The sequence below is a fragment of the Nerophis ophidion genome, linkage group LG07 (genome assembly GCF_033978795.1).
Source record: "Nerophis ophidion isolate RoL-2023_Sa linkage group LG07, RoL_Noph_v1.0, whole genome shotgun sequence".
In the NCBI taxonomy this organism is placed as follows: domain Eukaryota; kingdom Metazoa; phylum Chordata; class Actinopteri; order Syngnathiformes; family Syngnathidae; genus Nerophis; species Nerophis ophidion.
In genome coordinates this window covers 33160161-33282056 of record NC_084617.1, presented here as the reverse complement: position 1 = coordinate 33282056, position 121896 = coordinate 33160161, and the positions used below count along the sequence as shown (strand labels likewise).

The window sequence follows — 121896 nt, the reverse complement described above, 5'->3', positions numbered from 1 at the left end:
CATCACAATACCCACACAAATACTTTGCTAGTTACAACTCCAGACTGTCTTATTGTGGCGTTCTGCTCCCTGTATGATCAGTGTCAGAGCTTGGGCCGCATTGCCGGCAGTAAGTCGGACCCGTTTCCAGTGAGGGTTGGACTCTGCCAAGGCTGCCCTTTGTCACCGATTCTGTTCATAACTTTTATGGACAGAATTTCTAGGCGCAGTCAGGGCGTTGAGGATATCTGGTTTGGTGGCTGCAGGATTAAGTCCCTGCTATTTGCAGATGATCAATCAATCAATCAATCAATGTTTATTTATATAGCCCTAAATCACAAATGTCTCGAAGGACTGTACAAACCATTACGACTACAACATCCTCGAAAGAACCCACAAAACGGCAAGGAAAACTCACACCCAGTGGGCAGGGAGAATTCACATCCAGTGGGACGCCAGTGACAATGCTGACTATGAGAAACCTTGGAGAGGACCTCAGATGTGGGCAACCCCCCCCCCCCCCCCCCCCCTCTAGGGGACCGAAAGCAATGGCTGTCGAGCGGGTCTAACATGATATTGTGAAAGTTCAATCCATAGTGGCTCCAACACAGCCGCGAGAGTTCAGTTCAAAGCGGCTCCAAGACAGCGGCGAGAGTCCCGACCACAGGAACCATCCCAAGCAGAGGCGGATCAGCAGTGTAGAGATGTCCCCAACCGATACACAGGCGAGCGGTCCATCCTGGGTCTCGATTCTGGACAGCCAGTACTTCATCCATGGTCATCGGACCGGACCCCCTCCACAAGGGAGAAAAAGAAAAGGAGCGGCAGATCAACTGGTCTAAAAAGGAGGTCTATTTAAAGGCTAGAGTATACAAATGAGTTTTAAGGTGAAACTTAAATGCTTCTACTGAGGTAGCATCTCAAACTGTTACCGCCAGAGTACTGGAGCCCGAAGGGAAAACACTCTATAGCCCGTAGACTTTTTTTGGGCTTTAGGAATCACTAATAAGCCGGAGTCTTTTGAACGCAGATTTCTTGCCGGGACATATGGTACAATACAATCGGCAAGGTAGGATGGAGGTAGACCGTGTAGTATTTTATACGTAAGTAGTAAAACCTTAAAGTCACATCTTAAGTGCACAGGAAGCCAGTGCAGGTGAGCCAGTATAGGCGTAATATGATCAAACTTTCTTGCTCTTGTCAAAAGTCTAGCAGCCGCATTTTGTACCAACTGTAATCTTTTAATGCTAGACATGGGGAGACCCGAAAATAATACGTTACAGTAATCGAGACGAGACGTAACAAACGCATGGATAATGATCTCGGCGTCTTTAGTGGACAAAATGAAGCGAATTTTAGCGATATTACGGAGATGAAAGAAGGCCGTTTTAGTAACGCTTTTAATGTGTGACTCAAAGGAGAGAGTTGGGTCGAAGATAATACCCAGATTTTTTACCGAGTCACCTTGTTTTATTATTTGGTTGTCAAATATTAAAGTTGTATTATTAAATAGAGGTCGGTGTCTAGCAGGACCGATAATCATCAATTCCGTTTTTTTGGCGTTAAGTTGCAAAAAATTAGCGGACATCCATTGTTTAATTTCATTAACACACGCTTCCAACTGACTACAGTTGGTTAACTTTTAGGGGCATGTAGAGTTGGGTGTCATCAGCATAACAGGGAAAGCTAATACCGTATTTGCGTATGACGTCACCCAGCGGCAGCATGTAGATGCTGAAGAGTGCAGGGCCAAGGACCGAACCCTGGGGAACTCCACACGTTACCTTAACATAGTTCGAGGTCACATTGTTATGGGAGACGCACTACACCCTGTCAGTAAGATAAGAGTTAAACCAAGACAGGGCTAAGTCTGACATACCAATTCGTGTTTTGATACGCTCTAATAAAATATTATGATCGACGGTATCGAAAGCAGCGCTAAGATCGAGAAGCAGCAACATAGATGACGCGTCAGAATCCATCGTTAGCAATAGATCATTAGTCATTTTTGCGAGGGCTGTCTCAGTAGAGTGATTTGCCCTGAAACCGGATTGAAAGGTTTCACATAGATTGTTAAACGCTAAGTGTTCATTTAGCTGCTCTGCAACAATTTTTTCAAGGATTTTCGAAATAAAGGGAAGGTGAGACACCGGTCGGTAGTTTACCATGAGGTCAGGATCGAGGTTAGGTCTTTTAAGGAGAGGATGAATAACCACTTTTTTGAATGCTAGGGGAACAGTCCCCGAGGAAAGTGATAAGTTTATAATATTTAGCACTGATGCACCTAATAATAGAAAAAGCTCCTTGATAAGTTTCCCAGGAAGTGGGTCAAGTAAACGTGTTGTTTGTTTTATTCCATTTACACGTTGTAACAATTTTTCTAATGTTATTTCATCAAAACGAGAGAAACTATTTTGGATATTTGCAGTATCCGCCGTATATACAGTCGTATCTGTGTTAATATAACCCAGTTGTAGCTGGGACGCATTGTCTTTAATCTCCTTTCTAATAAGTTAAATTTTCTTATTAAAGAACTTCATAAAGTCATCTGCCGAATGGGTGTAGCTACTGAAAGGATTCCCTTGTTGGGTTAGCGATGCAACTGTACTAAACAAAAATTTTGGATCGTTTTTATTAAGGCGGATGAGATTTGAGTAATAATTAGTTTTAGCTAAGGTAATCATGCGTTTGTAAGTTATTAAACTATCACTCCATGCTTGATGGTGCATCTCAGGTTTAGTTGTGCGCCATTTGCGTTCCAGCTTTCTACATAATAATTTCTGAGCTCTAGTTTCTTCAGTAAACCATGGTGTACGCCTTTTTGGAGCCTTTTTTAACTTCAGCTGTGCTATACTATCAATGGTTTCGCGCAGGGCCTTGTTAAAGTTGTTAGTGAGGTTATCAATAGAGCCCACATACTTTGGGAATGGTGCCATTACCGAGGACAGTAGGCCAGCAAGAGTTGTCGTTGTGGCAGCATTAATGTTGCGGCAGCTATAGCAGTTATTATTATTATTAGCTTGCCGAACATGAGTCTGAACTTCGAATTTTATAAGGTAATGACCGGACATTACTTTAGTATACGGGAGTATCATAACTTCGGAAACGGTGATACCTTTGACAAGCGCTAGGTCTATCGTATTACTGCTGCGATGTGTCGGTTCATTTATTATTTGTGTAAGACCACAGCTATCAATTATAGTCTGGAGCGCCACGGACGGTGGGTCCGATGGGGTATTCATATGGATATTAAAGTCCCCCATTATAATTATATTATCGGCGTGCATCACTAGATCAGCAACAAACTCTGAGAATTCACTGATAAAGTCCGAATAGGGCCCTGGGGGGCGGTAGATAACAGTCAGGCACAGAGGCAGCGGTGTGGCAGACTTCATAGAAAGCACCTTATTTAAGTTAGGACTAAAGTTAAAGTTTTCGTTGTATATTAGTGCGACCCCTCCCTTTTTAAGGGGACGGGCAATATGCGCATTCGTATAGTTCAGAGGAGATGCCTCATTTATCGCAAAAAAGTCGTCTGGTTTAAGCCAGGTTTCGCTAAGACCGATGACGTTAAGGTTGTTGTCTCTAATGACCTCATTAACTAATAACGTTTTGGGAGACAATGATCTGATGTTTAGAAAGCCCATATTATAGGTAGTGGGCTGTTTTAATGAGTTGATGATAAAATTATTCGTAGTAGCAATATTAATAATGTTGCGTTTATTATGCGCAGTGTACTTAAAATAATTACGACCATATCTAGGAATTGATATGACGGGAATTTTCAGATTGTCTACTTGGTGCTGCGATAAACTGAATGCATCATAATTTGCCACCTCAGTAGAACGCATGTCTAACTCTGACGTAGTCATAGTCATAGCAGAAAAAACATTATGTGAGTTGTGTATTATTCCAAGAAAATTGCTATGTGTACAGGGATTATCTAGCCTGGCGCTGGCTAGTTCTAATTTAACTGACTCCATACCCAGGCTAGCAGGATCTGTAATTGCCTGTGACCGGGCTTGCTCTAGTGCAGTTAGTCAAATGTGGCTCAATGCGAAATCTATGTTCCGGGACAAGAGGATAGCGCCTTCCTGGTTAGGGTGAAGGCCGTCTCTCCTCAGCAAGCCAGGTTTTCCCCAGAAAGAGGGACAATTATCAATAAACGTAAATCCCTGTTGTCTACAGAAGCTATCCAGCCACTTGTTAAGAGAGACTAATCTGCTATATCTCTCATCATTGCCTCTCCCAGGCAGGGGACCAGAGACAATTACTCGATGCCTGGACATCTTTCTAGCGAGATTACAAGCCCTGGCTATGTTTCTCTTTGTAATCTCTGATTGTCTCATCCTAACGTCATTGGAGCCAACGTGTATAACTATGTTCGCATAACTAGTGGTGCGGTTAGCCTGTCGTACGTGTTTACTAGGCCTGTTGCGAGTTAGCTCCCTAAGATTAGCTTCAATGTCAAGTGCTCTGCCCCCGGGAATACACTTAATTGTGGCTGGTTTGCTAAGCTTTATGTTTCGGGTGATGGAGTCCCCTATGACTAAAGTGTGGTGCCCGGTAGACTGGGGTGTAGGACTAGCTAAAGGGCTAAATCTATTATGCGTCTCAACCGGTACACCGTAGCTTGTAGGCCGCTTAGGGCTGCTACAAGCTGGGCTAGTTAGCTCGCTACAGCTAACGCTAGCAGATGTGTCCGCAACATCTAAAGTTACGAAATTACACTGCTCTAACTGGCGGACACCGCTCTCTAGCAGACTATCCATGACTAAAGTGCACGAAGCGCAGGAAGCCATACTCACAGAAATTTCTGTCGCCGAGTGGAGTGCCAGCTGTCTTCGGGAAGTGGTGGTCACGGTGGCGGGGGAGTAGCTTCCTTCAGACCGGCACTGCCTTTCTCCGCTAGCCTCGTTAGCTTAGCCGCTAGCTAGCTGAGGATGGAGTGGTGAGACAGAGATCGGGTGATTTGCAAGTTAAATTGAACTATTAAATATGTTCGAGAAGTTGTAAATAAAGCTGCAAAACAGTTAAAAGCACACAGATAGAACGATACTTAGCTTTTTTGCAACAAGAGCAGTAAGCGAGCAGTCATTCACATTGACCCGTGATGATGTGGTCCTGATGGCTTCATCTGGCCAACATCTTCAGCTCTCACTGGATCGGTTTGCGTGTGAAGTGACTGGGATGAGAATCAGCACCTCCAAGTCCGAGTCCATGGTTCTCACCCGGAAAAGGGTGGAGGGCCATCTCCGGGTTGGGGAGGAGATTTTGCCCCAAGTGGAGGAGTTCAAGTACCTCGGAATCCTGTTCAGGAGTGAGGGAAGAGTGGATCGTGAGATCGACAGGCGGATCTGTGCGGCGTCTTTAGTAATGCGGACGCTGTATCGATCCGTTGTGGTGAAGAAGGAGCTGAGCCGGAAGGCAAAGCTCTCAATTTACCGGTCGGTCTATGTTCCCATCCTCACCTATGGTCATGAGCTTTGGGTCATGACCGAAAGGATAAGATCACGGGTACATGCGGCAGAAATGAGTTTCCTCCGCCGGGTGGCGGGGCTCTCCCTTAGAGATAGGGTGAGAAGCTCTGCCATCTGGGAAGTGCTCAAAGTAAAGCCGCTGCTCCTCCAAATCGAAAGGAGGCAGATGAGGTGGTTCAGGCATCTGGTCAGGATGCCACCCGAACGCCTCCCGAGGGAGGTGTTTCGGGCACGTCCGACCGGTAGAAGGCCACGGGGAAGACCCAGGACACATTGGGAAGACTATCTCTCCCGGCTGGCCTGGGAACGCCTTGGGATCCCCCGGGAAGAGCTGGACGAAGTGGCTAGGGTGAGGGAAGTCTGGGCTTTCCAGCTTAGGCTGCTGCCCCCGCGATCCGACCTCAGATAAGCGGAAGAAGATGGATGGATGGATGGAACTCCAAAAAGAAAGGTGTAGCCATTCTCATTAGTAGAAAGGTAAACTTTACATTCCATAACTCCATTACTGACACTGAGGGAAGATACATCATTCTTAATATTTGTGTTGACGGGAGAAACTTATGTATCGCCAACATTCATGGTCCAAATGTCGATGAGCCCTCCTTTTTTCACACTTTCTTCTCTTCACTTTCTCCTCACTCAAACCACTGCTTGATTCCAGGAAGGGACCTCAACTTAGTATTTGATCCAATTATAGAAGGGTCCAGAGTGAGTCTAAGTCAGTGGTAATACTTAAGCAAAATATATAGGAAGAGAGAAAAGACTGAAATGGTTCTTTCAACCACAACCCCGTTCAGAACGCAATTAAATGTACTTAAACATATACAGGATATTCCGTTCAATTATTATTATGTCTTTGCCATGCCTGGCGTTCTTATCAGCGCACTCATTCTCTCGCATTGACTACTTGTAGCTCAATTTTATCTGACATCTCAAAACATTCACATCCATCCTATCATCATCACTGCACCTGTCTCACTCTCCCTCACTAAAAAAAGTATCACTGCACCTATTAAACAATAGAGACTTAATACATCATTACTTGAGGACCCAGACTTCCTAAACTATATTGAGAAAGAATGGACTGATTTTTTAGATTTTAATGATCAACCAGAAATCACGGCGTGCGTTCTCTGGGAGACAGTGAAAGTAGTTATGCGAGGAAAAAATATTTCTTATTCATCATACAAGAAACAAAGAAAAATTTACTGGAGCAGGAACTTGAAAATTAAATAAAAAATATTACAAATAGCTTATGCTAACTCACAAAATGAACACATTGAGAAACCTCAAATTAGATTTGAGAGAAAATATTGATAAGAAAAGTCAATTCCTGCTCCAGAGGTTACGCTTGGAAAAATTTGAATATGACAATAAACCAAGCAAATATTTGGCTAACCAACTAAATTTAAACAAAGAAAAAAAACCTATACCATCCATTAAAGGCCTACTGAAACCCACTACTACCCACCACACAGTCTTATAGTTTATATATCAATGATGAAATATTAACATTGCAACACATGCCAATGCGGCCTTTTTAGTTTACTAAATTACAATTTTAAATTTCCCGGGAGTTTCGTCTTGGAAACGTTGTGTAATGATGATGTGTACGCAAGACGTCACGGGTTTTTAGGAAGTATGAGCGCTACGTACACACACAGCTAAAAGTCGTCTGCTTTAACGGGATAATTACACAGTATTTTGGAGATCTGTGTTGCTGAATCTTTTGCAATTTGTTCAATTAATATTGGAGAAGTCAAAGTAGAAAGACGGAGTTGGGAAGCTTTAGCCTTTAGCCACACAAACACACGGTGATTCCTTGTTTAAAATTCACGGAGGTGAAACTTTCCTATGGATCAGAGCGGACATGGATCCCGACTACTTGTCAACCAGCAGGTTTCGGTGAGAAAATTGTGGTTAAAAAGTCCCCCTAGAATTATCCTAGTAAATGTCTCTAAAAACATATGAATTCGTCTCAATGCAACGCGATTGCAATCGCGTTTTTTTTTTTCAATTTTTTTTTTCTAGTCCGTCGCTATCAATATCCTCAAACACGAATCTTTCATCCTCGCTCACATTAATGGGGAAATTGTCGTTTTCTCGGTCTGAATAGCACTTTTTGTTGGAAGCTCCCATTAAAAACAATGTGAATATGTGAGGAGCCCCCACACGTGTGACGTCATCGTCTGCGACTTCCAGTAGAGGCAGGGCTTTTCTCCAGTTGCGAACTTTATCCTGGATGTTCTCTACTAAATCCTTTCAGCAAAAATATGGCAATATCGCGAAATGATCAAGTATGACACATAGAATGGACCTGCTATGCCCGTTTAAATAAGAAAATCTCATTTCAGTAGGCTTTTAAGGATTCAGCTGGGAACATTGTGCACATTCCTGAGAAAATTAATTCCATCTTTAGAGACTTTTACAGAAACTTATATACACCCCAGATTGACCCATCTCTTTCAGAAATTGAGACATTTCTCAATGGTATAGACTTACCTAAATTAAATATAAGGCAGGTAATTAAGATCTTTCTATTTCTGTAGATGAACTTCACGATCCTCTTCAACAGACGCCAAACAATAAAGCACCTGATGGGTTCCCTGTGGAGTTCTACAAAACATTCTGGTCACTGCTAGCTCCGATATTTACAAAAATGGCTTTAGAGATGAAAGAAAACTTATTCCTTCCTCCAAATATAAACTCTGCCACCATCAGTCTCTTGATAAAACCTGATAAAGACCCAACACTTCCATCCAGTTCCCGGCCAATCTACCTGATTAATGCTGATCTTAAAATGATCTGCAAAGTATTGGCTCAAAGATTAGAAAAAGTCACTCCATGTATAGTACATCCTGATCAAAGAGAGACAATCGTCCAACAATGTTTGCCGTCAACTCGATGTAATAGACTATTCTGTAGTTCTTAATCTAAAATTTGAGGTGCTATCGGCCAATAATTACCTGACTCTTCCGTGTCTTTCTGTGGTTTGCATATTGGAATTATTACAGCTTTTTTCCCACTCAGCAGGTAATTTTTCTTCATATATCCTTCTTTGCCGATGCTACATAAGTTTTTGATCATCTGATAACTCACCTTGTCTTTTCCTACTGTCTTATTTTTAACCTTTTTTAATATTCGAACCATTTCATTCAAAGAAAATGTCATATCTATAGTGTTGGTAAATCTATTATCGTTGTCTTCCATCATTTCCCCAATATTTAAACTAATTGTTTCTTCTCTCTTTTGTTTTTCTACATTTCTCAAATTATCATTACTGTGCACTTTAAATAATGTCTTTGCTAAAAGTTCTGCTTTTTCTTTATTTTCTACCACACACTGTGTCCCATCTTTCATCACACGATTTTTATGTTCACCTTTAATCCCTGACATTTTCTTGATCATTCCCCACACTTGGCCTAAAGGAGTAGTTCTATTCATCCATCCATCCATCAATTTTCTACCGCTTATTCCCTTCGGGGTTGCGGGGGGCGGAAAGTGGTGTACACCCTAGACAAGTCGTCTCCTCAACACAGGGCAAACACAGATAGACAGATAACATTCACACTCACATTCACACACTAGGGCCAATTTTAATATTGCCAATAAACTTATCCCCAGGTGCATGTCTTTGAAGGTGGGAGGAAGCTGGAGGGAACCCACGCAGTCACGGGGAGAACATGCAAACTCCACACAGAAAGATCCCGAGCCCGGGATTGAACTCAGGACTACTCAGGACCTTCGTATTGTGAGGCAGACGAGACGCACTCACCCCTCTTCTACCGTGCTGCCCTTGTTCTATTTAGTGATTCACAAATGTTCTCCAATAGTGGTTCCTTGTCTTTTTAATAACGTACCTTACTTTAGCTTGTTGCCTTTTATATTGGATCATATCTCTGAAATTATGTGTTCTCAATATTCTAAATGCTCTATTCCAGTCTTTTATTGCGTCTCTGCACGCTTGTGTCCACTACGGCACTATCTTCCTTCTTTTGCTTATTCTACTCCTTGGTATGCTCTGTTTGGCTGCTTCCATTATGCACTTTGTAATATCTGTATTTAGTTGTTCAATATCTTGATTTATATTCACTTCCTTTAATGTCATGTCGGTAATTTCCCTAAATTGTCCCCAGTCACCATGACCATACTTCCATCTTCCTTCTATCTTAGTGCTTTCTATACTTTGGTTTATATTTATGTGAATGAAGATTGGGTAGTGATCACTTTCGATAGTGCTGTATTTATTTACTTCCCACCCCACCTTTCCTGCTAACCCTTGTAACACTATTTTTAAATGTATTGCTTTTTCTTTACCCGTAACTACATCTAACCTTGTTCTCGGACCATCATTCACACACACCAGTTCTTTTTCCTCCAAAAATGCTTCCAATGTTTCCACATGCCGGTCATTTCTTTCACCCCACATTGTGCTATGTGCATTAAAGTAACCACACCAAATGATATTGCCACTCCAGTGCTTGACTATTCTTTTTAGTTGATGAATTTGTAATTTCTTGCATGGATTATAGAAGTTTAGCACTTTATACCTTTCTTTATTATTCCATACTTCTACCCCTACTATTTCTAGTTCTTGTTTTACTTTTAATATTGATAATGCATGTCTTTAATAAATATGGCACATCCTCCTCCTTGCCCATCATTCCAATCTTTACATATTATTATAAATCCTTTCTAAAAAGTTGACCTTCCTTATTGAAAAGCTGACTCACTAAAATAATATCATTGTTGAACCAATTGTTGAGGAAAATAGATTTCCTTTTGTAACATATGTCTATTGTTCCAAATAAAATATTTGGTAGGTGAGAAATTGTGCTTGTATATGAGAGAGCATGCCAGAAGGGCTTGTTCGTGAAAGTTTAAAAGAGCAACAGGAATCCTATCAATGTTATAGTTACACAATAGCAAAAAGTTTAGGCCTCCAAGGTTAGAAAATACATGATGAGAAATGAAGTTCCAAAATGAGGTATGGGTCTTTCAAATAGTGTCTTATACAATTAATCTTAAAGGTGTTGTTTAGTGTAGTGAAATCAAGAAAGTTGTAATTGTTCATTATAACAGATTTCTTAATACAATGAATCTTGGTTTTCCAAATAAAGTCAACAAGTATTTTGTCAATAGTTTTAAATATTTTTTGGTTAACATCTAAAGAAATAGCCGCATACGTAAGCCTGGAGATACCTTCTGCTTTGGAATGCAAGGTTCTGCCTTTTAAGGATAAATCTCTCTGTAGCCGTTGGTTAAATCTTTTCTTAGTTTTTTCTACAATTGGATTAAAGCGTACTTGCCAACCTTGAGACCTCCGATTTCGGGAGGTGGGGGGTGGGGGGCGTGGTCGGGGGTGGGGCGGGGCGTGGTTGGGTAGGTGGTTGAGAGGTGAGGAGTATATTTACCGCTAGATTCATAGATTCAACAAGTCAAGTATTTCATATATATATATATATATATATATATATATATATATATATATATATATATATATAAGAAATGCTTGATTTTCAGTGAATTATTGCTATATATATATATAAATATATATATATATATATAGTATTTCTTTTATATATATATATATATATATATATAACATAAATACTTGAATTTCAGTGTTCATTTATTTACACATTTACACACACATAACACTCATCTACTCATTGTTGAGTTGAGGGTTGAATATTCCATCCTTGTTTTTCTAACCATATGCATGTACACTAGATGGCAGTATTGTCCTGTTTAAGAGTGTCACAACACATTGCTGTTTGGCAGACGAACTGCTTTAGGTAGACAAATTCGGACGGCTGTTGTGTGTTTTACGCGCTGGGAGGACGATAATGAAACTGCCTAACAATAAACCCACACAAGAAACCAAGAACCCGCCCTCGATAATTCTACAGTTATAACGTCATTGGGCAGACACGCTCTTTGTACACGTCACTCAGGTCCGCATTGAGCTGGAGTAGGCGTGGACTTCAGCGTCGCCTGGATTTCGGTAGATTTTCGGGAGAAAATTTGTCCCGGGGGGGTTTCGGGAGAGGCGCTGAATTTCGGGAGTCTCCCGGGAAATCCGGGAGGGTTGGCATGTATGGATTAAAGTTCAAGACCGATCTAGAACTCTGATTTTTAGTGATAAGTATTCCTAGGAAATTAATACTATCCTTAACTGGAATTTGAAATATAGACCTCATTTCACATTTCTTCACAGCAATTAGTTCACACTTACAGTCTACAGTTTACTTGCACAGTGGACTCCCCTCTCCCTCCGTCATCACCACACTGCATCATACAAACAGAGCATTGTTTATGTTCACCGCGGCAAGACAGAAAAGAGCACGCCCACAACAACAACGTGATGACGTCTCACGTTTTGGCAACGTCACTTATGCATCCACATTAACAATACACAAATACCAGAAAAGTATACTGTAAGGGCGCAATAAACATAGAAAGCTTGACAATGTCTCAAAAACACAAGCCACAAAAACGGCGTTTAGTTGAATAAAACTACAACTCCTATTTATAAACAGAAATGTAGCAGATTTTTCTGAAATATTTGAGTTATTAATTTTCAAAAGCTTTATGAATACACACTATACTGGCAGTCAAATATACTACTAGTCTTCTTTAGGAAAAAATAAATATCTTGCGGATTTCCCAGAAATTGTTTGTTTTTAATTTTGAATAGCCTTATTAAAAGTTGATGACAGCAGACGTCTACAAATAATACATTTACAGTATAATACTAAAACAATATTCGTGTATTATTGTTTTCAATCGGCACTATTTTAAAATAAGTGTGTAATAATATTTCCATTCAACTTACCCACTTCCGCCCGTTGGCCTCACGTGACTGCGGAAGCCGGAAGTAGTTGTGATTGCGGAAGTGTTCTTTCCTCGAGTCCAAGTTCAGGACGCTACAATTCTTCTATGTGCGACATCTTCGTTCATGTAGGAGCTGGCCGGGTAAGAAGGTTTCTTCTCCAAGAAGGAACGCGAAGCTTCCTTGTGCGAGCTAACTGCGGCTAACGTGGAGCTATGACAGGCGCACATTAAAGTGTGTTCAAGCCCACATTTCATTCTTAATCAACTCATTTTAAAGCTCAATTCCACTTATAAATGTTGAATTAGACGTTTGACTTTGTTTCAATGGCACACTTAAATGAGACATTCGAAACACCATGACACGTCAATAAAGGCGTCTCTAGTTATCATTACGTACATATATTGTTGCATTTGAACAACTGTATTGTTGATAATAGAGGTAAATTACTGCTATTGTTCATGATCAATAGCGCTATTTCTATTGGTATTTGTATTGATCCATGTGTAGTGTAATAATGCTCATTGTCATTTCTGTATATTTATTTCACTAACTGCTTCTTTGCTATAACTTTTACCATCATATTTGTACATATCCTATTTGCTGATGTTGCTCTATTGTTGTGTTTGCTGTTGTTGTTGTCTCTGTCTTATGCCCCTCTTGTCCCCACAATTTCCCCCTCTGTTTTCCTTTTTTTCTCGTTCTATCCCCTCCTGCTCCGCGCGGCTGCACCAAATAATAATATATTTACATTTCATAAAGTCAAATACTAATACGACAACAAGAGAAGTATCCCACACTTCTCTTCTGTAAAGTACATCTGAACAGCCGATATGGGTATCTACATCAACTAGATAATTTGCCTGAGAAGCTCGACAGGACAAAAACAAATTAAAAACATAAATAACTAAGTAAATGTGTTTCATACAATGTGCTCTTTAAAGGCCTACTGAAACCCACAACTACCCACCACGCAGTCTGATAGTTTATATATCAATGATGAAATATTAACATTGCAACACATGCCAATACGGCCTTTTTAGTTTACTAAATTGCAATTTTAAATTTCCCTGGAGTTTCTTCTTGAAAACGTCGCGTAATGATGACATGTAGGCGTGACTTAGTTTAATATGTACTGACCAGAGCGGAGTTTTCTGTGGATGTTCCTGGGGAGCGCCACAAAACAATGGAGATCAGGGATGTTGACAAACATGTGAAGTGTAATCATGTGATTAATGTCTCACTTTCAGTCTTCCACTTTGGAGCGCGGCCATGGCGGACCCCAACGACGTCAGTCTGCAGCCCGAGGAGCGAGTCCGCATATTGACCAAGAAAGGCAGTTCGGTGGAGATCAACGAGCAGGTGCCCCCCCGACGCTACTTCCGCTCTGGCATGGAGATGATCCGCATGGCCCACGTCTACGCTGAGGAGGGCAACATCGAGCACGCCTTTGTCCTCTACAACAAGTACATCACGTGAGATACTCACCTTAATCCTCTGCAACACATACATCACCTTAGTCCTCTACAACACGTACATCACGTGAGTCACTCACCTTTGTCCTGTACGACACATGCATCACCTTAGTCCTTTACAACACATACATCACCTTAGTCCTTTACAACACATACATCACTTTAGTCCTTTACAACACATAGACCACCTTAGTCCTCTACAACACATAGACCACCTTAGTCCTCTACAACACATACATCACCTTAGTCCTGTACATCACATACATCAGGTGAGTCACACACATTGGTCTTCCACAACACATACATCCCCTTAGTCCTCTACATCACATACATCAGGTGAGTCACACACCTTAGTCTTTTACAACACATACATCAGTTGAGTCACACACCTTAGTCCTCTACAACACATACATCACCTTAGTCCTCTACAACACATACATCACCTTAGTCCTCTACAACACATACATCAGTTGAGTCACACACCTTAGTCCTCTACAACACATACATCAGTTGAGTCACACACCATAGTCATTTACAACATATACATAACCTTTGTCCTCTACAACACATACATCAGTTGAGTCACACACCTTGGTCCTCTACAACAGTGGTCCCCAACCTTTTTGTACCTGCGGACCGGTCAACGCTTGATAATTTGTCCCGGGGTGGGGGTTATTGGGGGGGAAATACTTTTTTTATTTTATTTTATTTTATTTGTCATGAAAAAGGGTGTTTTTTTGGGTTGGTGCACTAATTGCAAGTGCATCTTGTGTTTTTAATGTTGATTTAATAAAAAATAAAATAAAGAAATGTAAATACATTTTTTTTAATTAAAAATTCTTCTGCGACCCGGTGGTTGGGGACCACTGCTCTACAACACATACATCAGGTGAGTCACATGCCTCCCTGACTGTGTCCCACATCACATAAGTAACCTTTGTCTTGTCCTCAAGTCTTTTCATAGAAAAACTGCCCAGACATCGGGACTACAAGACGGCCAACATACCTGAGAAGAAAGACACACTGAAGGTACACTTGACATGTCTCACCTGCACACCTCCTCTAAACCACTGAAGGTACACCTGACATGTCTCACCTGCACACCTTCTCTAGCACACTGAAGGTACACCTGACATGTCTCACCTGCACACCTCCTCTAACACACTGAAGGTACACTTGAGATGTCTCACCTGCACACCTCCAACACACTGAAAGTACAACTTACATGTCTCACCTGCACACCTCCTCTAACACACTGAAGGTACACGTGAGATGTCTCACCTGCACACCTCCTCAAACACACTGAAGGTACACTTGACACGTCTCACCTGCACACCTCCAACACAGTGAAGGTACACCTGACATGTCTCACCTGCACACCTCCTCTAACACACTGAAGGTACACTTGAGATGTCTCACCTGCACACCTCTAACACACTGAAGGTACACCTGACATGTCTCACCTGCACACCTCCATCACACTGAAAGTACACCTGACATGTCTCACCTGCACACCTCCTCTAACACACTCAATCAATCAATCAATCAATCAATGTTTATTTATATAGCCCCAAAACACAAATGTCTCAAAGGACTGCACAAATCATTACGACTACGACATCCTCGGAAGAACCCACAAAAGGGCAAGGAAAACTCACACCCAGTGGGCAGGGAGAATTCACATCCAGTGGGACGCCAGTGACAATGCTGACTATGAGAAACCTTGGAGAGGACCTCAGATGTGGGCAACCCCCCCCCCCCCCCCCCCCCCCTCTAGGGGAACGAAAGCAATGGATGTCGAGCGGGTCTAACATGATACTGTGAAAGCTCAATCCATAGTGACTCCAACACAGCCGCGAGAGTTCAGTTCAAAGTGGATCCAAGACAGCAGCGAGAGTCCCGTCCACAGGAAACCATCCCAAGTGGAGGCGGATCAGCAGCGTAGAGATGTCCCCAACCGATACACAGGCGAGCGGTCCATCCTGGGTCTCGACTCTGGACAGTCAGTACTTCATTCATGGTCATCGGACCGGACCCCCTCCACAAGGGAGGGGGGGACATAGGAGAAAAAAGAAAAGAATCGGCAGATCAACTGGTCTAAAAAGGAGGTCTATTTAAAGGCTAGAGTATACAGATGAGTTTTAAGGTGAGACTTAAATGCTTCTACTGAGGTAGCATCTCGACCTGTTACCGGGAGGGCATTCCAGAGTACTGGAGCCCGAACGGAAAACGCTCTATAGCCCGTAGACTTTTTTTGGGCTCTAGGAATCACTAATAAGCCGGAGTCTTTTGAACGCAGATTTCTTGCCGGGACATATGTTACAATACAATCGGCAAGATAGGATGGAGCTAGACCGTGTAGTATTTTATACGTAAGTAGTAAAACCTTAAAGTCACATCTTAAGTGCACAGGAAGCCAGTGCAGTTGAGCCAGTACAGGCGTAATGTGATCAAACTTTCTTGTTCTTGTCAAAAGTCTAGCAGCCGCATTTTGTACCAACTGTAATCTTTTAATGCTAGACATGGGGAGACCCGAAAATAATACGTTACAGTAATCGAGACGAGACGTAACAAACGCATGGATAATGATCTCGGCGTCTTTAGTGGACAAAATGGAGCGAATTTTAGCGATATTACGGAGATGAAAGAAGGCCGTTTTAGTAACGCTTTTAATGTGTGACTCAAAGGAGAGAGTTGGGTCGAAGATAATACCCAGATTTTTTACCGAGTCACCTTGTTTTATTATTTGGTTGTCAAATGTTAAAGTTGTATTATTAAATAGAGGTCGGTGTCTAGCAGGACCGATAATAAGCATTTCCGTTTTTTTGGCGTTAAGTTGCAAAAAATTAGCGGACATCCATTGTTTAATTTAATTAAGACACGCTTCCAACTGACTACAATCCGGCGTGTTGGTCAGCTTTAGGGGCATGTAGAGTTGGGTGTCATCAGCATAGCAGTGAAAGCTAATACCGTATTTACGTATGATGTCACCTAACGGCAGCATGTAGATGCTGAAGAGTACAGGGCCAAGGACCAAATCCTGGGGAACTCCACACGTTACCTTAACATAGTCCGAGGTCATACTGTTATGGGAGACGCATTGCACCCTGTCAGTAAGATAAGAGTTAAACCAAGACAGGGCTGAGTCTGACATACCAATTCGTGTTTTGATACGCTCTAATAAAATATTATGATCGACGGTATCAAAAGCAGCGCTAAGATCGAGGAGCAGCAACATAGGTGACGCATCAGAATCCATCGTTAGCAATAGATCATTAGTCAATTTTGCGAGGGCTGTCTCAGTAGAGTGATTTGCCCTGAAACCGGATTGAAAGGTTTCACATAGATTGTTAAACGCTAAGTGTTCATTTTGCTGCTCTGCAACAATTTTTTCGAGGATTTTCGAAATAAAGGGAAGGTGAGACACCGGTCGGTAGTTTACCATGAGGTCAGGATCGAGGTTAGGTCTTTTAAGGAGAGGAGGAATAACCGCTTTTTTGAATGCTAGGGGAACAGTGCCCGAAGAAAGTGACAAGTTTATAATATTTAGCACTGATGGACCTAATAATACAAAAAGCTCCTTGATAAGTTTCCCAGGAAGTGGGTCAAGTAAACATGTTGTTTGTTTTATTCCATTTACACGTTGTAACAATTCTTCTAATGTTATTTCATCAAAACGAGAGAAACTATTTTGGATATTTGCAGTATCCGCCGTATATACAGTCGTATCTGTGTTACTATAACCCAGTTGTAGCTGGGACGCATGGTCTTTAATCTCCTTTCTAATAAGTTAAATTTTCTTATTAAAGAACTTCATAAAGTCATCTGCAGAATGGGTGGAGCTACTGGAAGGAGTCCCTTGTTGGGTTAGCGATGCTACTGTACTAAACAGAAATTTTGGATCGTTTTTATTAATGCGGATGAGATTTGAGTAATAATTAGTTTTAGCTAAGGTAAGCATGCGTTTATAAGTTATTAAACTATCACTCCATGCTTGATGGTGCACCTCAAGTTTAGTCGTGAGCCATTTGCGTTCCAGCTTTCTACATAATAATTTCTGAGCTCTAGTTTCTTCAGTAAACCATGGGGTACGCCTTTTTGGGGCCTTTTTTAACTTAAGCGGTGCTATACTATCAATGGTTTCGCGCAGGGCGTTGTTAAAGTTGTTAGTGAGGTTATCAATAGAGCCCACATACTTTGGGAATGGTGCCAATACCGAGGACAGTAGGCCAGCAAGAGTCGTCGTTGTGGCAGCATTAATGTTGCGGCTGCTATAGCAGTTATTATTATTATTAGCTTGCCGAACATGAGTCTGAACTTCGAATTTTATAAGGTAATGATCGGACATTACTTTAGTATATGGGAGTATCATAACTTTGGAAACGGTGATACCTCTGACAAGCACTAGGTCTATCGTAGTACCGGTGCGATGCGTCGGTTCATTTATTATTTGTGTAAGACCACAGCTATCAATTATAGTCTGGAGCGCCACGCACGGTGGGTCCAATGGGGTATTCATATGGATATTAATGTCCCCCATTATAATTATATTATCGGCGTGCATCACTAGATCAGCAACAAACTCTGAGAATTCACAAATAAAGTCCGAATAGGGCCCTGGGGGGCGGTAGATAACAGCCAGGCACAGAGGCAGCGTTGTGGCAGACTTCATAGAAAGCACCTCAAACGATTTATATTTATTATTTAAGTTACGACTAAAGTTAAAGTTTTCGTTGTATATTAGTGCGACCCCCCTCCCCTTTTAAGGGGACGGGCAATACGCGCATTCGTATAGTTAGGAGGGGATGCCTCATTTATCGCAAAAAAGTCGTCTGGTTTAAGCCAGGTTTCGCTAAGACCGATGACGTTAAGGTTGTTGTCTCTAATGACCTCATTAACTAATAACGTTTTGGGAGACAAAGATCTGATGTTTAGAAAGCCCATATTATAGGTAGTGGGCTGTACCTGCACACCTCCTCTAACACACAGAAGGTACACCTGACATGTCTCACCTGCACACCTTCTCTAGCACACTGAAGGTACACCTGACATGTCTCACCTGCACACCTCCTCTAACACACTGAAGGTACACTTGAGATGTCTCACCTGCACACTTCCTCTAACACACAGAAGGTACACCTGACGTGTCTAACCTGCACACCTCCTCTAACACACTGAAGGTACACCTGACATGTCTCACCTGCACACCTCCTCTAACACACTGAAGGTACACCTGACATGTCTCACCTGCACACCTCCTCTAACACACAGAAGGTACACCTGACATGTCTCACCTGCACACCTCCTCTAACACACAGAAGGTACACCTGACATGTCTCACCTGCACACCTCCTCTAACACACTGAAGGTACACCTGACATGTCTCACCTGCACACCTCCTCTAACACACAGAAGGTACACCTGACATGTCTCACCTGCCAACCTCCTCTAACACACTGAAGGTACACCTGATATGTCTCACCTGCACACCTCCTCTAACACACTGAAGGTACACCTGACATGTCTCACCTGCCAACCTCCTCTAACATACTGAAGGTACACCTGACATGTCTCACCTGCACACCCCCTCTAACACACTGAAGGTATACCTGACATGTCTCACCTGCACACCTCCTCTAACACACAGAAGGTACACCTGACATGTCTCACCTGCACACCTCCTCTAACACACTGAAGGTACACCTGACGTGTCTCACCTGCACACCTCTTCTAACACACTGAAGGTACACTTGAGATGTGTCACCTGCTAACCTCCTCTAATACACTGAAGGTACACCTGACATGTCTCACCTGCACAGCTCCTCTAACACACTGAAGGTACACCTGAAATCTCTCACCTGCACACCTCCTCTAACACACTGAAGGTACACTTGATATGTCTCACCTGCACACCTCCTCTAACACACTAAAGGTACACCTGACATGTCTCACCTGCACACGTCCTCTAACACACAGAAGGTACACCTGACATCTCTCACCCGCACACCTCCTCTAACACACCGAAGGTACACCTGACATGTCTCACCTGCACACCTCCTCTAACACACTGAAGGTACACTTGAGATGTCTCACCTGCACACTTCCTCTAAGACACTGAAGGTACACCCTACATGTCTCACCTGCACACCTCCTTTAACAGTATTTTCAACCGTTTTTGAGCCAAGGCACTATTGTTGCGTTGAAAAAATCTGAAGGCACACCACCAGCAGAAATCATTAAAAAAATGAAACTCAGTTGACAGTAAAAAGTCGTTGTCACAATTGTTGGATATGACTTTAAACCATAAACAAGCATGTATCAATATAGGTCTTGTCTCTGGTCTACTGTATCAATATAGGTCTTGTCTCAAAGTAGGTGTACTGTATCAATATAGGTCTTGTCTCAAAGTACAGGTAGGTGTACAGTCACCACCTGTCACATCACTCCATGACTTATTAAGAGTTTTTTGCTGTTATCCTGTGTGTCGTGTTTTACTTCTTGTTTTGCGCTCCTATTTTGGTGGCACACCTCCTTTAACACACTGAAGGTACACCTGAGATTCTCACCTGCACACCTCTTCTAACACCTGTCATCCTTCTACAGAAACTGAAGGATGTGGCTTTCCCTCAGGCTGAGATCTTGAAAAAAGCTCTGACCAGGAGATTTGAACAAGAGTATGCACAGTACCTGGTCAAGAAGGTAAACTTCCTGGTCACAGTCCAGTAACTGGGAGGGAGATCCCACCACAAGACTGGATGAGTGTCCTTAGACACACCTTGCACCATCACCTAGGGCTGGACCACTTCTGACTTCCACTTCCATATGCTCACTAACACAGATTTAGACACACCTTCCATCCATCCATCAATTTTCTACCGCTTGTCCCGTTCGGGGTCGCGGGGGGTCGCTGGAGCCTATCTCAGTTGCAGAAGAAATGCTCACTAACACAGATTAGACACCTGTGAGGTGGGAGTGACAAAAGAATATAGGCTCACTAAAACAGATTCAGACACACCTGTGAGGTGGGAGGGACTAAAGAACTCGTAAACATAGATTAGACACACCTTTGAGGTGGGAGGGACTGAAGAAGAAATGCTCACTAACACAGATTAGACAGACCTGTGAGATGGGAGGGACTAAAGAAGAAATGATCACAAAATTTAAGAGGAACAGGTCTTTTATGTCAAGGTTTGACATCAACTCATGAAGGTCAAGTGTTTGAGTTGCGTGCGACAGCTGACCTTTGACCTGTGACCTAACAGAAGGCGGAGGAGGAGGCACAGGCGTTAGAGCAGTCCCGGCAGCGAGCACTGGATGAGGAGCGTGAGCGTGTGGCCGTGATGACGCGGCGCCAGCAGGAACAGGAACAGTTCAGTGCCTTCGAGGAGATGATCCGCCGCCAGGAGCTGGAGAGGGAGCGCCAACGTGTGCTGCTGGAGTTTGCCACGCCCTCCGCCCCAGCCCCCGACACGCCGCTCATTCCTGGCATCCAGGGGCCCCCCGCCCTCTCGCCTAACGATCCGCTCAATCCCAGGGACATGTCCGGCGGCATCAACCACCAAGACAATCGCACCTCCGCAGCCGTGTCCCAACCCACCTTTGACCGCAACCTCAAGCCCGGCTCACTAGTCAGCCCAGGAAACAACAGTGAGTTTATGCCATTGAATTCTTGCTTGGGAAGGTCCCCACAATGTGATTATTTTGTTCTGAATATTGTCTGAGAAGGTCCCCACAATGTGATTTTTTTTTGCTAGGTCTTATCTGGGAAGGTCCCCGCTTTGTGACTATTTTGTTCTGGTTCTTGTCTGGGAAGGTGCCCACAATGTGATTGTTTTGTTTTGGTTGTTGTCTGGGAAAGTACCCACAACATGATTATTTTGAGACACTAGTGATTTAGGGCTATATAAGTAAACATTGATTGATTGATTGATAATTTTGTTTGTATTCTTGTCTGGGAAGATCCCCGTAATGTGATTATTTGGTTCGTATTCTTGTCTGGGAAGATCCTCACAATGTGATTATTTGGTTCGTATTTTTGTCTGGAAAGGTCCCCACAATGTGATTATTTAGTTCGTATTCATGTCTGGGAAGGTCCCCACAATGTGATTATTTGGTTCTGATTCTTGTCTGGGAAGGTCCCCTCAATGTAATTATTTTGTTCTGATTCTTGTCTGGGAAGATCCCCACAATGTGATTATTTGGTTCGTATTCTTGTCTAGGAAGATCCCCACAATGTGATTATTTGTTTCGTATTTTTGTCTGGGAAGGTCCCATTAATGTGATTATTTTGTTCTGGTTGTTGTTAGGGAAAGGTCCCCACAATGGGATTATTTTGTTCTTGTTGTTGTCTGGGAAGGTCCCCACAATGTGATTATTTGGTTCCGATTCTTGACTGGGAAAGTCCCCACAATGTGATTATTTGGTTCTGCTTCTTGTCTGGGAAGGTCCCCACAATCAGAATCAGAATACGTTTTCATCATTGTAAAGAAACAACGAAATTGAACAGCAATCCATCTCAGTGCTTTTAAAACAACCTACATAAAATAGTCTTAAGACAACAAACAATAATCAAACAATTTAAAATGTTAAAACAGAATAAAACATATTGCACAGCAGATCTCTATTAGAGGTAAGCAAGTTAATCAAGTGGTTAGTGTTCAGGTAAGTGCAGAGTTTAGGGCAATAACCACTCTAGGATAGAAACTGTTTTTCAGTCTATCTGTCCTTGCTTTGATGCTCTTACAGCGCTTCCCTGAGGGCAAGAGTTCAAGCCAGTGGTGACCTGGGTGGGATGAGTCCCTGAGGATGCTGTTTGATCTCCTGCTGCAGTGTCTCTTATACAGCTCCTCTAGAGATGTAAGAGGACATGCAGTGATGTCATTTCTTTCTCTCTGCCAGCGTACCGCTTGCAAACCACACGGAGATACCGTAAGTGAGTATTGAGTCAACGGAGCAGCGATAGAAGGACAGAAACAGGTTATCAGCCAGATCTATTTTCCTCAGCCTTTTCAGAAAATACAGTTTTTGCCAAACCTTTTTTCTGGAGTGCAGTGGTGTTGCTTTTCCAGGTCATGTTGCTTCAGATGTTCACGCCTAGGTACTTGCACTGGGAGACCCTTTCCACCTTTTCTCCCATGATGTACATGGCCTGGATGGGATCAGTGATTTATTTTTCCTGAAATCAACAATCAGCTCCTTGGTCTTTGTGGGGTTGAGAATGAGGTTGTTTTTGGCATAGTGGTCTGACAGTGCCTTCACCTCTTCTCTATAGGCAGTCTCGTCCCCTTCTGTGATAAGCCCCACCATTGTAGTATAATCTGCAAATTTGATGATGGAATTGCTCGGATGGATGGGAATACGGTCGTAGGTGTAAAGACTGAAAAGCAAGGGGCTCAAAACACAGCCCTGTGGGGCACCGGTGCTGATGCTGAGGGTTGAGGAAAGATGGTGTCCAACCTTCACTCTCTGAGGGCGGTCCATTAGAAGGTCCTTGATCCAGTAACAGATCTGTTAGGACAGGCCTCACTCCAGCAGCTTGAGAATCAGTTTGCTGGACAGAATGGTGTTAAAGGCACTACTGAAGTCAATGAAGAGCAGCCTGACATAGCTCCTTGGCTTTTCCAGATGTGTAAGTGTGGAATGAAGAATTGTTGCTATGGCATCCTCTGTAGATCGGTTTCCTCTATATGCAAACTGGTTGAGGGCCAAGTGCAGGTTGTATGATAGCGGTGATATGGCTTCGGACCAGTTTCCCCAAATACTTCATGATGGTTGGTGGAAAAGCTACTGGCCGGTAGTCATTTGGGCTGCTGGCGTTTACCTTCTTTGGCACGGGGATTATTGTGGAGGACTTTAGGCAAGGTGGCAATCACGCCCTGTGATAGGGACTGGTTGAATATCTTAGTAAAGACATTTGCCAGTTGGTCTGCACAGTCCTTCAGAACCCTTCCTGTCATGCCATCTGGTCCCGCCACTTTCCTTGGGTTTACAGCTCACAGTGTGCGCCTGTCCTCCTGCACCTGCACCGTGAGGATGTCGCTGTCGTGTGCTGGTGGCTGTGGTGAGGCCTCTGGTGTCTCCACCTCAAAACGAGCGAAAAAACGGTTTAACTCCTCAGCTGATGAGGCGTTCCTGCTGGCTGCAACGCGGTTGCTGGTTTTGTACTTGGTGATGTGTTGGACCCCTTGGCACATCTGCCTAGTGTTATTGTTGCTGAAGTGACCCTCAGTCTTCTGCTTGTATGTGGCTTTAGCGCTCCTAATGCCTTTGTCCAAACAAATTCTGACGCCTTTTAGAGTGCCTCGTCTCCATTTCTGAAAGCACTATTTCTCTCCTTCAACAGGATTTTGACCTCTCTGGTCATCCAGGGTTTCTGGTTAGGATACACCCAGATGCACCTGTCCACTGTGACTGGGTCTACACAGTGTTTGATGTAACCTAAAACAGATGAGGAGTACATTTCCAGGTCCTGGTGTGCAAAGATGTCCCAGTCGGTGCTTTCAAAGCAATCTTGCAACTGCTCTGTAGCTCCATCTGTCCACGTTTGAACAGTCCTGGTTGTGGGGGGAACTTTTTTCCTATGGGGGGTGTATGCTGGTGACATGGGATCTGAGAAGGCAAGGTGTGGTAGTTGTATAGTCCTATAGCTATGATTTTTGTTAGAGTAGACTTTATCCAGGGTGTTTACACCTCGAGTGACACATTTTACGTGCTGATGGAATTTGGTCAGTACTACTTTAAGCTCAGCATGGTTGAAATCCCCTGCGATCCCATGTACTCCATCACGTTATTATTTTGTTCTGGTTCTTGTCTGAGAAGGTCCCCACAATGTGATTATATCTTTCTGGTTCTTGTCTGGGAAGGTCCCCACATTGTAATTATATTGTTCTGGTTCTTGTCTGGGTCTGGGAAGGTCCCCACAATGTGATTATTTTGTTCTGGTTCTTGTCTGGGAAGGTCCCCACATTGTCATTATTTTGTTCTGGTTCTTCTCTGGGAAGGTCCCCACAATGTGATTACTTGGTTCTGGTTCTTCTCTGGGAAGGTCCCCACAATGTGATTATTTGGTTTGGATTCTTGTCTGGAAAGGTTCCCACAATGTGATTATTTGTGTTCTGATAGATAGATAAATTGATTGATTGATTGATTGATTGATTTAAAAATTCCTTATCTTGGAAGGTCCCCACAATGTCCCACTGTGTTTTAATTCCTGGTCTAGGCAGGTCCCCACAATGTGATTATTTGTTTCGTATTCTTGTCTGGGAAGTTCTCCAAAATATGATTATTGTGTTCTGATAGATAGATAGATGGATGGATGGGTGGATGGATGGATAGACAGATAGATGGATGGATCAAGATTAGTGTCAGATTGATTGATTGATTGATTGATTGATTTAAAAATTCCTAATCTTGGAAGGTCCCCACAATGTCCCACTGTGTTTTAATTCCTGGTCTGGGCAGGTCCCCACAATGTGATTATTTGTTTTGTATTCTTGTCTGGGAAGGTCCCCAAAATATGATTATTGTGTTCTAATAGATAGATAGATAGATAGCTAGATGGACAGATGGATGGATAGATAGATAGATCAAGAGAACTGTCAGATAGATTGATTGATTGATTGATTGATTGATTGATTGATTGATTGATTTAAAAATTCCTTATCTTGGAAGGTCCCCACAATGTCGCACTGTGTTTTAATTCCTGGTCTGGGCAGGTCCCCACAATGTGATTATTTGTTTCGTATTCTTGTCTGGGAAGGTCTCCAAAATATGATTATTGTGTTCTGATAGATAGATAGATGGATGGATGGGTGGATTATTATGATTATTGTGTTCTAGTTGTTGTCTGGAAGGTCCCCACAATGTGATTATTTTGTTCTGGTTCTAGTCTGGGAAAGTCCCCACAATGTGATTATTGTGTTATTATTCTTGTCTGGGAAGGTTCCTACAATGTGGTTACTTGGTTCTGGTTCTGGTCTGGGAAGGTCCCCACAATTTGATTATTTTTGTTCTGATTCCTTATCTTGGAAGGTCCCCACAATGTCCTATTATGTTGTGATACCTGATCTGGGCAGGTCCCCACAATGTCCTATTATGTTGTGATTCCTGGTCTGGGCAGGTCCCCACAATGTCCTATTATGTTGTGCTTCCTGGTCTAGGCAGGTCCCCACAATGTCCTTGCCTTGTGTGTGTCTGCAGATGTGACGGTTGATGCTCTTCGGCAGCTGGCGGTTCCTTCGGAGCTGTGCAGGCACTTCTTGCGCCTGGCGGAGGCCAACACCAGCCGGGCCGTGGAGACATGCGGCATCCTGTGTGGAAAACTGGTAGGACTGCTGGCAAGCCATCCTACACATACAGGAAGCACATACAAGAAGCATGTACAGGAAGCACGTACAGGAAGCACATACAGGAAGTACTCAAAGCGCTTCACTTTTGTTACTGCCTTATTCCTACATGGAATACATTTGTTTTTGTCCTCAAAATTCTGCACACAATACACCGTAATGACAATGCAAAAAGTTTATTTTTTTTAAATATCCAACGTATTAAAAATAAAAACATGTACATAAATGAATTGATTAACGTGGACCCCGACTTAAACAACTTGAAAAACTTATTCGGGTGTTACCATTTAGTGGTCAATTGTACAGAATATGTACTGAACTGTGCAATCTACTAATAAAAGTTTCAATCAATCAAATCAAAAGTATGGAGAGCCACTGATCAATACTTAGTCATTCCACCTTTAGCTGCAATCCCAGCCTTAATTTAAGTCTTTTTGAATATGATGCTTGGCACACCTATCTTTGGGCACTTTCTCTCTTTCCTCGCAAGCTCTATTAGGGTGCATTCATCTTTCCCTCTATCCTGACCAGGATAGAGGGAAAGTTCCTGCCCCCCAGCATGATGCTGCCACCAGCATGTATACACAGGGGCAATATCGTTCATACAAGGTTGATACTGACACATCATTGAGAATGTTTTTAAACTTGTCCACTTCAACAAGATACACTAGTAGTCAATACAGGAAGTCATGTAATAATCTTCTTCTCTTCCAGACCAGGAACATGTTCACCGTGACACATGTCATCGTTCCCAAGCAGTGTGGAGGACCCGATTATTGTGACACCGAGAACGAGGAGGAGCTCTTCCTCATCCAGGACCAGTATGACCTCATTACGCTGGGATGGATCCATGTGAGTGTTGACGTCTGATTCACCCTGTCACCATCCTTACAACAATATACACAAAAGTATCTATGTGAGTGTTGACGTCTGATTCACCCTGTCACCATCCTTTCAACAACATAAACATATGGATCCATGTGAGTGTTGACGTATGATTCACCCTTCACCATCTTTTCAACAACATACACATATGGATCCATGTGAGTGTTGACGTCTGATTCACCCTGTCACCATTCTTTCAACAACATACACATATGGATCCATGTGAGTGTTGACATATGATTCACCCTGTCACCATTCTTTCAACATCATAAACATATGGATCCATGTGAGTGACGTATGATTCACCCTGTCACCATCCTTTCAACAACATACACATATGGATCCATGTGAGTGTTGACGTCTGATTGACCCTGTCACCATCCTTTCAACAACATAAACATACGGATTCATGTGAGTGTTGACGTATGATTCACCCTCTCACCATCTTTTCAACTTCATACACATATGGATCCATGTGAGTGTTGACATATGATTCACTCTGTCACCATCCTTTAAACAACAAAGACTAATGTGAACTGATCCCTGCAGACACACCCCACACAGACAGCCTTCCTGTCCAGTGTAGACCTACACACTCACTGCTCCTACCAGATGATGCTGCCTGAGGCCATCGCCATCGTGTGTTCGCCCAAGTTCAATGAGTGAGTGAGTGAGTGAGTGAGTGACTGAGGGCGGCGGCCAGATAAAACCTTAGCTCTCCCCTAAAAGCAGGTGTGCTTTGGCAGGATCGGCTACTTCAAACTGACAGAGCGAGGAACCAACGAGATCTCCTCCTGCAAGCAGAAGGGCTTCCACCCTCACAGTAAAGATCCACCTCTGTTCACGGTGAGAACTGCAAGTAAATGTATAATGTGATAACAGACACCTTCGTAAAAATATGTAATGTGTACAATATACACACTGCAAGTATATATATAATGTAGTAACAGACACTTTCATAACAATATGTAATATCTACAATATACACTGCAAGTATAGAAATAATGTGGTAACAGACACCTTCATAACAATATGTAATATGTACAATATACAAACTGCAAGTATACATATCATGTAGTAACAGACACCTTCATAACAATATGTAATATGTACAATATACACACTGCAAGTATATATATAATGTAGTAACAGACACTTTCATAACAATATGTAATATCTACAATATACACTGCAAGTATAGAAATAATGTGGTAACAGACACCTTCATAACAATATGTAATATGTACAATATACACACTGCAAGTAAATATATAATGTAGTAACAGACACCTTCATAACAATATGTAATATGTACAATATACACATTGCAAGTATATATATTTATACATATATATGTATGTATATATATATATATATATATAATGTAGTAAAAGACACCTTAACAATATGTAATATGTACAATATACACACTGCAAGTATATATATATATGTATATATATAAATATATATATATATATATATATATATATATATATATATATTTATATATATATATATATATATATATTTATATATATATACATACAGTGAAGAAAATAAGTATTTGAACACCCTGCTATTTTGCAAGTTCTCCCACTTAGAAATCATGGAGGGGTCTGAAATTTTCACGGTAGGTGCATGTCCACTTTATGAGAGATAACTTAGAAACAAAAACCCAGAAATCACAATCTATGATTTTTTTAACAATTTATTTGTGTGATACAGCTGAAAATAAGTATTTGAACACCAACAATAACATTTGGTCGAGTAGCCTTTGTTTACAATTACAGAGGTCAAACGTTTCCTGTAGTTCTTCACCAGGTTTGCACTGACTGCAGGGGGGATTTTGGCCCACTCCTCCACACAGATCTTCTTTAGACCAGTCAGGTTTCTGGGCTGTCACTGACTAACACAGACTTTCAGCTCCCTCCAAAGATTTTCAATTGTATTTAGGTCTGGAGACTGGCTAGGCCACTCCAGAACCTTGATATGGTTCTTACGAAGCCACTTCTTGGTTTTCCTGGCTGTGTGCTCTTGGTCATTGTCATGTTGGAAGATCCAGCCACAACTCATCTTCAATGATCTGACTGAGGGAAGGAGTTCTGGTATTTTTGCTCACCTTTCTCATGATCATTTTGACCCCACGGGATGAGATCTTGCGTGGAGCCCAAGATCGAGGGAGATTATCAGTGGTCTTGTATGTCTTCCATTTTCTGATAATTGCTCCCACAGTTGATTTTTTCACACCAAGCTGCTTGCCTATTGTAGATTCACTCTTCCCAGTCTGTTGCAGGTCGAAAATTATTTTCCTGGTGTTCTTCGACAGCTCTTTGGTCTTGGCCATAGTGGAGTTTGGAGTCTGACTGTTTGAGGCTGTGGACAGGTGTCTTTTATACATATAACGAGTTCATACAGGTTCCATTAATACAGGTAACAAGTGGAGGACAGAAGAGCTTCTTAAAGAATAAGTTACAGGTCTGTGAGAGCCAGAGATCTTCCTTGTTTGAAGTGACTAAATACTTATTTTCCACCATAATTTACAAATTCCTACAATGTGAATTCATGGATTTTTCCCCACATTCTGTCTCTCACAGTTGAAGTGTACCTACGATAAATATTACAGACCTCTGTCATCATTTTAAGTGGGAGAACTTGCACAATCGGTGGCTGACTAAATACTTTTTTGCCCTGCTGTGTATATATGTATATATGTCTATATACTTGCAGGTGTCGATACTACATTATATATAGATATAATGTAGTATATATATAATGTTAGTACATTATATATATATATATATATATAATGTATATATATAATGTTACTACATTATATATATACTTGCATATATATATATATATATATATATATACATGTTTGTATATAAAATGTAGTAACAGACACCTTCATAACAATATGTAATATATAAAATATACACACTGCAAGTATATAAGTATTGATGAGTGTGTTGTGTAGAGGTATTGATGAGTGTGTTGTGTAGAAGTATTAATGATTGTGTTGTGTAGAGGTATTGATGAGTGTGTTGTGTAGAGGTATTGATGATTGTTGTTTAGAAGTATTGATGAGTGTGTTGTGTAGATGTATTGATGAGTGTGTTTTGTAGAGGTATTGATGAGTGTGTTGTGTAGAAGTATTGATGAGTGTGTTGTGTAGAGGTATCGATGAGTGTGTTGTGTTGTGTTGTTAGCATGCAGCACACATGTACATCAGTGAGGACAAGGTGACTGTGATGGACCTGAGGTGACTTGGATCTTTCTTCATGGATGGAAGGACTTACCAGGACCTTGTCATCAATCACCTTGACAACTCAGGAATGTCTATCTCTCTCTCCATCCATGGTCTTGTTTTGTTGCCCCTCTCTCTCTCTCCCTCTCCATGGACTTGTTTTGTTGCCTCTCTCTCTCTTTCTCTCTCTCTGGTCTTGTTTTCTTGCTTCTCCCTCTCTCTCTCCATGGTCTTGTTTTGTTGCCTCTCTCTCGCTCTCTCTCTCTCTCTCTCTATCTCTCTCTCTCTATGGTCTTGCTGAGTTGATTCTCTCTCTATGGTCTTGTTTTGTTGGTTCTATCTCTCTCTCCCTTGTCTTGTTTTGTTGCTTCTCTCCATGGTCTGGTCTACTTCTCCTCCAACACTCAGCAGCACAAATAAAGACTTTGTCAAAGACTGCTTGTCACAGTTGGCGTCATGAAAATACACACTTAAAACTCTTAAATCCCAATATTATTTCTACAAAGTACTTCATATATATTACGTTAGTCATGTATTTAATGGGCTGTAAAAATATACAAAGTATTAAATGGTAAATGGGTAAATGAGTTGTACTTGTAAAGCGCTGTTCTACCTTCGGTACTCAAAGTGCTTTGACACTACTTCCACATTCACACACACATTCACACACTCAAATATTTCATGCCTAAAGGGACATGCGGTAGGAAAAATGGATGGATGGATGGAGGTATAATATGAAATAAATGGTCTGTAAAAGTATAAATAATACTGAAAGTATTTCATGTATAATATCGTGGAGGTTGCTCCCCCAGTGGATTCTTCTGACCACCAATCACCGAAATGAGAGCCCGGTTCAGCATTATAATAGAATACATTTTTTGATGATGTTCTCAGGTTTGCTTTTCAGCAGTTTGTTGGTCTATCTCTCCGTGCTCTCGGTCTCGTTCGTGCTCTTACTCCAGATTCCACCACGTCTCTCCTCCCGGTTGCTGCTTATACAGAGCGACAGGTGATTAGATAACAAGGCCCAGGTTGGCCATCTACGCACCTGTCGCTGACTTTGAGGCCGGTCCCGGCACACCCTCACACCCTGTTTTGCTGCAGGCCCGCTGGCCACGCCCCCTCCACAAATATCAAAATAACTACTTCTGCCACATGTTGCCAACACCTGGCAAGTAAGTTAAGATCTACTAGTTATTTTAACCTGTGTGGGGGCTTCACACTTTCCTTCAAGTGGAAGTAGTACTAGTTACTTTAACCTGTGGGGGGCGCCACACTTTCCTTCAAGTGGAAGTAGTACTAGTTATTTTAACCTGTGGGGTGGGGGGGGGCGCCACACTTTCCTTCAGGTGGAAGTAGTACTAGTTATTTTAACCTGTGGGGGCGCCACACTTTCGTTCAGGTGGGATAGGATCCAGTCACAGGCACTAAAGTCATGTTGTGGAACTACTAAATCAACTAGACAGGATCCAGTCACAGGCACTAAGGTCATGTTGTGGAACTACTAAAATCAACTAGACAGGATCCAGTCACAGGCACTAAGGTCATCTTGTGGAACTACTAAATCAACTAAACAGGATCCAGTCACAGGCACTAAGGTCATGTTGTGGAACTACTAAATCAACTAGACAGGATCCAGTCACAGGCACTAAGGTCATGTTGTGGAACTACTAAATCAACTAGACAGGATCCAGTCACAGGCACTAAGGTCATGTTGTGGAACTACTAAAATCAACCAGACAGGATCCAGTCACAGGCACTAAGGTCATGTTGTGGAACTACTAAATCAACTAAACAGGATCCAGGCACTAAGGTCATGTTGTGGAACTACTAAATCAACTAGACAGGATCCAGTCACAGGCACTAAGGTCATGTTGTGGAACTACTAAATCAACTAGACAGGATCCAGTCACAGGCACTAAGGTCATGTTGTGGAACTACTAAATCTACCCAGTGGCAGAAATACAAGTAGAAATTAATGAAAAACCTTCAGACATGAGAAGAGATCAACTCTCAGCAGTTTATTGCGCAAACTTAAAAGGGTCCAAGCAAAGACATCCTATTCATCAAATGTTATTAAAGTGCCAAGAAAAGAGAAGAAAAAAATTAATAGTTTGGGGTGGATAATTGGAGACATGTGAAAAAGCTCAAATTGACAGTATTAAAGTTAGCCCTACAGTACCAATCCCTGCAATATCACCGTGAATGTACCATAACCCAAATGTAAATGTGCAATTATTAAAGAATAGAAATTTAAATAATTACCAGATATAACATAGATTTAGGAAACATTTTTAGACAACATAATATATTCAGATGCATCAAAAAGTATAAATAATAGAGTAGTAATTGCAGCAGTTATCCCACAAGGAAACATAATATTGAATAAAAGAATCATTGATAAGTTATCTGTTCTTACGGGGGAATAATAACAATTTATATGGCAGTTCATTGGATAGAGGAAAATAAAGCAAGGAAAGCAATTGTGTGTCCGGACTCCAGCAGTGCATTGATGAGCATTAAAACATAGCATCAGAAACAAGACAAGATTTAGTTGATGAAATAGTTCAGGCAATCTGCAGAATAAATCAAGTGTGTTAACATTGCTCTCATGTAGCAGTTGTGGGCAATGATAGTAGTTTACATATTTAAAAAAAAAAAAGAATATAGAGTAGGTTCCACCTCCATGTCAGTAGGAGGCGCTAATTTAATTATTTACATATATAAAAAAGACAGCGTTGAATAATCAATCAATCAATGTTTACTTATATAGCCATAAATCAGAAGTGTCTCAAAGGGCTGCACAAGCCACAACGACATCAGATGGCACATGAAGGCAAGGAAAAACTGAACCCAATGGGACAGTGAGAAACCTGGGAAAGGACCGCAGATGTGGGGACCTTCCCCTGGGCAACCGATGCAATGAACGTCGAGTGGATCTAGCATAATATTGGGAGAGTCCAGTCCATAGTGGATCTAACATAATAAGAATCCAGTCCATAGTGGATCTAACATAATAGTGTGAGAGTCCAGTCCATAGTGGATCTAACATAATAGTGAGAGTCCAGTCCATAGTGGAACTAACATAATATTGTGAGAGTCCAGTCCATAGTGGATCTAACATAATAGTGTGAGAGTCCAGTCCATAGTGGATCTAACATAATAGTGGGAGTCCAGTCCATAGTGGGGCCAGCAGGAGACCATCCCGAGCGGAGACAAGTGAGCAGCACAGAGATGTCCCTAACCGATGCACAGACGAGTGGTCTACCCCGGGTCCTGACTTTGGACAGCCAGCACTTCATCTGTGGCCACCGAACCTGTGCCCTCCCATCCACGAAGGAGGGCGGCAGACCAGAAAAGAAATGGCAGAATAACTGGTCCAAAAGGGGGTCTATTTAAAGGCTAGAGTATACAAATGAGTTTTAAATTGGGACCTAAATGCTTTTACTGAGGTAGCATCTCTAACTGTTACTGGGAAGGCATTCCAGAGTACTGGAACCCAAATAGAAAACGCTCTACAGCCCGCAGACATTTTTTGGGCTCTGGAAATCACTAATAAGCCGGAGTTCTTTGAACGCAGATTTCTTGCTGGGACATATGGTACAATACAATCAGCAAGATAGGATAGAGCTAGACCGTGTAGTATTTTATACGTAAGTAGTAAAACCTTAAAGTCACATCTTAAGTGCACAGGAAGCCAGTGCAGGTGAGCCAGTATGATCAAACTTTCTTGTTCTTGTCAAAAATCTTGTTGGGTTAGCATGCTACTGAACTAATATTTAGGATCGTTTTTGTTTAGCCGGGTGAGATTTGAGTAGTATTTAGCTAGCTAAGGTAAGCATGTGTTTATAAATTATTAAACTATCACTCCATGCTTGATGGAAAACCTCAAGTTTAGTCGCGCACCATTTGCGTTCCAGCTTTCTACGTGATAATTTAAGAGCTCTAGTTTCTTCTGCAAACCATGGTGTACACCTTTTAGGGGCCTTTTAGCTTTAGCGGCGCTTTATTATCAATGGTTTCACGCAGGGCATCGTTAAAGTTGTTAGTGAAATTATCAATAGAGCCCACATCATTTTTACAACATAACAAATAAAATAATATAGTGTATGTTCCATCTCCATGTCAGTAGGTAGCGCTAATTTAATTATTTACATATTTAAAAAAGACACAGTAGCCCTCGCGACTCCAAAAGGGACAGGCGGTAAGAAAAAGGATGGAAGGATGGCTTAAAAAAAAGAATATAGAGTAGGTTCCATTTCCATGTCAGTAAGTGGCGCTAATGCACACCAGAAGGTTGCTTGGAAACCGCCATTAAACCAAAGAAGAAGAAAAAGAGGAAGAAGCAGAAGCAGATGAACGCCAAGGTGTCGCAAGTGTAAAGAAGCAGAGCATCTTCCAGTTGAGTGCCAAGAAGACGCAAATATGGGCAAGCGTCAGCATCAGAAAGACAAAATGTGAGTTAGACTTTAATGGTGACTAATAATCATCATTGTGTTGTTGTTCTTCTCTTGACAGCAAATGTTAGCTAACTTCCACGGCATGGTACGGCTGGCTGACTTGTTCAATCATTAATTTAAAATCAATCGTTAAAGTCATGTAATTAGTGCTCGTAAATGTCTTTTAACACATTGTTAAATCAATAGTTAAAGTAATGCCATTATACCACAATTTTCACCTGTGCAGGTACATCACGTCTACGGAGTACACCAACTTCTATGGCGGCAAGCGGGCAGGTAAGATCTCTATATTGTGACGTCATCACCTTCTCATTCACATCGAGCAACGATAGACAACTCCATACATCTACACAACTCCATACGCGCACACAAGTACATACGCGTACACCACTTCCTACACAACTAAATATATCGACACAACTACATACGTGTACACAACTAAATGCACGTAAACAACATACGTGTACACAACTCCATACGCGCACACAAGTACATACGCGTACACAACTTCCTACACAACATACGCGTACACAACTACATACGCACGTACACAGCCGAATACTCTTTTCACAGCCGCAGACTTGTACACAACTACATACTCGTACACAACTACATACATCTACTACTACATACACACGCATGTTGTTGAATCTTTGCTTTGTTTTGGTTGTCAGAAATTCCACGATCAAACTTTAGACGACTTCCGTTTGATCACTGCAGGTAAGAATGTATATACTGTCAATATGTATAATATACAGTAAATATATACTGTCAATACTTGTATGTGTAATATACAGAAATTATATTAGCTAGCTAGTCAATATAATACAATATACAGTCAATATAATACATTATCCAGACAGTACATACAGTTAATATAATACAATATACAGTAATTATATACAGTCAATATAATACAATATATATAGTCAATATAAAACAATATATGGACAGCATATACAGTCAATATATAGACAGTATATACAGTCAATATAATAAAATATACAGTTTATACAGTCAATATAATACAATATATAGACAGTATATATGGTCAATAATTGTATGTATAATATACAATAATTATATAATGTCAATTATTGTATGTATAATATACAGACATTATACACAGTCAACATAATACAATATACAGACATACACAGTCAATGTACTACAATATACAGACATTGGACCCAGTCAATATAATACAGTATACAGATAATATATACAGTTACTACAACACAATATACATACAATATACAGACAATATATGATGTGAGGACTTACCTGTTGTCTCCACACCTGTTCAGCTTGTCACTGCAGCCCTTCCTGTATCCTGTCTGCACCTGCGAGGGTGTGGTCTTTGACCTGTTGTAAGTACATGTAGAAGGTCAACACTCTACCAATGTTTTCATGCACGTCTCACTAAGATATTACTGCAAATAAAATTAACTATTTAATTAACATTCATGTTAGTTCCCAGACGTTTATATTTATTAGTAGTTAGCATAGTTAGCTAACCATCTAGCTAGCTTACTTGTTAGCACCTGCGTTCTCTCTTCGAGCCACAACGTTGTTATTAATCATATTTGTATGATTACAATCACCTTAGTTCCCATACTTTTGTACTGAATAGGAGTTAGCATAGTTATCGATATCAAACACTGATACCGTGATCCAGTGTTCAGCCGTATCGCCCAGCCCTAATATTCCTATCTCTCTCAGGAGCATTGTTCCATGGATCAAGAAGTACGGCACTAATCCCATATCTGGAGAGGTAAAAGGCTTGTTCTCTTTTCTGGCTGATAGAGATCTGCACCTCTTGACTTGTATTTTCTCTCACACAGAAACTAGAGGCCAAGTCGCTCATCAAGCTCAACTTTGCCAAGAACAACGAAGGTAACATGAATGTTTCACTTTTGTGTGTCCTTAAAGTCTGGAACACCTGAGTACACTACAGTCGTACCTGACTGTTTGGCCACACACTTCTTTAGTGTGATGACTACAGTTGTACCTGGCTGTTTAGACACACCCACTTTAGTGTGATGACTACAGTCGTACCTGGCTGTTTAGACACACCCACTTTAGTGTGATGACTACAGTCGTACCTGGCTGTTTAGACACACTCACTTTAGTGTGATGACTACAGTCGTACCTGGCTGATTGGACGCACCCACTTTAGTGTGATGACTGCAGTCGTACCTGGCTGATTGGCCACACCCACTTTAGTGTGATGACTACAGTCGTACCTGGCTGATTGGACACACCCGCTTTAGTGTGATGACTACAGTCGTACCTGGCTGATTGGACACACCCACTTTAGTGTAATGACTACAGTTGTGTCTGGCTGATTGGACACACCCACTTTAGTGTGATGACTATAGTCGTACCTGGCTGTTTGGACACACCCACTTAGTGTGTGTGTGTGTGGCAACTGATAGTTGTTATTTAGTGTAAAACATGAAGGCACTACTGTGTTGAGACACCACAATTATTGTTGTTTTTGTTTACTGTAAACATGGAGGTACTACTGTGCTGAGACACGACTGATAGTTTTTGTTAACCGTAAAACATGAAGGGTACTAGTGTGCTGAGACACCACACTGATAATTGTTGTTGTTTACTGTATAACATGAAGGTGCTACTGTGCTGAGACACCACACTGATAGTTTTTGTTTACTGTATAACATGGCGGTATTACTGTGCTGAGACACCACACTGATAGTTGTTGTTGTTTGCTGTAAATCATGGCGATATTACTGTGCTGAGACACCACACTGATAGTTGTTTTTTACTTTAAAACATGGAGGTACTACTGTGCTGCGACACCACACTGATTGTTGTTGTTGTTATTGTTTACTGTATAACATGAAGGTATTACTGGGCTGAGACACCACACTGATAGTTGTTGTTTACTGTAAAAGATTAAATTACCACTGTACTAAGACACCACACTGATAGTTGTTGTTTACTGTAAAGCATGGCGGTATTACTGTGCTGAGACACCACACCGATAGTTGTTGTTTACTGTAAAACATGGAGGTACAGCTGTGCTGAGACACTACACTGATAGTTGTTGTTGTAGTAGTTTACTGTATAACATGAAGGTACTACTGTGCTGAGACACCACACTGATAGTTGTTGTTTACTGTAAAACATGAAATTACCACTGTACTAAGACACCACACTGATAGTTGTTGTTTACTGTAAAACATGAAGGTACTACTGTGCTGAGACACCACACTGATAGTTGTTGTTGTTTACTGTAAAACATGGAGGTACTAATGTGCTCAGACACCACACTGATAGTTGTTGTTTACTGTATAACATGAAGGTACTATTGTGCTGAGACACCACACTGATAGTTTTTGTTGTTTACTGTTGAACATGACGGTACTACTGTGCTAAGACACCACACTGATAGTTGTTTATTGTAAAACATGAAAGTACTCCTGTGCTGAGACATACTGATAGTTGTTGTTGTTTACTGTAAATCATGAAGGTACTACTGTGCCAAGACACCACACTGATAGTTGTTTTTTACTGTAAAACATGAAGGTACTGTGCTGAGACACCACACTGATAGTTGTTGTTTACTGTAAAACATGAAGGTACTGTGCTGAGACACCACACTGATAGTTGTTGTTTACTGTAAAAGATGGAGGTACTACTGTGCTGAGGCACCACACTGATTGTCGTTGTTATTGTCGTTGTTGTACATTGACTTTGTCCCCAGGAAAATATCACTGTCCTGTTTTGTACTCGGTTTTCACCAACAATTCTCACATCATCGCCAACAAGGTCACTGGCAACGTCTTCTGTAATGAGGTTGGTACGCGCACACACACACACACACACACACACACACGCACGGACACACACATGGACACAAATACCCCTTTATAAGCAGACATTACTAGCAGACAATGACAGGAGATGAATATGTGTTGTCTGAGCAGGTGTGTGTTGTTCCTCAGGCTGTAGAGCAACTCAACATCAAGACCAAAAGCTTCAAAGATCTGCTGACAGATGAACCTTTCACCAGAAAAGACCTGATCACACTTCAGGTACTTGTTGGCTGGAGGTTCTCCTTTGAGCTTCCTCATTTTTCAGTGTTTATTCCTCAAGGATCCCACCAACCTGGACAAGTTCAACGTGGCCAACTTCTTCCACGTGAAGAACGATCTGAAAGTTGTGGATCCAGGTGAGATGGTTGCCCTGCCTTTGGGTCCACAATAACAAAGGTGTGTTTGCTGATACAGGCGAGGAGAAGGCCAAGCAGGACCCTTCCTACCACCTCAAGACCACCAACCTGGAGACCCGAGAGACCTTAGCAGAGCTCTACAAGGACTACAAGGGGGACCAGCTCCTGGCCTCCACTATGAAAGAGCCAGAAGCCAAGAAGACGGACAAACTCAACATGGTGAGGAACAATTCTAGGAACCTCCAGCTGAGTGTCTTCTTGAACATGGTTGGTGCCGTGAAGCAACCACTCTCAACATCCATATTGATTAGCAGAGGACTCGACCTTGCCACTCTCAACATCTGTATTGATGAGCAGAGGACTCCACCTCGCCACTCTCAACATCCATTTTGATAAGCAGACTCCACCTCGCCACTCTCAACATTCATATTGATTAGCAGACTCCACCTCGCCACTCTCAACATCCATATTAATGAGCAAAGGACTCCACCTCGCCACTCTCAACATCCATTTTGATAAGCAGGCTCCACCTCGCCACTCTCAACATCCGTATTGATTAGCAGACTCAACCTCGCCACTCTCAACATCCATATTGATGAGCAGAGGACTCCACCTCGCCACTCTCAACATCCATTTTGATAAGCAGGCTCCACCTCGCCACTCTCAACATCCGTATTGATTAGCAGACTCGACCTCGCCACTCTCAACATCCATATTGATTAGCAGACTCCACCTCGCCACTATCAACATCCATATTGATTAGCAAAAGTCTCCACACTTCGCCACGCTCAACATCCATATTGATTAGCAGACTCCACTTCGCCACTCTCAACATCCACATTGATTAGCAGACTCCACCTCGCCACTATCAACATCCATATTGATTAGCAGACTCCACCTCGCCACTCTCAACATCCATATTGATTAGAAAAAGTATCCACACTTCGCCACACTCAACATCCATATTGATTAGCAAAAGTCTCCACACTTCGCCACTCTCAACATCCATATTGATTAGCAGACTCCACCTCGCCACTCTCAACATCCATATTAATAAGCAGACTCCACCTCGCCACTCTCAACATCCATATTGATTAGCAGACTCCACCTCGCCACTCTCAACATCCATATTGATTAGCAGACTCCACCTCGCCACTCTCAACATCCATATTGATTAGCAGACTCCACCTCGCCACTCTCAACATCCATATTGATTAGCAGACTCCACCTCGCCACTCTCAACATCCATATTGATTAGCAGACTCCACCTCGCCACTCTCAACATCCATATTGATTAGCAGACTCCACCTCGCCACTCTCAACATCCATATTGATATGCAGACTCCACCTCGCCACTCTCAACATCCATATTGATTAGCAGACTCCACCTCGCCACTCTCAACATCCACATTGATTAGCAGACTCCACCTCGCCAGTCTCAACATCCATATATTGATTAGCAGACTCCACCTCGCCACTCTCAACATCCATATTGATAAGCAGACTCCACCTCGCCACTCTCAACATCCATATTGATTTGCAAACTCCACCTCGCCGCTCTCAACATCCATATTGATTAGCAGACTCCACCTCGCCGCTCTCAACATCCATATTGATTAGCAGACTCCACCTCGCCACTCTCAACATCCATATTGATTAGCAGACTCCACCTCGCCACTCTCAACATCCATATTGATAAGCAGACTCCACCTCGCCACTCTCAACATCCATATTGATTAGCAGACTCCACCTCGCCACTCTCAACATCCATATTGATTAGCAGACTCCACCTCGCCACTCTCAACATCCATATTGATTAGCAGACTCCACCTCGCCACTCTCAACATCCATATTGATTAGCAGACTCCACCTCGCCACTCTCAACATCCATATTGATTAGCAGACTCCACCTCGCCACTCTCAACATCCATATTGATAAGCAGACTCCCCCTCGCCACTCTCAACATCCATATTGATTAGCAGACTCCACCTCGCCACTCTCAACATCCACATTGATTAGCAGACTCCACCTCGCCAGTCTCAACATCCATATTGATTAGCAGACTCCACCTCGCCACTCTCAACATCCATATTGATAAGCAGACTCCACCTCGCCACTCTCAACATCCATATTGATAAGCAGACTCCACCTCGCCACTCTCAACATCCATATTGATTAGCAGACTCCACCTCGCCGCTCTCAACATCCATATTGATTAGCAGACCACCTCGCCAGTCTCAACATCCATATTGATTAGCAGACTCCACCTCGCCACTCTCAACATCCATATTGATTAGCAGACTCCACCTCGCCACTCTCAATATCCATATTGATAAACAGACTCCACCTCGCCACTCTCAACATCCATATTGATTAGCAGACTCCACCTCGCCACTCTCAACATCCATATTGATAAGCAGACTCCACCTCGCCACTCTCAACATCCATATTGATTAGCAGAGGACTCCACCTCGCCACTCTTAACATCCATATTGATTAGCAAAAGTCTCCACACTTTGCCACGCTCAACATCCATATTGATTAGCAGAGGACTCCACCTCGCCACTCTTAACATCCATATAGATTAGCAGAGGACTCCACCTCGCCACTTTCAACATCCGAAGGCAGGGCACTTGGCGGTCCGATCACCAGCTATATAAGCTAGCTCTCGGGACATGGAACCTCACCTCTCTGGGAGGGAAGGAGCTTGAGCTGGTACGCGAGGTGGAGAAGTTCTGGCTAGATATAGTCGGACTCACTTCGACACACAGCAAGGGCTCTGGAACCAGTTCTCTCTCTGGAGTGGCAATTCTTGTTGCTCCCCGGCTCAAAGCCTGCATGTTGGATTTCAACCCAGCAGACGAGAGGGCAGCTTCCCTCCGCCTTTGTTGTGGTTGTTTCCATGTTGGGAATGTGTAACTTGTAACTTCATCTCCAGAAAGTAGCTTGTTACTTCATCTCCAGACAGTAACTTGTTACTTCATCTCCAGATAGTAACTTGTAACTTCATCTCCAGATAGTAACTTGTAACTTCATCTCTAGAAAATAACCTGGTACTTCATCTCCAGATAGTAACTTGTAACTTCATCTCCAGATAGTAACTTATAACTTCATCTCCAGATAGTAACTTGTAACTTCATCTCCAGAAAGTATCTTGTAACGTCACCTCCAGAATTAACTTGTAACTTGCTCTCCAGGCGCACTACTCCACAGGCAGGGTGGCCGCCTCCTTCACGTCCACGGCCATGACACCTGCCACCACAAACTCAGCAGGCAAGTGCACAGTCACATTAAGTTAACAACAATAATAATTGATATCATGGACTTAGTTCCAACTGACTCCTGATTGGTTAAGTACACATACTTAAAGGGTAACTGCACTTTTTTTGGATGGTTGACAATCATGAAGACAGATGTATTTTGTCATGTTAAATAAACGTCAATAAGTCTGCTTTCAATGCAGCTAAAGGGAGGACACTATTGTACTTCTAAAACATATGCAACACAAACAATACTCCATTTACATGTAATGAGATGAATATTAACAAGTATTAGTGATATTGTTATTATAAGTGCTAACAGAGGAACTACTTTTAGACAGCTAACTAGCATATGCTGCTATATGGAGCTGCTGCATGGCCTCTGAGTTGGTGAAAATGAATTCTAGATGATAAATCATGTCCCTCACCTGGATTGTACAAGGCTGATGAGCATAATCTGACAAGTTGGTCAACTTTGACATCCAATTTAGACCCAGAGATGGCAAGAAAGACACAAAAATATGCAGTTTTTTATGATGAATAGTTGATGTAAATGAGAAGATCTAAACATACCATCAGTCTTTGTCCCACCCCACCTTGTCCTAACCAAAGGTTTGTGCTGGCAAAGAACACACTGGAGTTATGGCACACATGAATTGTGACGCAAACATGTCAACAACATACAAACCCCAAAAGCAGTGAAGTTGTCACGTTGTGTAAATGGTAAAAAAAGAATACAATGATTTGCAAATAATTTTTAACTTATATTCAATTGAATAGACTGCAAAGACGAGATATTTCATGTTCACGCTGAGAAACATATTTTTTTGGCAAATATTAGCTCATTTGAAATTTGATGCCTGCAACATGTTACAAAAAAGCTGGCACAAGTGGCAAAAAAGACTGATAAAGTTGAGGACTGCTCATCAAAGACTTAATTGGAACATCTCACAGGTGAACAGGCTAATTGGGAACAGGTGGGTGCCATTTTGGGGTATAAAAGCAGCTTCCATGAAATACTCAGTCATTCACAAACAAGGATGGGGTGAGGGTCACCACTTTGTCAACAAATGCCTGAGCCAATTGTTTAAGAACAACATTTCTTAACCAGCTACTGCAAGGAATTTAGGGATTTCACCATTCACGCTCTGTAATATCTTTAAAAGGTTCAGAGAATCTGGAGAAATCACAGCTAGGTCGAAAACCAACATTGAATGCCCATGACTTTGGATCCCTCAGGCGGTACTGCATCAAAAAGGGACCTCAGTGTGTAATGAATATCACCACATGGGCTCAGGGACACTTTAGAAAACCACTGTCAGTAACTGCAGTTGATCGCTACATCTGTAAGTGCAAGTTAAAACTCTACTATGCAAAGCAAAGCAATTTATAAACACCCAGAAACGCTTCGCTTGATTGATTGATTGATTGATTTTTTTATTAGTAGATTGCACAGTTCAGTACGTATTCCGTACAATTGACCACTAAATGGTAACACCCGAAGTTGTTTAAGTCGGGGTCCACGTTAATCAATTCATGGTACAAATATATACTATCAGCATAATACAGTCATCACACAAGTTAATCATCATAGTATATACATTGAATTATTTACATTATTTACAATCCGGGGGGTGGGATGAGGAGCTTTGGTTGATATCAGTACTTCAGTCATCAACAATCGCATCAACAGAGAAATGGACATTGAAACAATGTAGGTCTTACTTAGTAGGATATGTACAGCGAGCAGAGAACATAGTGAGTTCAGATAGCATAAGAACAATTATATACATTAGAGATGCATTTGATTATTTACCTTAGGTTATTTACAATCCAGGGAGATTCGATGAAGAAGGAGTCCTATCGGGTCCTTTTGGCTCATAGGACTCCGGAGGCAGTGGACAGGTACCGACAGGCCAAGCGGTGTGCAGCTTCAGCGGTCACTGAGGCAAAAACTCGGACATGGGAGGAGTTCGGGGAAGCCATGGAAAACGACTTCCGGGCGGCTTCGAAGCGATTCTGGACCACCGTCCGCCGCCTCAGGAAGGGGAAGCAGTGCACTATCAACACCGTGTATGGTGCGGATGGTGTTCTGCTGACCTCGACTGCAGATGTTGTGGATAGGTGGAAGGAATACTTCAAAGACCTCCTCAATCCCACCAACACGTCTTCCTATGAGGAAGCAGTGCCTGGGGAATCTGTGGTGGACTCTCCTATTTCTGGGGCTGAGGTCGCTGAGGTAGTTAAAAAGCTCCTCGGTGGCAAGGCCCCAGGGGTGGATGAGGTCCGCCCGGAGTTCCTTAAGGCTCTGGATGCTGTGGGGCTGTCTTGGTTGACAAGACTCTGCAGCATCGCGTGGACATCGGGGGCGGTACCTCTCTTTAAGAAGGGGGACCGGAGGGTGTGTTCCAACTATCGTGGGATCACACTCCTCAGCCTTCCCGGTAAGGTTTATTCAGGTGTACTGGAGAGGAGGCTACGCCGGATAGTCGAACCTCGGATTCAGGAGGAACAGTGTGGTTTTCGTCCTGTTCGTGGAACTGTGGACCAGCTCTATACTCTCCGCAGGGTTCTTGAGGGTGCATGGGAGTTGCCCCAAGTGGAGGAGTTAAAGTACCTAGGAGTCTTGTTCACGAGTGGGGGAAGAGTGGATCGTGAGATCGACAGGCGGATCGGTGCGGCGTCTTCAGTAATGCGGACGTTGTACCGATCCGTTGTGGTGAAGAAGGAGCTGAGCCGGAAGGCAAAGCTCTCAATTTACCGGTCGATCTACGTTCCCATCCTCACCTATGGTCATGAGCTTTGGGTCATGACCGAAAGGATAAGATCACGGGTACAAGCGGCCGAAATGAGTTTCCTCCGCCGTGTGGCGGGGCTCTCCCTTAGAGATAGGGTGAGAAGCTCTGCCATCCGGGAGGAACTCAAAGTAGAGCCGCTGCTCCTTCACATCGAGAGGAGCCAGATGAGGTGGTTCGGGCATCTGGTCAGGATGCCACCCGAACGCCTCCCTAGGGAGGTGTTTAGGGCACGTCCAACCGGTAGGAGGCCACGGGGAAGACCAAGGACATGTTGGGAAGACTATGTCTCCCGGCTTGCCTGGGAACGCCTCGGGATCCCCCGGGAAGAGCTAGACGAAGAAGCTGGGGAGAGGGAAGTCTGGGTTTCCCTGCTTAGGCTTTTTCCCCCGCGACCCGACCTCGGATAAGCGGAAGAAGATGGATGGATGGATGGAGATTCGATGTGAATGGAGGAGGGTATTAGTAAAGGGTTGAAGTTGCCTGGAGGTGTTGTTTAAGAGCAGTTTTGAAGGAGGATAGAGATGCACTTACTTTTACACCTGTTGGGAGAGCATTCCACATTGATATGGCATAAAAAGAGAATGGGGCCCGAGCTCATCTAAGATGGACTGATGCAAAGTATAAAAAGTGTTCTGTGGTGTTCTGTGGTCTGACGAGTCCACATTTCAAATTGTTTTTGGAAACTGTGGACGTCATGTCCTCTGGAAAAATTAAGAAAATAACCATCCGGACTGTTCTAGGTGCAAAGTGTAAAAGGCATCCTCTGTTATGGTATGGTGGTGTATTAGTGGCCAAGGCATGGGTAACTTACACATCTGTGAAGGCACCATTAATGCTGAAAGGTACATACAGATTTTGGAGCAACATATGTTGCCATCCAAGCAACGTTATCATCAACGCCCCTGCTTATTTCAGCAAGACAATGCCAAGCCATGTGTTACAACAGCGTAGCTTCTTAGTAAAAGAGTGTGGGTACTTTCCTGGCCCGCCTGCAGTCCAGGCATGTCTCCCATCGAAAATGTGTGGCGCATTATGAAGCTTAAAATACGACAACAAGACCCCAGACTGTTGAACAACTTAAGCTGTACATCAAGCAATAATGGTAAAGAATTCCACTTTTAAAGCTTCAACAAATAGTTTCTTCAGTTCCCAAACGTTTATTGAGTGTTGTTAAAAGAAGTGTGGCTTCATAGTAAAAGAGTGCGGGTACTAGACTGGCCTGCCTGTAGTCCAGATTTGTCTCCCATTGAAAATGTCTGGTGCAATATTAAGGCTAAAATATCAGAAGGGAGACTGTTGAACTACTTAAGCTGTACATCAAGCAAGACTGGGAAATAATTCCACTTCAAAACTGTGTCTCTGAGGTTCCCAAACCTTTGTTGTGTGTTGTTAAAAGGAAAGGCCATGTAACACAGTGGTAAAAATGCATTTTTTGCAATGTGTTGCTGGCATTAAATTCTAAGTTCATAAGTATTTGCAAAAATAGTTTCTCAGTGTGAACAAGAAATATTTTGTCTTTGCAGTCTATTCAATTAAATATTAGTTGAAAATGATTTGCAAATCATTGTATTCTCTTTTTATTTACCATTTACACAACGTGACAACTTCACTAGTTTTGTAGTAGCACTAATGTTTTTGGCAGCATAGAAGGTAGGTGTCATCACAATATATTTGGAATTACTTCCAACAGAATGTTTACATGGTGTGTCATGAAAGCGGAGCAGTTTCAAATGCTTGTGAACTTTGAAGCAACACAAGTTGATTTATTCTTCAACATTTGGCTTGTGGAGTTTTCTGAACACATGCTTCATTACCAACCTTGCATGTTTGAAAGGCAGACGCCATCGCAGACGACACGGTGCGTTACAGCTACGTGAAGAAAAAAGGCTACGTCCGCCTCCACACCAACAAAGGCGACCTGAACCTGGAACTACACTGTGACAAGGTACTGTCATCAAATATTTAGCTCTTTTTAGTCATCTTTATTTCATCCATCTTTAGAGTTACGTAGTGTGACATGTTTAATAGTAATATTCATCTTAAATAGTAATATTCATCTTTAATAATAATATTCAATCAATCAAAGTTTATTTATGTAGCCCCAAATCACAAGTGTCTCAAACGGCTGCACAAGGTTCATGTTTAATAATAATATTCATAGTTAATAAAAAATGTTAATGTTTAATGAAAAATATTCATGTTTTTTAATATTCTTCATGTTTAATAATAATAATAATCATGTCCAATATTAATTTTCATGCCTAATAATACAGATTGATTGATTGATTGATTGATACTTTTATTAGTAGATTGCACAGTTTAGTACATATTCCGTACAATTGACCACTAAATGGTAACACCCGAATAAGTTTTTCAATTTGTTTAAGTCGGGGTCCACGTTAATCAATTCATGGTAATTCACAGTTGATTGGCAACACTAATTCGTCCATAGTGTGTGAATGTGAGTGTGAATGCTGTACATCTGTGTTGGCCCTGTGATGAAGTCGCGACTTGTCCAGACTACCCCGCCCACCGCACGTGTGCAGCTGAGATAGACTCCAGCACCCCGTAAGGGACAAGCGGTAGTAAATGGATTGATTGATAATTTATAATATTCTTCATGTTTAATAAAAATATTCATGTTTTATAATAATCATTTTAAATAATAATCATGTTAAATAATAATATTCATGTTTGATAATAATAGTCATGTTTTATCATCTCCTCTCTGAGCTGCCACATTATGGTGCTAGAGAAGTTTGTATGTCCCAATGATCCTAGGAGCTATGTTTCCACGCCGCCTGGTAGGGTCATCCAAGACAAACAGGTCCTAGGTGAGGGATTAGACAAACAGCGGCTCAAAGAGCTTTTATGAAGAATAAAAATCAAGGACTTGGATTTCCCTCTCCCTGACTTGGGTCACCGGGGCTCCCCTCTGGGGCCAGGCCCAGAGGTAGGGCACGATGGCGAGCGCCTGGTGGCACAGCCCGAAGAGGCAATGTGAGTTCCCCCCCACCCCCCAATGGGCTCACCACTCATAGGAGGGTCCATAGAGGTCGGGTGTAAAGTGAGCTGGGCGGCAGCCGAAGGCAGGGCACTTGGTGGTCAGATCCTCTGCAACACAAGCTAGGTCTTGGGGACGTGGAACGTCACATTGCTGGGAAGGAAGGAGCCAGAGCTAGTGCGCGAGGTGGAGAAGTTCCAGCTACATATAGTCGGACTCACTTAGACACACAGCAAAGGCTCAGGAAACAGTTCACTCGAGAGGGGCTGGACTCTCTTCCACTCTGGCGTTGCAAGCAATGAGAGGCGACGGGCTGGGGCAGAAATTCTTGTTGGCCCCCCGGCTCAAAGCCTGCACGTTGGACTTTAACCCAGTAGACGAGATAGATAGATAGTACTTTATTTATTCCGTCAGGAGAGTTCCTTCAGGAAAATTACAATTTTCAGCACAATCCCATTCAAGATCAGACAAACATTACAGGGAGACAGAACAGGATCGCTGACGGGTCTGCCGGCTTCCAGCGCCCCTTACAAAAAAGATGACATACAGGTAAACAAGGGGGGTGGGGGGGCGAAGAAAAAAATAGAAGATTAAAATAAAATTAAAAAATCGGTCTTAGCCTAGGCCCTGGAGTGGGGGTGCAGACTGAGGCCAAGGGAAAAAAATAAAAAAAACAACAACAACTCATAGCCATAGTACACATCCCTCTTCCATGTGTGTAAGAGGGAAACATCAAACATCAAAGAACACAGAGGACATTAAAGACATTAAAGCAGCAGATACAACCAGACACTTCTACATACAGCTATGAATAAAAAGTAAAATAAACATATCCACTGTGGTGGCCTCTGCGGTGTTCCACACCATCGTCTGCTGGGGTGGAGGGAGCATGGCCAGAGACAGAAGCAGACCCAACAAGGCAACCATGACAGCCGACTCCACTCTCGGCCAGTGTCCAGTCCGCATGGAGGGTAGTTTCCCTCCGCCTTAGGGTGGGGGGGACGGGTCCAGACTGTTTGTACTTACAAACCAAACCGTAGCTCAGAGTACCCACTCTTTTTGGATTCCCTTGAGGGAGTACTGGAGAGTGCTCCCTCGGGTAATTCCCTTGTTCTATTGGGTGACTTCAACGCACATGTTGGCAACGACAGTGAAACCATGGAGGCGTGATTGGTAAGAATGACCGCCCGGATCTTTATTGTTCTAGTGATCTGTTTTGTTATTGGACTTTTGTGCTCATCACAGATTTTACATAACAAACACCATGTTTAAACATAAGGGTTTCCATATGTGTATTTGGCACCAGGACACCCTCGTCCCCAGTTCCATGATCGACTTTGTAGTTGTGTCATCAGATTTGCGCTCATATGTTTTGGACACTCTGGTGAAGAGCGGGGCGGAGCTTTCTACCGATCACCACCTGGTGGTGAGTTGGCCCTGATGGTGGGGTAGGATGCCAAACAGACCTGGCAGGCCCAAACGCATTGTGAGGGTCTGCTGGTGACGTCTAGCACAGTCTACTGTCAGAGAGAGTTTCAATTCCCACGTCCATAAGGAAGGCACTGGATATTGAGTGGACCATGTTCCGTGCCTCTATTGTCGAGGTGGCCGATTGGAGCTGTGGCCGCAATGTGGTTAGTGCCTGTCGTGGCGGTAATCCTAGAACCCCAGCGGCGAGGGAGGCTGTCAAGCTGAAAAGAGAGTCCTATCGGGTCCTTTTGGCTCATGGGACTCCAGAGGCAGCTGACCGGTACGGACATGCCAAGCGGTGTGCGGCTTCGGCGGTCGCAGAGGCAAAAACTCGGACATGGGAGGTGTTTGGGGAAGCCATGGAAAACGACTTCCGAAAGGCTTCGAAGCGATTCTTTACCGCCTCAGGAAGGGGAAGCAGTGCAATGTTAGCACCGTGTATGGTGGGGATAGTGTTCTGCTGACCTCAACTGCGGATTTAGTGGATCGGTGGAGAGAATACTTCGAAGACCTCAATCCCACCAAAACATCTTCCTTTGAGGAAGAAGTGCCTGGGGAATATGTGTTGGGCTCTCTTATTTCTGGGGCTGAGATTGCTGAGGTACAAACCCTGTTTCCATAAGAGTTGGGAAATTGTGTTAGATGTAAATAAAAACAGAATACAATGATTTGCAAATACTTTTCAACCCATATTCAACTGAATGCACTACAAAGACAAGATATTTGATGTTCAAACTCATAAACTTAATTTTTTTTTTTGCAAATAATAATTAACTTAGAATTTAATGGCTGCAACATGTGCCAAAGTAGTTAAGAAAGGGCATGTTCACCACTGTGTTACATCACCTTTTCTTTTAACAACACTCAATAAATGTTTGGGAACTGAGGAAACTAATAGTTTAAGCTTTGAAAGTGGAATTCTTACCCATTCTTGTTTTGTGTAGAGCTTCAGTCGTTCAACTGTCCGGGGTCTCCGCTGTCATATTTTACGCTTCATAATGTGCCACACATTTTCGAACGGAGACAGGTCTGGACTGCAACCTGGCCAGGAAAGTACCTGCACTCTTTTTTTACAAAGCCACGCTGTTGTAACACGTGCTGAATGTGGCTTGGCATTGTCTTGCTAAAATAAGCAGGGGCGTCCATGAAAAAGGGTGGATGGTTCGCTTCACCTTTGGTCCGGATGACACGATGTTGAATATTTCAAAAAACAATTTGAAATGTGGACTCGTCAGACCACAGAACACTTTTCCACTTTGCATCAGTCCATTGTAGATGATCTCGGGCCCAGAGAAGCCGGCAGCGTTTCTGGATGTTGTTGATAAATGGCTTACGCGTTGCATAGTAGAGCTTTAACTTGCACTTACAGATGTATCGACGAACTGAATTTAGTGACAGTGGTTTTCTGAAGTGTTCCTGAGCCCATGTGGTGATATCCTTTAGAGATTGATGTCGGTTTTTGATACAGTGCCGTCTGAGGGATCGAAGGACACGGTCATTAAATGTTGGTTTCCGGCCATGCCACTTACGTGGAGTGATTTCTCCAGTTTCTCTGAACCTTTTGATGATATTATGGACCGTAGATGTTGTAATCCCAAAAATTTTTTCAATTGCACTTTGAGAAACGCTGTTCTTAAACTGTTTGACTATTTGCTTACGCAGTTGTGGACAAAGAGGTGCACCTCACTCCATTCTTTCTTGTGAAAGACTGAGCATTTTTTGAGAAGCTGTTTTATACCCAATCATGGCACCCACCCGTTCCCAATTAGCCTGCACACCTGTGGGATGTTCCAAAAAAAGTGTTTGATTAGCATTCCTCAACTTTATCAATATTTATTGCCACCTTTCCCAACTTCTTTGTCACATGTTGCTGGCATCAAATTCTAAAGTTAATGATTATTTGCACAAAAAAAAAAGTTTATCAGTTTGAACATCAAATATGTTGCCTTTTTTAGCATATTCAACTGAATATGTGTTGAAAATGATTTGCAAATCATTGAATTCAGTTTTATATTTACATCTAACACAATTTCCCAACTCATAAGGAAACAGGGTTTGTAGTTAAAAAGCTCCTCTGGCAAGGCCCTGGGGTTGAATAAGATTCGTCCAGACTTCCTTAATGCTCTGGATGCTGTGCGGCTATCTTGGTTGACAAGACTCTGCAATATTGCGTGGACATCGGGGCCGGTACCTCTGAATTGGCAGACTGGGGTGGTGGTTCCTCTCTTTAAGAAGGGCAACCGAAGGGTGTGTTTCAACTATCGTGGGATCACAGTCCTCAGCCTTCTCGGTAAGGACTATTCAGGTGTACTGGAGAGGAGGCTACACCGAATAGTCGGACCTCAGATTCAGGAGGAACAGCGTGGTTTTCATCCTTGTCATGGAACGGTGGAGCAGCTCAAAACTCTCGGCAGGGTCCTTGAGGGTGCATGGGAGTTTGCCCAACCAGCATACATGTGCTTTGTGGACTTTAAGAAGGCATTTGACTGTGTCCCCCGGGAAGTCCTGTGGGGAGTGCTCAGAAAGTATGGGGTATCAAACTGTCTGATTGTGGCGGTCCACTCCTTGTATGATCAGTGTCAGAGCTTGGTCCACATTGCCGGCAATAAGTCGCAGCCGTTTCCAGTGAGGGTTGGACTCTACCAAGGCTGCCCTTTGTCACCGATTCTGTTCATAACTTTTATGGACATAATTTCTAGACGCAGTCAGGGCTTTAAGGAGATCCAGTTTGGTGGCTGCAGAATTAGGTCTCTGCTTTTTGCAGATGATGTAGTACTGATGGCCTCATCTGGTCAGGATCTTCAGCTCTCACTGGATCGGTTCGCAGCCGAGCGTGAAGCGACTGGGATGAGAAACAGCACCTCCAAGTCAGAGTCCATGGTTCTCGCCCGCAAAAGGGTCGAGTGCCATCTCTGGATAGGGGAAGAAATCTTGCCCCATGTGGAAGTGTTCAAGTACCTCGGAGTGTTGTTCACAAGTGAGGGAAGAGTGGATTGTGAGATCAACAGGTGGATTGGTGCGGCGTCTTCAGTAATGCAGGCGCTGTATCGATCTGTTGTGGTGAATAAGGAGCTGAGCCGCAAGGCAAAGCTTTCAATTTACCGGTAGATCTACGCTCCCATCCTCACCTACGGTCAGGAGCTGTGGGTTATGACCGAAAGGTTAAGATCACGGGTACACCCCTAAAATCAAAATTCAAGATGGTGCCGGTGTGTCTGGCTCGCCGCTTGTTTCTGAGCACTACTGTCTGTTTTGTGGTTATTTTGACTTGTGTTTTGAGGACCATCAACCACTTCTAGTGTATGAACGCCAGGAGTTGTTGAGGATAGGGGAGTAAGTACGGTCATGTGAACTTTACAATGTAAGAGACTCGGATTCATTTTTCCATGCTAACCTACCCTAGTGCTTCCGTCGGGTGAACGCGCCGCTGCCCAGGAAGTGGAAACGCCGAGGAATGCTATCTGGCCGACTGGTAAAAGTGAAAGCTTGGTTGGCACATCCTGACGCGGTGAAGATCTCTGCACTTCCCCGGGAGTACAGCGACTGTGTTGGTCGCTATTTGTCATGGTGGGCGCTTCAACTGGTCAGGTCTTGGTTGGTGCCAATCATCGGACAGCGGGAGGATCCCTGCATGCTGCGCCCTCTTCGCTCATCTTACCGGGGCTCAGGTGGCGTGTCCCTGGCTAATCTTCAGCTGCTGAGCTGGGCACCGCACGTGGCTACAACAAAGTCTACGAGGTGTGCACTTGTTTGTGAATGTGAGATCCGTAATGAACAAGACTTTTGTTCTCCAGGACTTTTTGTCATCACACTCTTTGGATATACTGTTCTTGACAGAAACCTGGATTGGCACCAGTGAGTCTGCTGCTTTTTCAGAGCTATTTCCCCCAGACTGTACTTTCATTAACACGCCGAGAACGAGCGGTCGTAGCGGGGGTTTAGCTATTGTTTTAAAGGAAATCGTTCATCACAAAGTGATCATGGAGTGCTCTTTTCCTTCCTTTGAACTGAGCTGTTTCGAGCTGCGACGGACTGATCCAGTATTTTGTGCTGTAGTCTACAGATCACCAAAGCACAACAAAGACTTTATCAAGGACTTTTCGGACTTCATTGCTTTTAGTCTGGTACGTTACGACAAGATTTTAATCGTCAGGGATTTTAATTTACACGTTTGTTGTCCTTTTAAACCCATGGCCAGAGAGTTTTTGGACTTGATTGAAGGTTTTAATTTGCCTCAGCATGTTACTGGCCCAACACATGTACACTGACACACTCTAGAGCTTGTACTGTCTTATGGTTTTAATGTTGACAATTTCGTTGTTGGTGATGCTGTGTTTTCCGATCACAGTCCTGTTTTGTTCAATTTAATTTGGACCCTGATGTAAAAATGTCTGCCGTGCGTCATAGGCGTGTTATTAGGTCTGACACTGCAGCCGCCTTTAATCCTTTGTTCACTGTGTCCATGCAGAGTATATCACACTCTGCATACACTGAACAGTTGATGTGCTCTCTCATCTGCACATGTTCTGAGATTCTGGACAGAATAGCGCCCCTCAGAGCTTTACGTCCAAAGTCAAAACAGGAGCCTTGGATCAATGACACCACGCGCACAGTTCGGCGTGAGTGGCGAAGGGGGGAGCGGAGGTGGAAAGGGGATCACTTGGAGGTCTCTTATCAAATTCTAATATAAAGCTGTCGGAATTATCAAAGTGTGGTTAAAGCTGAAAAAACTAAATATTTGTCAGACTTAATTTCAAATAGTGTCAACAATCCACGTGTTATTTTTAAATCTATTAGTTCTGTTCTTAATCCGAATCCAGCCACTTCACTGGAGATGACAAGTGAAACTTGTGAAAAATGTATCTACTTTTTTAACGACAAGGTTGCTACTATTCGGACAAATCTTTCTCCTTTTCCATTGAGTTTAAATGTGGGCAGTCGGTGCTCAGCTGTGTTTTGTCAGTTTTAGCCTGTTTCAATGCCTGAGCTTAAAGGAATAGTTGACAAACTAAAACCCTCGTCCTGTCCCACAGACCGAGTTCCCCCTCACTTTTTTAAAAAAAGTCTGGGACTCTATTGGCTTGTCTGTTGGGGACATCATCAACAGCAGCTTGATTTCTGGCAGTGTGCCCTCTTTTTGTTAAGGAGCTGTTGTTGAGGCTTTGATAAAAAAAAAAACAGGTCTTGATCCTACAAGTTTGTCAAATTATCGGCCCATTTCTAAATTACCTTTTCTGTCAAAAATTTGGGAGAAATGTGTTTTGGTGCAACAGCAGCCTTTTCTAGATGAAAATGGCACTTTCGATCCATTTCAGTCTGGATACAAAGCTTTGCACAGTACTAAGTCTGCACTTTTAAAGGTTTTTAATGATTTGCTTCTAATGTCTGATTCTGGGAGCTCTGCCATTTTAGTGCTTTTAGATCTTACAGCTGCCTTTGACACAGTCGACCACACAATTCTTTTAGAGCGCCTGAAAGACTGTGTGGGTGTCAGGGGAACTGCATTACAGTGGTTCCTGTCAGAAAGGTCTTTCTCTGTCAGGCTGGGGGGACGCCACCTCTTCTTCTGCTCCGCTTTACTGTGGTGTCCCCCAGGGATCTATTCTAGGCCCCATCCTGTTCGCTCTATATCTCCTCCCTCATGGAGAGATTTTTTTAGGAGGCATGGAGTGTCTTATGACTTTTATGCAGACGACTGCCAAATTTATATGCCGATTTCAAAAGGCCACGGCCCCCTAGCACCCTTTCTCAACTGTCTATGCGACGTCAAGGCTTGGTTAGCCCAGAATTATGAATAAGGAAAAACTGAAATTTTAGTTTTTGGTCCGGCCCTCACTGACTTGGGACCATTGCAAAATTATGTGCATCCCAAGGTCACCAGCCTTGGCATCACTATAGATAGCGATTTTAAGCTTGACAAACAAGTCAATGGAGTTTTAAAATCGTGTTTTGATCATCTTCGTCTTTTAGCAAAGGTAAGACCGTTTTTATCTTTTAACCTTTGTGAACAAGTCGTGCATGCTTTTATTTCAAGTCGCCTGGACTACTGCAATGCACTTTATGCTGGCATTAGCCAAAAAGCTCTCTCCCGGTTGCAGTTAGTACAGAACGCGGCAGCACAACTTTTAACAGGGGCCAGGAAACGCCAGCATATAACCCTAATCCTTGAAAGTTTGCACTGACTCCGTTTATTTTAGAATTGATTTTAAAACCTTGCTCTTTGTTTTTAAAGCTGTACATGGACTGGCACCTCATTATATCTCGGACCTCATCCAAACTTACAATCCTGCGCGCGCTCTGAGGTCCGAGAACCATCTCCAACTCGTGGTGCCCAAGACCAGATTTAAAACTAGTGGAGACAGGGCCTTCTCTGTGGTCGGCCCTAAGATCTGGAACACTCTGCCCCGCCATATTCGAACTGATCCCACAGTGGAGTGTTTTAAGTCTCGTCTTAAGAACCATTTTTATTCTCTGGCTTTTAACACTACGTGAGTTGTGTGGTCCTCTGTTGCCCTCTGTGTTTTAAAATGTTGATTTCTATTTACTGTTTTAATTGGTTTTACCCTTTAAAATCGTTTTTAATCATATTTATTTTATATTGTCTTAATATTGGTTTTATATGTATTTTTTTATTTTTTTTATTCAGTCATTGGTGGAGCTCAGGATAGTATTTGAATGTTGTTTTTAATATCGTTGTGCAGCACTTTGGAAACATTTTGTTGTTTAAATGTGCATATAAATAAAGTTGATTGGATTGGATACAAACGGCCCAAATGAGTTCCTTCCGCCGGGTGGCGGGGCTCTCCCCTAGGGTGAGAAGATCTGTCATCCGGGAGGAGTTCAAAGTAAAGTCACTACTCCTCCACATGGAGAGGAGCCAAATTAGGTGGTTCTTGCTTCTGGTCAGGATGCCACCGGAACGTCTCTTTAGGGAGGTGTTTAGGGCACGTCCAACCCGTAGAGGACCACGGGGAAGACCCAGGACACGTTGAGAAGACTACGTCTCCCGGCTGGCCTGGGAACGCCTCGGGATCCCCGAAGGCTGGACCAAGTGGCTAGGAAAGGCTGGGCTTCTCTGCTTAGGCTTCTGCCCCCGCGACCCGACCTCGGACAAACGGAGGAAAATGGATGGATGGATGTTTTATAACAATATTAATGTTTTATAATAATATTAATGTTTAATAATAATATTCATGTTTAATAATAATATTTGTGTTTAATAATCCTGTTTAATAATATTTATATTTGATAACATTCATGTTTAATAATTTTTATGTTTAATACTATTTGTGTGATAATAATTTTCATATTAGATAATCATGTTTGATATTATTTGTGTTTGATATTATTTATGTTTAACAATAATCATCATGTTTGATAATAAAATTCATGTTTGATAATAATAATCATGTTTGATCATATTTGTTTAATAATATTATTAATGTTTAATAATAATATTCATGTTTGATAATTATAATATTCCTGTTTAATAATATTCATGTTTAATAATATTTATGTATAATAATAATATTCCTCTGTGTCGCTGACTATCAGTGTCCTTGAAAAAAGTGTCCTGTGCTGCGTTGTTGTAATTGTTTTAATTGTGTGTTGTACCTGTGTGTAGTAGTGTTTTAATTGTCTGTTGTAGTTGTGTGTTGTAATTTTGTGTAGTAGTTGTGTGTACTAATTGTGTTGTAATTGTCATAGTTGTATGTTGTAATTGTGTGTAGTAACTGTGTATTGTGTGTAGTATTTGCGTGTTGTAGTAGTGAAGTTTTTGTGTGTTGCATTTGTGTAGAGTAGTTGTGTGTCATAATTGCCTGTTGTAATTTTGTGTTGTAGTTGTGTGTTGCAGTTGTGTTGTCATTGTGTGTTGTAGTTGTGTTGAAATTGAGTGTTGTAGTAGTGTTTTGTCTGTTGTATTTGTGTTGTAATTGTCTGTTATAATTTTGTGTAGTAATTCTGTATTGTAATTGTGTGTAGTAATTGCGTGTTGTAGTTTTGTAGAGTAGTTGTGTGTAGTCTTGTGTGTTGTCTGTTGTAATTTTATGTAAAGGTTGTGTGTTTTAGTTGTGTTGTCATTTTGTGTTGTGTATTGCAGTTGTGTTATTGTGTGTTGTAGTTGTTGTCATTGTGTGTTGTAGTTGTGTGTAGTAATTGTGTTGTCGTAGTTGTAGTTGTGTGTAATAATCGTGTGTTGTAGTTGTGTGTAGTAATTGTGTGGGTCTGTGCTCCTCAGGTTCCCAAGGCGGGGGAGAACTTCCTGGGTTTGTGTAAGAGGGGCTACTATGATGGCACACTTTTCCACAGATCCATCCGCAACTTCATGGTGAGAACACCCGTGATGGTGGTGGTGCATCTAGAACAGTGGTGACCAGCTGCCTCTATTTTTTTAAAGTTTTCTTTATTTACTAGCAAGCTGGTCGCGCTTTGCTCGACATTTTTAGTTCTAAAAGAGACAAAACTCAAATAGAATTTGAAAATTCAAGACAATATTTTAAAGACTTGGTCTTCACTTGTTTAAATAAATTCATTTCTTTTTTTACTTTGCTTCTTATAACTTTCAGAAAGACACTTTTAGAGAAAAAATACAACCGTAAAAATGATTTTAGGATTTTTAAACACAGATATCTTTTTACCTTTTAAATTCCTTCCTCTTCTTTTCGGACAATTTAAATCAATGTTCAAGTAAATTTATTTTTTTATTGTAAAGAATAATAAATACATTTGAATTTAATTCTTCACTTTAGCTTCAGTTTTTTCGACAAAGAATATTTGTGAAATATTTCTTCAAACTTATGATTAAAATTAAAAAAAAATTATTCTGGCAAATCTAGAAAATCTGTAGAATCAAATTTAAATCTTATTTCAAAGTGGATTTTAACCTATTTAAAACTTGTCATCAATATTCTAAAATTAATCAGGAAAAATTACTAAGGATGTTCCATAAATTGTTTTTGTAATTTTTTTCAAAAAGATTCGAAGTAGCTAATTTTTATCTTAATTTTTTTCGGTTGAATTTTGAACTTTAAAGAGTCGAAATGGAAGATAAACTATGTTTTAAAATTTCATTTTCATTTTTTTCGTGTTTTCTCCTCTCTTTTAAACCGTTCAATTAAGTGTTTTTTTTCATCATTTATTCTCTACAAAAAACCTTCCATAAAAGAAATAAAAATGTACAACGGAATGACAGACAGAAATACCCATTTTTTTTAATATATAAATTTATTTATTAAAGGTAAATTGAGCAAATTGGCTATTTCTGGCAATTTATTTAAGTGTGTATCAAACTGGTAGCCCTTCGCATTAATCAGTACCCAAGAAGTAGCTCTTGGTTTCAAAAAGGTTGGTGACCCTTGTTCTAGAAGAACACCTGTGATGATGGTGGTGCTTCTAGAACATGGGTGTCAAACTCTGGCCCGCCGTGTAATTTAATTTGGCCCTTGAGGCAATATCAATTTAGCATTAGAACTGGCCCGCCGGTGTTATACAGCGTCGGTGCCGCTGTAACACCGCATTCACAGCTAATACTCATACTTGCCAACCCTCCTAATTTTCCCGGTAGACTCCCAAAGTTCACTGCCCCTCCCGAAATCTCCCGGGGCAACCATTCTACCGAATTTCTACCGATTTCTACCTGGACAACCATATTGGGGGCGTGCATTTAACGCACTGCCTTTAGTGTTCTCTACAACCTGTCGTCACGTCCGCTTTTCCTCCATACTAACAGCGTGTCACATAATATTTGTGGCTTTTACACACACAAACACACACACACACAAGTGAATGCAAGGCATACTTGGTCAACAGCCATACAGGTCACACTGTGGGTGGCCGTATAAACAACTTTAGCACTGTCACAAATATGCGCCACACTGTGAACCCACATCAAACAAGAATGACAAACACATTTCGGGTGAACATCCGCACTGTAACACAACAGAACAAATACCCAGAACCCCTTGCAGCACTAACTCTCCCGGGAAACTTCCAGCAAACTGACCAATAATTAACGTTTTATTCATGCATTTTCTCTTGCTACTTCAAGGCTTGAATGTTTGGTTCATTCATTATTGTTATTTTATTTTCAAATGTATTATTAGCCTGTGGAAAAATTTTTATATTTACCTCAGAAGTTTGCAAATAGAAAAAAGGCATTACAATTTTATTTAAATTTGATTTTATATGCCATCGATATTTTTATAATTATTATTATTATTTGAAACTGGATTTTGCATGTCACTAAAGTTATATAAGCCTTGCTTGTTCAATATTTAATGCAAATCTGGTTTGGTCCCTATTAAAAGGTTAATTTGTTTAACCTTGGCCCCGCGGCTTTGTTCCGTTTAAGATTTTGGCCCACTCTGTATTTGAGTTTGACACCCCTGTTCTAGAACAACACCTGTGATGGTGGTGGTTCTTCTAAAAGAAGTGGTTATTCACAGCATCCACACCTCTAACATCTGCTTTTGGCCCCTGCAGATACAAGGAGGGGACCCCACCGGCACCGGCACAGGTAATAGCAGAACCTCACCTGGTGGGCGGGGCTTCTTCAAAGGCAGTTAGCAGGAGGGGCATCACAAGGCGTGTCTAACAGCTGGATGGAGGCGGGACTTCCACCCTCATTGAATTGTATTGAGCAGCCAGGACACAGGAGCTGCTCTAGGGTTACCGTCACTCTTCTGCCAAAGAGTCTCTTCCATATTTATTTGTCAACACATTATAATGGGATTGTAGATGCTTCCTTGTCTGCCAGAGCATAAGAAGACATTGCAAGTGTTGACTTTGTGCTTTTATTTAGACCTACATGTATTGATCGTCTGCTCTTCATTTGGTTTTTCATCTGACCTTTTTGGAACAGATAACAAACCAAAACCATGCATCCATAAAAATGATTGCAAATGCGTCATGGCCAATTATGCAAACGTATTTGATCCTACAGAGTGCTGATAAACATCTGCTGCACTCTCTAGTTGAGACAGATGATATCAGTCTGGTGACGTGTCTTGCTCAAGGGCAGCGACTAGGAAGGCAGAGGCTGGAGTCAGACCTGGAACCCTCCCTCCTCTCTCTCCCATCTGTCAGGAACATTCTAGGTGGACATCTAGCAGGTCTTCATGGACTAGTGAGGACAATCTTAGGTCTGGGACACATTTAGTGAGTTAGCCTCCCACGTGCGGGACATGTCTCCTCACATTGATCAGGAACATTCTAGGTGGACATCTAGCAGGTTTTTTATGGACAAGTGAGGACCATCTGAGGTCCGGGACATGGAGGAAAAATGTCAGTGCTCTTGAAGCACGCAGGAAGGAGTCCACACTGGAATCTAATGTGTGTGTGTGTGTGTGTTTGCGCGCTGTTCCAGGGGGGGAATCTTTCTGGGGAAAACCTTTCCAGGACGAGTTTCGACCCAACCTATCCCACACGGGTCGAGGGATTCTCAGCATGGCCAACTCTGGTCCCAACACCAACAAGTCTCAGTTGTAAGAAAGAACTGCATATTTATGTTAAACTATTTGTAAATGTGTATCTTAATCTATGTCTGTAATCACATTTGTGTTTGTGTACTAATGTGTCTGTAATCAGATTTATGTGTTGGTGTCCTAATGTGTGTGTCTATCTCAATCTGTGTTTCTGTAATCAGATGAATGTTTGTCTACAAATGTGTGTCTGTATCTCAATCTGTTTGTCTGTACTCTGTGTTATGTGTTTGTGTCCTAATATATGTGTGTATGTGTCTCAGTCTGTGCGTCTGTAATCAGATGAATGTGTGTGTGTACTAATGTGTGTGTCTGTATCTCAATCTGTGTGTTTGTAATCCGGTTCTAGTGTTTGTGTACTAATGTGTGTGTTTGTATCTTAATCTGTGTGTCTGTTATCAATTTGTAGTGTTTGTGTACTAACGTGTGTGTGTTTCTAATTCAATCTGTGTCTATAATCCAAATCTAGTGTTTGTATACTAATGTGTGTGTCTGTGTCTCAATCTGTATTTTTGTAACACAATTGTTGTGTTTTTGTCCTAATGTGTGTGTCTATCACAATCTGTGTCTGTCTGTAATCCAATTCTAGTGTTTGTATACTAATGTGTGCCTGTACTTAAAACTGTGTGTGTGTGTGTGTGGAAAAAGTAGTCATGTGTTGTAGTCACCACATCATACTGTCAGCAACACACACTTTAAAAAACTAACTTGATGACAGATAACTTCTTAGAAAAAGACCAATGTACTCCAATAAATGACTTTTACTTGCAGCAAGTCATTGTAGTTTCAACAGAATAACATGAGTAGTGCTGAGTAGAGAGATAGGAAAGTTGCAGACACACAAGTCTTTTTACACGTTCAAGACAAATCTTGTACTGCAGAAACCTCGAAAAACTACGGAATACACAGACTCACACATTTTTTACACACACACAGGTGGAAATATTGGCACATTTATTTTCACTCACACACAAATTGTATTACGGACACACAAATCTGAATAGACACACAGTTTGAGATACAGACACATATTACTACACAAATACATGAATTGGTGTACACACACAAATTAGTACACAGACATGTTAAATTCCGATTTCGCAAACAAAATTGAGATACAGGCACACAAATTAGTACCCAAACATATCGGATTACACAAACACAGATTGAGATACAGACACATACATTAGTACACAAACACAGATTTAAGATTGGACACACAAAAATTGAGATACATACACAAAAATTAGTACACTAACACATTTTTAGATTACACAAACACAGATTTTGATTGGGACACACTCATTGGTACACAAACACGTTAATCAGAGTACAGACACAGATTGCGATACAGACACACACAGTACACAAACACTACAAATGGACTACAGACACATAGATTGAGGTACAGAAACACACATTCGTATACAAACACATAAATCAGAGTACAGACACTGATTGAGATACAGAAACACATTTTAGTACACAAACACACATATTAGTACACGAACACATTATTCAGAGCACAGATTTACAGATTGAGAAACAGACACACATTAGTACACAAACATAGACATCAGAGTGCAGATACGCAAATTAAGAAGTTTGCTCTAATAATACTTCCATAAATGTACATGTTTGTATTTGCATTGACTTGTAGAACATCATAATGACTGACAGACATTCTTGTGTTTCTGCCAGCTTCATCACATTCCGCTCATGCGCCTACCTGGACAGGAAGCACACTGTGTTTGGAAGGTGAGTCAAGTCGAGTGCTGGCTAGCTAGGTAACAACCAAGTCTTTTCCTAGTGGCAGGCCCCAAAAGAGGAGCTGGTGAAAGGGTTAGCAGGTTTCAGCTCCAACTGAGCGTAACGTCTTCAAACGCTCTGCACCTGGGGAGCCTTGATTATATAATTAGATATGTGTAAGTTTGTTTTAGATATGGTGTAGATATGTGTAAATATGTTGTATATACGGTGTGGATGTGTAAATATGTTGTAAATACGGTGTAGATATGTGTAAATATGTTGTAAATACGGTGTAGATATGTGTAAATATGTTGTAAATACGGTGTGGATGTGTAAATATGTTGTAAATACGGTGTAGATATGTGTAAATATGTTGTAAATTCGGTGTAGATATGTGTAAATATGTTGTAAATACGGTGTAGATATGTGTACATATGTTGTAAATACAGTGTAGATATGTGTAAATATGTTGTAAATACAGTGTAGATATGTGTAAATATGTTGTAAATACAGTGTAGATATGTGTAAATATGTTGTAAATAAGGTGTAGATATGTGTAAATACGGTGTAAGTATGGTTAAATACACTATTTTGCCAAGAGTTTAGTGTACAACCATCCAACTGATGAGAATCACTAATCACAGGTGTATCAAATCAAGCACTTAGGCATGGAGACTGTTTCTAGAAACATTTGTGAAAGAATGGGTTGCTCTCAGTGATTTCCAGCGTGGAACTGTCATAGGATGCCACCTGTGCAACAAATCCAGTCATGAAATTTCCTTGCTCCTAAATATTCCAAAGTCAACTTTTAATATAAGAAAAATTAAGAGTTTGGGAGCAACAGCAAGTCAGCCACCAAGTGATAGGCCACGTAAACTGACAGAGAGGTCAGCATAGTGCAAAGACTTTCTGCACAGTCAGTTGCTCCAAACTTCATGTCACCTTCCAATTAACCCACGTACAGTACGCAGAGATCTTAATGGAATAGGTTTCCATGTCCAAGCAGCTGCGTCTAAGCCATACATCACCAAGTCACAATATCATGTTAGATCCACTTGACATCCATTGCTTTCGGTCCCCTAGAGGGAGGGGGGTTGCCCACATATGCGGTCCTCTCCAAGGTTTCTCATAGTCATCATTGTTGACGTCCCACTGGGGTGAGTTTTTCCTTGCCCTTATGTGGGCTCTACCGAGGATGTTGTTGTGGTTTGTGCAGCCCTTTGAGACACTTGTGATTTAGTCCTATATAAATAAACATTGATTGATTGAAAGTCCTATGCAAAGTGTTGGATTCCAGGAATGTAAAGCACATTGCTACTGGACTCTAAAGCAGTGGAGACACCATCTCTTATATATATGTGTAAAAATGTAAATATATTTTAAATATGTGTGAGTGAGTGTAAATATGTTGTAAATGAGTGTGAATGTGTAAAATGTTGTAAATGTGTGTACTGATTGACAGAGTGGTGGGGGGCTTTGAAGCACTGACAGCCATGGAGAACGTGGAGAGCGACACTAAAACAGACAAACCAAAGGTAACTTTGATCATCTCTGCTGTCACCAAGTCAAGCTGCTAGCAGTCCAATGTTAGTCAGGGTTTCAACTTTCCTTTCCTTTGGTGCTCTATCACTTCTTGCCAGTATGTGAATAGTAAATATCATTCATACAACCACTTCTTGAACTTCTACCTTGTATTTTCATGTGGATAACACCCTTATTTTGAAAGAGTGGAGTTGTGTCATGGTGGTTTACATGAAACCCTACTAGTCCCTACAACCTAAACCTCCACCCTTGATTTATTTTTGAAGGAGTGGAGGTGTGTCATGGTCTAAAAACATAAACCTGCACCTTTGTTGTCCAACAGTCTGAGATCAAGATCATCAGTGCCAGTGTCTTTGTGGACCCCTACGAAGAGGCAGATGCCCAGGTGGGTGGTCATGACTTGTGTCAACTTTGGCAATGGAACATGACTTGTTGTGGCAGCTTTGGCAATGGAATATGACTTGTGGCAATGCAACATGACTTTTTTTTTTTTCTCTTATATTTATATAGCGCTTTTCTCAAGTGACTCAAAGCGCTTTACATAGTGAAACCCAATATCTAAGTTACATTTAAAGGAGTGTGGATGGCACTGGGAGCAGGTGGGTAAAGTGTCTTGCTCAATGACACAACGGCAAGACTTCAAGTTGCTGGCACCAGACCAAGGCTGCACGGCCTCTACCAAACCGAGCTGTACCGCCCCGACTTGTAGCAACTTTGGCAATGCAACATGACTTGTGTGCAACTGGCAATGAACAACTTTGGCAATGAAACATGACTTGTGGCAATGAAACATGACTTGTGGCAATGAATATGACTTGTGTCAATGAAATGACTTGTCAACTTTGCAATGAAACATGACTTGTGTCAACTTTGGCAATGAAACATGACTTGTGGCAATGGAATATGACTTGTGACAGTGGAACATGACTTGTGTTAACTTTAGCAATGGAACATGACTTGTATCAACTTTGGCAATGGAACATGACTTGTGTCAACTTAGGCAATGGAAGATGACGACTTGTGGCAATGGAACATGACTTGTGTCAACTTTGGCAATGGAACATGACTTGTGACAATGGAACATGACTTGTGTCAACTTTGGCAATGGAACTTGACTTGTTGTGACAATGGAACATGACTTGTGTCAACTTTAGCAACTGAATGTGACTTGTTGTGGCAATGGAACATGACTTGTGTCAACATTGGCAATGGAACATGACTTGTGCCAATGGAACATGACTTGTCAACTTTGGCAATGGAACATGACTTGTGTCAACTTTGGCAATGAAACATATTTTTTTTTCTCTTATATTTATATAGCGCTTTTCTCAAGTGACTCAAAGCGCTTTACATAGTAAAACCCAATATCTAAGTTACATTTAAAGGAGTGTGGATGGCACTGGGAGCAGGTGGGTGAAGTGTCTTGCTCAATGACACAACGGCAGTGACTAGGATGGCGGAAGCGGGAATCGAACCTGCAACCTTCAAGTTGCTGGCACGGCCGCTCTACCAACCGAGCTGTACCGCCCCGACTTGTAGCAACTTTGGCAATGCAACATGACTTGTTGTGGCAATGGAACATGACTTGTGTCAACTTTGGCAATGAAACATGACTTGTGGCAATGAAACATGACTTGTGGCAATGGAATATGACTTGTGTCAACTTTGGCAATGAAACATGACTTGTGTCAACTTTGGCAATGAAACATGACTTGTGGCAATGGAATATGACTTGTTGTGACAGTGGAACATGACTTGTGTTAACTTTAGCAATGGAACATGACTTGTATCAACTTTGGCAATGGAACATGACTTGTGTCAACTTAGGCAATGGAAGATGACGACTTGTGGCAATGGAACATGACTTGTGTCAACTTTGGCAATGGAACATGACTTGTGACAATGGAACATGACTTGTGTCAACTTTGGCAATGGAACTTGACTTGTTGTGACAATGGAACATGACTTGTGTCAACTTTAGCAACTGAATGTGACTTGTTGTGGCAATGGAACATGACTTGTGTCAACATTGGCAATGGAACATGACTTGTGCCAATGGAACATGACTTGTCAACTTTGGCAATGGAACATGACTTGTGTCAACTTTGGCAATGAAACATGACTTGTAGCAATGGAATATGACTTGTGACAGTGGGACATGACTTGTGTTAACTTTAGCAATGGAACATGACTTGTGACAATGGAACATGACTTGTCAACTTTGGCAATGGAACATGACTTGTGTCAACTTTGGCAATGAAACATGACTTGTGGCAATGGAATATGACTTGTTGTGACAGTGGAACATGACTTGTGTTAACTTTAGCAATGGAACATGACTTGTGACAATGGAACATGACTTGTATCAACTTTGGCAATAGAGCATGACTTGTGTCAACTTAGTCAATAGAAGATGACGACTTGTGGCAATGGAACATGACTTGTGTCAACTTAGGCAATGGAAGATGACGACTTGTGGCAATGGAACATGACTTGTTGTTACTATGGAACATGACTTTTGTCAACTTTGGCAATGGAACATGACTTGTGTCAACTTAGGCAATGGAAGATGACGACTTGTGGCAATGGAACATGACTTGTTGTTACTATGGAACATGACTTTTGTCAACTTTGGCAATGGAACATGACTTGTTGTGACAATGGAATATGACGTGTGTCAACTTTGGCAATGGAACATGACTTGTTGTGACAATGGAACATGTGTCAACTTTAGCAATGGAACATGACTTGTTGTGGCAATGGAACATGACTTGTGTCAACATTGGCAATGGAACATGACTTGTTGTGACAATGGAACATGACTTGTCAACTTTGGCAAAGGAACATGACTTGTGTCAACTTTGGCAATGGAACATGACTTGTGTCAACTTTGGCAATGGAACATGACTTGTGTCAATGGAAGATGACGACTTGTGGCAATGGAACATAATTTCTTGTGACAATTGAACATGACTTGTATCAACTTTGGCAATGGAACATGATTTGTTGTCAATGGAACATGACTTGTATCAACTTTGGCAATGGAAGATGACGACTTGTGGCAATGGAACATGATTTGTTGTCAATGGAACATGACTTGTGAAAACTTTGGCAATGGTACATGACTTGTGTCAATGGAAGATGACTTGTGTCAATGGAAGATGACTTGTGGCAATGGAACATGACTTGTGTCAACTTTGGCAATGGAAGATGACGACTTGTGGCAATGGAAGATGACGACTTGTGGCAATGGAAAATGTTTTGTTGTGTCAATGGAAACAAGACTTGTGTCAACATTGGCAATGGAACATGACTTGTTGTGACAATGAACATGACTTGTCAACTTTGGCAAAGGAACATGACTTGTGTCAACTTTGGCAATGGAACATGACTTGTGTCAACTTTGGCAATGGAACATGACTTGTGTCAATGGAAGATGACGACTTGTGGCAATGGAACATAATTTCTTGTGACAATTGAACATGACTTGTATCAACTTTGGCAATGGAACATGATTTGTTGTCAATGGAAACATGACTTGTATCAACTTTGGCAATGGAGAAGTTACAGAAGTTATTAGAATTACTCAAGTTACAGATGGAGTTACTGAGGAAATTATTGAAGTTATCGATGTTATGGAAGATATCGATATTATGGAATATATCGATGTTATTGAAAATAGTGAAGTTGTGTTTGAGTCAGGAAGTGACTTAGAACATTTTCACCAAGAAGAATAAGAATAAGATGTGCGGGTGTGTCTTGTAGAGTCACTAAGTGACTTAGATCATGTTCACTAAGAAGTAGAATAAGAATAAAATGTGTGGGTGAGTCTTGTAGAGTCAGGAAGTGACTTAGAACATGTTCACCAAGAAGAAGAAAATGTGTGGGTGTGTCTTGCAGAAAAGGTGAGGCTGCAGAAGAAGAGAGTGGACCTTCCAAGAAGCGCAAAGGCAAGAGCAGCTTGGGAGACTTCAGCTCCTGGTAGAAACAACAATCTTCACTTTTTTTCAATAAATATAATTTTCGTTTAGCCCCGCTTTCACTCCTCCTTCACCTCCAAAACATTTTTATAGTACATTACACATGCACAGGAAGTGTACATTCTGTTGCGATGACAGCATGTCTAAAGGTAGGGATGTGTCTCCATCCACAGTGTGGAGCCGCTCCCAAAAGGTCATGAAAATAATCACCTACACTGCAGAAGATAAACTACATTTCTCATTATTTGAAGTGTTATCTGTGGACGACCAGGTTAATAAACACTCCAGGAGCAGACATGCTAATACACTTTAGTTAGAAGAAATGTGATTAGTAAAGTTTAAGAAGTGTCGATGGAATTATGTTACAACAGGAAGTAAGCTGTTATTAACTGCAAGTAAGCAGTTATTAACAGGAAATGAGCATGCATATTAATAATTATAATAATATACAGTAACAGTTGGTGTGTCAGTACATCACACGTAAGATGGTACCAAGGGTAGGAACAGGAAGTAAGCAGATATTCACAGGAAGTAAGCAGATATTCACAGGAAATAAGAATTAGCAACCAGTAACAATCTTTGTTGATATTTTGTAAGCGTGAAAAGCAATCACCATGAAAAAAGTACACATGTACACTTTGTTGTATTTGACACTTTGATGTACAAACCCCGTTTCCATATGAGTTGGGAAATTGTGTTAGATGTAAATATAAACGGAATACAATGATTTGCAAATCATTTTCAACCCATATTCAGTTGAATATGCTACAAAGACAACATATTTGATGTTCAAACTGATAAACATTTTTTTTTTGCAAATAATCATTACTTCAGATTTTAATGCCAGCAACACGTGAGTTGGGAAAGGTAGCAATAAATACTGATAAAGTTGAGGAATGCTCATCAAAGTTAAGGAATGCTCATCAAACACTTATTTGGAACATCCCACAGGTGTGCAGGCTAATTGGGAACAGGTGGGTGCCATGATTGGGTATAAAAACAGCTTCCCAAAAAATGCTCAGTCTTTCACAAGAAAGGATGGGGCGAGGTACACCCCTTTGTCCACAACTGCTTGAGCAAATAGTCAAACAGTTTAAGAACAATGTTTCTCAAAGTGCAATTGCAAGAAATTTTGGGATTTCAACATCTACGGTCCATAATATCATCAAAAGTTTCAGAGAATCTGGAGAAATCACTCCAAAGTAAACATTGATTGATGATTGATTGATGTAAGCGTCATGGCCGGAAACCAACATTGAATGACGGTGACCTTCGATCCCTCAGACGGCACTGTGTCAAAAACCGACATCAATCTCCAAAGGATATCACCACATGGGCTCAGGAACACTTCAGAATACCACTGTCACTAAATACAGTTTGTCGCTACATCTGTAAGTGCAAGTTATAGCTCTACTATGCAAAGCGAAAGCCATTTATCAACAACATCCAGAAACACCGCCGGCTTCTTAAGATGGACTGATGCAAAGTGGAAAAGTGTGGAAAATTGGACGTCTGACAAGTCCAATTTTCGAATTGTTTTTGGAAATATTCGACATTGTGTCATCCGGACCAAAGGGGAAGCGAACCATCCAGACTGTTATCGACGCAAAGTTCAAAAGCCAGCATCTGTGATGGTATGGGGGTGCATTCGTCCCCAAGGCATGGGTAACTTACACATCTGTGAAGGCACCGTTAATGCTGAAAGGTACATACAGGTTTTGGAACAACGTATGCTTCCATCTAAGCGCCGTCTTTTTCATGGACGCCCCTGCTTATTTCAGCAAGACAATGCCAAGCCACATTTAGCACGTGTTACAACAGTGTGGCTTTGTAAAAAAAGAGTGCATGTACTTTCCTGGCCTGCCTGCAGTCCAGACCTGTCTCCCATCGAAAATGTGTGGCACATTATGAAGCGTAAACTACGACAGCGGCGACCCCGGACTGTTGAACGACTGAAGTTCCAAATAAAACAAGAATGGGAAAAAATTCCACTTTCAAAGCTTTAACAATGAGTTTACTCAGTTCCCAAACGTTTATTGAGTGTTGTTAAAAGAAAAGGTGATGAAACACAGTGGTGAACATGCCCTTTCCCAACTACTTTGGCACGTGTTGCAGCCATGAAATTCTGAGTTAATTATTGTTTGCAAAAAAATTAAAGTTTATGAGTTTGAACATCAAATATCTTGTCTTTGTAGTGCATTCAAATGAATATGGGTTGAAAAGGATTTGCAAATCATTGTATTCCTTTCATATTTACATCTAACACAATTTCCCAACTCATACGGAAACGGGGTTTGTACATTAAGTTGTATTTGACACGCCAATGTACATTTAAAGGCCTACTGAAACCCACTACTACCCACCACGCAGTCTGATAGTTTATATATCAATGATGAAATATTAACATTGCAACACATGCCAATACGGCCTTTTTAGTTTACTGAATTGCAATTTTAAATTTCCCGGGACTTTTTTCTTGAAAACGTCCCATAATGATGACGTGCACGCGTGACTTCACAGGCTGTTACGAATATGAGCGCTGCACACACACAGCTAAATGTTGTCTGCTTTAACGGCATAATAGGGACGGCGTGGCGCAGTGGAAGAGTGGGCGTGCGCAACCCGAGGGTCACTGGTTCAAATCCCACCTAGAACCAACCTCGTCACGTCCGTTGTGTCCTCAGCAAGACACTTCACCCTTGCTCCTGATGGGTGCTGGTTGGCGCCTTGCATGGCAGCTCCCTCCATCAGTGTGTGAATGTGTGTGTGAATGGGTAAATGTGGAAGTAGTGGCAAAGCGCTTTGAGTACCTTGAAGGTAGAAAAGCGCTATACAAGTACAACCCATTTATCATTTAATTACACAGTATTTTGGACATCTGTGTTGCTGAATCTTTTGCAATTTGTTCAATTAATATTGGAGAAGTCAAAGTAGAAAGATGGAGTTGGGAAGCTTTAGCCTTTAGCCACACAAACACACGGTGATTCCTTGTTTAAAATTCCTGGAGGTGAAACTTTCCTATGGATCACAGCGGTCAAGAGAACATGGATCCTGACCACATGTCAACCAGCAGGTTTCAGTGAGAAATTTGTGGTTAAAAAGTCAGTTCTTACCGGAGAAAAGCTGAGCTTGTGCTGTCCATAGCTGCCGTCGACTTCCCTGAGACACTGCGCGTCAACAGCCGGCCGTGGACGTACACTTCCGACTATCAGGTACTGTTCATTTCACTAAAACACTAGCAACACAATAGAAAGATAAGGGATTTCCCAGAATTATCCTAGTAAATGTCCCTAAAAACATATGAATCCATCTCAATGCAACGCGATTGCAATCGCGGGTTGTTTTTTTTTAACTTTTTTTTTTTTCTAGTCCGTCGCTATCATTATCCTCAAACATTAATCTTTCATCCTCACTCAAATTAATGTGGAAATTGTCGTTTTCTCTGTCGGAATAGCTGTTTTTGTTTGAGGCTCCCATTAAAATCAATGTGAATATATGAGGAGCCATCAACATGTGACGTAATCATCTGCGACTTCCGGTAGAGGCAGGGCTTTTTTCTTAGCACCGAAAGTTGCTAACTTTATCGTGGATGTTCTCTACTAAATCCTTTCAGCAAAAATATGGCAATATCGCAAAATGATCAACTATGACACATAGAATGGACCTGCTATCCCCGTTTAAATAAGAACATCTCATTTCAGTAGGCCTTTAAAGTTAAAGTAGCAATAATTGTCACACACACACTAGGTGTGGCAAAATTATTCTCTGCATTCGACCCATCACCCTTGATCACCCCATGGGAGGTGAGGGGAGCAGTGAGCAGCAGCGGTGCCGTCCCTGGAAATAATTTTATGGTGATTTAACCCCCAATTCCAACCCTTGATGCTGAGTGCCAAGCAGGGAGGCAATGGGTCCCATTTTTATAGTTTTTGGTATGACTCGGCCAGGGTTTGAACTCACAACCTACTGATCTCAGGGCGGACACTCTAACCACTAGGCCTACACTGCAGAAGATAAACTATATTTCTCATTATTTGTATTGTATTCAACACTTTAATGTACACTTAGTTGTATTTGATACCTCAATGTACACTTAGTTGTATTTAAGGTGGTATCATTAAAAAAAGTGTGTAATTTTTGGGTTGTCAGATGTTACGGTGGTATTATTTAAGGCCTACTGAAATTAAATTTTCTTATTTAAACAGGGATAGCAGGTCCATTCTATGTGTCATACTTGATCATTTCGCGATAATGCCATATTTTTGCTGAAAGGGTTTAGTAGAGAACATCCACGATAGATTTCGCAACTTTCGGTGTTAAGAGGAAAGCCCTGCCTCTACCGGAAGTCGCAGACGATGACGTCACAAGTGTGGGGGCTCCTCACATCCTCACATTGTTTTTAATGGGAGCCTCCAACAGAAAGTGCTATTCGGACAGAGAAAACGTCAAGTTCCCCATTAATTTGAGCGAGGATGAAAGATTCGTGTTTGAAGATATTGATAGCGACGGACTAGAAAAGACATTAAAAACGTGATTGCATTGGGTTGGATTCTGATGTTTTTAAAACACATTAACTAGGATAATTCTGGGAAATCCCTTATCTTTCTATTGTGTTGCTAGTGTTTTAGTGAGTTAAATAGTACCTGATAGTCGGAAGGGTGTCTCCATGGGTGTCTTGACGCCAATGTCTCAGGGGAGTCGACGGCAGCTGTATGGACAGCACAAGCTCAGCTTTTCTCCGGTAAGAAGCGACTGTTTAACCACAATTTTCTCACCGAAACCTGCTGGTTGACATTCCGTCGTGATTCATGTTCGCTTGACCGCTGTCATCCATAGTAAAGTTTCACCTCCAGGAATTTTAAACAAGGAATCACCGTGTGTTTGTGTGGCTAAAGGCTAAAGCTTCCCAACTCCATCTTTCTACTTTGACTTCTCCATTATTAATTGAACAAATTGCAGAAGATTCAGCAACACAGATCTCCAAAATACTGTGTAATTATGTGGTTAAAGCAGACGACTTTTAGCTGTGTGTGTGTGCAGCGCTCATATTTCCTAACAGTCCGTGAAGTCACGCTTACACGTCATCATTACACAACGTTTTCAAGACGAAACTCCCGGGAAATTTAAAATTGCAATTTAGTAAACTAAAAAGGCCGTATTGGCATGTGTTGCAATGTTAATATTTCATCATTGATATATAAACTATCAGACTGCGTGGTCGGTAGTAGTGGGTTTCAGTAGGCCTTTAAATGAATGTAGAATTGGTTGTCAAATATTAAGTTGGTATTACATAGGTGTGTAATTGTTTGGTTGTCATATGTTAAGGTCCAGCCATCCATTTTCTACTGCTTATTCCCTTTGGGGGCGCTGGTGCCTATCTCAGCTACAATCAGGCGGAAGGCGGCGTACACCCTGGACAAGTCGCCAACTCATCGCAGGGCCAACACAGATAGACAACATTCACACACTAGGGCCAATTTTAGTGTTGCCAATCAACCTATCCCCAGGTACATGTCTTTGGAGGTGGGAGGAAGCCACGCAGTCACGGGGAGGACATGCTCCACACAGAAAGATCCCAAGCCCAGGATTACTCAGGACCTTCGTATTGTGAGGCAGACGCACTAACCCCTCTACCACCGTGCTGAGGGGTTAGTGGGGAGGTGTGTAATTGTTTGGTTGTCAAATGTTAAGGTGGTATTATTAAACAGGTGTGTATGTCACATGTTAAGGTGGTATTGATAAATAGGTGTGTAATTGTTTGGTTGTTACATGTTAAGGTGGTATTCATAAATAGGTGTTTAAGGTTGTAATAATGACTTGGAGGAGGTAATAATAAATAATCTTGACAGCAAAGTGATGGTCTTTGACTTTTATTTGCGATGTGATTGTATGAAAAAGCTGAAGAAGAAAACAAGGTCACATGACACATGAAGTCCACCAAAATGTACTCAACTTTTCACAGAAAATTCTTTGTTGCCATGACGACAAAGTGCTGTCATGTGACTTCTGTGACGAGACGCCATGGTGACGAAAACAAACGCTTCTTATGTCCGTGGTGACGAGGGAACAAAAAGTAGGTCCCCTTAAGAAAGGGGGAGGAGCCTGATTGTAAAATAAATTAACAGGTTTAAAAGGTGAACTTTCAGTCAGAACCAGCAGACAGAAATACAATCAAGTGAGCGGCAAGCGGTGCTAACCACAGCGCAAGGACCTCCACTGTGGCTGGCGGGGGGGGAGACACAGACCGTGGTCCTACCAAGCCCCGCCCCCTGCAACGCAGTGGGAGATTCCAGCTCAACCAACAAGCTAGGGTGCTGCGCTAACAAAGAAGAGAGCAGGGGGAGGGGCATAAGCCAAACATTCACTTCCTGTACGTGAACACGCAGAGAACAAAAGTGCAGAAGCTAGGTAGAAAAGCTGGAAAGGACAAAGTTGACGGAGAAAAAGAAGTTTGGACTTCAAGTAGGATCACTTTTTCACGCCAAAGGATGTCATGGTCTCAAGACACAGAGGGAGGAGTCAGGGTTTCATGGGGGAGGAGGGAGTTATGCGCTGCACAACAGTTATGTTTCAGGGGGGAGGCGGAGTCATGCGCTGCACAACAAGGTGGTTGTTGAAGAGGCACGTGAATGGTGCAGCTTGGGAGGACAAAGGTGAGCAGCTAATAATAAAGTGCAACAGGCGGGCATCAACTTCGACCTCCAAACCTTATGAGTTATGACATCATCCACTGGTGGTAGGACATACACAGACAGTCCCGTTGTAATGTGTTGAATGGGAGTCAAGTGTGTCTTTTGTCGGCACAGATTCATGTCTTTGTACTCATTTCACACATACTGTATGTGTACTCCAGGTATTTATGTGCGTATTAATAACTCTATCATAACTTTATGGATCTGCTATCCTACTTTTTATCTCTCATGATGCTGCAAAATGGGACCAGCCGCACTCGCATCAACACTGCTATATACTGTATGTATGTATGTATGTGTATATATATATATATATATATACACACACACACATATATATACACACACTGTATGTAAGTATATATATATGTGTGTATGTATATATATCTATGTGTATATATATATGTATATATACACATATAGGTATATATATATACATATAGGTATGTATATACACGTGTGCATTTCCACACATGTATGTATGTATGTATGTATATATATATACATTTATATGCATGTATGTGTATATATATACACGTGTATGTATATATATATATACACACATATATATATATATATATATATATATATATGTGTGAATATATATACACAGATATATGTATGTATATATACATACATACATGCATGTATGTGTGTATATATGTATATCTATATGTACACATATATACATGTATATGTATATATACACATAAGTATATATACACATGTATATATACATTTATACATATATCTGTGTATATATATTTTGTATGTAAATATATTTGTGCATATACACATGTATATGTATACAAACATGTATATATATATATATATCTTCCTACAAGCCTGTTTCACAGGTTTCCCTGCTCTTCAGGGGAAATCCCCTAAATATACATACATACATATACGTATGTATATATACGTACATGTGCATATTATATATATATATATATATATATATATATATATATATATATATATATATATATATATATATATATATATATATATATATGTGTGTGTGTGCGTGTGTATATATATGCATACATGAATATTCATATATATACACACGTTTATATTAAAGCGTATATATACGTGTGTGTATACACATGCATATATATATATTCAAGATGTGGATGTTGATGTGTCAGAGAAAAGTCCAAATAAAAAGAAAATATTGACACATTAGGAGATGTAAAAACAAACGACAGGAAGTCCATGCTAACCGTTTAGCGGGGCAGGCACAGAAGGCCGTGGTCCTTCCCCTTGTTGCCATGGTGCCACTCTCACTTCTAGGCACGCTCCAGTGGGAGAAGTCAGGTGACCAGGGGGTGGAGTCATACCCAGACACTCCATCACCGAGGAGGACGTGACGACTCGTGCCGTTTGTGGGGTCGTGATGTGAAGGGGCGGGGCTTGAGGGGGCGTGGTCACTCCCATCCGTTGTCTTTGATCATGTGAGCCAGCTCGATGATGAACTTGCCCTCCTTGTACTTCTGGCTGCTCTCGAAGGCGTGTTCCTAGAACACATAGGACGGTTGTCACGGCAACAATAATCCAACTCCTTGCTTTTTGCTACAGAACGTGGCTTATTTGTGATGTCATCATATGTGGTTTGCAGCACTGTTGCCGGAGCCTATCATAGCTGCATTCGGGCAGTCATTGTTTGTTTAACTTGACAAACTGATTCATTGTTTATGTTTAACTTGACAAACTGATTCATTGTGTATGTTTAACTTGACAAAGTGATTTGTTGTTTATTTTTAACTTGACGAAATTATTATTTTTTTATGTTTAACTTGACAAACTCATTCATTGTTTGTTTGACTTGACAAACTGATTCATTGTTTATGTTTAATTTGACAAAAATATTCATTGTGTACGTTTAACTTGCAAAAGTGATTCATTGTTTATGTTTCACTTGACGAAATGATTCATTGTTTATGTTTAACTTGACAAAGTGATTCATTGTTTAACTTGACAAACTGATTCTTTGTTTGTTGAACTTGACAGCATCATTCATTGTTTATGTTGAACTTGACAAACTGATTCATTGTTAATGTTTAACGTGACAAAATGATTCATTGTTTATGTTTAACTTGACAAACTGATTCATTGTTTATGTTTAACTTGACAAACTGATTCATTGTTTATATTTAACTTGACGAAATGATTCATTTTTATGTTTAACTTGACAAAATAATCTATTGTTTATGTTTAACTTGACAAAATGATTCATTGTTTATGTTTAACTTGACGAACTGATTCATTGTTTAACTTGACGAACTGATTCATTGTTTATGTTTAACTTGACAAAACGATTAATTGTGTATGTTTAACTTGACGAACTGATTCAATGTTTATGTTTAACTTGACAAACTGATTCATTGTTTATATTTAACTTGACGAAATGATTAATTTTAATGTTTAACTTGACAAAATAATCCATTGTTTATGTTTAACTTGACAAACTGATTCATTGTTTATTTTTAACTTGACAAACTGGTTCATTGTTTATGTTTAACTTGACAAACTGATTTATTGTGTATGTTTAACTTGACAAAGTGATTTGTTGTTTATTTTTAACTTGACGAAGTGATTCATTGTTTAACTTGACAAACTAATTCATTGTTTGTTTGACTTGACAAACTGATTCATTGTTTATGTTTAATTTGACAAAATGATTCATTGTGTACGTTTAACTTGCAAAAGTGATTCGTTGTTTATGTTTCACTTGACGAAATGATTCATTGTTTATGTTTAACTTGACAAAGTGATTCATTGTTTGTTTAACTAGACAAACTGATTCATTGTTTGTTGAACTTGACAGCATCATTCATTGTTTATGTTGAACTTGACAAACTATTCATTATGTTTAACTTGACAAACTGATTCATTGTTAATGTTTAACTTGACAAAATGATCCATTGTTTATGTTTAACTTGACAAACTGATTCATTGTTTATGTTTAACTTGACAAACTGATTCATTGTTTATATTTAACTTGACGAAATGATTCATTTTTATGTTTAACTTGACAAAATAATCCACTGTTTATGTTTAACTTGACAAAATTATTCATTGTTTATGTTTAACTTGACAAACTGATTCATTGTTTAACTTGACAAACTGATTCATTGTTTATGTTTAACTTGACAAAACGATTAATTGTGTATGTTTAACTTGACGAACTGATTCAATGTTTATGTTTAACTTGACAAACTGATTCATTGTTTATATTTAACTTGACGAAATTATTCATTTTTATGTTTAACTTGACAAAATAATCCATTGTTTATATTTAACTTGACAAACAGATTCATTGTTTGTTTGACTTGACAAACCGATTCATTGTTTATGTTTAACTTGACAAAATAATTCATTGGGTATGTTTAACTTGCCAAAGTGATTTGTTGTTTATGTTGCACTTGACAAAACGATTCATTGTTTATGTTTAACTTGACAGTTATTCATTGTTTATGTTTAACTTGACAAAATTATTAATTGTTTATGTTTAACTTGACAAACTGATTCATTGTTTATGTTGAACTTGACAGCATCATTCATTGTTTGTTTAACTTGACAAACTGATTAATTGTTTATGTTTAACTTAAACTGATTCATTGTTTGTTTAACTTGACAAAATTATTTATTGTTTATGTTTAACTTTTACAAAATGATTCATTGTTTGTTTAATTTGACAAAATGATTAACTGTTTATGTTTAACTTGACAAATGATTCATTGTCTGTTTAGTTTGACAAAATGATTGTTTGTTTAACTTGATAAAATGATTCATTGTATATGTTTAACTTGCCAAAATAGTTTATTGTTTATGTTTAACTTGACAAAATGATTCATTGTGTATGTTTAGCTTGACAAAGTGATTCATTGTTTATGTTTAACTTGACAAAATGATTCATTGTTTGTTTGATTTGAAAAAATGATTCATTGTTTATGTTTAACTTGACAGCATAATTCATCGTGTATGTTTAACTTGACAAAATGATTCGTTGTTTATGTTTAAGTTGACAAAATTATTAATTGTTTTCTTGACAAAGTAATTCATTGTTTAACTTGACAAAATTATTCATTGTTTATGTTTAACTTGAAAAACTGATTCATTTTCATGTTCAACTTGACAAAATGGGCTTAGAGTTAACCTCTAACCTTTTTTTGTTAAGTGTTTAAATTTTGGGCGGAGGTGAACTGTTGATTTAATTTCTTCTCACAAAATCTTGAGTGCATACATATATATATATATATATATATATATATATATATATATATATATATATATATATATATGTACACATGAATATGTCTAAATAATTATTTATACATGAATATTTATAAATAACTGTTTATACATGAACATGCATACATAAAGATTAACACATGAATATTTATGCATTAATTGTTCATACATGAATATTTGTGCATAACTATTTATACATAAATATGCATACAAAAGCACATTCATGAATATTTAAAATACTTAACCAAAGATGAATATGTATGCATAATTGTTCATACATGGATATTCATGCATAATTATATATACATGAATATGTATACAACATTATTCATACATTGAGATCTACACATAATTATTTATACATAAATATTCATAAATAATTTTTTATACATGGATATCTATACAGATGCCTCTGTATAATGATACCTCTCGAAGACCTCTATGAAGAACACAAAAAAAGGACACATATTTCCCTCGCCCGGACACGGGTCACCGGGGTCCCCCTCTGGATCCTGGCCCGGAGTTGGGGCACGATGGCGAGTGCCTGGTGGCCGGGCCTATCCCCATGGGGCCCGGCCAGGCACAGCCCGAAGAGGCAACGTTGGTCACCAGCCATAGCAGGGGCCATAGAGGTTGGGTGTAGTGTGAGCTGGGCGGAAGCCGAAGGCAGGACACTTGGCGGTCCGATCCTCGGCTACATAAGCTAGCTTTTGGGACGTGGAACGTCACCTTACTGGGGAATAAGGAGCCTGAGCTAGTGCGTGAGGTGGAGAAGTTCCGGCTGGATATAGTCGGACTCACCTTGACGCACAGCAAGGGCTCTGGAACCATTTCTCTCGAGAAGGACTGGACTCTCTTCCACACTGGGGTTGCACGCAGTGAGAGGCAATGAGCTGGGGTAGCAATTCTTGTTTTCCTCCGGCTCAAAGTCTGTCCGTTGGAGTTCAACCCAGTAGACGAGAGGGTAGCCTCCCTCCGCTTTCGGGCGGGGGGACGGGTCCTGACTGATATTTGCGCTTACGCGCCAAAAAGCAGCTCAGAGTACCCACCCTCGTTCTCCTGGGGGATTTCAACGCTCATGTTGACAATTACAGTAAAACCTGGAGAGGTGTGATTGGGAAGAATGGCCGCCCGGATCTGAACCCGAGTGGTGTTTTGTTATTGGACTTTTGTGCTCGTCACCCATGTTCAAACATAAGGGTGTCCGTATGTGTACTTGGCACTAGGACACCCTAGGGCGCAGTTCCATTATTGACTTTGTAGTTGTGTCATCGGATTTGCGGTCTCATGTTTTGGACACTCGGGTGAAGAGAGGGGCGGAGCTTTCTACCGATCACCACCTGGTGGTGAGTTGGCTGCGATGGTTGAGGAGGATGCCGGAAAAACCTGGCAGAGTCTCCTGTCAGAGAGAGTTTCCATTCCCAACTCCAGAAAAACTTTGAACATGTCACGAGGGAGGTGCTGGACATTGAGCCCGAGTGGACCATGTTCCGTACCTATATTGTCGAGGCGGCCGATTGGAGCTGTGGCCGCAAGGTGGTTGGTGCCTGTCGTGGCGGTAATCCTAGAACCCGCTGGTGGACACCAGCAGTGAGGGATGCCGTCAAGCTGAAGAAAGAGTCCTATCGGGCTTTTTTGGCTCATAGGAGACAACAGACAGGTACCAACAGGCCAAGCGGTGTGCGGCTTCAGCGGTCGCAGATGCAAAAACTCGGACATGGGAGGAGTTCGGGGAAGGCATGGAAAACGACTTCCGGACAGCTTCGAAGCGATTCTGGACCACCATCCGCCACCTCAGGAAAGGGAAGCAGTCTAATGTCAACACTGTGTATGGTGGGGATGGTGTTCTGCTGACCTCGACTGCGGATGTTGTGGATCGGTGGAGGGAATACTTCTAAGACTTCCTCAATCCTACCAGCACGTCTTCCTATATGAAAGCAGTGACTGGGGAATCTGTGGTGGGCTCTCCTATTTCTGGGGCTGAGGTTGCCGAGGTAGTTAAAAAGCTCCTCGGTGGCAAGGCCCCGGGGGTGGACGAGATCCGCCCGGAGTTCCTTAAGGCTCTGGATGCTGTGGGGCTGTCTTGGTTGACAAGACTCTGCAACATCGCGTGGACATCGGGGGCGGTACCTCTGGATTGGCAGACCGGGGTTGTGGTTCCTCTCTTTAAGAAGGGAAACCGGAGGGTGTGTTCCAACTATCGGGGGATCACTCTCCTCAGCCTTCCCGGTAAGGTCTATTTAGGTGTCCTGGAGAGGAGGCTGCGCCGGATAGTCGAACCTCGTATTCAGGAGGAACAGTGTGGTTTTTGTCCTGGTCGTGGAACTGTGGACCAGCTCTATACTCTCGGCAGGGTCCTTGAGGGTGCATGGGAGTTTGCCCAACCAGTCTTCTTCGTGTGCTTTGTGGACTTGGAGAAGGCATTCGACCGTGTACCCCGGGAAGTCCTGTGGGTAGTGCTCAGAGTATGGGGTAACAGACTGTCTTATTGTGGCAGTCCGCTCCCTGTACGATCATTGTCAGAGCTTGGTCCGCATTGCAGGCAGTAGGTCGGACCCGTTTCCAGTGAGGGTTGGACTCCGCCAAGGCTGCCCTTTGTCACTGATTCGGTTCATAACTTTTATGGACAGAATTTCCAGGCGTAGTCAGGGCGTTGAGGGTATCTGGTTTGGTGGCTGCAGGATTAGGTCTCTGCTATTTGCATACAATGTGGTCTTGATGGTTTCATCTGGCCAAGATCTTCAACTCTCACTGGATCGGTTCGCAGCCGAGTTTGAAGCGACTGGGATGAGAATCAGAACTTCCAAGTCCGAGTCCATGGTTCTCGCCCGGAAAAGGTTTGAGTGCCATTTCCGGGCTGGAGAGGAGATCTTGCCCCAAGGGGAAGAGTTCAAGTACCTCAGAGTCTTGTTCACGAGTGAGGGAAGAGTGGATTGTGAGATCGACAGGTGGATCCGTGCGGCGTCTTCAGTAATGCGGGCGCTGTATCGATCTGTTGTCGTGAAGAAGGAGCTAAGCTGGAAGGCAAAGCTCTCAATTTACTGGTCGATCTACATTCTCAACCTCACCTATGGTCATGAGCTTTGGGTTATGACCGAAAAGACAAGATCACGGGTATAAGCGGCCAAAATTATTTTCCTCTGCCAGGTGGCGGGGCTCTCCTTTAGAGATAGGGTGAGAAGCTCTGTCATCCGGGAGGAGCTCAAAGTAAAGCCGCTGCTCCTCCACATCGAGAGGAGCCAGCTGAAGTGGTTCGGGCATCTGGTCAGGATGCCACCAGAGCGCCTCCCTAGGGAGGTGTTTCGGGCACGTCGGACCGCTAGGAGGCCACGGGGAAGACCTAGGACACATTGGGAAGACTATCTCTCCCGGCTGGCCTGAGAATGCCTCGGGATCCCCCGAGAGGAGCTGGACTAAGTGGCTGGGGAGAAGGAAGTCTGGGCTTCCCTGCTTAGGCTGCTGCCCCCGCGACCCGACCTCGGATAAACGGAAGAAAATGAATGGATGGATATCTATACATAATTATTCATACATAAATATTTATGCATCATTATTTTTACATGAATATTTACACACAATTATAAATTAAGGTTATGGGTTACAAAGGTGTGCAAACTTTAGCAGTGGAATATCATTAAGAGACTGTTCAAAAAAAAAACCTTGATTGCTCAACATTTGTAGAGATTTTCTTCAGGCACTCACGTATTTCCAGCCCAGCGTGGTTTTGCAGTTTTCACAGTAGATGTCGGCCACGGCGTGTAAACCCGTGAGGAGAACCCGCTCCTCCGCTGGTCCACAGCCCACGTTCACCCTAAAGGCCACACGGGTCAGATCACTATCAGTCATGGTGTTCCAAAGGGATCCCTGTTAGATCCACTCATATTATCACACTATTTAATTATTGGTTATCATTATCAGTCAAGGTGTTCCACAAGGATCCATGTTAGATCCACTCATATCATCACACTATTTAATCATTGGTTATCACAAACATAGTAAATAACTGGTTAGGTATTGTTTATTAATGGAGTAAATAACTGTTTATGTTTGGTACATTTGATTTATATTATGAAACATAATGCTGTGTACCTAATGAAGTGGCCCATAAGTGTTTGTAATGATGTGTGTGTGTGTGTGTGTGTGTGTGTGTGTGTGTGTGTGTGTGTCCTACTTACACAGAATTAAAGAGGTAAGCTCTGCCTTGGCTGCCTTGAAAAGACTGAAAGAGAGAGGTGAAGGATGTTTACCGGGTGAAGGTGTGTCAGGTAAACACAGGTGGAAGAAAGTTTATTGATATAAATATTATTATTATTATTATTATTATACCACTACAGTCTATAGTAACACCAGAAAAGGACAAGTCAAGTGTAAACACTACTACAGTCTATAGTAACACCAGAAAAGGACAGCCTTTTTAAAGAATATCAAATTATCGTAGCATATTATGCAAATGTTCGATGACCACGCCCCCACAAGTATCTTAGCAATGTAGGAGAAACCCTGGTTGATCCTGGAACTATTTGTATTTTGTTTATTTCCCTATTTTCACTTTTAGATACAAAGTTTGAAACAGTGTGTGTGTGCGTGTGCTTGTGTGTGTGTCACCTTGGAGATGAGCTCGTCATGGTTGGCCAGGTGAGCGCGACAGTGGATGCAGCTGTAGGTGCGGTGGCAGCTGGGCAGGTAGGCCTGGAAGGTCTTGGACTTGGTCATCTTCACCATGTCCGAGGGGCAGAGCTCCTGGCTGGGTGGGACTTGCTGACACAGCAAACACTGGAAGATGCACGCAAAAGCCGTCGTTGTAGTGGAGGGTCTCGTGTGGCAGATCCACACCCACGACACACAGGGAATGTTGTAGTGGAGGGTCTCGTGTGGCAGATCCACACCCACGACACGCAGGGATATCACACCTGTAGGGGGCATATCCAACATCACTTCTAATCCTCATCACTTCTCATCCAACAATGTAATCATTTCTCATCCTCATCACTTCTCATCCTCATCATTCTCATCCAACATTGTCATCACTTCTCATCCAACAATGTCATCACTTCTCCTCCTCATCACTTCTCATACTCATCCAACAATGTCATCACTTCTCATCCTCATCACTGCTCTTCCTCATCACTTCTCATCCAACAATGTCATCACTTTCTATCCTCATCACTTCTCATCCTCATCATCACTTCTCATCCAACAATGTCATCACTTCTTATCCAACAATGTCATCACTTCTCATTCTCATCACTTCCCTTCCTCATCACTTTTCACATCCTCATCACTTCTCATCCTCATCATCACTTCTCATCCAACAATGTCATCACTTCTCATCCAACAATGTCATCACTTCTCATTCTCATCATTTCTCACCCAACAATTTAATCACTTCTCATTCTCATCAAACATTGTCATAATTTCTCATCCTCATCACTTCCCATCCACATCACTTTACATCCTCATCACTTCTCATCCTCATCATCACTTCTCATCCAACAATGTCATCACTTCTCATTCTCATCATTTCTCACCCAACAATTTAATCACTTCTCATACTCATCAAACATTGTCATAATTTCTCATCCTCATCACTTCCCATCCACGTCACTTTCCATCCAACATTCTCATCACTTCTCATCCAACATCCTTGTCACTTGTCATCCTCATCACTTGTCATCCAACATCCTCATCATGTGTCATCCTCATCACTTCTCATCCAACATCCTCATCACTTGTCATCCTCATCATTTGTCATCCAACATCATTATTATTTCTCATCCAACATCCCAATCACTTGTCATCCAACATCCCAATCACTTGTCATACAAAATCCTTATTACTTGTCATCCAACATCCTCATCACTTGTCATCCAACATCCTCATCACTTCTCATCTTCATCACTTGTCATCCTCCGCACTTCTCATCCAACATCCTCATTACTCTCATGTCACTGCTGCACAAGTGATATCACTACACAGCGTTAAATGCCAGGGACCGGATGCTTACCCTTTATTATAAATGTTACTACATTATATATTATTATTGTTTTTAAGTATATTATTGTTCTTTGTTATTAATAAATATGTGAATATTATGAATGTTACTACATAAATAAATAAATAAATGGGTTGTACTTGTATAGCGCTTTTCTACCTTCAAGGTACTCAAAGCGCTTTGACACTACTTCCACATTTACCCATTCACACACACATTCACACACTGATGGAGGGAGCTGCCATGCAAGGCGCCAACCAGCACCCATCAGGAGCAAGGGTGAAGTGTCTTGCTCAGGACACAACGGACTTGACGAGGTTGGTACTAGGTGGGATTTGAACCAGGGACCCTCGGGTTGCGCACGGCCACTCTCCCACTGCGCCACGCCGTCCCTACATGACATATATACTTACATCATGGATATATTTACATGTTATTATGAACAAAATATATTACAACAAAATACATGTGTATATTACATGTTATTTTGAGTGTTACATTACATATATAATACAGCGTGTATATGAAACCTTGATAGAGGTGTTTGGATGTTTTTTAAGTGCTTTATAGGCGAAATAGAGCAACTCACATTAGCTCCGTTGTTAGCTGTCTCTTGCTAACATTTATTGACATTGTTTTTGTCTTACGTAAGGATTATGAATGATAGACAAGATTTTAAAAAGTGCAGTTCCCCGTTAAGAGACAGAATAAGTCGGTTAATAATAAATAGGTTATTGTTTTTAATTTCTGTTATTGTTCTCTGTAATAATAATAAATATGAACATGTGGATAATAATAATAACTATGAACGCAATGATAATAATAATAAATATGAATGCGTGAATAATAATAATAATAATAGTAATCATAATAAATATGAATGCATGTCTGTCTCTCTGTGTTGGCCCTTCGGTGAGGTGGCGACTTGTCCAGGGTGTACTCCGCCTTCCGACCGATTTTAGCTGAGATAGGCTCCAGCGCCCCCTGTGACGCAGAAGTGACAAGCGGTAGGAAATGGATGGATGGATTAACGCATGGATAATAATATTAATACACATGAACGCATGAATAATATTATTAAATATGAACGAATGAATAATAATATTAAATATGAACGCATGGATAATAAATGTAGTAGTAAATATGGATAATAATAATAATAATAATAATAATAATAATGAAGGCATGGATAAAATAATTATAAACAAATGAATAATAATAATAAACATGAACGCATGAACAACAATATGAAATATGAACGTGTAAACAATAATGGATATGAACGCATGGATAATAATAATACATATGAATGCATAGATAATAATAATAATACTAATTGAATTCCAGAATAATAATAAATATGAACGCATGGATAATGATAATAAATATGAACGAATGGATAATAATAAATATGAAAACATGAATAATAATAATAAATACGAACAAATGAATAATACAAATAAATATAAATGCATGGATAATAATAATAATAATAAATATGAATGCGTGGATAACAATAATAAATATGAATGCATGGATAATAATAATAATATGAATGCATGAATAATAGTATGAACACATGGATAATAATAACAAATATGAACGCATGGACAATAATAATAATATGAATGCATGGATAATAATAATATAATAATAAATATGAATGCATGGATAATAATAAATATGAGTGCATGAATAATAATAATATGAACACATGGATAATAACACTAATAATAAATATGAATGCATGGATAATAATAATAATAATAAATATGAATGCATGGATAATGATAATAATAATAAATAGGAACGCATGAATGACAACAAACAAAAGGTAGCAGTTTGCTTGCTAGCGTTAGCGTCAACAAAAACACATTGTATAGTTTGTGCTATTTTAATTAGCATAACAATTAACAACAAAATAACACTTTATATTGTTTGTCTTATTTTATCTATCAACAAAATAACACTTTTTATTGTTTGTATTATTTTAATTATCAGCAAAATAACACTTTGTATTGTTTGTATTATTTTCATCATCAGCAAAATAACACTTTGGTTTATTTGACTTAACAAAATAACACTTTGTATTGTTTGTCTGATTTTAATTAACGATAAAATAACACTTTATATTGTTTGTCTTATTTTAATTAGCAACAAATTAACACTTTTTCTGATTTTAATTAACAAGAAAATAACAATTTGTATCGTTTGTCTGATTTTAATTAACAACAAAATAACACTTTGTAATGTTTGTGTTATTTCAATTATCAACAAAATAACACTTTGTTTTGTTTGTCTTATTTTAATTAACAACAAAAAACTATTTGTATCGTTTGTCTGTCTCTAATTAAGAACAAAATAACACTTTTTAATGTTTGACTTATTCTAATTAACAGCAAAATAAGACTTTGTACTGTTTGTCTGTTTCTAATTAAGAACAAAATAACACTTTATATTGTTTGTCTTATTTTAATTAACAACAAAATAACACTTTATTTCGTTTGTCTTATTGTAATTAACAACAAAATAACACTTTGTATCGTGTGTCTTATTTTAATTAACAACAAAATAACACTTTGTACTGTTTGTCTATTTCTAATTAAAAACAAAATACACCCTCATATCATTTGTCTTATTCTAATTAACAATAAGATAACACGTTGTACCGTTTTTCTGTTTCTAATTTTCGAACAAAATAAGTGTTTGGAAGAGAAACAAGTTACAATCGCACAGGTGAGGAGGAGACAACAAAGAAGGCGCGCGCGTGTGCGCGTGAAGCAACAGGAAGTGCAGACAAAGGCTGCGTGTTGCCTTCACGGCCCAAAACAAGACTTTGAACATGAAAACTTGTGTTTTCGTCTAAGTTGCAACTGGCACAGCTTGTGTGTGTGTGTGTGTGTGCTGCACGCGTGTTATTGTTGTGTTATTGTTTCGTCCGAGCTGGCCGTGAAGGCCTCACGACAACAACACTAAAGTGTTCTCACGCACCTGAACGTCTCGCGATCAAAAGACGACGAGCTTTTCTTCTCAACAGTCACATCAGCAGGTTCGAGTCCGGCCCTGCTCCACGTGTCGGTGGCGAAGCGCTTGGCCGCGGACGGCTGGCATTTTCTCCCCCACGCGAGCTTTTGTTGTGTCTTTTGTGTCTCGCACTGGCCCGCCTGCTTTGGCACGGAAACGTCACACACGGGTGAAGTGATTGACAGCCGCGTCGGCCAATCAAGACGATGCTGCCTTCATATCCCACGTGAAAGCTGGGAAGAGTGAGTGGTTGTTGTTTTTGTGTCTGGAAAAGGCGAATTGTGGGAGATTTGATGCGCATGGACTACTATAAAGTGTCACGTCGGTCGATGCGGCTTGTTTTTGTGCCTTTGACTTCACTTGTAAGCCCTTTGTGCCGTACATGTCAACATTAGAAGTGATTGAAAACAATCACTTCCTGATGACAGTAACATAACTGTTCCTGTTCATAGAGAAAATCCACGTCAACAAGCCCGAAGGGATAAAACAAAACCCCACGATAATACGCACACGTCAACAGGAAGATGACGTCATCAACTTGCGGTGCAATCAACAGACCAAATTCGCTGTCCAAACTTTTACAAAGTGTTTAATCGCACAACTATAGAGTCGTTAAAATTAACTTGTGAAAAAATGTTGATCTTTCCCCCGCTTGATTTAACAGTTTAATTATTTCCCATGCGACCTGAACGCACCAGACGAGCGGCGCAATAGCGGCCAAGACCCCGGATGTGTAAATAAATAGAGTCGTGTTTGATTTCCTTCCTCACTGAAGCTCTTTTTGTCCACATTGATCCTTTTAATCAAGCCGCCATAAAGTCACAACGCGCGGAAACGGAAGTTAAAAGAGGGAGTTGAGCTCATTTTAGAACATCATCAATAATCCTCAGAGTCTCAATGGGACGAAGATGTTCGGACTCGGTTCGACTGATTCGATTTCGACAACACAGCTGTTCTCATCCCGATGACGTCAGAAATGCAATGGCAGCCTCAATGAAAACAACAGCAGCAATCGTGTGACGAGGGCACCTGAACGCATCACCGCAGAGCTCCCTGATATCTTCAATTATTTAGAAAACGTCCTTTCAGTGACGTCATGTTGCACAACAGCAACTAGTAACTCACCCAGCCATCTAAGACAAAAAAACACAACTAAATGTGATGAAAACACGATTGATTTAAATAAAACACAACTAAATGTGATAAAACACAACTAAATGTGATAAAAACACAACTAGATTTCAATAAAACACAACTAAATGTGATAAAACACAACTAAATGTGATAAAAACCCAACTATATGTCATAAAAACACAAATAGTTGTCATAAAAACAACTAAATGCGATAAAACACTGCTAGATGTGATAAAAACACAACTAGATGTGATAAAAACAACTGAATCTGATACAAATGTGACTAGATGTGATAAAACAACTAAATGTGATAAAAACATAACTAGATGTGATAAAACATAACTACATCTGATAAAAACACAACTAGATGTGATAAAAACACAACTAAATATGAAAAAAACAATTAAATATGATAAAAACACGACTAAATGTGATAAAAACAACTAAATATGATAAAAACACGACTAAATGTGATAAAAACAACTAAATGTGATAAAAAACACAACTAGATGTGATAAAAACAACTAAATGTGATAAAAGACAAATACATGTGATAAAACACTACAGATGTAATCAAAACAACTAAATGTGATAAAAACACCACTAAATATGATAAGAACACCACTAAATGTGATAAAAACAACTGAATGTGATAAAAACACAACTAGATGTGATAAAAACATGACAACATGTGAGGTGATAAAAACAACAAAATGTGATAAAACACGACAAGATGTGATGAATAAATGTGATAAAAACACGACTAAAAAATAGAAGAGATTCTTAATCTCAAAGGGACTTTCCTGATAAAGTTTTGAAATGTTTCAAGTGTTGAAAAGAAGAAATGTTCATTTTTTTTAAGAGAAGAAATGTTTAATTTGTTGAAAAGAAGACATTTTGCAAGTGTTGCAAGTTTGGCAATGAGACGTTCAGGGACCAGCGGCAGGTCACTTACCCCAACAACACGTGTCTGCGGGTGGGATCAGCACCCATGAAGGCACCATCAGCTTCTCTCTGTGAAGTGGAGGCCCATGAAAACGTTTCCGGAGGGGACAGTCACGCTGTCACGCCGCGTTAGAGTGCAGGAAAACCGCATGGATCCTTGGGAACATTCGCTCAGAGCACGGCGGGTATGAGGCCCTCGTCAGGCGGGACAAGAGTGCCTCTCTGTCCGCCATAATCAATAATTAATGATCAATAATCGGTGCGAGGAACATGTTGTTGATCAATAATTAAAGATCAATAATCGGTGCGAGGGACTTGTTGTTGATCAATAACCGGTGCGAGGAACATGTTGATCAATAATTAATGATTAAAAATCGGTGCGAGGAACATGTTGTTGATCAATGATTAATGACCAATAATCGGTGCTAGGAACATGTTGTTGATCAATAATTCATGATCAATAATCGGTGCTAGGAACATGTTGTTGATCAATAATTAAAGAACAATAATCGGTGCGAGGAACTTGTTGTTGATCAATAATCGGTGCGAGGAACATGTTGTTGATCAATAATCAATGATCAATAACCGGTGTGAGGAACATGTTGTTGATCAATAATTATCAATAATTTGTGCGAGGAACATGTTGTTGATCAATAATTGAATATCAATAATCGGTGCTAAAAACTTGTTGTTGATCAATAATCGTGCGAGGAACATGTTGTTGATCAATAATTAATGATCAATAATCGGTGCGAGGAACTTGTTGTTGATCATTAATCGGTGCGAGGAACTTGTTGTTGATCAATAAACTAAAGCAGCACAGATCAACAATTAATGATCAATAATCGGTGCGAGGAACTTGTTGTTGATCATTAATCGGTGCGAGGAACTTGTTGTTGATCAATAATCGGTGCGAGGAACATGTTGTCGATCAATAGTTAATGATCAATAATCGGTGTTGTGCTGCTGCAAACTAAAGCAGCTTTTCTTCTTAGTACTGCTGCCTTTGCGTGTCGCGGGAAATATGCACCCGCACACTGACGAGCAGACTTCCTGGTTGAAGATCATGTGACCTGTTGTCTACCAACACTTGACACTGATGTGAATCACGACATGAAAACGCACCCGGGTCACTTTTGAACAAACGCTGCTGATTGGCCAACAGACTAGCTTGCAGAAGTTTGCGGCACATTTTCTTTGCCTGAAGTTGGCGTGAAAGTGTCGTCTCATGTCCACTTTGTACAGGAAAAGACCCGCCATTGGGCTCCTTTGAGGTCAAATGGAAGATCTCCGATCTTTTCTCGGTAAGCGTGAAGGCAACACGAGCCTAGCTACTGAACTGCTGCTACAAATAGCGACCAATCAGCGACAAGTCCAATCTTAGCTCATCCAATAGGCCCCGTCGTGGGGCGGAGCTAGGCAGCGACAGCCAAACAAATCGCGCGCCCGCTAAGATCTTGTTTTTGACTGTGCGCGCGACCGAGACTAAACACGTGCCAAACGTCAGTGATGGCCAGTGCGCATGCGTGGTGGCTCAAAGGTAAACAACTTGACGTCATCGTTTTAATCACTGATGGAGGTAATGCATGTACATCATTACAATCAATTGATAATCTATTAATGAACATTAAGTATTCATTACAATCAATACAACATATTCATAATCTATTCATGTACGTTAAGTAACCATTACTGTCAATACAACATATTAATAATCTATTCATGAACATAAAGCATTAATTACTATCAAAACAAGACATTAACATATTTAATTGATCAATACTTCTGCTGCAACATAAAAGATTGTTGCCTAAAAAGAGGTCATTTGAACGCTGATCAAATTAGTGTGAGATATTTCTATTTCAAAATGGATTTAATGGGACAAGGCGCCCTCTGCTGGCAAAACGAGGAGCACTGTAGCAAAAGTTAGTTTCGTGTTGGAGCTTTTAATATGAAAAAATTAGGTTTTGTAGTAACAACGCAGAAGAACAAGTTCCTGTTGACTGGACTCAGATTTTGGGGAAAAACATTTTTATTGACAAAGTACACTTGATTAGAAGATTTGTCTTCCACTTATTTTGCATGTTTGAAAAGAGTCTTCCACAATAAGAGTCCGATTCTTCACAAAAGTTGCAACAATCTTTCAAACACCACTTCCTGTTCTTCTTCTGCTGGCAGGAAGTTGAGCACTGAGGTCCACACAAAGACAACAACACGGCAGCCACACAAGATCCTCACTATAAGCAAAAAGGAAAATACAAAGTTGGAATTTCACATTTTCTTCAATAAACACAAATCTACACAGCCACACCCCTTACCATTCTACCACACCACCCTACCCCCTATAATCCATTCGCCATACCACCTTAACCCCCAACCACCTAGCACCTTAACCCCCTACCACACTTCCATCCTACCACCTTAACCCCCTACCACCCTTTTATCTTAACACCTTAACCCCCTACCACCCTTCCATCCTACCACCTTAATCCCCCTTCCATCCTACCACCTTAAACCCCTACCACCCTTCCATCCTACCACCTTAACCCCCTACTATCTTAAACTCCTACCACCCTACCATCCGACCACCCTAACCCCTTACCACCCTTCCACCTTAAAGGCCTACTGAAACCCACTACTACCGACCACGCAGTCTGATAGTATATATATCAATGATGAAATATTAACATTGCAACACATGCCAATACGGCCGGTTTAGTTGACTAAATTACAATTTTAAATTTCCCGCGGAGTTTCCTGTTGAAAACGTCGCGGAATGATGACGCGTATGATAACGCGTGTTTGTGACGTTATTGGTTGGAGGGGACATATTAGCCCAGCACCACTTGCGGCTAAAAGTCCATTCATCCATCCATTTTCTACCGCTTATTCCCTTTGGGGTTGCGGGGGATGCTGGTGCCTATCTCAGCTACAATCGGGCGGAAGGCGGAGTACACCCTGAACAAGTCGCCACCTCATCACAGGCGGCTAAAAGTGGTCTCTTTTCACCGCGCAATTACACAGTATTTTGGACATCTGTGTTGCTAAATCTTTTGCAATTTGTTCAATTAATAATGGAGAAGTCAAAATAGAAAGATGGAGGTGGGAAGCTTTAGCCTTTAGGCACACAAACACACGGTGTTTCCTTGTTTAAAATTCCCGGAGGTGAAGCTTTACTATGAATCAGAGCAGTCAAGCGAACATGGTTCCGGACCACTTGTCAACCGGCAGGTTTCGGTGAGAAAACTGTGGTGAAAAGTCGCCTCTTACCGGAGATCAGCGGAGCTTCTGTCCTGCTGCTGCTTCGTGACTTCTCTCAGAGACTGGCGTCAACACACCCGTGCACACACCCCTCCGACTATCAGGTACTATTTAACTCACTAAAAAACTAGCAACACAATAGAAAGATAAGGGATTTCCCAGAATTATCCTAGTAAATGTGTCTAAAAACATCTGAATCGCTCCCAATGCAATCGCCTTTTTTTTTCTCTAGTCCTTCACTCTAAATTTCCTCATCCACTTATCTTTCATCCTCGCTCAAATTAATGAGGAAATTGTCGCTTTCACGTTCCGAATAGCTCTTGCTGCTGGAGGCTCACATTATAAACAATGTGAGGATGTGAGGAGCCCTCACACTGGTGACATCATCGTCTGCTACTTCCAGTAAAGGCAAAGCTTTTTTATTACTGACCAAAAGTTGCGAACTTTATCGTCGATGTTCTACTAAATCCTTTCAGCAAAAATATGGCAATATCGCGCAATGATCAAGTATGACACATAGAATGGACCTGCTATCCCCGTTTAAATAAGAACATCTCATTTCAGTAGGCCTTTAACCCCCTACCGTCCTACCACATTAACCACCTACCTTCTTACCACTCTAACCACCTTCCACCCTACCATCCTACAACCTTAAGCCCCTACAACCCCCACCCCTACCACCCTGCCAACTCAACCCCCTACCATATTAACCCACTATCCCCCTACAACCCTAACCCCCTACCACTCTTCCACCCTACCACCTTAACCCCCTAGCGCCCTAACATCCTACCACCCTACCAATTTAACCCGATACCACCCATAACCCCCTGCCACCCATAACCCCCTGCCATCTTAACCCCCACCACCCTTCCACCCTAACTCCCTACCATCCAACCATCCTTGCACACCTTAACCCTCTACCACCCCACCACCATAACCCCCCTACAACCCTCCCACCCTACCTTCCTACCACCCTGAAATCCTACCATCATACCACCCATAAAACCCTAACGCCCTACTTCCAAAAAAAAACTACCACCTTACCATACTGCCACCCTAATCCCCTACCATTCTATCACCCTAACCCCCTACCACCACTAATCCCCTACCATCCTACCACTCTAACTCCTTACCACACCTACCAGTTTATCACTCAATCAATCAATCAATGTTTACTTATATAGCCCTAAATCACTAGTGTCTCAAAGGGCTGCACAAACCACGACCACATCCTCGGTAGGCCCACATAAGGGCAAGGGAAACTCACACCCAGTGGGACGTCGGTGACAATGATGACCCAGTGGGACGTCGGTGACAATGATGACTATGAGAACCTTGGAGAGGACGAAAGCATCTTAACGCCCACCACCCAAACCCCCTACCACCATACTGTCCTACCACCCTACCCCGCCTAGCTCCTACCACACCCTGATTGTGTTCAAGAGTACACGGCACTACTGCCATCACAACAACTTCCTGTCAGAGGAGGCAAAAACACACAGCACACACTACCATCCCGCCGCCTTAGGATGAATATCTACCACCTTCACGTTGCTTTCAACATCACATCAACTAAATATCTACCACCGACATGTCGCTTTCAACATCACATAAACTAAATATCTACCACCTTCATGTTGCCTTCAACACCACATCAACTAAATATCTACCAAATTCATGTTGCCTTCAACATCACATCAATTAAATATCTACCATCCTCACGTTGCCTTCAAACATCACATCAACTAAATATCTACCACCTTCACGTTGCATTCAACATCACAGCAACTAAATACCTACCACCTTCATGTTGCCTTCAAAATCACATCAACTAAATATCTACTGCCGTCATGTAGCTTTCAACATCACATCAACTAAATATCTACCACTTTCTTGTTGCCTTCAACATCACATCAACTAAATATCTACTGCTGTCATGTTGCTTTCAACATCACATCAACTAACTAACACCTTCATGTTGCCTTCAAGATCACATCAATTAAATTTCTACCACCTTCATGTTGCCTTTAACATCACATCAATTAAATACCTACCACCCTCATGTTACCTTCAAACATCACATCAACTAAATATCTACCACCTTCACGTTGCATTCAACATCACAGCAACTAAGTATCTACCACATTCATGTTGCCTTCAACATCACATCAACTAAATATCTACTACCGTCACGTTGCTTTCAACATCACATCAACTAAATACCTACCACTTCCCTGTTGCCTTCAACACCACATCAACTAAATATTTACCACCTTCACATTCCTTTCAACATCACAACTAAATGTCTAACACCTTCATGTTGCCTTCCTACATTACATCAACTAAATATCTACCATCTTCATGTTGCCTTCTACATTACAACTCAATATCTACCATCTTCATGTTGCCTTCTACATTACAACTAAATATCTACCATCTTCATGTTGCCTTCAACATCACATCAACTAAATGTCTACCACCTTCATGTTGCTTTCAACATCACATCAACTAAATATCTACCATTTTCATATTGCCTTCTACATTACAACTAAATATCTACCATCTTCATGTTGTCTTCTACATTACAACTAAATATCTACCATCTTCATGTTGCTTTCAACATCACATCAACTAAATATCTACTACCTTCATGTTGCCTTCAACACATCAACTAAATATCTACCACCTTCATGTTCCCTCCAACACTACATCAACTAAATATCGACCACTTTCAGGTTTCCTTCAACACCACATCAACTACATTTTTACCACCTTCTTGTTGCCTTCAACACCACATCAACTAAATATCTACCACCTTCATGTTGCCTTCAACACTACATCAACTCAATATCTACCATCTTCATGGAGCCTTCAACACCACATCAACTAAATATCTACCACCTAAATGTTGCCTTCAACACCACATCAACTAAATATCTACCACCTAAATGTTGCCTTCAACACCACATCAACTAAATATCTACCACCTTCATCTGCCTTCAACATCACATCAACTAAATATCTACCACCTTCATGTTGCCTTCAAAATCACATCAACTAAATATCTACCACTTTCAGGTTGCCTTCAACACCACATCAACTACATTTTTACCACCTTCATGTTGCCTTCAACACCACATCAACTAAATATCTACCATCTTCATGTTGCCTTCAACATCACATCAACTAAATATCTACCACCTTAATGTTACTTTCAACACCACATCAACTAAATATCTACCACCTTCAGGTTGCCTTCGACACCACACCCTCTAAATATCAACCATCTTCATGTTGCCTTCAACATCAGATCAACTAAATATCTACCACCTTTATGTTGCTTTTAACATCACATCAACTAAATATCTACCATCTTCATGTTGCCTTCCACATCAAAACTAATTATCTACCATCTTCATGTTGCCTTCAACATCAAATCAACTAAATATCTACCACATTCTTGTTTCCTTCAACACCACAACTAAACACCTACCACCTTCATGTTGCCTTCATCATCACATCAACTAAATAGCTACCACATTGATGTTGCCTTCAACATCACATCAACTAAATGTCTAACACCGTCACATTGCTTTCAACATCACATCAACTAAATATCTAACACCTTCATGTTGCCTTCCTACATTACATCAACTAAATATCTACCATCTTCATGTTGCCTTCTACATTACAACTAAATATCTACCATCTTCATGTTGCCTTCTACATTAAAACTGAATATCTACCATCTTCATGTTGCCTTCAACATCACATCAACTAAATATCTACCACCTTGATGTTACTTTCAACACCACATCAACTAAATATCTACCACCTTCAGGTTGCCTTCAACACCACATCCTCTAAATATCAACCATCTTCATGTTGCCTTCACCATCAGATCAACTAAATATCTACCATCTTCATGTTTCCTTTAACATCACATCAACTAAATATCTACCACCTTAATGTTGCCTTCAACACCACATAAACTAAATATATACCATCTTCATGTTGCCTTCAACACCAAATCAACTAAATATCTACCATTTTCATGTTGCCTTTAACACCACATCATCTAAATATCTACCACCTTAATGTTGCCTTCAAAACCACATCAACTAAATATCTACCACATTCACGCTGCCTTCAACATCACATCAACTAAATATCTACCACCTTCATGTTGCCTTCAACATCACATCAACTAAATATCTACCACTTTCAGGCTGACTTCAACACCACATCAACTACATTTTTACCACCTTCAACACCACATCAACTAAATATCTACCATCTTCATGTTGCATTCAACATCACATCAACTAAATATCTACCACCTTAATGTTGCTTTCAACACCACATCAAGTAAATATTTACCACGTTCAGGTTGCCTTCAACACCACATCCTCTAAATATCGACCATCTTCATGTTGCCTGCAACACCACATCAACTAAATATCTACCATCTTCATGTTGCCTTCAACACCACATCCACTAAATATCTACCACATCCACGCTGCCTTCAACATCACATTAACTAAATATCTACCACCTTCATGTCGCCTTCAACATCACATCAACTAAATATCTACCACTTTCAGGTTGCCTTCAACACCACATCAACTACATTTTCACCACCTTCATGTTGCCTTCAACACCACATCAACTAAATATCTACCATCTTCATGTTGCCATCAACATCAAATCAACTAAATATCTACCACCTTAATGTTACTTTCAACACCACATCAACTAAATATTTACCACCTTCAGGTTGCCTTCAACACCACATCAACTAAATATCTACCATCTTCATGTTGCCTTCAACACCACATCAACTAAATATCTACCACCTCCACGCTGCCTTCAACATCACATCAACTAAATATCTACCACCTTCATGTTGCCTTCAATATCATATCAACTAAATATCTACCACTTTCAGGTTGCCTTCAACACCACATCAACTACATTTTTACCACCTTCATGTTGCCTTCAACACCACATCAACTAAATATCTACCATCTTCATGTTTCCTTCAACATCACAACAACTAAATATCTACCACCTTAATGTTGCTTTCAACACTACATCAACTAAATATTTACCACTTTCAGGTTGCCTTCAACACCACATCCTCTAAATATCGACCATCTTCATGTTGCCTTCAACATCAGATCAACTAAATATCTACCACCTTCATGTTGCTTTTAACATCACATCAACTAAATATGTACCATCTTCATGTTGCCTTCCACATCACAACTAAATATCTACCATCTTCATGTTGCCTTCAACATCAAATCAACTAAATATGTACCACATTCCTGTTGCCTTTAATACCACATCAACTAAATACCTACCACATTCATGTTACCTTTATCATCACATCACCTAAATAGCTACCACATTCATGTTGCCTTCAACATCACAACTAAATATCTACCATCTTCATGTTGTCTTCAAGACCACATATACTAAATATCTACCACCTTCATGTTTCATATTTATACAATTAAAACCAAGTAATGTACAGGTTGTCTTGTCAGGAACATCACCCTCTGTTGGCTGGTGTCATGACTGCAAAATAAAGACATCACCCTCTGCTGGCTGGTATCATGACTGCAACATTAAGACATCACAGATGGTTTAATGCAGGGTCTTCTGTAAAAGTGCTAACAACATTGCTTATGCTAAGCTAAAGACCTCATCAGTGTGATAATTGATCTGATCAATAATCGACTGTTAAGGACAAAACGGTAAAGTTGACCACGCCCACTCAATAATTAAAATGTAAGCTAGCTCGTTAGCTGGTGGCTCAGTTTAAGTAGGACAGGAAATTGGCTCCACCGAATGAGGTAAGCCCCGCCCCGCCCTTTCTGAGACTAACTGAAGTCAAACAAAACCCCAGCTGCCTTCTGGGAAATCTTCACCTACCTGGACGTGGTCATGGCTGACAGGAAGTGAGCAGGTGACCCTCCAAGATGGCGGACACTTGCGTGCTGGTCTTCCAGCAGAAAGAGCGCCACACAACAAGACAACAAGAACAACAATGTTGGCGATGGACCCCCGGCAAAGGACAGTCTAACAAAGTGGGCGTGACAAGAAAGAAACAACCACCACAACTTAACAGCAACTGTGTGGCAACGTGGCAAGGGGGCGGAGCCAGCAACGTGGAGGCAAAGTCCACAGAATCATCTGCAGGAAGAAGTTAGCAACATGTTACACTTTATACTTGTTCTTTATTCACTCCTTCACAATCACCATTACTCCTTCACACTCACCAGCAATCCTTCACGCTCACATCACTCCTTCACACTCAGTCCTGCACACCCAACATGACTCCTTCACACTCGCCAGCATTATTTCACACTCGCCATCACTCGCCATCACTCCTTCACACTCGACATCACTCCTTCACACTCGACATCACTACTGCACACTCGACATCACTACTGCACACTCACCATCACTCTTCACACTCAACATCACTCATTCACACTCAACATCACTCCTTCACAGTCAACATCACTCTTCACACTCACGATCACTTCTTCACACTCACGATCACTTCTTCACACTCGCTATCACTACTTCACAATCACTCATTCAGTCACCATCACTCCTTCACACTCACCATCACTCCTTCACTCATTATCACTCCTTCACACTCACCATCACTCCTTCACCCATTATCACTCTTTTACACTCACCATCACTCCTTCACACTCACCATCACTCCTTCACACTCGCCATCACTCCTTCACACTCGCATCACTCCTTCACACTCACCATCACGCCTTCACTCATTATCCCTCCTTTACACTTACCATCACTCCTTCACACTTGCCATTCCTTCTTCACACTTGCCATCCCTCCCTCACACTCGCATCACTCCTTCACACTCGCCATCACTCCTTCACACTCGCCATCACTCCTTCACACTCGCCATCACTTTTTCACACTCACTGCTTCACACTCACCATCACTCCTTCATACTCACTCCTGGATATTACTACATTACACATATACTTAAATAATGTATAACTTGCATGTTATTATGAATGTTACTACATGAATATATTACATGTTAATATGAATGTTACATTACATATACTATATTACAGCGTGTATATGAAACCTTAATGGAGGTTTTTGGATGTTTTAGTGCACTTTATAGGCGGAACAGAGCGACTCTCATTAGCTCCATTGTTAGCTGACTCATGCTAACATTTATTGACCATTTAGAATGCTGTAGTGTTCTTGTCTTACATAAGGATTGTGAATGACAAAGAGTGCAGTTCCCCTTTAAAAATCTCCAAATTACATCATGTATATATTAATGTTATTATGAATGTTACTACATGACATATATCTTACCGTACATTGTGTATATATTACATGTTACTGTGAATGTTACTAAATTACATATATACTTACATCATGTATATATTACATGTTATTATGAATGTTAGTACATGACATACTTACATCATGTATATATTACATGTTATTATGAATGTTACTACATGACATATACTGTATACTTACATCATGTATATATTACATGTTATTATGAATGTTACTACATGATAAATATACTTACATCATGTATATATTACATGTTATTAGGAATGTTACTACATTACATATATACTTACATCATGTATATATTAAAAAGTTAAAGTACCCATGATTGTCACACACGTGGCGAAATTATTCTCTGCATTTGACCCATCACCCTTAATCACCCCTCGGAGGTGAGGGGAGCAGTAAGCAGCAGCGGGGGCCGCGCCCGCGAATCATTTTTGGTGATTTGACCCCCAATCCCAACTCTTGATGCTTAGTGTCAAGCAGGGAGGTAACGGGTCCCATTTGTATAGTCCTTGGTATGACTCAGCCGGGGTTTGAACTCGTGGCCTACCAATCTCAGGGCGAACACTCTAACCACTAGGCCACTGAGCAGGCTATATTACATGTTATTATGAATGTTACTATGTGACATACAGTACATACTTACATCATGTATATATTGCATGTTATTATGAATGTTACTACATGACATATATACTTATATTATATATATATATTACATGTTATTATGAATGTTACTACATGACATATATACTTATATCATATATATATTACATGTTATTATGAATGTTACTACATGACATACATACTTATATCAAGTATATATTGCATGTTATTATGAATGTTACTACATGACATATATACTTACATCATGTATATATTACATGTTATTATAAATATTACTATATGACATACATACATATATACATACATCATGCATATATTGCATGTTATGAATGTTACTACATGACATATATACTTATGTATATATTACATGTTATTATGAATGTTACTACATGACATACATACATCAAGTACATATTACATGTTATTACATGACATTTATACTTACATCATGTATATATTACATGTTATTATGAATGTTACTACATGACATACATATTACATCATGTATATATTAAATGTTATTATGAATGTTATTACATTACATATATACTTACATCATGTTTATATTAAATGTTATTATGAATGTAACTACACTACATATATATATTACACCATGTATATGAAACCTTGATGGAGGTATATGGATGTTTTAGAGCACTTTATAGGCGGAATAGAGCGACTCTCATTAGCTCCATTGTTAGCTGACTCTTGCTAACATTTATTCACCATTAGAATGCTTTAGTGTTCTTGTCTTACATAAGGATTGTGAATGAAAAAGAGTGCAGTTCCCCTTTAAGAAAGTCCAAATAAGAAGTGAATGTTAGCTATGCTATCCTAACATGACTTGTTGAACAGAAGGGGTGGCTGTGACATGAGGGGGCGGGGCTTGACGTACCACCTATGCCAGACATTAGGACGGGAAGCGTGGCTGGAAGCGTGCCGTCTCTTCAAAGATGAGCTCCTTTAGGGTCTCTTTGGGCAGGTCGTCCAGCTCCATGTCAAACTTGAAGGGCGCCTCAGCAACGGGCTGCAAAACAAAACACACGCTCTTATTTGTCGGCCAGCTGAGCCGCACCTAGCCAAGGTCCTCACCTCGTCAGTGGGGTCGTAGTACTGCTCCAGGTAGGGGTGTGCCAGGGCCTCTTCCACCTCGATCCTCTTGTGCGGGTTAAAGGTCAACATCTTGTCCAGCAGGTCCAAAGCTGCCAAACATCACAAATATTACTGAACATACTATATATCAAATAAACAAACCCCAAAACATACTAAAAACCCTTTTTCCATATGATTTGGGAAACTGTTAGATGTAAATATAAACGGAATACGATGATTTGCAAATCATTTTCAACCCACATTCAGTTGAATATGATACAAAGACAACATATTTGATGTTCAAACTGATAAACATGTTTTTTTTGCAAAAACTCATTAACTTTAGAATTTGATGCCAGCAACATGTGACAAAGAAGTTGGGAAAGGTGGCAATAAATATTGATAAAGTTGAGGAATGCTTATCAAACACTTATTTGGAACATCCCACAGGTGTGCAGGCTAATTGGGAACAGGTGGGTGCCATGATTAGGTATAAAAACAGCTTCCCAAAAAATGTTAAGTCTTTCACAAGAAAGTATGGGGCGAGGTACACCCCTTTGTCCACAACTGCGTGAGCAAATAGTCAAACAGTTTAAGAACAACCTTTCTCAAAGTGCAATTGCAAGAAATGTAGGGATTTCAACATCTACGGTCCATAATATCATCAAAAGGTTCAGAGAATCTGGAAAAAAAAATCACTCCACTCCACTCCACATGGCCGGAAACCAATATTGAATGACCGTGACCTTTGATCCCTCAGACGGCACTGCATCAAAAACCGACATCAATCTCTAAAGGATATCACCTCATGGGCTCAGGAACACTTCATAAGACCACTGTCACTAAATACAGTTTGTCGCTACCTCTGTAAGTGCAAGTTAAAGTTCTACTATGCAAAGCGAAAGCCATTTATCAACAACATCCAGAAACGCCGCCGGCTTCTCAGGGCCTGAGATCATCTAAGATGGACTGATGCAAAATGGAAAAGTGTGGTCCGACGAGTCCACATTTCAAATTGTTTTTGGAAATATTCGACATCGTTTCATCTGGACCAAAAGGGAAGCGAACCATCCAGACTGTTATCAACACAAAGTTCAAAAGCCAGCATCTGTGCATTAGTGCCCAAGGCATGGGTAACTTACACATCTGTGAAGGCACCATTAATGCTGAAAGGTACATACAGGTTTTGGAACATAATATGCTGCCATATAAGCGCCGTCTTTTTCATGGACGCCCCTGCTTATTTTAGCAAGACAATGCCAAGTCACATTCAGCACGTGTTACAACAGCATGGCTTCGTAAAAAAAAGAGTGCGGGTACTTTCCTGGCCCGCCTGCAGTCCGGACCTGTCTCTCATCGAAAATGTGTGGCGTATTATGAAGCGTAAAATACAACAGCGGAGACTTTTGAACGACATGAAAAAAGAATGGGAAAGAATTCCACTTTCAAAGCTTCAAGAATTAGTTTCCTGAGTTCCCTAACTTTTATTGAGTGTTGTTAAAAGAAAAGGTGATGTAACACAGTGGTGAATATGCTCTTTCCTAACTACTTTGGCACGTGTTGCAGCCATGAAATTGTAAGTTAATTATTATTAGCAAAAAAAAAAAAAAGTTTATGAATTTGAACATCAAATATCTAGTCTTTGTAGTGCATTCAATTGAATATGGGTTGTAAAGGATTTGCAAATTATTGTATTCCGTTTATATTTACATCCAACACAATTTCTGGGGCCATTTCACTTTAGCCTCTGGTGAGAGCGGTCGCACTCTCCATTCCCTCCTTCCCTGCTTACTCTCTTTGCCTAGTCCTTGTCTGAACTTTTTTAAAAGCCCCTTTCTTTGCGCTCTCCTCTAATCCAAATTTCAATATGAATATGATCAGCTGGACTCTTGACGCAATTGACAGTCTTTTCGACAAGAAATAGAGGTTCGGGGGAGCCTGGCTGCCCTGATGGAACCATCAGGGCCATCAAGTTACGCGAGGGACTCCTGGAACACATGGAGGATCAGGTGCCTCTCAGCCCTTTCCATCGAGGACGTCGAAGACATCTACCTATTTGGAGCTGTGATCGCGGGGCACTTGCTGATTGGGCTGGGCATTGCTCTCGTGTATCGACAAATTCGGAAGACGATGGCAGCCACTCAAGGGGCCCAACGGCTGTTCAACGCAATGGAAGGATTGGGTCGAGCTGTGGGAACACAGACTGGAGCGATTTATGAGTTGCATCGCAAAATGGATCTCATCTTGGAAAAGTTTGCAGAAAAGGAATAATCAATTGGAATTGAAGAAAATCCAGCATGGACAACAGAGGAGATAAGTCACTATTTTGTCTTCGCGAAGAAAAACAACTTTTTATCTATGATTTGGACTCCCTGAATGGCCTTGATATGGGAACAGGCTGTTCTGAAGAAAATCTCCCGAAGACTCCTCAAAGATAGATGCTTTTGACCTTCCTTTTTGTCAACATCTGTAGCCGAACTTTATCGGTCTCAGTCATACAAAAACATTCATCATCTCTCCCAAGTTAATTGGGCATATACACACGCATAATCCCCACCCTTGAAATCAACGCCTTCAACACCTCTGAATTCCTCTGGGGCCGTGGATGGCTGAGCGGCGCTACAGAGCGACAGCGGGCCTCCTCAAACCCACCCCTCCCTCTGTTGCAAGTTGGTGTGATATATGTATGTTTAATGTGTGCCATGCTATGTGAGGTTTTTTCCTTGGACCCAGTCTAGACCCCTCCTGATGGTCTAGCCCAGTGGTTCTCAAACTTTTTTTGTCATCCCCCACTTTGGACAAGGGGGAGTTTTCAAGCCCCACCTGCCCCCATCGCCCCAACAGATCGCTAATGCCAAGTTTAACATTTTCAAATGTATTGAACATCAAGTAACATCAAGTTGTATACATTCAAACTCAATAACATAAAATAAAATTAAGTTCAATAATAAATAAAATAACTGTGCAGCTGTGGTATAACTTGCATCAAGTTAAATAATAAATAAAACAATAGTGTTATAACGTGCATCAAGTTCAATAATAAATCAAATAACTTGCATTAAGTTCAATAATAAATAAATTAAAAGTGCACTCTCCCACGGCGTGGCGCAGTGGAAGAGTGGCCGTGCGCGACCCGAGGGTCCCTGGTTCAAATCCCACCTAGTACCAACCTCGTCACGTCCGTTTTGTCCTGAGCAAGACACTTCACCCTTGCTCCTGATGGGTGCTGGTTGGCGCCTTGCATGGCAGCTCCCTCCATCAGTGTGTGAATGTGTGTGTGAATGGGTAAATGTGGAAGTAGTGTCAAAGCGCTTTGAGTACCTTGAAGGTAGAAAAGCGCTATACAAGTACAACCCATTTATCATTTTACTTAACTTTTTCGTGTTTTGATCAAATTTACCGCGCTCACAACATCTGTTAAAACCTCATTGAGTTCGGGGCTGAGCTGCCTTGACGCGAGTGCTTCCCGGTGAATGACAGTGTGTCCAATGCGCAAATGGCGCAACCCTCTTTATTAAAGCCGGTTGCCCGTTTCTTGACCCTGCCATGGTCTGTGCGCCATCGGAGCAAAAGCCCACACAGTTTTCCCATTTAAGGTCGTGTTCTTTGAGGAAACTGTCTATTATCTTGAACAGCTCATCAGCAGTGGCTCTATGTTTTATGTATCTGCAAAACAGTAAATCCTCGCACAGTGACTTGCCATTCACAAAGCGGACGTATGCGATGAACAGGCAGTCTTTATTGCTGTCAGTAGCTTTGTCCACTTGTAAAGCAAAACAACTTTATTTTAATTGGTCTACGACAGGGGTCGGCAACCTTTACCACTCAAAGAGCCACGGGAGCCTCAAAACCCTTTTGAAATTTAAAATGAAATAACACTGTCGAATCCCCCTCTGATCCCCACAATTTCCCCCTCTGTCTTCCTTTTTTTCTCTTTCTATCCTTTGCTGTTCCAGCCTGGCTGCACAAAATGATAATATAAATAAATTTAATAAAGTCAAATTTAAATAAGGCATCAAGAGAAGTATCCTACACTTCTCTTCTGTAAAGTAAATGTGAACAGCCGATATGGGCATCTACATCAACTATATATGATTTGCCTGAGAAGCTGGACAGGACAAAAAAATTCAAATATAAAATAAAATGGAATAAAAAATTAAATAACACTCCATATAAAGTTTTCTTTTTGCTTTGTGCTATGTATAAACAAACTATGATGGGTTACGTTTATGAAATCAATGAACGACTGCAGAAAAAATTCAATAAAATTTCTGCATGCAACAAAACGTTTTAACTCCGAAAAAGACGTCGGTTTGAAGGTTAAGTAAAATAATTAATGTCTATTTAAGTCCTCCTTGTAGTAATGAAAAAACAAAACGCCGAACTTAAATTATTCACTGGCAGAGAACCAAAAATGCCGTCCTATCTCTCTGTGCTGTCATCCTTTTACTGGCACCGTGAAGTCAGCTGCAGCTGCCAACCTAAATAATAAAATGTCTATTTCGCTGAACAATTGAAACATGTGAATATATGCAAAATTATAGGAAATTAAAATATTTATCATACATGGTCAATGTGATTTCTGCTCCTGAACCGTAGGGCACAGCGTCTCCACATCGGGGCCGGATGACGTCACCTTTATCTTCACACAGAATTGTAAACTCATCTGTGAGGCGTGTGCCATGTTTGTTTTTAATAAAGTTCATGTTGGAGAACACCTGCTCACATACATATGTGGATCCAAAGATCGACAGGACTCCAAGTGCATATAGTGCAGCTGGTAACCAGAATGATCGTGCATTTTGTGATAAAAGCATGAAATTTGGTACAGTTATAGCCAAAGGCATTCTCAAAAGATTTGGATATGGAGCCACCATGAATTTTCAAAATGGCGCCCATGACAGCCATCTTTCAACATGGCTGTCAGTCACAACTGTTCGCATATGAATAATGGATATAATATGATGTTTCAGACTTATTTACCACACATAGTACTTGGTAAATGTCTTTTGGATGATCTAAATGTGTCATTACATATTCAAGATGGCTGACATCTTCAAGATTGCAGCCATCACTTTTATGACTGTCTGATACGGGTGAGCTTGGTGTCAAACCAGTATTATTTTTTATTTCCTTTTCTTTGTGCATAATTCAAATTTGGAACTTTACAATTGGCCAGAAGCTTCCTTCTAACTCAGAAATGGTGACTACAATAGTCACACTTGATGACCACTGGTCACCTACAACAAGATGGGAGCCATATTTCTGAAATTAAATCTATAATTTCAAGTACACTATCATCTATTTTATTGTAATTGAAATGTTACCCAATGAAAAAAAAAGGTTTCATTCATCAAAGATGTACAATATTTGGTCAGTGCAATGGAACACTTTGGAAATCCATTTGAAGAGGAAAGCAAAGACCTGATTGTTCTCCACTCAAAGAAACTTGCTGGACCTTCAGCTGCTGAGGTAGTCAGAAAGGTGAGGCAGATAGGAGAGCACCAATTTGAAGCTTTCACCACAGAACACCTTGTTGAGAGAACAAAGACAGTGGACAACACCATACCAAGAAATAAGCTTCTGGTGTTTTGTACTTCAACCATGAGGAGAGTATCAAAACCGAAACCGAAAATGGTCTCTCTCAAACAAGACATGGAGCTCTTTTCAAGGTTATTCATTGCTTGCCAGAATCGAGATGGAAACCTAGAGGAGTTCTTTCGACACAAGAACCAATCATGTCCACCAGCGCTTTCTGATGGGGGAGGTCTCCGACTGGGAGTGAAGAGTGGATCTGCTTCCATGCCTGGAACAAGTTCACAGTGCATACTCTGACAGTCCAAAGGTTACCTGCACCATTGTAGATGGGGCAGCCATCATCCAGATGCTGAAACCAATTTCAGTAAAAACCTTCAATGACTATGCCCATGTGATCTTCATTCCATATCTTACCAGAAAGTTTGAAACTGTGTCCAGGCTTGATCTGGTGTGGGACCGCTACTTGTCTGACTCTCTGAAAGCTGCTACGAGAACAAAGCGTGGCACTGGAATTCAGAGACATGTGGTAGGTGATACAGCCATTCCCAGGAACTGGCAAAACTTTCTTTGAGTAGACAGCAATAAGACTGAGTTCTTTGCCTTTTTCTTGGAGGCTCTGCTCAGATGGTTTGTGCAGGAGGATAAACAGCTTGTCATCACATGTGACATGGAAGTCCTTAGCAAGCCACCTCTCCCAGATAGGACATCGGTTGCTCCTTGCACGCATGAGGAAGCGGATAGTCGCATGTTATTGCACGTAGCCCATGCAGCAAGAAACGGCCACCACAAAATTGTGATTCAAACAGTTGATACTGATGTTGTGGTGCTTGGCTGTGGCAGTGGCTCAGACTCTACAACCAGAGGATGAGCTTTGGTTGGCTTTCGGTACTGGTAAGAATTTTCGATATTTGGTAGCCCATGAAATTGCAGAAGGGCTCGGGCCCTAGAAAGCATGTGCACTACCAGTGTTCCATGCATTGACGAGTTGTGACACAGTGTCAAGCTTTGTTGGCCATGGGAAAAAGACTGCATGGGCTGTATGGTCCGTGCTTCCAGAACTTACACATGCCCTGTTGAAAGTGTCTTCAGCCCCAGACGACATACCACAGGAGGTAATGGCCACAATTGAGAGGTTTGTTATCTTTGTCTATGACCGAACCTGCACATGTACAGAAATCAATACGGCAAGGAGGAAGTTATTTGCAAAGAGGCACAATGTGAAAACAATCCCCCCTATCAAGGCTGCCCTAGAAGAGCATGTTAAGAGAGCTGTATACCAAGGAGGGCACGTGTTGGGTACAGTCCTGGTGTCAACACCAGAACTACCTTCACCATGCGAATGGGGCTGGTCAAAGTCACCTGAGGGGGACTATGAACCCTTCTGGACATGCCTACCAGATGCAGGCCAGTCAAGTTATGAACTTGTCTCATGCAAATGCAAGAAGGGTTGTGTTGGGCAGTGTAAGTGCAAAAAATCCCACTTACAGTGCACAGCTCTTTGTGTCTGTGAAGGCGAGTGTGACTAGTCTTCCCTGTGATAGACCCTAGGTTTCCCTTGCTTAACATGAGTATTTTGAGATAGAAAGAAGATTCTTAGAAATTCTAAAGTTCCCAATTCAAATTCTGCATCAAGATAAATGTATAATTAAACATAGAGCTCATCCATATCTAACCAGTTGGCGGCCGTTTTGAATTTGAATTGAATTTTCTATGAAAATGTTCCACTATCCAAAAGACATTTACCAAGTAGTATGAATGGTAAATAAGTCTGAAATATCATATTAAATCCATCATTCATAAGAAAACAGTTGTTGCTGGCAGACATTTTGAAAAATGGCTGAATGGTTGAAAATTCATGATGGCCCCACATCCAAATCCTTTGAGAATCCCTTTGGCTATAAGTGTACTAAATTTCATGCTTTTATCACAAAATGCACAATTCTTTTATTTTTTGGAACTAAACTCTTGTACTAATACTTTTTCATGTTCACATAAAAGTCGGGGATTGCGTTCCAAGTTTCGAACACAAGTTTGTCTGGTTTGGGGATGTTTTCAATATCACACTATTTGTGATTCTGAGCAAGAACGGCCTTCTGGCGTGAAACATCTTCAGGGTCCGCTGTCAGGCGCTTTAACTTGGACACCCAGATGTCTCCGGAGACGCGCGCGGCCGCGGGCGTGTCCGGAGGTTTGCAAGCAGGATGACAAGCTGAGCTGGCCGTGACAAGTTGAGCCGCATCAGAGTGATCAAAGAGCCGCATGCGGCTCCGGAGCCGCCGTTGCCGACCCCTGGTCTACGAGTTGTTCCTCAAGATCACTTGCAATGTCGCATATACGTCTCTCAACAGTGGGACAGCTTTTAATTTTGCTGCGCTTGTCTAGTCAAGCATGACTGACACCATGTCTATTGCAGCAGGGAGAATCAGCTAATCAGCAATTGTGTGTGCTTTTTTGCATTGAGCAATTCTGTATCAACTCTATATGAAGCTAATTTATCCATTTTGTGTAATTGTGGTCCACACATTAGCCTGCTACCCATCCGCACGAACGTTTGTTCCGCTAAGCCCCGCCCCCATTGGTTACTGTTGCGTCTGTCAAACTTTCACTTCTACCTAGAAATTTAAAGCCTACAGGAAAAATAAGTAATTTACATTAATGTATACATCAGATTACACAGACAGAATCACAAAGTGATTTACAGGGGTTGTAAAAAAAAAAAAATCCAAGAATTAAAAAAAAAAAAAAAAAAAATGTTAAAGTGAAATTTCCTCCCATTCCTCGCGCCCCACCTGTCATGTCTCTATTCCCCACCAGTGGGGCGCGCCCCACACTTTGAGAAACGCTGGTCTAGCCTTAGACTGATATTTTTTTTATTCCCCCCCCCTCTCCTAATGTCACCCTTTTTTCATCGTTTTAAGGAGCGCTGTAAATGGCTAATCCGTCGGCGGTCTTGTCTTGTCGTCCCCCCCCCCCCGTAACGTATGTCTGCTCTTAGCGGGACTGTGCCGAAAATGTAATTTCAGTTCTGATGTGTCTTGTACATGTTGGAATGGACAAATAAAGGATTTCTCCTTTCTTCTTCTTCCTAACTCATACAGAAACGGGGTTTGTACACACAGTATCAAATATACAAACCACAAAAATTACTATATATCAAATATACAAAAGCAGTGAAGTTGTCACTGTATGTTTTCACTTACAGTGCACAGACGCCAGCATTGTTGAATCTGAAGGTCTGTGGCAAATTTGGTACAGCATGGCAACATAAGCTAGCTGAATTCTGATTGGATAAAAACTATAAAGTAAAAACAACAGGGCTGGATGGAGCATAATAAGACATGAAGACAATATGAATACTTTTACATTGTTAAGGAAAGTCAATAAAAAATTACTTTTATGTTTAATTATGATGACGATTTGTGGTTATGTTAGCCCAGCAGAGAAGGTCTTGCTGGCCCTGACGGCACACCACTGGAGAGCAACATACTATTACTGAGCTAGTAAACGGATGTTGATGATTGTACTCCTGGAATGACTGAGGTCACCAGCCAAGGAACAAAAGATGACACCAGTCATGTCAGCAGCTGGTCACCATAGCAACCACAGCTTCTGTTCTGACCTTTGGCGTCGGCGTTGGGGAAGAGGCGGTTCCAGGGCACTTTGCAGCGTGCAGGAAGTGACAGCAGGTAGTTCCTGGCCTTGATGTTGATGATGCAGTTGAGATCCTCTTGAGAAGGAGAACCCAAAATCCCTAAGGAGCAAAGTCACATGACACGTAAATACATCAACAATACACCTTCATTTAGGCAGACCTTGGCCCGAGTCTGCCAGGGAATAAGAAGACATAGCGGGAAGTATTCAGATTGCCAAAAACACAGCTACAACTTCTGGTGTCAATGGACACATTTGGATACACTGGAATGTTCTAGCAGTAGCAGTTAGATACTGTATGCTACCTCAGTAGAAGCGTCTCATTCGTGTACTTTAAATACACCCCTTTTTACGCCAGTTGATCTGCTCTCTCTCTTTTCTGCTCTGCCCCCCTCTCATCAGGTGACCATGGTTCAGCCTCCACAGATAAAGCGCTAGCTGTTCAAAGTCAGGACCCAGGAGGGGCCACTCCTTATGCATCAGTTGGTGACGTCTTTGCGCTGCTGACTTGTCTCCACTCAAGATCATCTTCTGCTGGTCCCACTATGGACTGGACTCTCGCACTATTAACTAGATCCACTATAGACTGGACTCTCACACTATTAACTAGATCCACTATAGCAGGTGTCTCAAACTCAATTTACCTGGGGGCCACTGGATGCAGAAACTGGGTGAGGCTGGGCCGCAAGAAAAGATTTCTTAAAAAATCTAACATGCACTTTTTAATGAATTAACCTTCTATGGATAGCTTTACCGCCCTAGTAACATACTTTTCAATCATGATTTTTCCGGGAGACTCCTGAATTTCAGTGCACCTCCCGACAATCTACCGGTGCATGCATTCTCCCGAATTGTTCCCAATTTTCACCCGGCCGACATTATTAAGGGCTGCCGTGACTTCACTGCCTTTAACATCCTCTACAACAGTGGTTCTCAAGCTTTTTTCAGTGATGTACCCCCTGTGAACATTTTTTAATTCAAGTACCCCCTAATCGGAGCAAAGCATTTTTGTTTGAAAAAAGGAGATAAAGAAGTAAAATACAGCACTATGTCATCAGTTTCTGATGTATTAAATTGTACAACAGTTCAAAATATTGCTCATTTGTAGTGGTCTTTCTTGAACTATTTGGAAAAAAAGATATAAAAATAACAAAAAAAATTGTTGAAAAACAAGTGATTCAATTATAAAAAATAAAGATTTCTACACATAGAAGTAATCATCAACCTAAAGTACCCTCTTTGGGGATTGTAATAGAGATCCATCTGGTTACATGAACTTAATTCTAAACATTTCTTCACAAAAAAAGAATTCTTTAACATCAATATTTATGGAACATGTCCACAAAAAATCTACCTGTCAACACTGAATGCTGGATTGTTGTATTATTCTTCCACAGTTTATGAACTTACTTTCATACTTCAATGAAATATTATTCAATAATCATATGTATAAAGGATTTATGAATTGCTAAATGTCACTTGTACCTTGGCATACCTACAAGCTCCTCCAGGGGTCCCTCTCCGCGCACCTTCAAAAGAAGACTACTGCTTCACTACATGTCATCTGCATGCTTTTATATCACACAACCAACGTGCTGGCTCTGTTACATGTTGTGTGAGACTTGTGCCTAACAGCTTCAGTGGCTGCAAGACGTACTTGTTCAACAGCCATACAGGTCTCACTAGTAGTGCCTTATAAACAACTTTAACACTGTTACAAATATGCACCACACTGTGAACTGACACCAAAAAAGAATGACAAACCCTTTTTGGGAGAATTTCCGCACCCTTACACAACTTAAATACAAGAGAACAAATACCCAGAACACCTTGCAGGGCTACAATATACCGTAATTTCCGGACTATAAACCGCACCTGACAATAATACCCAGAACACCTTGCAGGGCTACAATATACCGTAATGTCCGGACTATAAACCGCACCTGACAATAAGCCGCACCAGCTAAATTTAGGGGAAAATACAGATTGCTCCATATATAAGCCGCACCCGACTATAAGCCGCAGGCGTTTTGATGTGTAATTATTGTAGTATATAGGGGTTCCTGCTACCACGGAAGGGATTGTCGGGACAGAGATGACTATTTGGGAACGCAAACATTTATTAATAAATAAATCTTTCAATCATTCAATCAAATTTTCACATCTTTGACATGGCGAACAGCATTCGTGCAGAGTACAAATAATACAACGGTGCAAAGTAATACAAAGTCCTCGCCTGTAACACGGCAGTAAAAGTGCAGTCCCGCGGCCGTTTACGTTACCTCTAAAATCTGCAATATCCATTTCTTCGGCGGTTGTTTGGGCTTTCAGTCGGATCTGTACGGTGGAAACACCCCGGCCGTCTGCTCTCTGTGTGTTCACCCAGTCCTCAAGAAAGTTTTCAAGTTTCAGCCATCAGCTTTTATTACCTCTGAAGGATTTTTTTGTGTTTTTGCATTGAATCAGTTCTTCATGCTGCCGTCTCCAACGTCTCACCATTGATTCATTGATGTCAAGGGTACGTGCAGCAGCTCTATTTCCTTCTTTGACAGCCAGAACTATTGCCTTTAACTTAAAAGCAGCATCATATGCACTTGTTTTCCATTTGTTTTCCATATTGAGGGTGTTTGCATGAACACTTCCTTTGCGCAAACTGTCGCTGACGCTCTCCTACTCTTTGTTTTGCTCTCATTACCTGGCACTGTCACGCTAAATTTCTTCCCCCCTACAAAAACCTTTCCCCCCCCATTTACTTCCGGAGTCATAATTAATACAGACGTTTTGTCAACGCTATATTATAAAAATGTAACGCTATATTATAAAAATACAGACGTTTTGTTAACGCTATATTATAAAAAATGAAAAAAAAAATTCTAAAAACAATTTACAAACAATCTATGGGGTGACGCATTTACTTTCGGGGTCACGTTTCCTCTTACGTCATCCCATAGCTTGTGTTCGTAAATTGTTTTTTATTTTATTTTTTATAACATAGCGTCTGCATTAATCATGACAACAGAAGTAAACGGGGGGGAAGGTTTTTGTAGAGGGGAAGAAATTTGGCGTGACAGCGCCAGATGTCTGCCTCGGTTTCGCGCATCCTCGGTATTGCGCGCCCCTGGTTACCGTAAGCCGCACCGTTTTATAAGCCGCAGGGACCAGAACGAAGAAAAAAAGTAGCGGCTTATAGTCCAGAAATTACGGTACAAAACCTCAACCGACGCAAGTAGGGAGGGTGGGGGGTTGGTGGTAGCGGGGATGTGTATATTGTAGCCCTGCAAGGTGTTCCGGGTATTTGTTCTCTTGTATTTAAGTTGTGTTAGGGTGCGTAAATTCTCCCGAAATGTGTTTGTCATTCTTGTTTGGTGTGGCTTCACAGTCTGGCACAAATTTTTAACAGTGTTAAAAGTTTTTTTACGGCCACCCTTAGTGTAACGTGTGTAGCTGTTGATCAAATACATCTTGTAACAACACACATGTGTCTCACATGGCCAAATGCATCATACGATTGGGCTTAATCACTGCCAGTTTAGGATGTAGGGGGCGCTAAAGGCAGTCCCAGTATGGCACTCCCTGAATATCGTTGATCTGGTAAATATTAACAGGGGCTCTGAGAGAATTGGTGCCCCTTAATTCAGGAGTCCCCCGGGGAAAATTGGGGTCGTTGACAAGCATGACCTATCAAGCGCCGTTCATATTAAACTCGGGGTCGTTGACAAGCATGACCTATCAAGCGCCGTTCATATCAAACTCGCGGGGCGCCCCAAAATTAAATTGTCATATCGGAGCGCGGGCCACATAATAACGTCTCGCGGGCCGCAATTGGCCCACGGGCCGCATGTTTGAGACCCCTGATGTAGATGATACACATCATATTGTTGATGTGGATGATATACATAGAATAGTTAATGTAGATGATACACAAAAAATAGTTAATGTAGATGATACACATCATATCGTTAATGTAGATGATACACATCATATTGTTGATGTAGATGATACACATCATATTGTTGGTGTAGATGATACACATCAAATAGTAGATGTAAATCAGGGGTCTCAGACACGCGGCTTGCGGGCCAATTGCGGCCCGCGAGACGTTATTCTGCGGCCCCCACCTTAATATGAAAGTTTAATGTTAGTGCGGCCCGTGAGTTTTATATGAATGGCGCTTAACAGCGTTGTGTGCGGAGCTGAAAGAATCGGTGTGGTATATGGCTCTCGAAGGCGGAACACACTGTGTGTGTGTCTCTCTCTCGCTCCCTCCCACGGTGCCGCTGTAACAGTCCGGGCCGGGGAGACGAGCGGTCCGGTAGCTTCCGGAGCATTCCGCCGAAGGACCGTGCGACAATACAAAACTGAGGTGCACTGGACCCCAGCGCTGATACTCCGACAGAGAGTCGCTGGGCGAATCGGACGTGTAACACATTAGTCGTGATGTTAGCCCGTTTGGGGCTAATTGTGCTATCGTAAATGTAAACTCCATAGCGTGCTCATAACAACATTCTAGCTGCCAACATGGCGAAATACAACCTTCACCGGGGCTACCGCGCATGCTCGTTACTACTGTATCATGCTGGGTAGTGTAGTTCTTATATTCCGTAGCTCATAACATCACAGTTAGTATGTGTATACATTGTTTCTGACTGGAGAAATCGAATTATTATTGTTATAACCTATGACTGATTTAGTTACTTAATTCTCATTTTGTTCATCTATATTTTTGTCACGATCGGGGGTGCAGCTTGCTGCGAAGTTTGTTCTCCTTTGGAATGCAGAATGGACAGCTCCGGACGACAGCATGAGGTAAGAGATGATTTATTTATCATAAATCATCACCAAACCAAAAACAAGCAAAAATGAAGCTACGCTAAAACTTGGCACAGGAAACACAGGAGAAAGAATCAGGAACATCAAAACGTAACAGTTGCATACCGCAAACAATGAAGCCACACCCACTGTGGCGACTAACGTGAATAAATAGCTCTTTGATTGGTGTCAACAGCAGGTGAACGTGCTGAGCACTAATCAGAGGCAGGTGAAAACAATTAGCGCCCTTGGTAACCAAAACAAACACCCAAAGTGCACAAACCAGGAAATAAGGGAGTCCAAAACTAACAGAACACAACTAAACAAACCATGATCCGGAACACGGATCATGACAATTTGGTTTTGTGTTGAAAATAAAAATAAAGACATTTAAAAAATATTTTTTGAAGAAAATTTTTCTTACGGCCCAGCCTCACCCAGACTCTGCATCCAGTGGCCCCCAGGCAAATTGAATTTGAGACCCCTGATGTAGATGATACAAATGTTGATGTAGATGATACACATCACAAAATTGATGTATATGATACACATCATATTGTTGATGTAGATGATACACATCATATACAAACCCTGTTTCCATATGAGTTGGGAAATTGTGTTAGATGTAAATATAAACGGAATACAATGATTTGCAAATAATTTTCAACCCATATTCAATTGAATGCACTACAAAGACAAGATATTTGATGTTCAAACTCATGTTTGTTTTTTTTAGCAAATAATAATTAACTTAGAATTTCATGGGTGCAACACGTGCCACCTTTCCCAACTTCTTTGTCATGTGTTGCTGGCATCAAATTCTAAAAGTAATGATTATTTGCAAAAAAAAAAAAAATGTTTATCAGTTTGAACATCAAATATGTTGTCTTTGTAGTGTATTCAACTGAATATGGGTTGCAAAGGATTTGCACATCATAGTATTCCGTTTATATTTACATTTAACACAATTTCCCAACTCATATGGAAATGGGGTTTGTAGTTGATGTAGATGATACACATCACATTGTTGATGTAGATGATACACATTATATAGTTGATATAGATGATACACATCATGTTGTTGATGTAGATCAGGGGTCGGGAACCTTTTTGGCTGACAGAGCCATTCAAGCCAAATATTTTAAAAAGTATTTCCGTGAGAGCCATATAATATTTTTTTAAGACTGAATACAACTAAATGCGTGCATTTTTAAGTAAGACCAACATTTTTAGAGTATAATAAGTCTCTTATTGTTTTTAATAACATTGTTATTTTGAAGCTAACCAACAACAAATAAAATACTTCTTACCATTAATGCGACTTCTTGAACAGGTACGGTAGAAACCGGATGGATGGATTAAAATGCATGAGAATGTTTTATATTTTGAACGTTATTTTTGACACTGTGATTACCAGCGGAATTATTCATTACTTACCGTGTTATGCAATGTCAGCTAAGATTTATCTGAGAGCCAGCTGCAGTCATCAAAAGAGCCACATCTGGCTCTAGAGCCATAGGTTCCCTACTCCTGATGTAGATGATACACATCATGTTGTTGATGGTTATATCAGAACTTTATGAAATGTTTATGTGTATTGAAGTATTTTATAAATGGCTGCCAGCTGTTTTAAAGAGCGATACTGTTCCAGATGGACCATCTGAATAGTTGTGCGGACTAGAAAGTTTGATACTTTGCTTGTGATGTAACTGCTTCATTCTCTTTCATCTTAATCCTATTCCCTTGGGTTGAAGTCGCTATTCTCCATTTCCTTAGATACCTTCTAAAATAAATCTATTTCTTTTCCCCCATGGATGACCTTCCAAATGTGACCTTATATTTCAATGCCTGGTCTTCTGCCTGCGGGTGATACCCCCACTGGAAATCATCTACATGTGTTAGTCCGGCTTCTCAAAAGCCAAACTTGATGGGATGAAGGTGTTTCCATGGATTATAGGATGCTTCTTTAGAGCCCAACTATTTGTGAAATCAGACTAAATTAGTGCATGGAAACACAGTCATTGAATCCTGTTCTTATTTTGGTCAGGTTACTGGAGGAGCGTGGTTAGGTCTTGGAGTTAGCATGAAGATAATATTACCCAGAATGTGGTTGAGCTGGTCCAAGTAATGCTTCCCGGGAAAGATGGGCCTGTTGGACAACATCTCTGCCAGGATGCAGCCCACTGACCAGATGTCTATGGACTTGGTGTAGCCCTGAAAGTCAACCCACAGCAAAATTCTGGAACTCCTAACTGGGATCAATCCGAAGTGGTATCTTGCACAGGAAGCTCACCTTGGAGTTGAGCATGATTTCGGGCGCTCGGTACCAGCGGGTAGCCACGTACTCCGTTAGGAATCCGGTGTGGTCGTGGTCCGGGTCGGCCACGCGAGCCAAACCGAAGTCACAGATCTGAGGACAAGAAAAGGCAGATGAGAAGCTGAAAGTGCACGGCAAAGAGCGACTAGCAAGACCTTGAGATCACAGGTGGTGTTGAGCAGGAGGTTGGAGGGCTTCAGGTCGCGGTGCAGGACGTTGGCGGAGTGGATGTACTTGAGGCCTCGGAGGATCTGGTAGAGGAAGTAACAGATGTGATCGTTGCTCAAATGCTGGGTCTTCAGGAGCTTGTAGAGGTCTGTCTCCATCAGGTCCTGGACTATGTAGCTGCAGAGCGCAGGTCAAAGAAGGTTGATAAACGGACTCTAGTCGAGCTGGTCCTACAAACAAGGATACACGTCCTTCATCTGCTCCATGGTTGGCGTGCGGATGATGTCGTTGATGCCGATGATGTTCTCGTGTTTGAAGCGCAGCAGGATCTTGATCTCCCGTAGCGTGCGCTGGCAGTAGGTCTGGTGCTCGAAGGGGCTGATCTTCTTGATGGCCACGCGGATCTTCTTGTCGCGCTCGTAGGCCGAGCTGGAGGGACACAAACAAGGACCTTAGAAAGACCATAGAGGACTGTACACGCACACGTGGAAATAAACAAGGATCTTAGAAGGACCCTGGACACAGACCCCCTGGAGGGCAACTTCCACAATTTGGCCAAATTGTGGAAGTTGCCCTCCAGGGGGTTCTTCGGACCACCAAGCACTGACATGATAGCCCGGTTCAGGTTCACAATACTGTGTCTTGCTTTCCAGCAATTGTCTTTTGTTTCCGTCTCGGGCTCCCTCTCGCTGTTACTCTAGCTCCAACAACTCTCTCTTCCCGGCTGATGCCTTTTAACAGAGCGACAGGTGTTTAGATAACCAGGCCCAGGTGGACCATCTACGCACCTGTCGCTGATTTCGAAGCCGGTCCTGGCACACCCCGCTTCTCTGCAGGCCACGCCCCCCTCCACATTATACTATATTAAGAATGTGTACATATTGCATAGGGCCCTGACATCTAAAAAGTACAACTCTGTTCATTGTTATGTTCATGTATTTGTTATATTTTTCATGTGTACACACACATCAACACACATACAGTATGAAATGAGATGAATGAGATAAGGTAAGAACAGGATAGAAACTGCTGTTGAACCAGTTACAATGTAATATGCCATGGAAAAACAATGTTAACACTTTTGTGCAAATATGTACAGTTTCACTTGTTTTTTCAAATGTGTTTATTCTGTAAAGGAATGAGTTAAATGTTTAGAATGACTGGTTAACAGTGCTATTATGAAGTGCAATGTCAGCACTATTTTTTTCCCGTACAATTTTAAATGCACTTGTTTTAATAAATAAATAGTGTTTTAAAAGCATACACAATCTGTGTAAATATATTAGTCTGTGGTTTAAAGGACTTGAAACTCAAAATGCAGGACTTGGGACTTGACTTGAGACTTTCCAGTCTTGACATTGGACTTGACTCGGTACTTGCCTGTCTTGACTCTGGACTTGAGGGCAAAGACTTGTGACTTACTTATGACTTGCAAAACAATGATTTGGTCCCACCTCTGCTAATCACTAATCATCATTTTCATTTGCAGACATTGCAAAGATACCAGTGGGGGCGTGGCCACCATGACATCATTATATCATTTGCAGAATGTGTTATCATAATATGTTTTTCTTTAAAAAAGTATCCACATCCATGCAGGTATATCAAGGATGTATTAAAGTACATCTATGGAATATATGAAAGTACATCAATGGAGTATTTTAAAGTACATTCATGGACTATAAGAAAGTACATCCTTGGAGTATATTAAAGTACATTTATGGAATATATAAAGTACATCTATGGAATATATTAAAGTACATCTATGGAATGTATTAAAGTACATCTATGGACTATATTAAAGTACATCCATGGAAAATATTAAAATACATCTATAGAATATATTAAAAGTACATCCATGGAATATATAAAGTACATCTATGGAATACATTAAAGTACATCTATGGAATACATTAAAGTACATCCATGGAATATATTAGAGTACATCCATGGAATATATTTGAGTACATCCATGGAATATATTAAAGTACATCCGTGGAATATATTAGAGTACATCCATGGAATATATTAAAGTACATCCATGGAATATATTAAGGTACATCTGTACAATATATGAAGTACATCCATGGAATATATTAAAGTACATCTGTGATAGAGTAGGTTACTCTGAATGCGGAATGCTGGTCTGATATCTTCTTAGGACAAGGACTCCGGTCAGAGAGTAGGCCACAGAGAGGCTTTCAGGCCCTCTTTAACGGTGAAGTTGGACAAGTGTGGTGTAGGTGTGTGTGTGGCCTAAAGAGAACACATACAAGGAATGATAAGGATACATTTAGGCAATATAATACGCAATAATGTAATAGGATATGTATAATGTTATATATAATATAATGTACTCTGCAATGTGCTATAAAACAAATACACAAACAAATGTACATGGACTATTAAAGCATTAGAGATGAACGGAGAATAAGCACTGTTGATTTATACAGTGCTTTAAAGGCCTACTGAAATGAGATTTTCTTATCTAAACGGGGATAGAAGGTTCATTGTATGTGTCATACTTGATCATTTCGCGATATTGTCATATTTATGCTGAAAGGATTAAGTAGAGAACATTGACGATAAAGTTCGCAACTTTTGGTTGCTAATAAAAAAGCCTTGCCTGTACCGGAAGTAGCAGACGATGTGCCCGTGATGTCACGGGTTGTAGGGCTCCTCACATTGTTTATAATCATAGCCACCAGCAGCAAGAGCGATTCGGACCGAGAAAGCGACGATTTCCCCATTAATTTGAGCGAGGATGAAACATTGTTGCAAACAAACACTCAGTTAAGACTACATCTAGGGCTGGGCGATAT

General features: G+C 41.1%; 5 protein-coding genes across 7 annotated transcripts in view; 2 read left to right on the top strand and 3 right to left on the bottom strand.

Annotated features, from left to right (window-relative positions):
- Positions 1-520: 520 nt before the first annotated feature.
- LOC133556275 (uncharacterized) lies at positions 521-11788 on the bottom strand. Its single transcript, XM_061906030.1, has 2 exons — positions 11698-11788; positions 521-5289 (listed from the first exon to the last, which is right to left on the bottom strand). The coding sequence occupies exon 2, from the start codon at positions 3960-3962 to the stop codon at positions 2493-2495; it is 1470 nt and encodes a 489-aa protein (XP_061762014.1). The 5' UTR covers positions 3963-5289; positions 11698-11788; the 3' UTR covers positions 521-2492.
- Positions 11789-12307: 519 nt separating this feature from the next.
- On the top strand, positions 12308-30680 carry LOC133556273 (STAM-binding protein-like A). 3 transcript variants are annotated; one of them, XR_009807486.1, is made up of 10 exons: positions 12308-12437; positions 13545-13769; positions 14723-14798; positions 20373-20468; positions 21032-21416; positions 25968-26092; positions 26828-26965; positions 27548-27660; positions 27731-27844; positions 30208-30680. XR_009807486.1 is itself a non-coding variant. In XM_061906027.1 (10 exons), exons 2-10 carry the CDS (start codon positions 13567-13569, stop codon positions 30262-30264), a joined length of 1293 nt encoding a protein of 430 aa, XP_061762011.1. In that variant the 5' UTR covers positions 12308-12437; positions 13545-13566; the 3' UTR covers positions 30265-30680. The 3 variants fall into 3 exon arrangements, 1 of the variants encoding a protein (XP_061762011.1); XR_009807485.1 differs by having other exon boundaries at positions 27728-27844; XM_061906027.1 differs by having other exon boundaries at positions 27745-27844.
- A 3843-nt stretch (positions 30681-34523) lies between these two features.
- ppil2 (peptidylprolyl isomerase (cyclophilin)-like 2) lies at positions 34524-64696 on the top strand. The gene is made up of 18 exons (XM_061906025.1): positions 34524-34702; positions 34932-34981; positions 35380-35425; positions 36013-36075; positions 36428-36479; positions 36550-36601; positions 38439-38530; positions 38680-38769; positions 38831-38906; positions 38965-39125; positions 42105-42180; positions 46804-46910; positions 57679-57768; positions 59922-59955; positions 60805-60922; positions 62621-62677; positions 64131-64203; positions 64533-64696. Exons 1-18 carry the CDS (start codon positions 34671-34673, stop codon positions 64668-64670), a joined length of 1407 nt encoding a protein of 468 aa, XP_061762009.1. The 5' UTR covers positions 34524-34670; the 3' UTR covers positions 64671-64696.
- A 9348-nt stretch (positions 64697-74044) lies between these two features.
- LOC133556272 (protein yippee-like 1) lies at positions 74045-88326 on the bottom strand. The gene is made up of 5 exons (XM_061906026.1): positions 88123-88326; positions 83745-84049; positions 83315-83358; positions 82842-82950; positions 74045-76402 (listed from the first exon to the last, which is right to left on the bottom strand). Exons 2-5 carry the CDS (start codon positions 83859-83861, stop codon positions 76313-76315), a joined length of 360 nt encoding a protein of 119 aa, XP_061762010.1. The 5' UTR covers positions 83862-84049; positions 88123-88326; the 3' UTR covers positions 74045-76312.
- Positions 88327-92248: 3922 nt separating this feature from the next.
- mapk1 (mitogen-activated protein kinase 1) overlaps positions 92249-121896 on the bottom strand; it is a 43864-nt gene continuing 14216 nt past the window's right edge. The window contains exons 2-9 of the mRNA XM_061906022.1: positions 119321-119503; positions 119062-119251; positions 118883-118999; positions 118689-118803; positions 111749-111880; positions 102592-102701; positions 102395-102526; positions 92249-92471 (exon numbers count right to left, since the gene is read on the bottom strand). Of these exons, the coding sequence (XP_061762006.1) occupies positions 102410-102526; positions 102592-102701; positions 111749-111880; positions 118689-118803; positions 118883-118999; positions 119062-119251; positions 119321-119503 (964 nt within the window). The 3' untranslated portion in view covers positions 92249-92471; positions 102395-102409. The remainder of the gene's footprint in view (positions 92472-102394; positions 102527-102591; positions 102702-111748; positions 111881-118688; positions 118804-118882; positions 119000-119061; positions 119252-119320; positions 119504-121896) is intronic.

Excerpts from the sequence above, each read along its gene's own strand:
- LOC133556273 (XM_061906027.1), top strand. The coding sequence starts at position 13,567 with ATGGCGGACCCCAACGACGTCAGTCTGCAGCCCGAGGAGCGAGTCCGC. Across the intron at positions 26,093-26,827 it reads GCATCCTGTGTGGAAAACTG|ACCAGGAACATGTTCACCGT; the intron begins GTAGGACTGCTG and ends CTTCTCTTCCAG. Across the intron at positions 26,966-27,547 it reads TTACGCTGGGATGGATCCAT|ACACACCCCACACAGACAGC; the intron begins GTGAGTGTTGAC and ends TGATCCCTGCAG.
- ppil2 (XM_061906025.1), top strand. The coding sequence starts at position 34,671 with ATGGGCAAGCGTCAGCATCAGAAAGACAAAAT. Across the intron at positions 35,426-36,012 it reads CTTCCGTTTGATCACTGCAG|CTTGTCACTGCAGCCCTTCC; the intron begins GTAAGAATGTAT and ends ACACCTGTTCAG. Across the intron at positions 38,907-38,964 it reads TCTGAAAGTTGTGGATCCAG|GCGAGGAGAAGGCCAAGCAG; the intron begins GTGAGATGGTTG and ends TTGCTGATACAG.
- LOC133556275 (XM_061906030.1), bottom strand. The coding sequence starts at position 3,962 with ATGGAGTCAGTTAAATTAGAACTAGCCAGCGCCAGGCTAGATAATCCC.
- LOC133556272 (XM_061906026.1), bottom strand. The coding sequence starts at position 83,861 with ATGGTGAAGATGACCAAGTCCAAGACCTTCCAGGCCTACCTGCCCAGC. Across the intron at positions 83,359-83,744 it reads ATGACGAGCTCATCTCCAAG|TCTTTTCAAGGCAGCCAAGG; the intron begins GTGACACACACA and ends TCTCTCTTTCAG. Across the intron at positions 76,403-82,841 it reads CCACGCTGGGCTGGAAATAC|GAACACGCCTTCGAGAGCAG; the intron begins GTGAGTGCCTGA and ends TATGTGTTCTAG.